Genomic DNA, 112,697 nt, shown 5'->3' with positions numbered 1-112,697 from the left:
TTTGTTCATACATTTGTGTTTTCTTGTAATCAAAGGATTGTGTGACGTGATGTGAAGCAATAAAAGGAATCATTAAAAGGAAACAATTTTTCCTTCAGAAGAGTCAGGAATAGACAATATGAAAGCATTCAAAAGGGCAAAGATTATAAGCAAGGAAATGAAAGCCACATAAAAATGTACTATTGTCTGGCGGTTCCATTTTTCAATTTTTGTTTTGCTAATTCAGAGGGTTTCCAGGTCAGAGAGAGCAGTCTTGTCTCTCAATGCTGATATGTGGGCATGCAGTATGCCAACACACCATGCAATTCACAGAAGCATAAACACAAAAAAATACCCCAAAAATGGCTGAATGATTTGAAGTAAAGCAATTCCTTAATGAAGAATTACTGAATGAATTAAGGATGGCTGGTTGGAGGGGGGTCCTTGAATAGTGGGTGGGAGGGTGGACCCTTTGTTCTACCTCACGTGTAAGATATGTTGTACATGTTGTCTTTGCTAAATGCTAGTTGCAGTTCGGTACATAGTGTGTACTTTGAATGGCGTATTGTTTCATTGAGTTCCTAACATCTGTACACAGATGTTATCAGATCCACTGTTTTATATGTATGTATAATTTGGAGAGTTTCAAACAAATTCTAGCACCTCTGGGTACATGTGACTGGCTTACTCTAGACCTATATGTATAGCCTGCAGTCATAATTTTTTGGGGGGGTTCTCTTCTTTCATGTCCTTGATACCGTATGTATAGAAACCAGTGGGTTTGTATGTATATCTGTTTGTTTGTCCGTGTGTTGTGTTTGTTCATAGTTAGCAGGGTTCCCAGGAAGAGCAGTGTCATGTGTTGATGCTGATGGGTCTACGCACATGATAGGACGTGCCTATACCCTGCATAGGCCTAGGAATAGTTGTCCATATTGATAGGTAGTTGGGAGGTTGAAATTATATGTAGACATTTTCATTTTTTGTCCAGTTTGGTTACTGATTTACTTTCACAAAATTTGTATTGTTAATTGACATGCGCCTAAACAAAAAGACTATTTTTAATGTAGATGAAAATCCTTTATAGCTGACCTTTGTTGCTGAATGTAGACTTCTGGCCAGTATTCATTGATGGTTCATTTCAGAAGGTTGAATGGTAACCACTGATCATTATTAATATCAGGGTAAAGCATTTTTATTTATTAATTGGAAGTGTTGTTGATGGCACAGTGTTGATTTGACATTAATTTTGTGGCTCTCTTAAATAGTGCTAATATGTGCTTTATTCAAACTATTAGAGAGTTTTGTATCCCCAGGTCATAAAAGTAGAGGAATGGTGGAAATAATTGAAGAACTGAAGAGGAAAACCAAGGCTAAGGTTATCAAGATAAAGGGGGAACCACAGGGACATCAGATGCAAATATCAGATACAGACCAAACATTCCAAACAGACGTCAAGATAAGATTTCATCTCAGTACAAAGGAGATCTTCGCAGACTACACAACTTGCAGGGCAAAGAAATGACCATGCAATATCGGACCAAGATCAAGACCAGATGGCATGGATCACTGACCAGTGGCTGACAACTCTGCAGTAGTCTTTAGAATGAGACTCTCTTGCAGGCCAGCAGGTTCAACTGAAATCAGGAAACCCCTAGCTATGGCAGATGGATTGTGCCAGCTAGGGTATAGAATAACTGGTCCCTGACAGCTTACTAAATAATTGCAGGCACACCCAGTTCTTCCTCCATCACCCAGGTCTTCTGCAGGGTAATGTACACTGTTCATGAGCCCAAATTTGTCTACATGGGTTAAACAATGGTTAACAGACTGAATGAGGCTATAGCCTTTTTACAAGGTCTCTGTACAGTGGAATAAGCAATCAAATCATAATACAGTAGCAACAGCAGTTATGTAGATAGTATCAATTAATTAGCTTAAAGCTGCTTCATATTTATGTTTGGCAGCTCGTTGAATAAGAGTATGTCGGTATATGTAGGTGAAATGCGAGAATTTCAGCACAGACCAGGAAGTTGTCCATTGAAATGTGAGAGTTTTTGCCTTTTAGATTTCTCTCTCAAGACAGGGTTCCCAGGAAGAGAAGTGTGTGTTGATGCTGATGGGTCTACGCACATAAGAAGTACCTTTGCCCAGGGTACGATTGGATAAATTATGTACCTTTAGGTCTATAGAGGGTGGACGGATGGGCTTGTAGACCAAAAAAATGCAAAAACTAGCACAACTTCATGATTTTTTAAAATGTAATCCAGACTTGGCTTAAGGAGATATTCAGTTTAGGTAGTATGACTTATTTGGTTGGATATTCAGAGGGGTCCTTAAAAGTGGGTGGGGGGTGGACCTTAAACATGGTAACATAAGGTAGTGCATTGTTTTTGCAGACAACCGATTTCACCATCGCAGCTGTCATAAATATTCACTTTACAGGTGATAAGCTCAAAACATGTCGGCATATTGGTGGTTTTTGATTGCTACTGGCCTAGCTAGTAGTCATAAAGCCATTTGAAGCACTGGGTTTGTCTTTGTTTGTAGTTGCATCCAAAATGTACATTTATACATATGCAACTTGCTTGTTTGTCTAAATTGATTGCCTGTAATTAACAGGGTTCCCAGGAAGAGGAGACTCATGTTGATGATGACTGGTCTGGGCACACAGCCCATGTGCCTATGCCCTGTTGGATGGTTGGAGGGATAGGTCTACAGAGGGTGGGTTTGTCTGGACAAAAAAAAATGCAAAACAGACACCTTCACAAGCAATATGATTTGAGCAATTCGCAAGACTTAATTGGCAGTACTGAATTTTGTCATTCACTTGCAGCTGGGTAAAGATTAAAATGGATGGCTGGTTGGAGGGGGGTCCTTACAAGTGGGTGGGAGGGTGGACCCTTTTTTGTGGAGAAAGTGGCTTAAGGCAGTAACTGGACCCACAGTAAACATGTGAGTTTATTTAATTAAAGTAACAGTAGTTATCAGGTTTGTAGCCTTTAGGACAGTAATGAAATCCAGAAATCATGGACTAGAGTGTTTTGATTGGATGGTTCAAAAAATCAATTGAAGAAAGAAGTAAGAGCCAAACTATTGTGGACAGTTTGTTTTGTATCAAATCACAAAATTTATTGAATTCAACAAACACTGCAGAGTGCTAGCGTATAATTTCACACACAGTACGTACAGAGTCATCCCTTAAACGAGAGTTTTAAAAACTCCTTGGGCCAAATCCTTGAAATGATGGAGTGAAACTGACATTGAATTTCACTGCTAAGGATGCTTTAAGGAGTTGGTATGGAGAGAAGAAACAATACATAAGTTCACTAGGCAAGAAAAAACTTTGTAAACACTGGTTCTATATTTATGTCCACGGCAATTTTTTCTCGTGTAACACAACACCCAACATTTTCTAAAGCACCTGTATATCTTTGACAGATTTTGACATCAAACTTGCACAAATAACATGAGAAACTACTGATTGAAGAATAGCACGATTTCATTCTAAATTACAAAAAAAAGAAATAAGGTTTAGACTTGAAACATTTGCATAAGGAGCTTCATTCAGATCTATTTATCTCTACAAGTATTTTCGGTAAAGAAAGACAGTGGATTTTTCAACAGTGCCTTTATTTTTGAAATAACTATCTACATGTATACCTTATCATCTAAGCAATCTCAGTGCATAGAATTAAGTTACTTTTGTTCAAAAATAAAGCACTTTGTTTTCAGTTCAGCTATTAATTTTCACAGCACACACAAAAACCACATTACGACAATGCACAACATAATTACATATATTTAATTAGAGCCCACAATTAGGTGCTTCATTGAAACTGTAATTCAGTACAGTCATAATGTGAATTCAGTCAGATTATTAATTAATGCGAAGGTGTGTTTTATCATTTTCCTTGATCACAAAACTCTTCAAAGCCTCCAGTAACAACTGATCTGAACTACTAATACACTTTTGATCCCCAATGCCCAGCACCTCTTATATTTTACCTAGAAATGTTAAAGCTTTGAAATTTGTCATCTGTCCAATTTCCCCAGGCACTTTATAACAAAAGACAAAAAATTTAAAAGAAAAAAAAACTTGAACAAAGCCAAGAGCTGTTTCGCCAAAACAGCTAAAAATAAAGTGAATTAAGGATCCACAAGTATGTCAATTTACAACCATTCCCTTGCAGAATTCAAGTTACAAAACTTTAGTCCATTTTGTCCTCAAAAGCTGCAGCTTCAAACCTACACCTGCAGGTATTTAGATCATTTATTATCTGTAGTCTGGTCACTTGTGTATGTTCTGCATGTATAGCTTTGACTTGCAACGTCCCGCAGTCCCTCTCCGAATTTTCTCTCTTCTTTCACCGGTTCATCTTCAGCTTCACAAAGAAAACTTGGTTTGAATTGAGTCATTCAAACCATAATGGCCAGTTTCCATTCTGAAGCTGCAATATGAACCGGTAAAAAAAAAGAAACGGGATGTCCGTTGTGGTGAATATGAGCTGGTATAGTGCAGTGTGCGTGGGACTGTGTAACCATGGTACATGTATGTGATATGAATATGGGACGGAATCAAGTGATAAAACAGTTGGCAGCTTACATGACTGGGAACGAACCAGATTGGTATTCCAACAGCACATGCCCAGTACATATGAGGTTGTTTGGGAACAGTTACACGCGCACATGATAGTCTGTTGTACCAGCATTATGCTGACTCACAAGGGTGCTTTGTTCCCAAAAGACCTTGGCTTTTTGAAATACCGAACGGGCTCGTTAAAGTTGACTTAAACTATAAGTAGGACACTTCTATTACGGGCCCCTCTTCTTTGCTTGAAAGAGTTTGGTTATAACTACTTTAAGCACTTACAGTTAATAGAAATGCAGTGAAAAACAATGGTATGATGCTGTGTCAAACTACGTGGCTCAGAAATGACAGTGCAGAAGAATGGACGGATTTATTCCATTAATTTCAAAAATCTCAAATTACTTCTTTTCAGTTTACATTTATTCACACAAAGTGGAATGTTACGTTGGTTGATTTTGATCATAAAAATATAGAAAAATAGAAAGCTTGTACACCTAAAGAACAAGAAATGCTTAGGTAGTGGGGTGCATTGTCAAGTTCTAGATTTCTAAATATATACAATTACAATACATATTACTATGACAAGACTTTTACTATGTCAGAAATATTTAGCAACTTCCTCATATTCAAAATTCAGACGGTGAGAAAAATTCATAAAACTAATTTCACTCTGCTCGAACTGCATTTAAAGTAAGTAAAATGTTAAGTTATTGAAAGAAATGGATTGATTGAGTGAGCAAGCAAGACTCTTTTTCGTTATGAAGATGTGCATGCAGTGAAGCAGAATTAGCCTTGTTGAGGTATGGAAGCTATTTTGTTCAGGCGTAATTCCATTTGGATAAGATCTTTTGTGTTCAATGGTTGACCAAAACGAGATAGTGTCCTGGTTTGGCAGCTCTGTCTAAAAAATGCCAATGCTAAGCTTTCCAGCAGGTCTTGGCAAACTACTGAATTTTCTGTTAACAGTGACTGTGATGCTTGATTCTAAAACAAATTGCAATGTTTGAAAGAAAAATGTAAATCATTGCTTTGAAATGTTTCAGTGGTAACATGGCAGAAACAGTGCAGTTAAAAGTGCTCCAGGCATATGAAATGATAAAAATGGCTTGAGCTTTTTGGAGGAAGTTAACATTTTGTCCCCTTTGCATTTTACCTCAAAGCACAAAATGTTAACTACTCCCAAAAAAGCACCTGACACAAGAGGGCTCTACTTGATGTCACAGAGTAATGCCACACCACGCAGAATCCAGTGATCAGGATTCTGGGTTGTCTTGAGGTCAACGGTTGCGATGAACGTTAAGTCCGTCCTCACAGGTTTCTTGTAGATGGGACACTCGTACATCCTGGGGTCCTTTCCTCCTGTACTGTTAATAGCGTAGATGTGTATGACTGGCAGAGGCTCAAAGAGGACTTTTGGTTTGGGCTCGATGAGGCGGATGCCACGGCGATCCCAGGAAGCACCTTCCAGGAAGAGGCCACTGACGTAGACACCCTCTGCCGGGGACTGGCTGATGTCATCCTTGAAGAACCGGGTGACATCATTGTGCAGGATGACGCTGTCCAAGGCCCAGCCTTTGTGGGCGCGGGTAACTTCCTGGAAGTTTCCAAAAGGGGTATTTTTTTGTATAACAGGAATCTGCTGTTGCAGTTTTGAGACCAGCATTTTCAAAGAGAAACATTTTTAAGAGTATCATGAAATTTTCTTCAGAAATTCTAGAAGCTTTCCTTGGGAAGGAACATTTCTGACTTTTTAAACTGATGCCTTTACAGATGCCAAGGCTAGATGTGAGAATGGAGAAATGCAATGAAGGAAGAAATATACAAAGTAATAAGATTCTAAGGAGAACCGACCTGTCTCATCGCTGTCAAGAATCCCTGAGGATTGAAGAAGCCAGTCATCCAGAATGTGTTGGGCCGACCATCGAAGCACCAGCTGCGGAACTGGCTGTCACGCTCGATCAACTCTGAAAACCAGAAGCCGAGTGTGGACGATGCCCAAGAGATCTTCTTCCAGGATTGCGGGATGCGAGCATCGTACATGCAGTCCAGAGCATCTCGTAGGTTCTGTGAAGAGAAGCACAGAACCATTTGGTAACTTGGAAAGTCTTGTATCAAGGTTTGTGTTGGAATGAAGAGTGAATCAAGTTAGACTTCAGTGAACACCTTTTGGTACTCTGAGAGAGCAAACATCAAAGCAGTCTGTCCTCGCCCAAGCTGAGATAAGAAAGCAACCCAGAGCAGGTGTGTTTGACGGACTCTTACAGCCCACTGCACTGGTGTCAGTTGACAGTGATGATCACGGCATAAAGCCAAGTTGTTAATTTTCTATTTGCCACATAAAAATAATGCTTGTCTGTCTACTACACCATCTTAAAATATCGGCCAGCACAATTTTTTAAAAATCTCTTATAGCCAAAAAGATTTTTCTTGACACTAATTCATTTTTAAAGTGGTGTTACAATAAGGAGGTTCAGTGTCTGTAGTCATGTATTTTTAGGAGACGTCATTTTTCAACTTTCATTGTGCCCTATGAGGCATTACTAACTTCATTCATGATGATGGTGCCATCAATAGCCAGCTTCAAGTCCGTCAGCGTGTTCCTGACCAGCGTAATAACACGCTGCATACGATCTATCTCCTGCTTCAGGAAGATGTTCATCGGCTGCAAGGCTCCCATCTTCTGAATCCGCTCTCTGACCTGTTCAGGTAGAAAGAGAAGGGGGAGAGTTCAGGTGGAGAGGAAAATGATTTGTAGCCATTTGTGGAGCAATATTTACCCTCGCTCCTGCAGGGCTACAGTTTTTGGTATCGGCACTCCAGCAAAACTTGAGATATCCTGCATGTCTGTCTAAGCCAACTCGGTGCAGAGTTAACAAAATGTGCCCAGAATATCAATGATTTGGGCATTGTAAGGTTAGAGACTGGAGAATGAAATATATCCTTGGGACATACGAGGAACAGAACCAAAGGGTTTCAACATTTCTTTCTTGGGCATTCTACAGTAGCGATCTGCAGATTGATAAAATATTACTAACAGTTGACTTACTGATTTCAACTATGCAGGCCATTAGAGCTAGTGGTTTTATTCCCACATATTTATCTTTTACATGCAGCAACATACATGTATTCTGTCTATATGCACATTAATGGCAATGAATTTTTCATACACTGCAGATAACAACAGCAAGGATTGAAATAATTTCATTGGAGATTCCGCTGTGAAGCCTTCTTCCATGATTGGGCCTGCCCACCAAGGTGATCCATGTTACACTACCTCAAATGGAATGTAATCCTGAGGTAGCTTCTCCAACATGTCGTCAGCCATTCTCTGCACCACCACCTCTCTGGTCTCCCCTCCGCTTCCTCCGCTGTCCTTGGGTTGGATGCTGAGGATGGTGCTGAGGACCTCCCTAGCCGTGTTACTCTGATACCTGCACAGGCGATGAAATATTCAGATGAGCATTTCACAGAGAGACCTTGAGGGTGTAACTTGGGTCAAATATGAAGGGACCTTACTTTGTACACGGGGATTCAGTGGTTCAGTCACAGATGTTAGCAGGACAAAGCTTTTTTTCCTGAAGATTTCTGAGGGGGATGCCACGTGTACCTGTCCAAATGACAGGACGTTACACCCCCATAACATCATCAGAATTTACTAATTTTAAAATTCACTCCAAAGTGCTATTGCTTGGATTCCTTCAGTGCTTCCAAAACTTTCTTTCACAATTCACATTTACAGACCAATTCAATCGGGATCCGAGGCTCAAATGATCCTTGTGTCTGTGACAATCCTCAGCAGTGTCTACACCTCAGTGCCGAGACAAGAAACGACAAGGGGTCCAGGCCATGCCGAAGAGGCACCGAACAAGAAGAGCAAACTAAATTTTCCCAATTATCAATTTTCATCATTTCCTACATCAACTGCATGAATTTTTAACGCTCGAGTGTACGCACGTGATGTCAGCATTAGGATGAAGCCCAAAGACTTCGGGAGTGTCTGTGTTGGGCAAGCTGTTGATGTAGTCTACATAATGCTGGACCTGCGTGCCCTTAGGAATTTGATAACCCTTGTAGAAACAGAAGCTGGTGGTGAACATCTGCTCGCTGAACCAAACCTAATACCAAAATAAATTGAAAACAGTTGCCGTCTTACAGTATGTAAATTTAACACGTAATGCTTTTTATATAATGGTACTTTAGGTAGGTTACCTTGTATTTTTTATTCTTTCAGATGCATGTATATGGAACAAACACATGTAACAGTCAACCATTACTCTAGCATGTAGCTTTATACACTGTCTGACTGATGTCTTTCATGTATTTTTCATGAGTATAAAAATTATAAGCTGCTATTAATTGTTTAAAGCATGACACAAAAAGACGCAATAATGCTTTAATTTTGGGGCAACACTTGGGCACTTCAGTTACCCTCGCAAAGGTGTTCAGGAGACGCTTGTCGAAATCATCGGTTACACGACCTCCATACTGGATCTCTCCAATCATGTAGCGCACAGTCAACCATGACACACCCTAAGAGGAAACATACAACGTACATGTACTTTATTAAGAGAAAATGAACAGAAAAAACAGCATGTATAAGCTACATGTTTTCTTTCAACTTTGTAACCAACCCTTAGGAACTTTATTCATAACTCATGACACAATCTATTGTCAAAGGCATTATTGAAGCCTTTGTTAATTTCACTTAAAAGTAGCAACTTTTACTACCTTCTTAATGTCCATGTCATCCAGGTGGTTCTGCATGAACTGGACAGTGGCAGTGAAATCGGCTGAGTTGAACTCGTAAGGGATGTTCCAACCTAGAGGACCAAACTTCCGTCTCTCCTGATGAAAACAGGCAAAATATACTGATGACAAAACGAAAGCCTTCAACCTGATCTCCAGACAGCAAAAGATGAAGACAATTTCATAGGAGTTGCTTATGTGATATTTAGCCAAAGCTGAGTCAAAATGAACTGAAACCTGAACAAATCGAACAGCACAAATTACAATCCCTGTTTTAGGTCACTGTGACGTTCAGTTGAATTGTCCACTTGTTAAACACCTGTCAAAATATTGATCATTCACTCAAATGATAAAGTGAGATATAATAATTCAAAAATCAGCTGACACAGATGGTCTTTCCAATGCTTCCTGGACTTGGAAAGCCTTTACAACGAAGTAATTCCTTATTTGTCAATACTGGTGCATAATTACTATTTAGAAATATACAATATCCATAATTTAAGTTTCACTATTATCTAAAGTAATCAAGATGGTTGAGCTCTTTGAATTGTAATAAATAAAATGGATGGTTCTGAACTGTGTTGACGCATTTCGAGGGCTAAGTAAATAAGCAGATTTTCCACTTTTATAATGAAAGTAAGATTCTTCAATCTGACCTGCACCACTGTGTGAAGTACAGCGGTAGCATACAACATGGGCTTCCACTGTGGCATGTTGGAGACATCCAGCTGGTCCTGGCTAATGCCGGCATAGGTTCGTTTTAATCCGGCCTTCACACCCTGAGGAGGCTCGTTGGTGAACTTGATACACATCTAGTAAGGGACGAGATTCAAGGAAATGTTGAAGGACAAGATTCAAAAATGTTTACCATGACTGACCTAAACTGCCCGTCTATGGGTGTTTGGTATATTATATTGGATAAAGAAGACAGCGGAAAGAAAAGACAGAATAGAACAAAAATCATGAGGTACACCAATCTGATGGAGGAAGCAACCCCTATGATGTTAAACCACCCCCCTTTTCTCCTCGTTTCTTTTGCTGCAAAGTCTGCATTGAGTAGGTCAGGTTGAAAGCCCTGGATTTCCTTCACGACCTTAGCCATCTTCTGCCGGACCTCACCTGCAGCAGGCTGATGGGGAAGCTGGGATGGACCTCCGTGGTCATCCAGAGCCGGAAGGTGTCGTGCACGTTTTCTGTCTCCACCACCGTGTCCATGACCTCACCCAGGAAGGACAGCGACAAGTGGCAGTTCTGCAGCAGCACCCAACCACCACCAGCCTGTGACTGGCTCATCAGGCGCCGGGCGTGCACTTCCTGGCCTTGCCCCATGGAGATGGCACGGCACTCAATCTTTTTCTTCTTGGCTAGCGACTCAATCATGTTGGTCGGGTCACTGCCCATGGACAAGAAGCAGATGAGAGGGATGCGGATGTCCGACTCCTCCCAAGTTGTCTCCAAATCCAAGATGACTCCCTCGGCATACCTTTCACCTAAGGAGTCCACTGTGGAAGAAGAGGAAAAAAATGTATCAAATCGTTTATCTTAAGATTTTCAAAATAGCTAAAGCAAACTAATGCTGAAGACCCCTGTTAGGTTTGAATAGATAGGTCAGAAAATCCTCCAGCAGTTTGGAGAAAAACAACCTCACAGGATTTGAACAAAAGCTGCTGAAAATGAAAGGTAAGGAAGAAACGACTGAAGACTTCACCTTGTGTACTCTAGGGCTGCTCCTACCTCTACTTCACAGAGGTGGAAGCAGTTGTATGTCTCAGTTGGCCTCCATATGACATAGAGGTGTCAATTAAAGCAAGACTTGACAGCAGAAACTCATATTTTGGTCATGTAACGGCACGGCAAAATCTGGTCTCAGTGACCTCAAGTCATAGCTTCTCATACTTCAACTGAAAGATGACAGGATTCTGGTCTTGACGTATAACTGCTTTGCATTCGATGGCCTACTCACCAATATACTTCCTAGCCTGTGACAGTGTCCTGTCAGGACACCAAGATCGCACCAGTAGCAGTCTCCTAAAGACGTCCAGGGAATTCTGGTAGCCGTCTGGGATGGTCTCATCCTCTGGAGCCTCCTTGTCAAACCAATGCTTCCATTGCTTCTCATTACGGCCAACCTGTGTGTTGGACGGAGCAGTGCAACATGAGTGCTGGAAACAAAATCTGAGGTTTCAAATTCGGAGAGGGTGGTGGTGAAAATACGTATCTGTAAAAATTACACACAAGTACTTTGTGGGCCCGGATTTGTTGAGCGGAAAGAGAGCCAGTTATTTGTTGAGAGAATACGACGGCAGACTGTTGGTACTTATATGTTATTGAGAACAGTGTGGGTGACAGGTCACAAGCCTTTCAACAAATACTGCATAATAAATATCAACAGATAACTGTTCATTTTTTTCCTGCTTAATAATTTTAATTAAAGTGTCAAAACAAATGATGGTTAACATACAGAGCTTGTTGAAAGCTTTTCAATTCATAAAATATCAGAGTAAAAAATGTCCTTGAGGCTCATTTTGTGGGATCTTTTATGTAAAAGCTGTAATGAGTTTACCTGGGGCAAATTAGACAGTCATTAAGCAAATTCTGCATCAGTTAGAATACATGTATTAGGAATCCATGACACGTGTCCACGAGTCAAAAAGGTGTTTTAAGTTATTTACGCATGAGTGCTTTCACCTGGTTCAGAATGTCACTGAAATGTTTGAGTTTGCTCAGTTCCACCAGATTCAGCCAGGTGATATCTAGAATCCACTTGCTGGGTTTGGGAGGGCAAGCCTTCAGGTCCAGGGAAGCTCCACCTGTAGCCACAGACAAAACAGATTAGTAACCCTCAAAATTGATTGACTCAACTTCCTTTGGCATTTTTACTCCCTTTCTGTTTCCATCCCAAACCAGTAACCTGAAGGTGCATCCTCTGCACTTCAAACCCTGCTCTGCAACAAGCCAATTACATGCCAATCCTGATTCTAGGATTAACAAACTGAGACATAAAGCCCAACATAAAGCAAGAAGTCCACAGCCAAAACTGAAATGAAGTCACTCTTGAAAGCAGGTGTGGGCAATTTGGGATGATGTAAAAATAACGATCATAAAACTAGTTCTTGCTATATTGCAGTACAGATGAGAATCATTTTGATGCTTGGGTTGAGTATTTTTGAAGGAAATAAGAGTACCTTTGATGAGTGTGTTGAACTCGTCATGTTTGACTTTTCCGCTGACCATGTCAACTTTGAGGGTCAGCAAAATCGTGAACATCAACTTGTCTTTTTCATACAAGCCCCTCGCTGCATACTTAAACACTGCGAAGGTCATGTAATCAATGATGTTGGCAATCCGCTTGCTTGTGATGGGGCTCTTTGTTGAGCTGTGAAGAAAAAGTGAGACTTTAGTGTCCAATTTTTTTTTCCCCAAGATCTTAGCTGTCTAAATTCAAAACATGTAGTTTTTGGAATTACAAAACACTTTCAATACTTTAGAGCAATTATTATGCAGAAACGGTGTAAGTACTGAACTAGTTAATGTATTTAAGTGAGGAATTAATTACTGCAAGTAAGTACACTATAAGCAGTGTACATGTAGATATTCAACAAAAGTTTTCCCAGTAAGATTAGTCAGGTAGACTTTAAACCACGGTCTTCTACAAAGACTTACTTTGCCATGGACATGTCAAACAGACCCAGGAACTGCTTCAAGGAAGTCTGGTACATGACGTTTACCATGCTCATTTCGCAGATCAAGAAGTACAGAATACTGCCTCTGTTGGCCACTGGTAACACCAAATAAAAAAAATTGATTACTCCTTGAGTTTGATTGGATTTAAGAGCCTGGAACAATAAAGTGATTCTAGTGACACAAAGCTTGTGTTGAATGACATTCTGTCTGGCCACAGAGAACATAAAGCCGCATGAGAATTTCAATTTTACAGCTATGTCTAGGTTAGACATGGCCTGACATCTCGGAACCCTCTTCCCAACCGTAACACTAAAACGACTGACGAGCATTCCTGTACCAACCTGGTCTAAACTCCTCTCTGGCTGTGTTGATCTTGACTTCCGTCTCTGCAGCCACCTGCAGCTTCTGGCTGACTTCCTCGGCAGTGGTCTTGGTGTTGGACAAGACACTGATCAAGGACTCGTCGTCCACCAGAGATCCCTGGGTGCTGGTCAGGCGATACAGGAGATTGTCCTCAAGCTCCTTCATCTTACGCTTGTTACTGGTAACATCTTCCACCAACTTAGTCCTTTCTGCCTCCAGTTCCTACACAGAGAGAAGGACACGAGGCACTTACTCTACGCATTTTGAGGCAAATTGTGAAAAAATGAATCGTGACATAGTTTGCTAGGAAACAAAGCACAAGAACGGGCACGAGTATACATCATATGATAAAAGTGTCTTGATGAAACAGGAAACAGACATTACTATAGACTTTACTATAAATCTTTGTTGATCCTCGACATTACAGCCATGCTCAAGCTATGTGCCCTCTGCATTTCAAACATTTTTCTTGAATACTGGAAGAAAATATTTGATACACAAACCCCAAAATAGAGAAGCTTGAATCAGTTTCAGCAAGCTCAGAAAGATTTATCATAACTCAAAACAGTGCTTTTATGTAATGGGGGGTGCAAGAAAAGGTGTTTTCACACTTGAAAACGATGGCTCCCCTGCTCCCAGAAGAAAACCTCAATGAGCATTCTGACTTACGTTCTTCTCTGTCAGGATGACCCGGCCTAGCAGCTGATCCTCCAGGCCCTTCATGGTCACAGTGAAGTCAATGATAGACGTCTTGGCACTGACCTCCGGGGTGTAGGCAGGATTGGGAAGCTTGGTAGTGATGTACAGACGGAAACCGTCCATCACGTCTACCTCTTTGTCGCCCACTTTGACCTGTTGGAGAGGCAAACCCCAGACTAAGAGAGGGATCCAGAGTACCATTCTAGCTTTCCTGACTTCGCTGTTAACATATGGTAGTGCAAAGTGTGTGCTGCACGCTGGAAACACCCTTGGTTATACAGCAAGAAATAGATCTTCACAGTATTTCCACAAAGCAAAATGAGATAACACTGAATAAATGAAGTGCTTTTACTTCAGTAGGTCCAACCCAGGCAGGTGTGAAAATCAGTGTAAAATATGAACACGGAAGTACTGCTCTATTTAACCACTACCAGCCGGGGACTCCGGGATCGGAGCCGTATGGTTTATATGTGTGGCCGGGGTCTCCGAACTCGGACAAAGGAAACAGGGCCCTGTAACAAAAGACCGTACTCCGAACAAAAGACCAGGCTGCTGGGCATGACCGGCATTTTTCACTCTCAAAAGTGGTGATAATCCAGCGTTTTTTGAAACCGTATACCACGGTTTGGGGTATTTAGAGCAAGCGGATTACCACCGGGGACAAAAGCTCTCCACCACTGCAGCGATGAGCCACACAGCACCGCTGCATGCTAATCTGGCCCCTATTGAAAAGAGGTCAGCAGTGCACTGAGCCAGGTTCGTGAACAAAAGACAGCTGTATAACACCGCACAATCTGGGCTCTGTTTACAAGGCTGCAGGCCTGGCTGAAATATTCGGGCGTCAATGAAGGTCACCTGTCAACTTAGAGTAGTGCCTGAAGATTACTCCGTGCGGCTATAAACGACTGTTAAATGGAATGATGAATTGTTGAAGGATTTTGGAAACGGAAAAAATGATAGTCATGCCGGCCCAGCATCCTCAACGTTGAAAAATGCCCCGGTCCGAAGTGGTTAATACATATTCATAAAGATCACCAGTCCCCAGAGACAAATCTTAATTTAGACTTCCAGTCTTGCTGCCATGCCATACCTTGTAGGTGCTGCCGCTCTTGATGAAATTCTTCTCCAGGACATTATCCAAGGCAGGGTCCAGCTCCTCCCCGATATCCTCAATCATCAGTGGTCGGCCGAGAGACAGGGAATCCTCCAGATGGGTCCGGAAGTACTTGTGGTTCAAGGAAGTCAGCTGGGAGTGTGAAAAGAAAGCATGTTTAAAAGAATGAGACACACAAGATAAGAATAAAATTGCATTAGAACCTGTCAACTGCCATGAATTCTATGAAGCTATTCACTTATCACAAGTCAATGACTAGTCATCTGGTCTTCAGTCAATTCGCTGGTAGCTATCACAGGAAGCTATTTCACCAAACTGTAGGAAAAGAAATTTCCTTTGATCCGTCTGTGTTATGTCATTATTCTCATCAACTGGTATGTGATTTGACTTGTGATTAACTCGATCGAAATGTCCAACTTGAAGCTGTTTACCCATGGAACACAAGCTACACAGAATCCATTTCAGCCTGTCACTCGCTGGCAAGATGATGGATGAAAATGACTGACCTGCATTTCATTCTTTGCCTCTCGGTTCTTGATCCAAATCTTGCCCTGCCCCTGGGGGTCAATCAGCAAGGGGAATCGAGCAGCCTTGGTCACGATGATACCGTTCTGGATGGATAGCTCGTCATTGGGTAGACCCTGCATATTCCACTCGGATATCTGGACAAGACAATAAATGAATGGGATGACAGATGGCCTCAACTGGAAAGCTGTAGTGCCTTTTTGAAACATCTACACTTCACCACTGTAATTTTATAAGCACTGCGTACTCAACGCTGTTGAATACGGGCGATTCACAATAGTACGCCACCAAGAGTTTGCGACGCGTTGACCAATCATAACACGCGAAATTTGTCAACCCTTTCCAAACGCGCATTGGGTCAACAAATTTCGCGCATTGTAATTCGCCAACGCATTGCCAACTCTTGGTGGTGCACTATTGTGAAACGGCCGTATTGCCTTTGACAAAACTTGTAACTTTTTTCGGGAGCTTGTTCAGGTAGAAAAATCCAATCACCTTCTTAAGGGTCCAATAATTTTTTGCCTCACCACCAAGCCTCTTTGGGGTGTCAGGTTAATAAAAAACTAGATTGAATAAATCTACATTCTGTTGATATCTGTGGGTCTATCCAGGGATTATGGAGCATCTGGGGCATTACAGGAAAATCTTCAAGATGCACCAAAAGGTTCTCCTTTGGTACGAACACTTGCGATTGTCAGTTTGGAAGTGTAGAAAATGTGAAATTTACCTTCAAGTCTCTAGTGCATGTATGTGAACAACAATAAATTCATGTAAAAGAATGACACCAGAGGGGAACAGCTGATCAGTTGCAGGATAATATATGCAAGATGACCATGAAGTTAAAACCTAGCCCATATGAAGCAGCACGCTGTGAGGCCTTTCATTATGAATCACTCCAATCATGTCCTGTGACTCACAGTAGGATTGTCAACAAGCATCTCAATCAGGTTGATGTTGGTGCTGTAGGGGATCTTGCGTGACTTCAGCTCCTTCTTCCAGTCCATCAGCAGACGGGTGCGGAACTCCTGGTTGAACGGTCCCTCGTAGGACAGAAAGCCAGTGGCCAGCAAGACATCCCCAACCAACCTGATGAAGAAGTACCACAGAGAAGTTGGAATAATTACTTCCTCCTGTTCATATTTATGAACAGGCTAAAGCGAGGGTTTATGGAAGGTACAATACTGACTTCTTGTGATTCCTGGATCTAAAGCTTCCACTAGGAAATAGACTATATCTCTGGCTTCTTTTTCCTAATTGTAACAGAGCAATTGAGATAAGGTTGGCTTGCATGAATAAGGAATAACCTATTACTTATTATTAACAGTGACAGTCATTTTACATTTACTATCTTTTGGGGTGATGAATAGAATTTGTGTGGAGCCACCCACAAATTCACACACTGAGCAACAACTCTGGCAACTAGTGACAAGTCTGCTAAGCAAGTATTTTCCGTGTTTAGCCATTTTCAGAGTCACAGCTCCCTGAAACCAGATCCTGGTTTTCAGCCCGCTTGAACTGACCTTCCAATGGCCGCTTTGAATTCCTTGTTTTGCTGCGTCCACCGTTCCTTCTCACCGCCCAGGCCGTTGATCAGAGCTGAGGCAGAGTTCATCTTCCGTCGGCACGTCTCTGCATCATCCAGAAGGTCCTGAGGAACATTTTGAAATGAGACAGAAATACAAGTAGATTAAAAAGCTTTATCAGATGAATTTATAATAATAACATTAACATGCAGTCATAAGGTTGTTGAGCAATATGCAGAAACACCAATGCTGTTGGTACATGTGAACATTCATTTCTTCAACCACAGAATTGACAATAGAGAATTCTGCGCATCATACAAATGAATATTGACCATGAATGCAGCGCTTTTATCAAGATCTGTCAGTATGCAGCTTCCTCGACCAATCGGTGCTGCAGCACTCCACAGCTAGAGCAAGTTCAGCAAAGAACAGAAGAGGACAGCAGAAGCTCTTGAGTCAAAGATCCAACCAGGGACTGAGTTTTCCCCTACCTGTTTCTTCTTCATGGCAGCATCGTACTCCGCCTGGGCTGCGTCCAGCTCTTTCTGCTTCTCGTCCAGTTGGGCCTGGGCCTTTGCCAGGTCCTTATTGGCCACCTCCAGGCGAGCCTCTTGGACAGCCAGATTGGCCTAGTGACAGACAATCAAGGAACACAATGAGTTGTGCAGGGTAACATCATAGAGAAGACACTTCACTGACCAATACACTAGTCCATGCTTTTCTCAGTGGACAATTGGCGGAGTTGGCAGAATTTGGAGAAAACGGTTTTTACCTTGAGCGGAAGCACTTCCTTATTGATGCCGTAGAAGAACGCCATGGCTTTGGTCCAGGAGCACAAACCGGCAACATTCCCGCACACCTACAAAAAAATCATGCCAAGACCGCCAGTATCACATTTGTTTATTTGAAGCAGAACAAAACTATGCTTTCAGGAATCAAATGGATAAGCAAGTACTTTTTAACTCTATAAAAGAAAAAAATACAAGCAGGAAGGATGAGAAAGGCAGGAACAGACTTGTGAAGGCATCAAATTAGCTCATAAAGGTTACAACACGATGTTTCCTTCTTACCTTTTTGGCAGTTTCCAGGTTGTAATCCTCGGAATCCAGGTACGGTGCCAATAGTTCCACAGTCTCCTCATTGATGGTGTCCTTTGGAAACTTCAGGAGATTACCTAAGAATCCTGACCCACCCATCAGCTGTAAAACAACAGGTGTGACTTGTTATTTTGGAAACCTCTGGAAAGCTGTCTTTCAAAGAACTCCACATTATTAAATAACACCCTTCCAAAAACGATGTAATATGGCTTTGTCAAATGACGGTGAAACATGAATATCAAGAGTGAAACAGGGCCCATCACATCTCAAATGACAGCCCCATTGCATGTCTCATTACAGAAGAAAAAAACAGCATCAATGCAAAGTATCGCACACGACTTTCTAGGTGAGGGGGTTACCTATGCACTGAAAAAGATATTAGGCCAACGCTTTCATAAACCCCACAACACCACTTACCTTGAGTGAGTGACTCCAGGAAGCCTTTGGGCTGGGCCTGTCAGGGTCAAGCGACGTGGGTTCCAGTTTGACCTGGAAGAGAAGCAGCACACAGTCCATGATGCGCTGGATGAGCGAGGGCGGCTTGCCCAGCTTACGGACGGTGGCGATGTCGGCCGGCTTGATGGTGTTGAGTGCCGCCTCTGCTTCCTCCAGGGCCGGCTTGGCGGCCTCCAGCTTAGTCAAGGCTACTGCCTTGTCTGCCTGTTGTACAGACACAAATATGGTTACCATTTAAATGCATGGTTTTGCTTTCCTCAAGAGCCCTGACTGTTTAGATCCTTCAAAGTTTGCCAAGCTTTTTTCGGGCGATTCTGCAGGATTTTGAGCATTTCAGAATACGGAACGGAATTACAGAAATTCATTTCAGAATATTTCAGAGATGAGTTTTAAATAATTGGGGAAAGTTTCTGATCAAAAATACATAATTTGGGGTTAAATTAAGACACATTATTAGAATATGAAGACGTTTTACAATGAAACCATATATGTGACATCTCTAGTCAGAAAGGATTAAAGTTTTTTAATTTGTATAACATGGGCCAAACAAATCTGTATCCACAGTATGGAAAAAGCATTTCAACAGTTTTATTTTTTTTACTGTAGCAGTAAATTTATAAAACTCATAAAGAAATTTTGGCAATTGTAAGTGAGATTTGAAACAAACTGTTCAAATACAATAAGAATATTCCCCAATCATCTTAAAAGGAAAATTGAAACCAGTCGCAGGGTAAACCATTCAGAGTAATAACATGCAAGTGAATAACTCTCACGTTTTAAGTGTCACAGGTCATGGGTCAAAGGTTGCACTTACATTGATCTCATCCACAATAGCCTGGGCTTTGTCCTTGACCTTTTGCACCTGGGCCTTGACCTTTTCAGCAGCCTGCGCCTTCTGAGTCACAGCCGACAAAACCTAACATTCAGAAGAAAAGCAAAACCTATTCAAAGAGGAGCTTCCGAATGGCTGAAGAAAAGGAACTATCAGCGATTTGGTATTCCTGTATAAAGAGTCACTCACACTCGACACGAAAGAGAAAGCCAGTGCAAATCTGACCGGTGTTTTAATACGCACTTGAAAACAAAGTGTCCACACATTTGTCTTGTAAGAAAACGGCAGCCAAGCTGCTGAGTTTGTTTGCTTTTACACTTGTTTCTGTCACAAAACGTGGTGTCCAAAATGACCTTCAGGGTGTCCATCAACATTTAGACCTCCCTCTGACTAAGACATTAAACTTGATGTTGCAGCACAGTGGCAGTGTAATTGTTGAAATGTGCTAAATGTTTCATAGCAGAATCATTTGCCACAAGAACAACGGTGAATTCCAATTAGCTTTCACGCCAAGCATCAACAGGCCTTCAGAATCGTTTCCACTCCTCAAGATGCGCTCGGCAAACAAGAGAATTTCATTAAATCCAAACGGGCATTACACACCGCTTCTGCTTCTTTGGAAGCGACGGCCAGCTCCTTCTCTTTGACGGCCAGCTCTTTGCTCAGCTCAGCCACTGACTGAGATGCTTCCACCAGCTTGTCCAGCCCAGTGGTCATCCGGTTGGACAGCTCATTAATCTCACCAAACTTCAGGGAGTAGATGTCCTTGTAGCCGGCAATGAAGGACAGGTAGGACTTGGGGGTCACGTGGGTCGCTCGACGGAATCTACAGATTGGAAGAGATCAGATTATGACTACAGACCTACACAGCTGCTTAGAAAATCAAGTTACAAGCTGCAGCTATATTTCAGGTTTTGCCACTCTGTAGAGAAGTCAAATTCCCATCAATTTCCACCATAACCTCCTTCACAATCCTTTTACTAAACAAAAGCTTGAAAACAAACTTAAAAGCTGCTACGGCAACCACTTCCAGCTTCACTTCAATGCTTTGTTGAAAGATAATTAAACAAGCTGATCCCACTAACACCATTCAAAGCAAAATTTACCTTCGTAGCCTAAAGTTAAATCAGTTAGCATGTTCTAAGAACAAGACATCTCAAAACCAATACAGAGCCTTAGGTGCTACCACAAACTCTATGGTTTATTGGACTGCCCACCGTGCAAAACTTCAAGTGCTACCAGAACAAGAACTTGTCAAATGCAAACTGGACCGTTCATCTTGCCATACCTCTCAAAGTACTCCACACAGGACTCGGCTACACCATCCTGGATGGACCCCATGGCCTGCACCAGCTGCTTTTTGACGGGATCAGTGCACGAGATGTCGAAGGACGCCAGGAAGTGATCAGCCACGGCGATCAGGGCATCCTTGGGCCAACGGCTGAACCAGTCAATGGTACAGCCCGAGATAAGACCTGGGAACTTCAAAGCACGGTTCCGGAATTTCTCTCCAACCTGTGGTTGATACGTGAAAAGTTGGACATTCTTAACTACGGTCAACCATTAAGCAGGAAATTTTGAAGTTAGAAAAATCTAATTTTTACTTTCTGGTACGCTATTTTACACTTTGAAGAGTAAATCTTTGCAATGCCATCCATATCCATTGGCAAAGCTTAAATTTTTACCAATGAGATTTACACTGCTAATCTTCAAAACATGAGCACTGATTTTCACCATGCCAAATTTTCTTGCACCATTTAAGCCATGTCTGTTCTCTGATGCTAAATTCTGCCATTCAGAAAGTTGTTAAAGCATCAATTATTACGGTACATTAGATCCATTTACTAGTTTATTGAGAAATAACATTTACACAGATTGACCTAGTGCTAAATTCACAAAGAAAAGTGTTCCAATTATAAAGTTACTCAAAAGTCAAGCCAGCTTACAGGTGAGAAGCAGAGAACAACGTGGAGATTCTGCCTGGAGCGAGTGATGAAGTAATCATACAGGTTCTCGGTGGTTGGTGGTCGGCGAGGGTATTCCTTCTTCATGATGGGGATCAACTCTTGTTGGATTTCATCGATCTCGTCACGTGCAAAGAGGTTGGACACCTGTTGAAGGGAAGATAAAAACAATACCATCATGACTGTTTGTCCTTAACAGCTCCTGATAATGGTAGGGCCCAATTTCCTCGGTTGACCACAAGTGAACAATCTTTGCAAACTCCAGCATAAACTTTTATGCTTTAGCTTTATTCTGTCAACGTGATTGTTGTCAGAGATTCCATTAAGTACAACTATTCTCCACTTTACTCCCTGAGGACAGCACGTTGCTGAGATATTCCAAGAATATCTCACTGTAATTTTCACGATTACTGAGGACACCAAAGATCCACTCACCTCTCCTGAGGACAGCACGTTGTAATTTTCACGGTTACTGAGGACACCAAAGATCCACTCACCTCTCCTGAGGACAGCACATTGTTGAGATACTCCAGGAAACTTTCCTCTTTGATCTCATTGTCTGTGAAGATGAAGGTAATTCCCTTGCCTTGCTGACCAGCAGTTCGGTACAGAACCTTCAAGTCTTCCATGAGGTTGGACTGGTTGTATGATCTTGGAAGTTAACAAAACAAAAACTATATCTATCTTAACATCTTCACATGAAAGGTGAGTGTGCTAATACCAAAATGCAGTGTGTCAGCGGATACTTTGGGCATCTGAATAAATAACAATCTCTATTGAGCTCAATACAAAACAGTGTGGGTGTCTTTCATTCTATGTTAGTGCTTTGATCTTGATCTCAATTAAAAACGAGAAAAATGGACATTCATTTTGTTCCAGGGGCTGCTGAATTACAACTCGTATACTGATACTCCAATATAACATGAAAATGAACATTCGTCAACCTCAACCAGTATGCAAACAGGTGTTGTATGGGCTTACCTCGTCAGGGTTATCTGGAAGGTCTTGTAACCGGCTATGAAGGAGGCTATCTTGGTCAGGCTCTGTTTACCAGAACCACCCACGCCGACAAGGAGAGAGTTACCTCGGGGGGTACGAATCACCCTGGAAATCTGTATCAGAGACATATGAGGGGATTGAACTCGGCATGAGGTGACGGTCAAAGCCGGATCAGAATGGGCCCTGCTATGGAAGACGGCGAGTGAAGAGATGTGACTGATTTACCACTGATGTTTCCTTATTGATTATATGTTCAACATTGATTCTGCCTGATTGGTCAGGATGTCTCGGAATATACTTCTTGAAAGTATGAACAAGGATTTATAGGTAACATTCACTGCGAATATCACCACGCTGCCCAGCAACAAGTTCAAAAAACGGAACTGGATTTGTGAAACTAGGTTATAAACACAATTAAAATTTTATATATAACGGGTTTGCCCTTACCCAACGTATATTAATAAACACTGTATGCTCAGTGCTTGTCCGAGAGCTTGCGAAAAAAACCTCACAAGCTTACTCGGGTGGGACTCGAACCCACGACCTCCTGCTTACTAGTGCAGACGTCTTAACCACTCGACCACCGAGTAGAATTAAAATTCTAGGTCAAATTACAAGGCTCTGATTTGGGGGGGAAGCAGTGTCAACAGCAAGCTCCTAGTTGGAAGAAGGTGTTCCGGAGTTTGTAGGTGCTCTGTCAAATATTCCCTTATGAGAGTAAAACCTCCGTTCCTAATCTACCATGCCACCTCCCCAGAGGAACTTCCAAACATTTCAAATTCTTGAGCTGTGGCATAAGTGGGGTACATTTTGCAGAGGCGCTCTCAAAGGCCCTCAGTTTCTAGGGGGGCAGGTTTTCTAGGTGCACGTTAGGATGTGAACTACCTCGTTCTCATGGAGTGAAAGGTAAAACACTGACCAAAACAAATAATCACCCGATTTTTTTTTCCTTCTCTAAGGGAGGGAGTACAGGCCTCAAGAGAGGGGAGGGAGTGCCCTATCCCCCCCTCCCCCATTATGCCACTGTTGTTGAGAAGTTCCCAGTATTCAGCCAAGCGGACTCTACCTCGGCTGGCCCCTCACCTTGACGAGATGAATCATGGCATCCTTGAAGAACACCAGATCCATATTGGCCCCCCGGATGCTCTCGTTGTACTGTCCCATGAACATCTGCAGACGCTCCTCTAAGACTTCAAAGGACTCCACCGGCTCGTAGATCTTGGGCATGTCAAAGTCGGCGTCATCTGGCTCATCACCCGTTGCCTCTGCGGCATCCCTGTTGGTGGGAAAATGCAGGTGTCACGGTAAATCTCGGAGATGGTTGAAAATAACGTACCAATAAAAGAGACTGTGAGTATAAAGTCAGCTGACATTCAAGTTACTTTCAAGTTTGGTGAGATTGTCATGCAACTTTACAGTTTCTTCTGGAATCCTGCAATGGAAGTACAAATGGGAAACATTCCTAACAATGTTTAAAACAAATACAAACTGAGACCAGTTTCCAAATCCTAGGTGTTTTTTCACGCTTTAGGATAACCTTGACCTCAAGAATCAATTCAAAAGGTTAACTGTTGAAATCAAATCCAAACCATGCTTCCCAATAGGACCTTTTAATGCTTTGATGGTGCTTTCATGGAGCTAAAATGGTATCAACTACAGAGGACTACGTTCATGGAACGGCACACAAAGGAGGCAAAGCCTAGATTTGGAAAACGCTCCCAAAATCTGATGTCGCTGGATGTGAACTAAAATGGTGACAAGCTCTCACATGGAGATCAATGAGCCTGTCACGTCAGCATACTGAACAGCCTCATTCCTGCTTCTACTTTGGGAGTTTTGATTAAATTGTCTGACAATTTTAGGTACTCGGGTGTTTCTTACCTCATGAAGTCCACAAAGTAGCGGTTGGGCTCCACATAGCTCTGTAGCTGCTCCCCGAGCTCCTCTCCTATCACCCTGGACATTGTCTTCTGGAACCATTCAGTGTCCTGACAAAAAAGAGACAAGTCTTTGGTTGGCCAGTTTTCTCAATGAAGAGCCTGCAAGGGGATATGACTGACAAAGGGCTTGAGTTGTCTTTGAGAAATGTTGGTTAGATTGTGTTGAACTTGGGTGTTGAAGTTTCTGCTTCAACCTTGCCTCCAATTTTTAATCAACTTTTGTTGAGACGAGGCAGTCTCACAAGCCCCCTTGATTTGCGGCTGTTCTGCACTCACCTGCGGATTGGTGAAGCGATCAGCAATAACGCGCATACACTCATGTTTCCAGAGCCACATGAGGACGTCTTGAGAGGTCACGACCTCTGCTAAGGTGTTGATCATCCCCTGCCAGATGCGAGACAGATCACGCAGGTTGAAAACGTAGTGGAACTTGGCAGGTGTAGGCAACATCTTGATCTGAGGAGAAAGTTTTGTGTTACAAGCAGAGAGCGGAATTATTAAAAATTCGGCATATCTTTGATTTTAGGACCCCTACTGAAGCTGTTACTAACTAGAGGTCACTCAATGCGCACTAATAAGCTCTGACATATTAACCCCCCAAAAGGCAGGTAATTTGTATTGGCCTAGGCTGGTTCTCAGTGAATTTCGCATACCAATGAAATCTTCTACACAATATTCTCTTCTGCAATGTCATAACAGGTTTAGATTGACATAAGAAAACGGTGGCAATAATGAACGACCTCAGATTACTAAAGGTAACTCAACTGGGCCACAAAGGTCATGAGAAGATCAAAATTGGTACAGGAAAATTTTCTTGCCAAAACTAATGGACATCGACACACACATATCTGGCCTCATTAAACTTACCTGACTTGAGTAATTTACCACTTCATGCACTTTCTACAACTGCATCAACCTTCCTTCACATCGTTCCACTAAGCCGGAATGGTTTTGCATCCCTTTATGAGCTCCCCATTGACATTCGTGCCCTTTCAGCCATTACCGATTTTAAAGCGGCTCTCAAGACCCACTACTTTCAGTATGCATGTTGTTGATTAATATTTTCCTGAATTATCATTTTGTTGTTTGTATTGGCGGATACCGGCGCATTATAAGTGTTCCGTATTATTATTATTATACTCAGTAACCAGCTTGATGGGTCAGTTACTTTGGCTAGGCCTGAGTAATCGCCAAAAGTCAAATCAAATGCAGTTGTGCTTATTGGAGTATGCCCAAGGGAGGTAATCAAACACACTGCATAAGCTCTCGGAAGCCTTCAAAAACGGGCAAGCACGTTTCAAATCTACTGAGTGGGAACCCACGGCGCATATTTGTCATACTCTTATTTGCCAAATGTTCCTCCTTTGAATGCTTACATTTGCTTGTTGGGCTTAAACAGACAAGTTGGTTTCTGACTATCTAGAAAACTTACCTTTGTTAGCTGCCACAACCGGCGAGTGATGGGGACCAGTGATTTGGCTAGTTCCCTGACTTCCTCCGTAAATTCACGCTGAGCACAGTAATGGCCGGAACCAATAACACCTGATGAAAAGTAACAACGGTCAAAATGCTCAAGAAACCTGACAAATGATCAAAGATTTACGACATCTTGCGGCAATACTTCTACACATTGAAAAAAAGACTAATAAGGCTCTCCAAATTAGAGTCGCACAAAAGGAAAACCAGAAGACAACTGACTGCTCAAGCTTTTGTACATGGTGAATGTCACTACCTCCACTCACCCCTCTCATAATGGGAGGGGATAATGGGTTTGAAGTGGGATGGTCCAAGCCACTTGCTTGGATTTCCCTGTGTCTCACTGCATGTCTCTCTGTCAAAATGGAGGAGTCAAGACATGAGTGGTTTCTGGAAACTCACCAAAGATCTTGTCAATGGAGGAATTGGACGGCAAAGTGCAGTTGAAGATGGAGAACTCCCTCTTGAGGCGTTGGGGGATGTCGTTCCGCCCGCCGCCCGGCTGGATCATGGCCGCCATCATCTGGATGTCGGCGATGATGGTGAAATCACCCGGCTTTTCCAGGTTGTAGAAACCGCCAAACTCCATCATCTGACGAACGATCTCATTGGTGATCTAGGAGGAGAACAAAGGGATGCCAACGTAAATTTTGCAAGGTGTCAACAGGGACAAGCTGAAAGCCCTATCACACATCTTGGTTGCAGTAAGGTTCTTGTCTAACTTAAGCCAGCCTGCTCAATTTGTAAAGCACTACAATAGGAATAATGTAGGAATCCATCATCTGTCTTTCAAGTCCCTTTACTCCAACCTTTCAAGCTTCAAAGGAAACACAAATCGTGTCAAAATTTTACCTGATCTCCCCATTCGTTAATGATGGGCATGTTGATGTCATCCACAAACACAGTCATCTTCTTGCCCGCAGGAGGACCAAAGGTGTTTCCCATACGCTTGTCCACATAGCTCTCAATGGTACGCTGTATCAAGGAATACGTAAAGGGTTACTGATTACACTGCTTGTGGTTAGTCACAGGTACTGAGGCGCTATCACGCAGTCAAGATTTGAGATCTCAAGGTTCTCAGGAAGTTGGTATCCAACAATGCCGTGCCGAGAGGTAGGTTGTAAACAGTTAAGAGAGCTATGTGCTGTCTTGACAATTTATGGTATGATGCTTCGAAACAGACAATTAATGTTACTAAATTGAGGCTAAAAGATAATTTCAGGCTCTGATGCATACGCTGAAAGTCACAGCCTTGAGACTTTGGAAGCCTCCACAGAAGATAGGTAAAAAATTGCTGCCCCAAAAGGAAGCCCAAACCAGGATCTCACACATCCAATATTGTATCGATCTGTCCACAGAAAGTTTGAAGTTGCAACTCCTTGTACCTAAATTTGACCACAATGTAGATTCCAGGAGACTTGAATCAAGCAGAGTGTTCATTTCTTTGAATTAAATTCACACATCAAGCATCCTGGGATTATTCAAAGCATTCAGTACGAAAAAAGAAAGCATATCTGAACATAATCCCAAGCAGTTTGACCCCTTCTGTTGATCAGGAGTATGAACAGCAGGTGATTCAGCAGGTGTTTCTAATTTTACCTGGAACATGAGCGGGGAGGTAGCTGAGGAGAAGTTGAAGCTCTTGCTCATGTGCTGCTCAGGGTTGTACTTGGACATGTAGCCTTTGATCATGACGGTCTTAGCTGTGCCCTGCTCACCTATCAGCAACACAGCCTGCCATATAAGATAGAGAGAGCGGTAGATGGTAGGTTGGTAACAGGTATATGCTTAGAGATTGGATTGAGACAGGTGAGGTATGGCGCCAGCTAGGTATGCACACCCTCCCCATGCAAAAAAAATGTAAAACCTGTAAGAATGATGTGATCTAATGTCTTGAGCCTACGCATATCCCTACTGAAATCTAGTAAACAATTCTGAAAACAAGAGTCTATTTCAGTGCCAGAAAGACAGAAGTTCAGAGAAAAGTAAACGGTGCAAAAGCTGGTCACAAATTTCCTGTCCAAAATGTTGGCCTGAGTACCTTGCTCTGCTTGGCCACTGTGTGGATCAGGAAGTCTGTGCGCACGTTGTCCACGTTGGGTACGAGGATGGAGCCGTACTCTGGGGTGGAGTCTGATGGGTAGACCCAATCCTCTACTCTGGTATTCCAATGCTGCCAGTTCCCTGTGGCAAAAAGTAAAAAAAAATGTTTACAATTACATTTCAAGGGATTAAATATATTGTACTCAGAGTTCACTTATTTTGATTATATTTCTCCTACTTACATGAATTTGTCACACAAAATATGGTTTAAAATTAGCTTGAAAATTAACATCCTTGGTCCTGAAAGACAAACTATTGCAATAAATGCCATTGCTCAGGGACAACTTCAAAATGCTCCCCAGCTAGAGAACAACCCAATGCATTAAACCTCGGCTAGAAATAAAGGTTGTTTAGCAAACTGTTCAGCCACTGGCTGTATTTCTTACATTATCTCCTAGAATATTTTAAGGATCAGTTATGTGCACTTGCTGGAGGAATCCTTCTCAAGAGTTGCGACTTTCCAAGAAGCGTCATAAAAACTCAAGAGGCACAACTAAAGTTCAGTGGCAAGTGAGACTTTTCTGAAATAAGCCAACAGAGTTGAAGAATGTCATCACATTTTGAAACGGCACTTCCACAGTGCGGAGTAACTATTGATACCCACCTTCGTTATCGATCAAGTAATCAAAGATGGTCTCGTCTGATCCGGGCTTGAGAGGAGGCAGGTTGAGAGTAAACTCCTCGTGGTTTGTGATGAACTCTTGCAGCTTAGCGCGGTCTTCCAGCTCCAGCAGGGCTCCCACGCTCCACATGACGACAAAGACGTACAGCTTCTCAAGGTGATCCGAGGAGCAGCCCCCTCCTTCTTTGTCATCTTTGTTGGGGATCAGCCCCTGGAGAAGGGTGATAGCCTGAGGAGGAACAGATGGAGATGGATTAATGCTTGGTAAGAATGCAAAGGAGTCTGGATGATCTCCCAGTCAGACCCAAGGATCTAAAACCACCAAAGAACAACAGTTCTAGATTTGAACCTTCAGGGGCTGGCAGGCATTTTGCACTCTTTTCAGGTACACTTTGCTCTCAAAGTGTGGTTGTAGAGCTAGGCCTGGATTGTATCCATCCTCGAGACAGAAACAAAGGGTGATAAAAAGGAACTCTTTGAAGAAGCAGCATTACAGAAAGCAAAGTACACCCCGTTGACAGAGTATTAATAAATCCCAGACAGATGCACTCCCAAGGCCACATTTTGAAAGTACGATTAGAAAGAAAACAACTTCTGAACCAATGTAATTTGAATTTTTTCATTATCTTTGAAAATATAAGTTGCCAAATTCTTCAAGTTTTGCAATGAGTACCCTTTGAGTGCCATTTTTACTGCCAAATATTGAAATTGTTCCGTTAAGAAGAAGAAGCTGGAGAACGTGGGCATTGCATGGTAAATTGCCACAAATATAAGTTTACCAAATCAATTAAAGACTTTGGAATCTGACAATTGTATAATTTAAGACAAAAGTACTCCTTTAGCACTTGACCTTGACTACAATACTTAATTCTAGTACCCAATTGGGCAGATTATTTTAGAGTCATTCTTTTCCATAAGGATCTTGTAGCACAACTTTGGCTAAAGTCATCAGCTTGCTAGCCAATCATTCCAATGCTTCACATCTCTCTCAGACTCACCTGGGCAATGACCATGCACTCCAGGATGTCCATCTTGAAGGTGAGGTTCTGCAGGGCAAAGGTGTAGATGTGGGGGAAGGAGTTCTCAAAGAGGTTGCGGATCGTCTCCGCCTCCTGCAAGTTACGCTTCATCAGCCAGCCCTGCAGAGGCATCCGGGCACACGAAATAGAAAGAAGTGGGTTAGGCCTAGGTTTCAGGATTTTTCATGCTCTGGTGAAATTGGAATGTCTGTTTCACTGCAAACACCAACAGTCCAGTTGCAAAATGGGAGAGGTTGTCTACAAAGATGTTGTTCTAGATATGAGAAGAGACGACAGTAACAGGAGTTATCATTAATACACTGGAAATCTTCCTCATCAGTTTTAATACCACACGTATTTCTGGTATCAGCATGACACAAGACATGTGGGTTTAAGTTGTGAGCGAAATTGCTTCAGAGAGAAACCTCAGGAATTTGTGATGTCAGCTCCTAAAGCCTTGAGTCTTTATAGCAACTCCAGTTTGGGGAAATTACTTACATCCAAGATGGGTTTCCAGTTCAGACCGGAGGAGCTCATATACACCATGCCGTTGCGGGAGACGGTGGCAGGCGAGGCGTTGTCGATATTGTGAGGCTCAAAGACAATCTTACAGTTGGGCGCCATGGGGATGCGATCACCGTTGGCCAGAGTCAGGGTCTTGTTGTCATCCAGGACAGAGTTGAGGTTCTCGATCCAGATAGCGTCCACAGGGCCGTCCAAAACAAGCCAGACATGCTCACCTATGAAAGTAAAAAACAACCACTGTTGAACTTATAGTGAACCTTACTTCAGACAAATTGACAGCGCCAGGCTCTGAAATCTGGGTGGTATAAACAGAAATAAGTCACAAGGTACACACATGAACGCTGCTTCAACGATAGAAAACTTGACATGTGGTCTACACCTTTATATTTGTCTTATGTACATGTAGGTAACAGTAACATCTGAGATCCTTGCATCGTTAACAAGTTGGGTTTTCATACTTCATGCTCATGTAAAGTGCAATTTGTCTATTTAAAGAGAAATGGCAGATCTGGCAAACCACAGAGAGGTATTATGGGCTGCGTTCACACGTGTAACTCTCACTAGTTATGGCTGCGGCATAATGTTGCATGTACAGTGCTGGTGGATCGCATTGCATGAACGGTATGGCTGCGGCATAATGTTGCATGTACAGTGCTGGTGGATCGCATTGCATGAATGGTATGGCTGCGGCATAATGTTGCATGTACAGTGCTGGTGGATCGCATTGCATGAATGGTATGGCTGCGGCATAATGTTGCATGTACAGTACAGGTGGATCGCATTGCATGAATGGTATGGCTGCGGCATAATGTTGCATGTACAGTGCTGGTGGATCGCATTGCATGAATGGTATGGCTGCGGCATAATGTTGCATGTACAGTGCTGGTGGATCGCATTGCATGAATGGTATGGCTGCGGCATAATGTTGCATGTACAGTACAGGTGGATCGCATTGCATGAACGGTATGGCTGCGGCATAATGTTGCATGTACAGTGCTGGTGGATCGCATTGCATGAATGGTATGGCTGCGGCATAATGTTGCATGTACAGTACAGGTGGATCGCATTGCATGAATGGTATGGCTGCGGCATAATGTTGCATGTACAGTGCTGGTGGATCGCATTGCATGAATGGTATGGCTGCGGCATAATGTTGCATGTACAGTGCTGGTGGATCGCATTGCATGAATGGTATGGCTGCGGCATAATGTTGCATGTACAGTGCTGGTGGATCGCATTGCATGAACGGTATGGCTGCGGCATAATGTTGCATGTACAGTGCTGGTGGATCGCATTGCATGAATGGTATGGCTGCGGCATAATGTTGCATGTACAGTGCTGGTGGATCGCATTGCATGAATGGTATGGCTGCAGCATAATGTTGCATGTACAGTACAGGTGGATCGCATTGCATGAACGGTATGGCTGCGGCATAATGTTGCATGTACAGTGCAGGTGGATCGCATTGCATGAACGGTATGGCTGCGGCATAATGTTGCATGTACAGTACAGGTGGATCGCATTGCATGAACGGTATGGCTGCAGCATAATGTTGCATGTACAGTACAGGTGGATCGCATTGCATGAACGGTATGGCTGCGGCATAATGTTGCATGTACAGTGCTGGTGGATCGCATTGCATGAATGGTATGGCTGCAGCATAATGTTGCATGTACAGTACAGGTGGATCGCATTGCATGAATGGTCACCGGTTATCCTTCTGTCATCTTGGAAAAAAACCACTTCATGCCAGAATACCTTACTTATCAAGGTGATCCTGCCATTTGTGCATTGAGGAGTATACTTGTATCAACACCAACAGTTACAAAGGATAGATACACAATCCTTAAATTCAAAACCACACTGTCCAAATTGTTGGCGTTTGACATTACACACAACACCTGCATTCCGAAGTTTGGTGTCCAAAAAGCAATGAAAACAACCCCCTCCGCCTAGGACAGTTTGTCAAGTTTGCCAGTAAAAGTCACTGATTCAGTGTCTCTTTTAGCAGCTTCAGTCCAAGTTCAGAATAGCACACTGTGTGAAATTGACACAAATGAAGTCTTAAAAATCAATCTGCAACACACAGGTCTTGACCCCTGACCTTTCTTGGCCCGGAGGGTGCGGCGCCACAGCGTGGAGAAGATACCATCCGTCCAGTCATTAGTGGCCACGTCCAGCCGGCCAAACATCTGCGGGGCGGTTATGGCCTTGGGGTTCATACGCATCTCCCGGTGAGGTTCCCCGCAGTCTGTCATGGCCTTCATCAAGATGTGGATGCAGCATGTCTTGCCTGCCCCCGACGGGCCAAGGGCCATCATGCCATGACGAACTCGCTGGGTCTCAAACAACTACAGATGACAAGAAACCAATCAATCACCAAATCACATCAGAATCATCTAAATTTTGGTTGTACCTCTTTGTAGCCAAAAGATAATAAGTCAACAACTTCTTATTTAGAAATAATGCTTTTTCTGGTTCGAATTTTAAGGTTCAATTTAACTGAAACTGAAAGTATAGCTTACGCCAAACAAAGAGAGTCTTTCATCTCTGGTTAGCGTGTGCATCGATTTCAAGCATGCGTGTCATTTTTTTTCTCTACGAAAGCTGCAACAGTGCCTTCTATTGTCACACTGCCTCAACTTTTTTGCCTCAACAAGATCGATGTTGAACAATGATAGCAGACTATGGATACGATGTTGTTTGCTGTCGGCTGAGGCTGCATCCGAATCTGTTGCCTAGAGCAAGAACCCGACATGTAGGCAGATGGGGGGGCCAACAAGTAGATGGGAAAAACAGTTAAGATTGGCGGACATCTTAGCGAGTGGCAAATGGGGAGCACCAAGGAATGAAGAGGGGCACCAAGGCAAATGATGGAGGACACCAAGGTACGTGTAGATGAAGACACAAAACACCAAAATAGTACCCCACTCTGTCCGTGCCATCCAACCCTGGGAAAGGAGGAAAAAAGCTGCATAGCCCCATCAATGCAAGAACATCAGTCTGACCAGAGACAAACTTTTTTTGGGGGGGGCCTTATCCATAATTTGAGATAGACGCAAAACATGCCATTTGTCATATGAACATGCAAAACATCTATATTGAGACATATTAACGATTTTCAATGTCTACACTTTGCACAAGTACTGCTTATTAAACCGTAACCTCGGTGTCACAAAGATTCCGGGAAAATTACCTGAATAAGTTTGAGACACCAGGGGGGATGGTTCACAAGCCCCGCCTCCTCCACTCTGAGGCTAATGGCTGTCTCAAGCTCAGGGTAGCCGGCTTTGTCCAAGGTGATCCCCGGGAAGAGATCATTGATGAGGGAGAGGAAAAGAGGTTCATCCTCATCCACCTAGAGAAGAGGGACAAGATATGCATATTCATTATCAAGTAACAATGTGTCATGAATATTCAACATCAATACAAACATTGAGATGAATATGTATAATTTGGAGTTGAAACAGACAATTTCTGGTGCTATTAAGACTAAAAAAGCACACTTAAAGAGATCAAAAGGAATAAATAAGCAGATTGGAGCAATAATAAGCACTAATGTCAGTTTTGCCGATGACAAATTCTTTAACGAGGAGAAATAAAAACATGACACTAAAAAGATACAGTGTGCACATTTGCGGTGTGATTTCCTTTGGAGTCAGATGTAGAGAGAAGCATGCAGAGACCAGAGTTTGTCATATATCAGCTTCATCACACTAAGTCTTGAAAGACGCCTCTTACCAGTTTGGACAAGTTCATGTCCCTGAGTACACGCATGACGATGGTTGACTCACTGTCGGTGGGGTTGGCTCTCTTGGCAGCACCAAGGGTACGTAGGACAGACAGGATGTTGCGCAGACCAAAGTCATAATGCACCTGACCGAAAACAAAACTCAAGATACCAGTGCAAGCCAGGACAAGCAATCTGATTGTGTGGTAAGATAAAGAGAGCCATGAAGAGGCCAATCACATACAACAATCTGCATATGCAAATAAAGAGCATGTGACTAGTTTTCGAGAGAATGTGCACAAACACAGCGCCTCTGGATGAGAAGAATGCGCCTGAGCAATGGCAGAAGAGCGAGAAGGTAGTAGTTACAAACGGTGTCCAAGTGCCCATTGCAGATGTCCCGAAGTGTACCTGTTTTGTCAGCTGTTCCTCGCACAGCTTGTAGAGGGTGTAGAACTTGCGAGCCAGGATGATGTTTTCCATAAAGCCGCAGCTGGCTAGCTTGACGCGGATGATGATCTGCCTGTCCGGCACCATCATGGCCACTGTACGGAAGTTGATTTTCAGGTTCTCGGGCAACTCCTGCCGACCAGCGTAGCCCGGATTCTGGCAAAAAAAGGAAGAAGTTTCACGAGGTGTTTTGAGAATCATTGTGATTCCAACTTTTGTATTCTTTCTGGCCACAAAACAAAAGAATCTTATTTTACCATTGTGAGGAAGAGCCCAAACTCTGGATTCAGATCGACATTGTCACCGTCGGTGAATATAAACTGCTTCTTGCGTTCCTTCTTCGCCGTAAGGACAATCGCGATCTGCTGCGCAGCCACCGACAGCACAGGCAGGTCAATCCGGTTGAACTCATCAAAGCAACCCCAGCTGCCCGACTGGGCCAGGCCTTTGTAGATGCGGCCCAGCCCGCGGTAGTCCATCTGGTCTGAGCAGTTGAAGACAACCACATATTTGCCAAGGGCTCGGCCCATGTCCTTGGTGGTCTCCGTCTTGCCGGTGCCGGCTGGCCCGGCTGGGGCACCACCCATGCTCATGCCCAAGGCCTGCGCAAGGGTGATGTAGCATCTGGCATATCAACAAAAACTCAAGGGTCAGTGGCATTCATTTTAAAACGAATAACACCACATTCATTAGCTTGAAATTTGTGGCCTTAAATGTCAGAGTAAAACTTAACATCAATGGATCTTGAAGAAAGTTTGGGAACAAACAGCATTATTGACAGAAAACGACAAAGATATTTTCAAATATTTACTTCACTACTGTAATCATTCCAACTAGAAAAAGTGGCCTGTATGTACAACCAAACCTGAACAATATTTTAAAAAGACAAACAGCAATATTGAAATACTGCTTGGGACAAAATGTCACAAATTGAAGAATAAAACTGAAAACAATAAGTAAACAGACTACATACGCCAGAGTACACTTCAACAAACTATGCTTTTAAGTTACCACTGACATGGGATGTCCCTAATATCACACTAGCCAAAAAATATCAGTACTAAAATCTAAATATTGTTAACAAGAAGTCGTCATAATAAACTAAAACGTGAATGAGGCTGTTGCAAAAGCCACATGGAACTATTTTTCACACTCCTCCATATGGCCCCAGGGGGTTTCCCTGGTGTCACCCATATTACCTGTCAGTGAGGGGCGTAATGACAAGTCGCTCAGTGCATCCTAAGAACTCATTCTGATACAGAAAGTCTACGTCCGTGATGGACACCAGCATCTTGTCGTTGTCTTCGTTGAAGTAGAAGCGCGTCTGCTTCAGCCACTCAAAGTCGGTGGGAGACTTAATGTGCATCCGCACCTGTGCCAAGGACAAGAGAAAAGTTAATTGTTGAAAGGTGTTTTGACTGCATCTGCACTAAAGTCTCTTCAGCATTTCTACGGTCCACCAGCTCCTCAGAGGGGCGATAGTCTTGCCATGGCACATTATGATGAAGTTGATATATGCTGCAAAGGCCCTGAAAACTGTGGAATGCATTATGCAGAAACTGGAAACCACTTAAATTGAACCAAAACTGCAGCAAGTGAAAGATTACAGCTTCTACCAACATGATTCTGCTTGCTATGCCAAAATTACCCAGTCATGTGACCAGGGTTCTATCTGCATGAGGCACTATTTAGTTTCACAGTCATAAATTTCACATTTCATAAAAGGATGCATTTAAAATAAATCTGTAATAATTCTACCTACTCTGATGATTTCAAAATTGGGGCTGAAGCTACAAGAAATCACACCTGTTCTCTTCTGTTTCAGGACATTTCGCTAAAAGATACCAGGAGCCATCAAATGGATAGAGGCTTTGGCTGAAGGTACATGTACCAAATGTATTCCAAATACTACTTGATCGTTAAAACTCCAAATGGCACTTTAAATTAGCAGCAAAAGTTAAGTGATGAGTCGCACCTGTTCAACTGCACCTGTGAATGACTGAGAGAGGGATTTTCTTTGACTTACAAGATCATCAAAGATGTCTCTCTGGTGGACGTGGATGGTGATGAGGGTCTCAAACTTGGTACGCTCCACCTTGGTCAGGTTACGGGTGGTCTGCTCGATGAGGAGATTCAGGAGGTCCAGAAAGCCCTGGTTGGTCTGCTGCATGACCTTGCGATCGTACTTGGCATTGACCAGAGCCTCTTGGGCGTCGCGGGTCCAGATCATCTGAATGCCCAGCAGACCCACCTGTCGAGGAATGTTCGGTGTCTGGGGGTAAATTTGCTGTCTTGGTTTGACCTGGTTAAACCTGCTGAACACAGCAAGGTGCAACGGGGGTGCAAAACCTATGGGACCCGTGGGGGGGGTGTGTATTGACAAACTCTGAGAAAATAGGGTAGTAATAGAGAGCAATGACACTGTTTGATCCTGGGTGGCTGGTAGGCTGGGACCATGAGACCGTTATCCTGGAAAGAGTTGACTTTTCCCTTATGTACTGAGGGGCTTTTTAACATTGGAAACCTTAAGCCTTAGCAACTCTGTATAAACTAGCCCCTGTGTACATGCACATGCACTTGGTATTCTTTGCCTTTAAGAACAATGAGAAAGAGAGAGCCACAGGCCCACCTGTGCAGGATAGGAATTCAGGAACTCAATGAGATTGAAGCTGGAATCTTGGACGGCCATGGCGGCAGTGCGGATCACACCATGAACTGACCGCTGTGACATCATCATCAGATTCATCAGCCAGATCTCCACGTTGCCCTCCGCCTTAATTGGCTTCTCCAGCTGCAAATGAAAACAAATCCAGTTGCACTACAATCAAAATTTGCATTCTCAAGATGGAAAAATTCTTGGTGTGTTCAAAGCCTTTTCCATACAAACAAGTAAAAAAGAACCTTTTGAAGAACACTGAGCCATTCTCAACACCATAACCCAAACTTTCAAATTGAACAATGCCTTATTCACTATTAGTCTCCTTTGAACCGTCACATTCCTCATTCCAATTTCGTAACTGTTTGATTTCTAATAGTTTAATTGACCAAAATAAAACTCAATTTGGAGAAAAACAAAAAAATTTGAATGCTATCCCCTAATTGAAGTTTAAGTGGTTTCCCAACCTCGATGGTCTCGCCTTCCGAGGAGATGATGGCCAGGATCTGGTCGTAGTTCTTCTCGTGGAACTTGACGGTCTTGGTGTTGTCAAAGATGCTGAGGAGATGGGCCTGGATGGTATGGGAGTCTGAGGCCTGGCCCAGGATCTCCAAGAGGGCTGGATCCGAAACAAAGAAGAAGCGGGGGAACAGGAGTCGTTTCTTCTCCAGGTAACTGTGGACAAAAACAAATTGGGGTTTTCCAAAAATCAGCAACGAGAAACTAATCTCCTTCAGCTTTGCGTCAATTCATCAAAAACTTTCTCAAAGAGTTGCTATACTGGAAGGTAGGGTGTTCCAGAGAAAACATCTTTAATTCTTGAACGATGTGGGCAATTTCTCTTTTACATAATCTATTAATAATAACTGAGCTCTACAGTGCGACTTTTTGTAACTACCGGTACTCTCCCAAGACTTTGTTTCTCCCAAAACTTTGTTTAAGTCTTCATGAACTAACATTTTCAAAAATAAAAATAATGCTACCTTTCTTCTTTCTTCAATAACTCGGCCCAAGATGAATGTCTCAAGGAAGATGGGAACAATGCAACATTTTCAAATATAATGATTTAATACCTAGTTTTGTTTTGACCGCATACTCTAAACTGCCTGATGGTATTTTTAATCACAATACTTTGTCACAATTTGGCTAACTCGAGATGGCCGTGAACATTGACCCTTACCCAGTCAGTGACTTCTGGCAGAGTTCCAACTGCTCTAGTAGGTGAGGTAGCAGCTGTCCCATAAACTCATCACCAACACAGCACTGGACTACGTTGGTGTTCTCGTGGGCGCGCACCATGATCTTCACCCAGGACTTGTCAATGTTAGAAAAGCGTTTGGCTTCCTGATGTGGTACAGATCAGAGGAAAGGAGCCGTAAGTGCTCAGTAAGCACAAAGACATTAATCCATTATCACTCAAGGCCAACATTACAAGTTACAAGTATTCCCATTTTGTTTTCCTTCCATAACTATCACCATAAATCTTCCCAATACTTTCAACCTAGATAAATGACTGACCAAACTAACTAAACTGACTGATCTATCAATCTAGCAATCCACTAATTAGCTGATCCACTCACTGATAATTGAAATACATGTAGTTGATTGAATGAGCATTCAATGAGGTATCTGAGTGAACCGATCAATAACATGAGTGATAAATCGATCCACTGACAGACCCAAGGATTATTCGATGGACAAAGAATGAATTGATTGAAAAACCAATCAAAGAATCAATTGGTGAAACAATGAATGAATCAATCAACTGATTGGTCAACTGATGGACCAAACACTTGAGTGGCCTCTCAATCAATCGGTTGATTAGTCTTCAATCAGGTGGTTTCTCAGTCAGTTGATTCACCTGGTTGATTCCCCAACTAAAAGACTGATCCATGAAGCACCGCCCCATTGTACTGACCAATCACTGCCGTAATTTACGTCCGATATCCGTTCACATGTGTACGAAGCACCCAGCTAGAACATGCAGGGTGGCACTGGAGAAGAGCAATTTCTAAGCACCCACGCGCACAGAGGGCAAGGCTAAGTGGATTGGTCTATTTCATGAAGTACCTTTGGCAGCTGTTTGGCGATGTCCCCACCCACAAACACAGCCTCCAAGTAAACCCAGAGGTTCTGCACTTGCATCCACTGTTCAATGATCTCGCTGGTGTTGGATAAATTCTGCACCCACTGTTGAATGGTCTTCTTGAAAGGAGCATTGTACCTGGGATTTAAAACCACACAAACATTCAATCTCTCGTAGGCCTAGAAAAAGTAATGTTTCCTTCAGTCAGTTCTTACACTCACGTGACAACTGTGGAATTTCATGCTAATCTGACCTCACTGAATGTACATGCACACATTCCAAAAGCTGAAAAATTCAACTTAACATGGGTTCAGCAGTTCAATGGAGTCAAAAGAAACGCCTTTTAAAGTTACATCGGGATTTCAAATCTCCACGCAGTGCTCCTTGGTTTCAAGCACAACTGCCAACACAATTATCTGCTTTTCTAGACCTTTGTCTTCTGAATTAATTTCAGGAAGAGAACTTCAATTGGGGCCCAATTGAAATAATTCACAAGATTCATTACAAAAACAGCAGGTTGAAGCAGAGAGACTGAATACTGCAGGACTGAACACGGTTGGGGGACATGTAAACCCTATTCTCACTGACGGTTCACAACGGACATGTACATATAAACAGGATCTACGGGTATGTATCTACATGTACATTGGCCAGTGGAACATAAACTATTAAATTCACCATTCGCTTTGACACAAGTACTTTGAAAACAGTCATCGTGATGCAACACCGGTGAAGTTACATGTATGATCATATTAGTGACAAGTAATTGACCACAGGGCAGTGTGTATGGTGTAGTGTCTTGCAATGATACAAACCCAGCCATATGTTGGCCATTGTTCCATCGCAACTACGACTGTGCTCAACTTTCGAGTTTTTATTATCAGTCCTAAACATTTCTCCTTTATTAAAAAAAGAACAAGGTTCAGTAGTGCACAGAAAACTCAGGAGCCATGGTGCAGGTTTGATGTACCAGCGTTCTGATCTAGAGAAGTATAACTCATGTAACATTCAGACAGATGGACCACCGAAGAAGGACGCAATATGTATATGTAGATATTACATACATATAATATTATGTAATGATGCGCACCTGACAGTCAGCATGGTTTACAAGCATCAGGTGTGCTCACAGCAATTATATCTTATATAATTTACACTGGGGGAACTCATCTCTTCCTGCTCCACTGAGACAGAGATAATTGGGTATCATTTTCCTACCCTTCTGGAAGTGTCACAATTATGAGCATCAAGTGGAGAAGGCCCAAATCGTCAGAGTATAACAACAACATCCAATGGTTTCTTTTCATTTCAGATGAATCTGCCGTACATGTACTAGTCAGTATCAGACATGGCTTACAATTCTTCAATAGATGGTTTTTGATAAAAAATTCATGTCATCTTCGTCCGTCCAAACATTACTCAATACTGTAGAAAAGCCGTATGTGTAAACACTTACACATACTGTACTATGCAATCAAGGGTGTCAATCCGTTTTGAAAAGTGCGAGGGGGGACATAGCCCTGATCAGAACAAATGTGAGCACAAAGCACGAAGCCCGGAGTGGTGTGGGGCATAGATGCTCTGTGATGTGATCAGAGACAATTTCTGGTAATTTCTGGCATTTTCTTAAAACATGCTTTTGCAAGGTATGTGATCAGAGGCAATTTCTGGCAATTTCTGGCATTTTCTTAACAAATGCTTTTGCAAGGTATACATTATCATTTAGGTTTGGGGAAAAAGTAGGGAGGGGAGACGATTGATATGCATGTACATGTAGTATCCCCCCCACCAATTAATGTACAGTATGCGACAAACTGAAAGTAGTTCTAGGCTTGCCTAGTGGTGGTGGTTGTTTGGTCAACAAGTCAGACGTACTGTGTGGATTTCTGTGTTGACCGTTTTATAATTATGAGATTTATCCCAAAGCTTTTATTTGATATTATATTTGAATTTGGGATCTACGGAAGGCAGGAAAAGTGATATCTGGAGCTGGGAATAAACCACTGGGTCAAGCTCTAGTTCAATACACAAAATTACAACTGATCTGTTTTATTAAAGGGACAGAAACTACTGAGATGTTTACAACCGTATTGAAGATGATGTAGCTTACACAGTCAGATGTCTGTTGATGAAAAAAGAAACCCCAAAACATGATTGTGTCATCCAAAGAGTAGACCATATTGCCTTGTCAGAATTTAGCCCATCAGTCACTGTTGGTACAGGTAAGTTCCTCTCCATTCCATCTAAACTATCAATCTTTACTCCAGAGCGCACATTAACAGACCAATCAAAACTCCATTAACTTTGAAGTCAGCTATCTGTTGATGAAAAAAGAAACCCCAAAACATGATTGTGTCATCCAGAGAGTAGACCATATTGCCTTGTCAGAATTTAGCCCATCAGTCACTGTTGGTACAGGTAAGTTCCTCTCCATTCCATCTAAACTATCAATCTTTACTCCAGAGCGCACATTAACAGACCAATCAAAACTCCATTAACTTTGAAGTCAGCTGTCCATTTGTGATGTGTTCATGACAGGAGGATCACTTCAACTAGACTGATCATTCGATATATATAAGGCCATGAATCTATGCACAAGCACACACTAGGTTTGCTTGTTTGCTTGTGCAGTGTTTCGGGAAAATTTCCAGTGCTCAGAAAAATTACGACAAGTGTGGGAACTAGAAGGTCCAACAGTGCTTGTTGGTCCTCACATTACACTTGTGAGGTCCCTGACCACAATGTTGTAGTGCAACAGTGTCTTGACTACTGCATACCTCAGCAGTCCACACTGATCCACATCTAGTTGATCTTCATTCTTGGCTGGTCCTCACATTACACTTGTGAGGTCCCTGATCACAATGTTGTAGTGCAACAGAGTCTTGACTACTGCATACCTCAGCAGTCCACACTGATCCACATTTAGTTGATCTTCATTCTTGTCTGGTCCTCACATTACACTTGTGAGGTCCCTGACCACAATGTTGTAGTGCAACAGTGTCTTGACTACTGCATACCTCAGCAGTCCACACTGATCCACATCTAGTTGATCTTCATTCTTGGCTGGTCCTCACATTACACTTGTGAGGTCCCTGATCACAATGTTGTAGTGCAACAGAGTCTTGACTACTGCATACCTCAGCAGTCCACACTGATCCACATTTAGATGATCTTCATTCTTGTCTGGTCCTCACATTACACTTGTGAGGTCCCTGACCACAATGTTGTAGTGCAACAGTGTCTTGACTACTGCATACCTCAGCAGTCCACACTGATCCACATCTAGTTGATCTTCATTCTTGTCTGGTCCTCACATTACACTTGTGAGGTCCCTGATCACAATGTTGTAGTGCAACAGTGTCTTGACTACTGCATACCTCAGCAGTCCACACTGATCCACATCTAGTTGATCTTCATTCTTGTCTCAGCCAGCATTATTGACTGTGTACCCAAAACAAGACTGAGAAGTCATTGGTAATTGTGGTATAACACCACCTAATTGCCCAACTATCTAATATCTCATTCAGAGCTTGACAATCTGAAACAAGTGAGCAGTTATCGGCAAGAGTTTTCTTTCTACTCATTTTGAACGGGAGAAAACGATGAATAATTCATTGACAGATTCAATGGATTCACCCAAACTGGGGGTCGTTTTCTGCACCGCTTTTGGCATCCTTATGGGATTGCTGATCATAGCTGGAAACATTCTTTCCATTGCTGTTACACGTCGCATGTCTAACCTGGCAGACAGCACCAAGATCTTGATGACATCCCTGGCAGTGTCCGACCTCACGGTGGGTTTTCTGGTGGTTTTCACTGTTGTTGCTTCAGCTATACACCGCCGGCCCTTTGGAGATGTCGTGTGCCACATAATAGCCATTCTGCCAGCAATTGCTTTGCTGCTCTCAATGATTTCACTCATCAGTTTAAATGTTGAACGGTACATTGCCATCACTCGGCCCTACAAGTTTCCTGTTTGGTGCTCCAGACGTCGTGTTATTACCTCTGTTATTGTTGCATCAATCGGAGCTGCATGTTTTCAGATTGCAATATTGTATCTATTCCGAGTACCTGTCAAGTATTTTCAAGGTGCAGCTCTGTGCTTTTACGATAATGTCTCTACAGAGTTAAATATCCTTTTGCTTCTGTTCTCTGATGTGGTTCCAGTATTTATAATGATGTGCATATACTACCGAATCATTCAAATCAGCCGCAAACATCAGAAACGAATCAACGATAGCTGTCCAAATGACCAGAACAACATTCAAGACAACAAAGCCGTGAAGACGTTCATCATTGTGACTCTGACATTTGCAGTCTGTTTCACACCATTCCTTATTACGAGAGTCATTGAGGGTTACACAAAAGAGGAGGTTGCCGAGTGGCTTCAGTTTGTGTTTTCCTGGCTCATTATATCCAACAGCGCCTGCAATGTGTTCATCTACTGTCTGTTCAATCGCTCCTACCGTCAGAGGGCCAAGAAAATTCTCACCGACAGATTTCCCTGCTGCAAAAGGTCAGTGGCACCTGTTGACATCCAAGCCTAAAAGTCAAATACAAGCTCATCAACTGAACACTGCACCAAGAACTTCGTGACTTGAAAGTTCACCCTTAAAACACACCTTAATGCATTTCGCCATCGTTACAAGATTAAAATGCAGGTGTGGAAATTTACTACACTGTACAGCAACTGACTCAAAAGGCTTCAGAAATGACAGCATTTCATGACAGTAAAATTAAGCTAGCTGAACTGCCCATTTTACTAGCTTGTGTACACAAGGTTCAGAAGCTTGGGTTAGTATGATACTTATGGCAAATGAGATTGGGAATTTCAGATGCATTCACAAAGCAAATTTACTGAGACTGAACTTGTGTCAAGTTGGGAAAATTTCACCATGAGAATTCCTCTCATGCCAAACTTGCTGGTGAAATGGACCTGATTGATGACACACAGCAGTTTCAATGATTTAGCTGTGGTTTCAGCAAATAACTTTTGACAAATGTGTACATTTATTAAACCAGACCTTGAATTAGACAAGTTCTGGGCAATTTTAATTAAGGGAACATTCCTGAAGTGACATGCTTGGCAAATTCAAAATTTACAAATCCAAGTCTTCTGCAAAAGTCAGTGTCAAAAAGTAACTCTGCAGAGAAATTTAACTTCAAGGAAAGCTGAATTTAAGGATGAAAGATTTGATTTTTTTCAAAGTTACTAGCCCTTTAGAACTTTAATTGTGCCTGTTTATCAAAAGCAGCATAAATAAAACTAAATTGCAGATTTGGCTCCAACCTTTTAGACTAGCTTTCAATGTATTTCATAAATACCTCAGACAATTTCACATCTTTTTTGCAGTAAGTATAAACTTCACTTCTAAAAGTAAATTAATGTATTCAAGAAAGTGAGTGGGTTTTGAAGTTGAGGGAAATTTGGGATAAATCTTGAACATTTCTTAAAACCATAAATAAATTATGTTTAAAACTGTCTAATATGGATTAACATATTCATCCCGAAAGAGAAGGTGTAAAACCTGTGATGAAAAAATCTGTTTTTCAGACCAAATAAAACAAAAATACTAAAAGGGACCGACAGAAAAGTTGAACAGCAGTTCATCTACAGGCAAGACATAGATGTACACAGTCCAAAAACTGTAAGAGTGCATGAAGGGTACACTTCAAGTGGGGGATACACTTGCCTGTCAAAATCTTAGCTGTCTCAGTATGACCAGATGCGTTTGCCAACAGACAGGTCCCAGGAATTTTTTACTGGGACACTACTGCTTACATTGTAGGCTGTTCTTTGGGATGACTGAGCCATTATCTTGCAATGTATTCTTAACAGTGTTCATGCCGCTCTCTGCGGTTACAGAAAACTTCTTCCAAAAACTGTTTACTGTCATGCCCTTGCTTGTCTGCTTTCATTGCTGCATGCTGTGGTTTCAAAATAAATGGTTTATTTCTCTTCACATTTCACCGTCATTCTTAATGTGAAATAATTTACAGTGTAAAACTAATGAAGTCCTTTTATAGGAGCTCTTGGTTGAAAATAAGTTAAGATTCAAGCTTCTTATGAACAAACTATCAGGAACCAGTTTCACTCACAGGGGTCTGAGTGGAACATAAAAAAAAAGGAGCTGAAAATAGCTGAAATACCAAGCGGGAAGCAAATATGGCATCAGGTCAAGGCCCGCTTAAGGGCCTGGCAAAATTTTGAAATGTACAGGTACATTTTTTTGTAGATGCTCGGTAGTACATTTTACCGTCTCTTGGTGCAACCATTGGCCAGTTTTTCTCATTGCAATTTAGGCTATGTATATTTTTAAGTTTACTTTTTCTTAATAATTGGCCGAAATTCCAGTAAGTTGAAATGAACTTATTAATAGGTATACCAAAATTGCAAACATCAGGGTTCATAGAGTGAGTTGGCCATTTTCCCACCTGATCTGAGCACGTTTTCAAAATTTCAATTCTTTAACAAATGCACATCGGATGTCCATTATTTTAGATTTTCCCGGCACGGATTGTGTCACCTGACTGTCTACAGTGTATTCCATTAAATGTACATTTCCACGGATTTGTAACTGGAGGATTGGTCTTGTCAAAGACTGTATCCAAGTCAGAACCTTTTTTTGGACAGTTGTACATTATTTATGTTGCACTGACATTTCTATCAGTTTGTTTCTGCATTCAATTGGGGACCCTGAACAAAAGAGGACAATAAGGTCCCCGATTGACAGAGGGTCCCCGATTGACAACTGTGTACAAAACATATGGGTGGTCTTGTACAAAAGTTAAAGTACAAACAAAAGAGGAACAATAGGGGGTCCCCAGTTGCAGGCAAATACACACTTGGGTGAATTTGTGTCCAAAAATTGTTTGAAAGCCGACACAAAATGATGCAAAACTGCATGATGATGCGTGACAAAAGAACTTTGCACACCCCGTGCCAGTTGCCACAAAGCCCTCGATCAACTTAGTCAAAAATTTACTAACCTTATTTCAAGCCGCAAATTTATAGTGAAATATTTGCTACCACAAGTTATGGTGGAGCTTGTTAGTCACTACTTCCGCTCACGCAGGAACGGCTGTCACGAGTCCCACTGACACATATATGAATATTGATGTTTCATTGGCAGCCAATCACAGCACAATGACCGGAGGGTCTGAGGATGCTGTTTACACGCAAGACTTGTTCCGAGCCGAAGTAATGCCCACACAAATCTGTATACACTGCACGCACGGCATGTCCATGTACACTGTTCCGTGTTGTATGGCAGAATCAGTCGCATGGACTACGCGGCGCTCCAGCCCTGTTTGCTGGCGGAAAGAGGACATGTATAGATCAGCCAGGCCAAACATTGGCACTTGTGCCAAGGGAGAAAAACAAGGAAAATCTGGCAAAAAAGCAGAAAATGAAATTCAGCATATTCAACAAAAAAAAGTGGAAATCTGTTGAAAAGCGGAGATTTCACACCCCAGTATAAGAAAATCATGTAATGAACTGTCCGTTCTGCTTTCTCTTATTCCACAGGGTTGCACATGAATTGACTGTTGTTTGGCTTTTTCTAATTATGCGATAAATTTCTTGATGCTCATACTGTACAATTCTCTGTGCCCAATCAATTCATCAGTAGCCACTTTTAAAGAAATGGGGGGTTACCCTGCACCAGAATAACCAGAACTCTTCCCATGGCGGCATCAGATTGACAGCTAATAAACCAGCGGGCCGAGTTCTAGTCCAATAAATATTAGAACTAAATTGCTTGGTCAAAGGGGCAGAAATTACTGAGGCGTTTACAACAGTGTGGAAGTTGATGTACATTGGGTGTATCACGCATTGCCATGTCAGCATTTAGCTCATCAGTCACTGTTGACACAAGTAGTGCCTCTTCATTCCATCTGACCTCTCTGTCAATCTTTACCCCAGAACAGAAATTAGCGGAGCACTTCAAACTGCTCTAACATTGGAGTCGTACTTCTGTTTGTGATGAATTCAGGAGAGGGGTGATTACTACAACAAGATCGGTCATTGGATATGTAAGGGCATGAGTTTGAGCACCGGTGTACAGTGAGCATGCTATTCAGTCCTTGCTGGTAGTGTTGTGGGGATGATTTCTAGTGCTCAGAGAATAGGAGTGGTGGAGACTAGAGGGTACCAGGCACTTCTTGGTCCTCACATTAACTATCACACAACGCGTGAGGTTCCTCTTTACAATGTTGCAATGCAACAGTATTTTGACCTCTGCGTACCTCATCGATCAACACACTGACATGCACATAGAGTTGATCTTCATTCTTGTTTCAGCCAGTAGCAGTGACTAAACCAAAACCATTGTATAAAAGACTGAAAGATATTGGTGAGTGTGGGAAAACACCACCTAATTGCCCAACTGTCTCAAGCAAGCAAGCAGTATCTGCAAGAAGTTCTGTTTCGCTCATTTTGAGCGGAAGAAAAATATGAATACTTCAGTGAAAGATTCACTGGACACGTCTCCCACTTGGGTCGTTTTCCGCACTGCTTTTGGCAGCCTCATTGGATTGCTGATCATAGCTGGAAACATTCTTTCCATTGCTGTTACACGTCGCATGTCCGACCTGGCAGACAGCACCAAGACCTTGATGACATCCTTGGCAGTGTCCGACCTCATGGTGGGTTTTCTGATGGTTTTCCATATCACTGCTTCAGCTTTGGACCGCTGGCCCTTTGGAGATGTTGGATGCCAAGTGCTAGCAATTCTGCCGATGACTTCTGCATTGCTCTCCGAATTTTCACTGATTGGTTTAAATGTTGAGCGTTACATTGCCGTCACTCTGCCCTACAAGTTTCCAATCTGGTGCTCCAGACGTCGTGTTATTACCTGCATCATTCTTGCATTAACTGGAGCTGCATGTTTACAAATTGCAATAACATGTTTATTCCAAGTACCTGTCAAGTATTTTGAAGGTGCAGCTCTGTGCTTTTACGATAATGTCTCTACAGAGTTAAATATCCTTTTGCTTCTGTTCTCTGATGTGATTCCAGTATTTATAATGATGTGCATATACTACCGAATCATTCAAATCAGCCGCAAACATCAGAAGCGAATCAACTGTGATCCAAATGACCAGAACAACATTCAAGACAACAAAGCCGTGAAGACGTTCATCATTGTGACTCTGACATTTGCAGTCTGTTTCACGCCATTCCTTATTACCAGAGTCATTGAGGGTTACACAAAAGAGGAGGTTGCCGAGTGGCTTCAGTTTGTGTTTTCCTGGCTCATTATATCCAACAGCGCCTGCAATGTGTTCATCTACTGTCTGTTCAATCGCTCGTACCGTCAGAGAGCCAAGAAACTCCTCGCAGAAAGATTCCACTGCTGTAAAAGGTCAGTGGCACCTGTTGACATCCAAGCCTAGATGCCAAACTCTGATGCACCAAACCGACAAAGTGAAACAACACTGACTGTAGCATAGTTAACTGTGTCTTCTTCTCTTTCGGAAAAACACTTGTTCTTATCTGGACTGTGGACACAGCAAACAGATTTTTAACGCAAACCAGTGACTCTGTGACCGATCGGGAAGCTTGTTACTTCATTTACAAACGTGCAGATGAGCATGTAACTGTAAGTGTCTATATTTCTTTGAAATGACTTTTACCGTAGTTTGGTGTTGTCATCAAGTAGAATTATTCTTAGAAAGGTGGGGAATGAACTCCAGTCTTTATGTTTTACCGCCATGTTTGAAAAGGAAAGTGCAATTGTACCATGACACACACCTGGATATACATGTAGCCTACTGTTAGCTTCAGCTGTTAATTGAAAAATATCCCCTTGTTAAATGACCCCAAAGGCCATATCTTGACACCACCAACGGGATTAATGCCAAGAGAAAATTACTGTAGAACAAAAACTGTCATATTCTGTAAATAACCGACTGACAGAAATTAATCCACACTCGGAAAGAGCAGAGATTAATAGAGCATTTAAAACTGCCTCGATAAAGCTCCTGATTTGGAATTTAGAACTGACTTGGAATTTCGACTCCTGTGAAAGCTGAGCACTTTGTTTGAGACAAGCTATTGTACTTGTTCCCTTATTAATTTTGATATTAGCCCACATGTAGACTGGGAGTAATAAACTGATGACAGGCTCATTGCCAGAACGACTAGATTACTGTAATATCGGTAAGAGTTCCCTAAACAGACGACACCAATATTCCCTTAAAATGTTACAACAACCCTCAGAAAGTGATAACATGTCCAAAAAAATGAAATTTAACAAGGAAAATTCTGAAGCATTAACTTAGAAAACACTTTTTTTTCCCGACAAGTCTCATAGATTTGTGTACAGGGGCATCGAGTGTTGTCCGTCATATCTCCAAGGTAGACCTCCCTACATTTGAATTCTAATATTCTTAATCAGTCCCTTGTCAGTCATGTGCAAACTGTCAATTTGCATAAATACTGAAGTAACGCATAACTACTTTGACACTACTGCGATAGATTGTGTTCCTCTGAGAATTCTGTTGCATGCATTTATCACATCTAATTTCTGCAAAAATTCCCTAAATACTGTTAATTTGGGTCCATTATGCACCGACCTGGCACACTTAAAATGTTTCTGTGAGCTGACATGCTTTGCACAGTCCCCAAATCCACCGGGGCTAATCATAAAGTCCACAGAACAAATGCTGTAATCAGCGTAGCTCTCCCCTAATCGTGATGGTCCAATACAAGGCCATTCCTCCTGATATCTTAGTATATACCGTTGTCGTTGGCACTGTTTCTTTTCCATTGCTTTGGAATTTGTATTGTGATTTTCAATGAAAGCAATCACAATCTGCACCGTTGGTGACATCGCTGCCACAAAAGTCTTGCTTCGCTAGCACATAAAAAGGTTCCACAACACATGCAATAGTGTAAGTGTAAGCAGTGCAAGAACCAGTGACAATATGAAAATAAACTTTCACAAGTTCTTGAATTATTTTGCCATTTTTGTGCTGTTTTTTAAATGGAGTAATTAACTACAAGTATGTATCAAGGATGGATTAGCGCGGGGGAGATGTAAATTAATTTTGGATTTTTGCCCTGTCTGATGTGTATTTTAACACTCTTTATACACTATAAATACACTGAGTATACAGTGTTAAAATACACGTCGGACAGGGCAAAAATCCAAAACTTATTTACAAATTTGTAGTCAAAAAGAACTCTATCAAAATTGACCTTAAAAGTGACAAAAGCATGCTTGAATTGTTTGTAACGACATATTAAACAAAATTTTTTTAAAACTCGTGCACACTACTGGGAGCAACACATTGGCACAAGTTGACATGACTGCACTGGCATGGTACTGTTCACGTGTGTGACTAGTGTTGGAAGGCAAAGATTTTGCTCCTGTTTCTAATTTGCGCTGGGTTTTTAATTAGATTTATATGGAAAACAAGTTGGTAATTTGCCCCTTTCCGAAAATTAGGCGCAGCGAATAACCAGTTGAACCTTGCATGCTTGAGCTGCACATGCATATCGTAATGCTTCCACGCCACCGCTAACACTATCTTTCGTCAATCGCTTTGGGGGAAATATGCTGACCACCAGCGGGATTTTCTTTTGTATAAAAGCAGAAAAACGACGGGAAAGCGGAAATTTTCTGCCAATATAGGAAAGGTTAGGAGGTCTGCTAGGGCTACCTTCATTAAGTGCAGGTCTGCCAAGTTTACTGTTAATCAAGGACATGCAACACAGGCACACTACAATGTACTTTTGCCAAATCCTTCACTATTCTGAACAGTAGCTTCAACATTAAGAATGAGTTCACACAACAAAAACTTCACTATCTGACTGACCTGACTTTGACAAAATACCCAAATATTTGATCTCTTTGATGCTTTTGGTTTTCTGAAGGTGTGGCAGGCCTCAGGATAACAACTGTAAACCACATCTAATAGAGCAGAGTTTAGTAACTGGAACCTTAACAATGTGGCCAAGTTATGTCTTTGTATTTTCTAGCCCGATGCTACTAAATTTCCCCATAATAGGCTGCAGCTACACATATTCTAAGGACAGCATTTAAGTCTTAAACAAAATGACACATCAATGAAGAAAAATAAATTTTAAAAAGTCTTTATGTTGCTCATATCGATAGTGTGTAATAACCCACAGGGGCAGAGTCCCAGTTTAATGATTCCTGTGATCAATCCCTTTACATCAAAGTGACAGACATCATGGAAGCAATTAAAATTGCATTATAGTTAATGTACACAGTGTGTGTAAGATATTACCAAATCACAAACTAGCCCATCAGTCACTGATGACAGTTCCTTTTCTTTCCATTTAATCTCATGATCAACCTTTACACCCAACTGAAATTAATGGACCCATCAAAACTGCCATCAACACTGAAATCATCTGTCTGTTTGCGATTTGACACAAGGATCACTTCAATTAGATCGGTCACTGGGTAAAAGGGCCTGAATATGAGCATCGGTGTGCAATGTACATAAAGCTTGCTGTCTACTCCTTGCTGGTACAGTGTTGTGGAAAGATTTTCAGAAAATTTAGAATGAGTTGTAGGAACTAGAAGGTCCACAGCACTTCTTGGTCCTCATATTAACGACAGAAATTGTTTGAGGTCCGTCCTCATAATGTTGTTAAATGGAACAGCATCTTGACTAATGTATACTTTACTTCAGCAGTCAACACAAATCTTGTTGATCTTGGCGCTTTTGTCAGTCTTCTGTCAGCAGGCATCTGTAACTCCACAAAGAGCAATTGCATTAAAGACAGCACAGCTACTGGTAAGTGACACCACCTACGCTACGCTGTGGTTCCAGTATTCATCATAATGTGCATATGCTGCCGCATCATTCGAATCGGCCATGAGCATCAGAAACGAATCAACTGTGATCCAAATGACAAAAGCAACATTCAAGACAACAAAGCCGTGAAGACGTTCATCATTGTGACTCTGACATTTGCAGTCTGTTTCACGCCATTCCTTATTACGAGAGTCATTGAGGGTTACACAAAAGAGCAGGTTGCCGAGTGGCTTCAGTTTGTTGTTTCCTGGCTCATTATATCCAACAGCGCCTGCAATGTGTTCATCTGCTATCTTTTTAGTCGCTCATACCGTGAGAGAGTCCAGAAACTCATCAAAGTAAGATTTCCCTGCTGCAAAAGGTCAGTGGCACCTGTGGCTTTCCAAGCCTAGACACCACATTTATTGGGTGTCAATTGCCAACTCTTAATTTCTGAATCATTTCCTATATTTTGTGAGCTTGTCCACGACAGCTGGTGGATGACCAGATCCTACCAATCACTGGTTGTTCAAGTAAGAATTAGTGAGTATATGAGAGTGTATGCTCACCATGTCCACAAGACAGCCCCGTGAATTTTACTTTTGCCCCCAGTTTTAACTGATTAACACAAAAGGCCTTTCCATACTACACAAAATCTTGAGGTGGTGACGCAGGATGAAAATTAACCACATTTCACACTTGAAATCCTCACAAGGCTTCAGTAATTAATACATTTGACTCACTATTGAGTTTTATTTACATTGTCATCTCAGTGGAGCTAAACTAACCCGAGTACTTTACTTTGTCGGCTGGTAAGAGAATTGTGTATGAGTGCGTGAGTAGCTTGTGTAAGCCTTGTAGCAGCCGGTTGATATTTTCAGGCAAAGGTAAGCACTAACATGACTTTGTGATACCACAGGAAGTTCTACTGTTGTGAATCTGTAACGCACTTTGATCCGTGGAGAACAGTGTAAATTATGAGGTAAATTAAGTATTGTACGTAACAATTCTATCCTAATTAAAAGTTCAATTGTGAAAGTGTTGGTGTGTACCTATTACATGTAATCGTCACAATAAGACAAAATCGTCAAACTTTCAAACACTAACTGTTGAATACCACTTGTGGAACATTAGATAGAACATGGGGTTTGGGCAAGCTTACATACTATTTCAATTATGTTGGTTAACCAATGACATAGTTATCTGTGATGTTATATCGGTAAGTACAAAGCCATTAGAAGCGGCCATTTATAATAAAGGTCAAAGCTGCGCAAATAGGGAGAAAAACAAATTCGGCCTCTTGTGATGTGGTTGATTTGCTTCCAGCCCTGCCAAATGCTAATGGACAGCAATTGAATTACCATCTGTATAATCATTAATAGTTAGACAGGACCGCAGGCAACAATTTCTAGAGCAGGTGGATGAGATTATTTACATCAATAAATCAGAAGTGGCAAAGGAACAGTATCATAATTAAATTTTTTCCCACGACAAACTCTTCTAATATGTAATTGGAAAAAGAATACTCGAGGTACTATAAACCTTGATTAGACACACACAAAATTAAACCACACGGAAAAACCAAAATGTACCTGCAAGTATGAATGGATTTGAACCAGGGACCACTGCATCCACACTCGCACGTACTAGGCACAGGACTGATAAAAATAACTTGCCTGGAACATAAATTTTGCCTCAGAGGGTACTGAAGCCATCTGCTTCCTTTAACCCTGTTATGACAAGAGTTGACTGCAGATGGTAATCAGCTGTTTCAAGGAAAATGTGCCGAGAACAGGAAACAGTTGTGGTCCACTTTGTGCTGAGATTATGACGACTCTAGGGTAAGATATCCTCTGTAAAGGGGGCTCCAATTTGCCTATCGTCAGCTTTATTTGTACAAATGGTCTTAAGTACCACTGCATACAAGAGTTGGCTCAGTAATGCAGTCCGAGATTGATTCAAGGCACGACACAGTTAAAAGTGCTTTTGAGGAGGGGAGCCTAATGCATCTATTTTGAGAGGAATTGACATGGAAAGTGTGTTTACTCTAAGCAAAATAGGCTATTTGCTCGAACCAAATGACCAGTTATTAATCAGCGTCTTGCGTCAGACATTTTCAAGAGAGGCTAGTGCACTGTATATTTGGATTCTGATCTAAAAAAACTAACTATGTCACATATACATGTAGTAGCTTCTAAAGCTAAAGGGTTATCCGTCATACTTCATCACTGGTTGCGATCAATCTGCCACAGGTTCACACGGACGCATGTTTGGAAATACATTCATAATGTCAAATAGTTTGAGTTGGAGATAAATGCCCTATTTGTGTGGTGCTACAAAACCGAGGGGAAACGAGAAACTGTGAAGTCGTGAAAGGTAGACGAGCACCGTCCAGTCAGAGGAAGAGCTACAATGAGGCTGATCTTCAGAGAACCACTTAAGTGTATGGCATCTATGGTGTCTACAAACTCTACATACTGGATTGAAGAGCCTATGTTCTATTTGGCCACTCCAGCTATAAGCCTCTTTCAACCTGCCTCCAGAGCCTATGTTCTATTTGGCCACTCCAGCCATAAGCCTCTTTCAACCTGCCTCCAGAGCCTATGTTCTATTTGGCCAATCCAGCCATATGCCTCTTTCAACCTGCCTCCAGAGCCTATGTTCTATTTGGCCACTCCAGCCATAAGCCTCTTTCAACCTGCCTCCAGAGCCTATGTTCTATTTGGCCACTCCAGCCATATGCCTCTTTCAACCTGCCTCCAGAGCCTATGTTCTATTTGGCCACTCCAGCCATAAGCCTCTTTCAACCTGCCTCCAGAGCCTATGTTCTATTTGGCCACTCCAGCCATAAGCCTCTTTCAACCTGCCTCCAGAGCCTATGTTCTATTTGGCCACTCCAGCTATAAGCCTCTTTCAACCTGCCTCCAGAGCCTATGTTCTATTTGGCCACTCCAGCTATAAGCCTCTTTCAACCTGCCTCCAGAGCCTATGTTCTATTTGGCCACTCCAGCCATAAGCCTCTTTCAACCTGCCTCCAGAGCCTATGTTCTATTTGGCCACTCCAGCCATATGCCTCTTTCAACCTGCCTCCAGAGCCTATGTTCTATTTGGCCACTCCAGCCATAAGCCTCTTTCAACCTGCCTCCAGAGCCTAAGCTCTATTTGGCCACTCCAGCCATATGCCTCTTTCAACCTGCCTCCAGAGCCTATGTTCTATTTGGCCACTCCAGCTATAAGCCTCTTTCAACCTGCCTCCAGAGCCTATGTTCTATTTGGCCACTCCAGCCATATGCCTCTTTCAACCTGCCTCCAGAGCCTATGTTCTATTTGGCCACTCCAGCCATAAGCCTCTTTCAACCTGCCTCCAGAGCCTATGTTCTATTTGGCCACTCCAGCCATATGCCTCTTTCAACCTGCCTCCAGAGCCTATGTTCTATTTGGCCAATCCAGCCATATGCCTCTTTCAACCTGCCTCCAGAGCCTATGTTCTATTTGGCCACTCCAGCCATAAGCCTCTTTCAACCTGCCTCCAGAGCCTATGCTCTATTTGGCCACTCCAGCCATAAGCCTCTTTCAACCTGCCTCCAGAGCCTATATTCTATTTGGCCACTCCAGCCATAAGCCTCTTTCAACCTGCCTCCAGAGCCTATGCTCTATTTGGCCACTCCAGCCATATGCCTCTTTCAACCTGCCTCCAGAGCCTATGCTCTATTTGGCCACTCCAGCCATAAGCCTCTTTCAACCTGCCTCCAGAGCCTATGTTCTATTTGGCCACTCCAGCCATAAGCCTCTTTCAACCTGCCTCCAGACTCATCAACATTTGCATTATGTTTCTTTTGGACATACACCTGTACCTCCATTGGCAATTATCATTATTATCATTGAATTAAAATCAGCAAGGAACACGAGCAATGCATCAACTAGAGCAAACCTGAGCGGGCCAACAACCTCCAAGACAAACACAGCCTTAATCCCCCCCCATTTATGAGACGGTGGAATCTTTTATAGGCTCAGTCCCGACTGGGTTCAATGGCCTACAGCAACAGCGCCCTCCACATCTTTATTTACTGTCTGCTCAATCAGTCGTACCAACAGACAGCTGAAAAAATTATCGCACAAAGATTTGCCTGTTGTTGTAAGTCAACGGCACCAATGACTCTTGAAATGTGACAACGACAGCAACAGTGCTAGCAAAACATATACACACTGCTAGACACAATGTCACGGATTTACACATACTCACCTGTCAGCTCATACAAATTCCAGAAGACAGCATGAACAAATACTTAGAGCTCTTAACTTTCCTAACACTCTGAACTAAGGCTGCATCCGAATCTCTGGTCTAGAGCTAGGTCTCGGTCTTCACTCCATTGGAAATGTGTGGAGACGCGTAGACAATAGACCTAGCCGTAGCTCTGGAAGCCCGTTTCGGACACGCGGCCTTAGTCACCATTCTAAACAGGATAATCTGAATGCACAGTCCTGCATGGGACCACACATCATGATCGATTTCTGATGTAATGAATGCATTCTACACCCCAATGAACACTGGGCCCCAGAGCCAAGCATTTGACAATGTTGACGGAGCGGCTGCTTTGTTCACGAAAGACAGGCAACCAGCTCTGAGTGTCACACAATGCATACTGCTTTTGGTAGGTACCCAGCCCAATTCTATCAAACCAAATACTACTTCCAGTGTGCAACAAAGAAACATCACATGATGGCGATGGATTCCAGGCAGAACCTGTAAATGGAATCGTGTCACAAAATCGTATAGGGGAGGGGGAACATGACACAATCAAGCCGTACCTTTTTGGGGGCGACTTACCTATTACTGAGTAGGGAGCCCAGCACCATCAGACTATCCTCCATGAAGCTGATGACCTCGGTGATGTTGTCGCCTCTTAGGAGGAGCTCCCCTCGGTTCTTGAAGTTGGCAAAGATGAGCTCCCGAGCGCTCCATTCGGCAATGGTCGCCTTGAGCTTGGCCTCGATGTCCTTCTCCTTGACAGCCGAGATGCAGATATCCTGATGAACACGACAAAAACTTTATTCAACTGGACTCTTCTCGACCAGTTCTACTGAAGTTCTTTGGAAAGACAGAGCTCCACCTGCAAGAGTTGTCTTAACCTGGTTCTAATGCATTCAACAAGTGACCTTATCAGACTGAACTTGTTAATTTTAGGAACCACCATCAAGTATACCACAACTGCTTTGTTTTTTTTTTTTCAATTAAGTGGCTCTTTTCTTGGGAAAGATTGCAAAGTCAGGGGAGATAAAAATATGTATGTGCTTTTAGAATGTTCAAACACGGAGTGATGATTCTTTTATTGTAATTGGGACAAGGGTTCATAAAGTTATTTGAAGAAATATTTTTACCTTAATAAATAATTACTTAATAAATGCACTCCATTGCCAAGTACACACTAAATCTCTTATTGCTGTAGATGAGTGCAACATTTTTTTAAACTTTATCTCTTTGGATTTGTTAGTTTATAAAAGGACCAACAGTCTCAAATATTACCCAAAATGCCAATATACGAATGTAATCTAAAGAAATTGTTATAAAAAGTAAGTTTCCAATGTTGATTTGAAAGCAACTTTCTGACCTCTTTACCATAATTATCCTGTATCCTAAGAAACTGAACTGATAAAATGTTTACGACTGAAAGGATGTACAGTGAGAAGATTATTTACGCCACTGGTTAGCCGTGCAGAATTTGGAGGAAAGTTGCTAGCCGAAATGCTCACAGGACAAGGTTAAACCGACCTCCATTGATTCAAAGAGATATTACAACATATCTGGGAATGTAGCTGGAAGATATATACACTGAGCTTGGGTGACATTGACAGACAACCTCGGAAAGTTTGACCCCTTCAACTGACCTCAATATCCTCCTTGCACTGCAGCAGCGGTGCCTCCATGATGTTGCGGAGGCAGAAGGTCTCGCTCTCCACCTCAAAGACATGGCCGGTGGTCTCGGCCATGCGCTGCCAATGACGAGGCTTCATGGCTTTGTTGGTCATCAGCTCCAGCAGCGGGCAGGTCTCATTGAAGTCGTCGATAGTGTTCTTGAGGTCATTGAAGGCCGGCCACTCCTTCAGTGCACGAGGGAGCTTACGACATCTTGTCAAAGACACACACTGACCAGTGTTAACATCCCTGCTAAAATACCTACTTTTTCCAGTTCAACCTGTGGTTAAGTTGTCCAGGGAAAATTATTTTCTCTGTCTCTGTTTTTGTGTGGAATTCTAAAATTTCTGTTAATATGAGTAGTTTGACGTTTTTGGATATAACTGGCTACCATTTAGCCGCCACTTAAAAAAAAAAGCTAGTAGTAAATATAGAGAGAGTGTTGGAGTTGAGTCCGCAACCTTCGAGGCCAAAGCCGAGTCAGAGTCCAGGGTCTCCAAGGCCAAGACTGAGTCACTGCCATTCGAGGCCAAGGCCAAGACTGAGTCACTGCCATTCGAGGCCAAGGCCAAGACCGAGTCACTGCCATTGAAGGCCAAGGCCAGTTATTTCACACATACACATATAACATAACTACTTTGGGCACTGTTGGCTGGCCGCATACAAGATTCATCTAGATCCACAAAAAATTGTTGTACATGACAAGACAATCCTATTATTTAAAACTGGTGTTTCCCCTTACACCAGAGTCAAAATACATTTGTGTCTGTGGTGAAATTTGACCCATATCAAGTTGCTATTTTGCCAGGAGCTTTTCTGATTCTGAAATTTACTACCGTGGTTTTTAACAGAGATCTTCAAAATCTGGCAATGTTTCAATGCCTTACTTTTTGGTCAAATTATGTAGCAGAAAATTACAGATGGGCTACTTTTTTTCTATTTTGGAGGTACATCAAAACTCCACTCATGAAATGTTCTGGTTTAGGATAATGGATCATGCCAATGGGCCAGTGAGGTATTCCAACAGCGCATGCCTACAATGAAGTGCGTCCAAGGTCATTCAGATGCACCTGCAAGGTCTTCCCTATCAGCACGGCCTTACATGGACTCGCACACATGCTTTGCTCCTGAATGACCTTGCTCTTTGGAAATACAGAATTGTCTCACTAAAACAAACCCTGGAGCCTCAGATTTGACAGTAATCATGCCTCACAAACATGTTTACACCAAACAAGGACAATTTAACAATTTCGATATTAGTGATCATGCATTACAGGTTGGGTGGTTTAATTTTGAAGGAGGTTCACAAGGAGGCAATGGGAACACAAAATGGTATTCTGTGAAAGCAAAATGACTGATGTTTTAAGGTTACTGGTAAAACCGATATTTGAGTTACTGTAATTCAGGTTAGGAGGATAGATGGAAAGGGTGCTTGGCTGGGGAAGGTGGGGTGTTACGGAAGGGCCAAGGTGTTTAAGGTTGGTTAGTCATGTCTTTTGAAGATATCACAGGCATCCGTCATGCACTGAGGGCAGTGAGACGCCCCCAAAACAGAGCAAAAAAGCAACAACATCCACAGAAGCAGTACACCTGTTAGCCATGGCTGAACTCACACAAACAAAATAAGAATGAAGGTGGTTATGAAAAATCTAAACATTCAACGACTTCTGTCACCGACCATGAAATGCAGAAAGCAGTTAATTAATGAAGCAGCTTGACATGCAAACAGTAAGAACAGATAAGAGAATGTGTTGAATAGGTTTTCTGTACCTGAACATTTAGCTGAGAGTACCCCGGGGTAATTCCAACAAACGAAACGAACATCGTTCAGAGTTGCAGGCTCACAGCCTGCTTTTTCATCATACAGATATGGGTCTCACTGTAACCGAGATTTTGCGGATCAAAGGAGTGTTTGTCTGTACGGATAACACTGGTAATGGCTTGCGGTATCACTGGTGTTTAATCACCTTTATTGGTCATTACCCTCCATACTACCTGCAGCCTAACATGTGCCCCGCAGCCAAGAGCATAGCAAAAAAAAACAATCTGTGTAAAGGGCTAAATTGTTCATCATTGCTGAAGAGCATTAATCTCTGTCAAGTAAATACCCTTGGACGGGTGAGCTTTTGAAAGTTGCTTGTGAGGGGGGACCAAGGGAGCCTAGAAAACAGGTCACTGAGAGCCTGTCTAGTAAATGTCCGTGGACGGGTGAGCTTATGGAAGTTGCTTGTGAGGGGAGACCAAGGGAGCCTAGAAAACAGGTCACTGAGAGCCTGTCTAGTAAATGTCCGTGGACGGGTGAGCTTATGAAAGTTGCTTGTGAGGGGGAGACCAAGGGAGCCTGTAATACTGACAGCCACACAGAGCTGAAAGGGTTAGTGGAATACAAGCGGTTAGAAATTGGGATCACTTTTGATTGCAGGGGTTTATGAGGGTTAGCTAACCGCAACCACGAGTGACCACACACCAAATCAAGGACTCTTCAGCAAGCAAAAACCAACAGAGACCCCACCTGTTCTGGAACTCAATCAGCTCCTGGTTGATCTTCTCGATGTCAACGTCTGCCCAGAGGATGTCGTAATAGCCGTTGACGCGGTCGATGACGTCGTTGTACAGCCCATAGAGCTTCTGCAGGAGGTTCAGCTCTTTCTTGATCTGGAGAAGCTCCGGGTACTCGGTGACGGGAAGGCCAAAGAGCTCCTCCCCTCCGGTGTAGGTGATGAACTTGCGGTACAGGGTGTCAAAACGGTTCTGGTAGATGACCAGCCGGTCACTGGCTTCCTTGGGCGGGATACCAGTGACCATGGGACCACTCTGAAGATGAAGAATAAAGTGATGGAAATTATAGTTCAAACCTGACACAAACGGCAATAAGAGACTGAAATGAACATGTCAGAGAAGTTCTGGTGAATGACTAGTTTGTTGCTTGGCGGGCACCAGTGACCATGGACGTACTACAATGAGAAACAGAATGATGAAATTTACTGGCTATACATACATTAACAGGGCTATAAAAGCACAAAATGAGCTTGCGCTACTAGAAGATCACTTGTAAACATCTCCATTGTATCAGTGTGGTGACAACAATTTTGTGACAACAGAATTCTATAATTTTGTTTGTGATACTTGATGTGCATTTTGCTATTATTAATTATTTTGACATATATTAAACTGCACCATTTACAGCATACCCAAACCATGCACCTCTTGGCCAAAGACACTGTATTAACCCATCTCAGAACCACAATGGGACTTTTAGGAGACTACATAAACAAGAATTTAGGAGCAACAGCTCACAACAGTTTTGAAACTGCAAGTGAGTTCTTCAAACTGAAGTTGCATGATCAGAATATTGTTCTATTGATCAAAGGAAAAGACTGGCTTAAATGGAGGACATCGCACTTCCACATGCAAGTTAAACGACACGGCGAATGAGCCTCACATCATGATAATCTTGGTAGAAGTCGCTGCAGTCAGTGATGAATTCTTCCACATTGCTGAGCAGCCCGCCGCGGAACTCGGGCTGGATCTGCAGCAGGTGGTGGGACATCTCCACAGCCTGGGCCGCCACCCGCTCCCAGGAGTAGCGCAAAGTGTCCACCTTCTCCGCATCCTCCTTTGCCGTCAACAACTCATACCTGTTGAGGAGGGCGTAGGACTCCTGGCAGAAGTGGACGGGGGGAGAATAATGACAGAGTAGATTAGTCCAGTTTAAGGTTAAAGAAATTCCATTTTTCCATTTGCCAGCTGGGCGAAGACATTTTGTGCACATTCAAATGAAAATTGTGTGGACTAACCACTACATTCACACCAACCACTAGACATACACTGTACGCAATCTTGAACAAATGCCCTAGAAGGCATCACATTGCGGAGACTATCTCTTGAGTTTGGAAACTTTGGACCAGACTCTGGTAATTTTCCAAGACAGTCCGAGTCACCCGGTAAACACTGCCCAACCAGCTAGGTATTCCACGCACCTACAGGTCTAGACTATGTGATCATACGTGCATGTACAACATTATCTTACTGTTCACACACTGCACCTGATGTGCACTGCAGTAGCTCACAAATCAACAGGTAATACACTGCAGTGAAACACGCGACGTATATCAGAGGGAGAGACATAGGCCTTAAACATAAGCTGGCTCTCAGCCAGTTTCTTTATCTCTAGAGTTAAAAGCATGGACTCAGAGCCTGTATCAAAGCAGAACAGAAATCAATCATTCGTGTATATTATCATCAGAAATTAACCCGGACTGCTACAGCCACGGCCCGATGGGAGGATTAGTGCGTACCACACACACATTCTATTCATCAAGCACCTGCGGTTTCTATGCCGACCAGGGCTCTTCATACTGAGCATACCGCAGGTCCAGCAGTCCCGTTCAAAACAATCCTGGCATTAGGGGGTTAAGGACCGATGCATACTACATAAGTGTACTTGAGCCAGGCTTAGCATATGTACCTCAATGGGTCCTATCTCCATATCGATGCGGATCTCGTTCTCCCGGACCTCCTTGAGAGACTGCATGACCAGGCGGATGTCATCCAGGTCCTTGATGGGACGGTTTAGCCTCTTGTTGACCTCCTCGATGAAGTCAAAGATGTCCTCCATCATGGTGCGGTACTTGTCGTTGCAGGCACGGCTGTAGGCCAGCTGCCAGGCGTGGGTCTCTGTGGTCAAGGCTAGCTTCAGGTTCTCTGTGTGAGACAGTGCAGTTTGAACATTCAGTCCACATACAGCTTCAATCACAGGAAGGCCTATGTATCACAGAAGCTTCCTTCCATGGATAAGTTTGAGCCCATAATTCTTGTCAATTGTTTCTTACCAATGTGTTCATGCAATACAGGCCCACTTGAATGATGACCCTAGCCCAACCATTTCTGCAAAATCCCATCATTCGTCGTGGTCACTGCTGTCTTGTGCAATTCTTTCCCTATCAAAGGCTCCCTCTATACTTAAGTTTGAGAGAGGTTATTGATAGCCAGCAAACGGGCAGCTACACCAAACAATCAACTGTTCGAGGGACGTCAACTGAACAACAGTTGGATACATCTGCTACGTGAACCAGCCCCACAATAAACTGCAGATCTTTATTCAACTATTTCAGCATGAGTGCATAGCTACTACATGTTTCATCTTCTGATCTGACCAATCAGACTGCACGACAGAACAAGAATCAGTACACAGAAACCAATCAGATCTTAGAAGCTATGTATTTGTTCCTTTCCTCCCTTGATGAGGTGTGGTTTGAAGTCAAAGAGGTCAAAGGTCAATAGATTTTAACGATGATTTTTGAAGTGCAATTCTATAAACAATTTCAAATTCTTAACAAATAGGCACTGCAGCATACAGTTAAGTAAATGCTTGCTCTGGAAACACCAGGGTTGGTGTACCACATTAAAAAAAGGTGCAAAGGTTTACATAATAGAGACAAACTATTGCATTTTCAATGCTTTCAGGCTTTGAAGTGCACATCACTTAAACAAGGAATGGACTTTGTTTCCTTTAAACTACGCGATTTCTGACCAGACAGGACTGAGAACTATCTCAAGTAATCACTGAAAATTCTCATACTAACCTGTGAAGAGGGCAATGGCGCCGACATTATAGAACTCGGGTTCGGCCGTGATCTGGGCCTCCAGGTCGCGATAGTGGACCAGCATGGCCTGGAAGTCGCTGAGCTTGGGCCCTGCGGCCAGGAACTCCTCCAGCGTCTCATTGCGCTCCTTCTGCCAGATGGGGTGGTAGTGGGCAAAGCGCTCCAGAGCCGTGGTCACCTCCTTCTTGGTGGAGTTGACACAGGTAGACAGCAGAGACACCAGCTTGGCAATTTCCTTGTTCTCGCTGACGCTCTTGAAGTAGTTCTTGGCCGGGATCTGGGGAGTGATGGCTTGGACGGGGGCGTCTTCTGGACGGCCTGCAGGGGTGAGAAGGAAAATGAAATCACTGGGAAGAAACTCTTCAGAGGCCGTATATATCTCTCTTGGATTGCACGTTAAAAATTCCTCCACAAGAATGTCTATAAGTATTTCAGAAAACACAGAAACCCTCTATAATCAGCTGACTCTGCTGTATGTAGGGTTCTCCCAACGTACCAAGATTGAAACAGCCTGGGGGGATGGCAGATGTTCAGTTGAAGAGGTTACAAAACTCTCACTCTTTGTTACATCATTCAAAGTTGTTGTCAAGTTCTCTGAAGCCCATCACAAGTCCATCACAAGGCCATAACAAGGCTATCACAAGGCCATCACAAGGTCATCACAAGGCCATCACAAGGCCATCACAAGGCCTTCACAAGGCCATCACAAGGCCTTCACAAGGCCTTCACAAGGCCATCACAAGGTCATCACAAGGCCATCACAAGGCCATCATAAGGCCTTCACAAGGCCATCACAAGGCCTTCACAAGGCCTTCACAAGGCCATCACAAGGTCATCACAAGGCCATCACAAGGCCATCATAAGGCCTTCACAAGGCCATCACAAAGCCATCACAAGGCCATCACAAGGTCATCACAAGACCTCCCCCAGTTTCCAGTCAAGTCAAAACCAATACAAATGAACTGTGACAAAAGGCTTTCCTTCGTCGTCCCTGTTACTGGTGACTTCGACTTGTGACTTCAAGGAACTGATCAAAAGGACAAGGAACATGTTCAACCAAAACTGAACTGCCCAAACAATAATCACAAGAACCTCCCCTGGCCTGATCTTACCTCCTTTGCGAGACACAATGTCACTGCGGGAGCTCTCAGATGCAGCCATGCTGGAGATGCTGCTACGTCGTCCTTGGTCACCCAAAGCCATGGCTCGTAGATCAGCCTCTTGCTTAGCCTGGGAGGGCATCAAAATAAATGGAATGAAATCATTTTACGACAGTAGTGTCTTATTTCCCGTTTTGGACACCCCCCCCAAAAAAAGCCAAGACAAAAAAGCACCACAAAACACCACTTCAAATCGTAGTTTGAATACAAAATAACATTTGACAACAGAAATGTAAGATAAGGATTATGCATTGTGAACTGTGCAGATACGAGTTAAGGTTTCCTGCGACAAAGAGGATTACCGAGGGTGAAATATATTATCCAATAAATTTGAGTTTCTCTTTTTTGTGGGGTGTAGTTTAGTTTGGTTAAAGTAAAGACCTTAATCCCTTCTCTTGGCACATTGGGGACTGTCCAAATGGTCCACAGAGGTATGGTATAAAAACAGACCCAGACATTGATGTTCCATGAAGCTGTCTCAAAAGTATCACAGTTTACCACCAGTGAGATTTGAGAGTAGGACCGGACCTATCACCATCTGGCAACTCCCTGGGAACACAACCAATCCAGAATGACTCTCACCTTTGACTTGCGTTCCTTGTTCCACTGGGCCACTCCCTTGGACACGCCCAACACCAGCTGAGCGGCCTTATTGACTGCCTGCTGGACTTCGTCCAGGGCAGGCTGCATGATGATGTTGGGGATGGACAGGGTCACGTTGCAACGGAAGAAGGGGCTGTCCTTCTTCTGGACGTCGCTGCGCTGCAGGTCTGAAAGCAGAAGCAGAAACAGAGAGTAATACGTGATCTGTCTAATATTCGCAAAGTATAAACTAGGTCCTTATCAATTGTAACATTATGAAGTTTGATACAAACAATAAAATTTCACGTTTTTTAATTAAAGTCAGCCTATTTGTAAGAAAACCTCTTTTCAAGCTGTGCAAAAGCTAAACTGAAAGTCACATCTCTAAATCCCCCCAAAATCAGGATGAGCCATCTCTAAATCTCCCAAAACTCAGAATGAGCCAAGTTTCACATGACTTGAACACATTTAAAATCATTGTTTGTCAGACCAAGTAAACTGACATCACAGAGGTTCTTCAGTTTTAGTGGCTCTGGGTTGAATCTCAACAGTGACTTGCCTGAATTAGGTTTCTAAGAACACATATTTAAAAAAGCATCCATCTGGATGCTATCAGAAGTGGGGGTTGCCTTGTAGCTCCCAAACCCAACTACTATTTTAAGCAAGCATGCCTAGATTCCTGGGATATCCAACAGCGTGCAAGTCAAAGGTGCTGATGGCGACCTACCAATGTAGTTCATAATAGAGCTGCTGGTCACCCTCTTGCGGATGGAGTCTAGCGTCTGCCGTGTCACTTTGAGCAGGGCGTCCAGGTTGCGGTGGTTGAAGTGGGCCAGCAGCTCCTGGGCTGCTTCCTCCAGGTTCTCCTGCATCTCCCGCTTGCGCTTGGCTACGTTGGCAGCCGCGGCTGAGTGGGCCCGGGAACGAACTCCGCCGCTTCCCAGACTGCGGGACTGGCTGCGAGCACTCAGACGGGAGGGAGTGGGGCTGGTGTGAAGCTTCTCACCATCTGATGCAAATATTTTTGGCACAAAAAACATAACTATCAAGACTAATTTGGAATTAAAAAGAGGTGAGAAGTGAGATTTTCGATCTGAAACCTTTCATATACCATGCTGGCACAGGATCTTTTTTCCACTTTAAACAAATTTCTTACTTTAACTGCAACTGCTTGCTACACTATTACTTCCAGATTAAAAAAAATGCCTTGTTTACACTCCTAGCATAATGACGAAACAAACATTCTTTTCTTCTAATTTCTCTTGACCCAGCTCCCAGAAGCATCTTAACAGAAAATGCTTCTATACTAATTTTCTTGCTGAACAGAAGTCAGGTGGGAATCAGTTACATGGGAAATACATTACACGACAGTTGGCTTGCAACTTTTTATCCAACCATCAAATCCAGGGACCTCTGTCAATGTCTGGCTTTGAATATGATTCTACTTTCATCCCTAAACCTCAAACGTTGAAGTTCAGGAAAACTGAGAAAGCCACCCATAGTTGGCTATGAATAAGCAACCAGTCCTGATGTTCTGCTCACAACACAGGGACTCATCAAGCAAGAGTCCCCAGAGTTAGAGACCTAAATGTCAAGCAAAGCCGAGGATAGAGCTCAAAACTAAAAGAATTTCACACAGCTACTTAAGCACAAAATTTGCTTAAGCGTAAAAAAATCCTTGCTTAAACAGGTTACCTGCTCAAACTCTACGTGATCGTTACGCTAACTACAAGACAGCTAAATACCATTCCAAAACAATATACATCACATGGAGTTTTGACTGGTAACCTGATTTTATCAAGCATGGTTTTTTCACGCTTCAGCATATTTTGTGCTTAAGCAGCTCTAAAGCACTGTTGGCCTTACTCTCTTCAGTGACGTCCTTCTCCTTTTCGTCTTCCTCATCTTCCTCTGCCTCCTTCTCCTCTTCGTAGCTCATTAGCATATTGATGAGCTCACTGGCCGCCTCCTCAACCTGGGTGCTCTTGTTCTGTATGGTGATGGCCCCACGGTTACACAAATCCTACAGGCAGACAAAAGGTTGCAGTACAACTGGCTCAGGATTTGTCTTGTGAACCAAAGAATGCGTAAGGTGCATTTTCAAGGACCATATGCGAAAAAAAATGTATCAAACAGATCATTTAATGCCTTCGTCTCAGAATTTCAAAATGCCAAGAGCATTCAACTGGGGATGCAGCTCGTTTTATGGGCAATAAAGGATTTTTGGTAAAGTGACTTTTGACAGTCAGCAATCAATGTACACAGATGTTTGTGGGAACAATTACGCCTTTAAAGTCTCTAAACATTCTGAAACTGCCAATAGAACTAACCAGATTCAAAAATGCACATGCCTCCACAGACACGGTAAGCTTCCTCAAATGCCTTTGCCTGTCACATGACATCACATGAAAAACATCTATGGGGGCAATTTTTATGGGTATTTTTTCATTGAATCGAGGGGCACACACTGTCAGTGTCATCTGAGTAAACAGCCAAGCCCTCCCTCTATGTTACCACTGAAAGGGTGCCAGCGTGCAGAGTCCACGAGGGGACACTAGCTGTTCCCGTGTGGGAATATTTGCCTTCGTGTGGGAAGTTTGAGATGCTATGTCAAGTCAGATTATGTGGGGGGGAGGGGCAAAGGAAGAAGATGGGAGGGGGATCACTGTGGCAAGCCATGAAGACACACCTGTGTGTTCTGCAGGAACTGGTCAATAGTCCAGGGTTCCTCTTCAGGGAGCTCACAGAGCAGGGTGGTGCTCATGTCATACAGGACGGCGTTGATGCGGAACTGACAAAGGTCGTTGACTCGGTCCATCAAGAGCTCCAGCTCACCTGTTAGAATATTAAACAGACAACAACAAAATCATGCTCAGCCCATTTCTCTGTTCAAGGTTCTTTACTCATTATTAATCCTCTCCAAACCATCATCACGATAAAGTAGTTTTTCACACCCCAGTTTTTCCTATTTCTATGGGCCCCAAGCTGGACAGACAGAGAGTGCCATTTCGCAAGCACTGCAGGCCCCTTTGGTACGAGCTTCACTTCGCTGGATCATGAACAACTATGAAATTCATGCAATGCATGCACGTTGCTACCAACAAAACGAACACTCCCAACCAGCGTGGCTCTTTTCAACCGATGAGGGAATGCTTCTACTCAAGGCAGATAGGCCTACTTTAGTGCAGCACTTTTAAGTAAAATACTGTGTTTTTATTAAGTGCACAAGACAATCAATATTGACACCTGACTGACCAGGTACACCAGCCCTAACAGTCCTCAATCCTCTGATTTCAATGATGTTACATACACACTATGAGGTTAAGGTTAATGTTATTAGGCCATAAGGAAATGATTGAACCCGCTGGCTGACTGCTTCCATAGGCATATGCGCTACTTCCAAGTAATTCAAAAACGGCCAACCTAATGACTCGTAGACGGTGTCTATGTAGCCGTCAATGTTCATGCTAGTCCAGGACAGCATGGTCAACCCTGGCTCCACCACGCTGTCCAGCTTGTTGATATGTGGCACCATCAGGGACTCAAAGGCAGGCTGGATCTTGGCACGCACTCGCTTGTTCTCTTCCATCAGTAACTGGGGAAAGGAAGGTTGTTTCACATTTTGAAGCTAGAAAACTGTGATTTCAGATTAGCACTGGTGATAAGTAATGGCACACTGGAGGGCAGTTTGTGTAAAACAATACACCAAAAAATTCACCTGTTCACAGAGTATTCACTCAAATTTTTACTTCTCCAAAAATGTATTACTCCTAAGAATTATTGGTAAAACGATCACAACACACAAGTAAGTGTACACATGCAAAACACGATGTTGGGAAAAGAATTGGAACACGAAAAGAAAATGGTGCAATACTTGGATGGTTCAGTTCTTAGAAATCCTGTATCTCACAAAAGATTAACTAGTTTTAGAGGTCAATTTGGATGATCTAAAAGTAGCTGATTCACAAGACAAGATAGAACCAGAGAACCAGCCTTTAGCTAAAGGAGTGAGGGCCTAATATTCTAGAGCTATAGTTGACGCCAACCACAATTCAACTCACAGTTTAATCACAAATCCACTCACAAATAACAGGGAATGAATAGTGACAAAACAATGTCTTAGTCACAGTTGACTTGAACGGCTTGTGACTTGGCTTCAGACTGGATGGTTTGTGTTTGATTTGCAAGGACTTGTGACGGTCTCGTCACAACACTGTAAAAATCCCCCTTAATCGATCACAAGTCCCTTCACAAGTCAAGTCAAAAGTCCTTTCACAAGACAAATTGTAAGTAACAAGGCAAACTATGACAAAGGAATGCTGGTGTTGCAGTTCATTTGAAAACCTTGTGACTTGACTTAAGACTGGATGACTGTGGACCTCCAGGGACTTGAGATGGACAAGATTACGACACTCTACAAATCCTCCTGGAATCGTGCCTCACCTGTAACTTGTTGTAGTGCTCCTTGAAGGTTCCCTGTTTCTGGCGGATGGCTCTGGCCGCCAGAGGAATGTCCAACCCTAGGCGGCTCATGCACTCTGTCTCTCGGATCAGGGTCAGGATCTGGGGGTCAAAGTTCACGAAGAGCTCGTTGGTCTCTGGGTGGCGGACCAGCAGGGAGGCGTGGAGGCCGGACTTAATGGCTTCAACCTGGACGGGATAAAGACAACAATATCAACAAGTTGGTGAAAGGGTCTGGTTTTTTTTAATTTTATGACATTCAACATGTAAGTACATGATCGTCGGTCGAGACTTCAACATGGCAAGTTATGAACATGTACACAAAACCTATAGAAACCAAGATCATTTTATTTCGGTGCATCTGAAAAATCCAAGATACTGTGTAGTTGGTCTAGATTTCACAGAAAAATCAAAAAGTTAAGTGGTGAAAGTAGAGTCTCTCATCGACCAATGTGGCCCATCAAACCAGCAGCTGTTTCCAGATTCAGCTGCATGAAACAATTGAGAATACGTCTACTCTCCCTGAATAGGAAGCCAGTCCACTGCAGGTTGCTCGTTAGTTAATGTGAGTGCCTCATCAGTTAATGCTGGATGGAGACAGGCAAGTGAAGTGGCTTGCCCAAGAACACAACTGAGGACCAGCAGCTGGATTCTAACCCCTGACCCTCTGATTATGAGCCACGAACCCTAACCATCTGACCAAAATCCCCGGGTAGAATAATTCAACTCTCACAGAACTGAGTACAATCAGTAAGGGATCGGTTGTGGACACTTTACCTGTCTGAGCCACGCCCGGTGATACAAGACCTCAAACTCCATCAGCACCTTGGCCAGCTTGTTGTAGTTCTTGATGATACGCTTGGCCTCCGCCCCTTGCAGGAGGTGGGGCATGGTCTGGAAGACTTCCATGGGTTCCTGGATACGCTGGAACATCTGGCGTGCCCAGGTGATCTTGCCTGCTATCGGGGGCAGGTCGCGGGCCACCGGCGGCTCGTTCTTGTGCCGCTGGTAGTTGCGGGAGGTGTTCTCAATCTCACGGCCGTAGCGGGAGAGGATTAGGGCATACTTTTCGGTAATACCAAGGCCAGGAATGGTTATTCTGATGTTGGAAAGTAGAAATTGATTAAAGAACATTTCTTTCCTTCATATCTCAAAATAGATGTTTTCATTCCAAAGCATGGAAGAACATCAACAAACCGGCCCAAAAACAAAACAATGCTTTTTCAAGAACTAAATACAAGCCATGCCTGTTTAATAAAACGAAGAACATTAAAATTAGATTTCCGTGTAAGATGCTCATCGGGTATGATGGACATTTGGAATTCTACAGCGATTTGAAATACTACTTATGAAAAGCAGGAACACTGTAAGTGTTGCAACAGTGGATAACGTTAACGATAACGTAGATAAAAACGCTACAAATGAAGGCATCATTTACCTCTCAAACTTCTTCATGACCTGAAGGGCCCTGAGCACGTTGTAGATCTTGTCAAAAGTAGCGTCCATAAAAGATTTAATTTGTGCCTGGATGATAAACACACAATGAACATCATCAAGCCTTATCAGAAGAACAGAGGCACTCAAAATGCAGACTACCTGACCAAAGCCAAAAAAATTGGGGGTAACACGAGGAATCCGAATGCTTTCGTTAAGAACTTTCTTGACAGACACTCACATGTAGCTCGCCAATGCTCCTCTTGAAGTCTTGGTAGTCGTTATCATAGTCAGTCTTGCGTTGGTCCAACAGATCATACGGTTTCTTCTTCATGGACGTGTAGATCACCATAAACTTGTTGGCCATGATTTCCATTCCTGTGGGAAAATTTACGAGCCCAGACTCAAGTTTACAAAAGAAAACAGAAGATGGAGAGAAGAGCTAAATTATTTTGTATTTTAGGAATCGTTTGAACGGAGGATTATAAAGACTAATATCTAGAAGGCACTTACTCGGGCAAGCCGCTTGAGCCCTATTGTGCCACAATTTTATATGTGAAATTGCAGCGTCCTATGTAAGTTTTTCACTATGAGTTTTTGCTACACTTTGTTCAAATGTACATGTCATTCCAGACTTTGCACCAAAAAAAGTCTACAGCATACCTTGTTTTTCAAAAGACAATTTTTTTTAACCATTTAAAGAAACTGCATAGTGCCAGGTGCTTCTCATGCTTCGGATGACAGAGTGATAAATCAACGGCATCCTGCTTGATGATGATTACAGGTGCCCATGTCGTCAACATCCATTCACACCGCCACAGGGGAGCGATGGCCTTTTTATCTATTCAACAACTTCCTGACTGTCTTCCTCTTACAAGTGAAAAAAACCTGATGTACCGATCACTTTGTCATGCAGACTGAGGCCTGTCTCCGGCTAGATTCCAGGCAAGGGAGTGGGTGAGTAACCTTTTTGCTGAGCAAGATCGTCAAATATTTGACATTTTCATAACTGTTCACTGATGTGATATTTAAGGGAACTTTGAAGAAGCATTGGATACAGCCATCTCTTCCTGATCAGTAGTTGCGAATACCCTTCCAAACTTCTTTTACATGGTTTGACTGAGTTATGTTTATGCTTTCTGTAGAAAACACTGGTTAGTAAGGTAAGCCAATAATTTGTTTCTTTTGCCTTTTTTCAAGCATTTCAAACATGCTGAGTTCAGCCAACGAAACAAATATCCTGCCCGACGTTTCAAATTAAGAATAATTTCGAAGATTCTAAAGACTCTATTAGATTATATCAGCAAAAACAGGCGTTCAATTTTGAAAGAAAAAACAACCCGATTTACAATACATGAGAAAACATTATAAATACATTATGTGTTATTGCAGAGAATAAAAGGAATTCTGGCTTCAGACTATGATAGAGAATTTCATCAAGCTTTTTCAAAAGAAGACGATGACTGTCCTTACATGTGCATTACTCAGGATTATGTCGCCTCCAGGAACGTGAGTGAATGGTATCTTACCCTCAATCCTAGTCTCAGCCAGGTGAGAGTACATCTCCATGGTGTCAAACATGTCGATGATCTTCTGCAGGCGACGCTGGAAGGTGTCAAACTTGCCGAAGATGTACATCTCGGAGAACTCAAACTGCCGCTCGTTGGGCATGGTCTCCAGCTTCTGCTTGGTGCGCTGGAAGTGACGCTGGTACTCGCGGTTGAGGTGGATGCAAGCCTTGAGCTTGGGGATCAGCTCCTCCGTGGGCTGGTCCCAGACGTTCATGGTGCCCTTCTCACTGATGTAGGCTTTGCAGGACGTGATCATTTGGTTGGTCACCTGGTTTCAAGAACAAGCAATTCTTCTATTTCCCAAGAAATCACTTATACAAATAATCTACACTGGGAATTTAACTCTTCGCCAAGTGTTTGAAGTTTAGTGGCACTGCTCAACAATGACAACAACAGATGTCAAAAAAGGACCCTCCATACATTATTTCATTATGAATGCATGTACTGCAGTGGCTGCAAGGACAGGGTCATGCTACTTTGAAAACTGCACTGAGTCAGGGAACAAGACCAAATGCATGCTGCATTTTTTTATGCCTCTATACTTCAGTGTGTACTTTAAAACTATGACAAGCAAATCATTCAAGAGAAAGAAATGAAATTAGTTACTTTAAGAGAGGCTCTTTACCCAAAATAGCTTTACATTTCAAGTGCAGATAATGAATCAGGAACTAACACTCTACCTTAACAAACAGTGAGGTCATCCTTTCAGAAGTGTTGTAGAATCTTGATATGCTGTGGATCATGCGAATGGCATTGATCAGTCCTGGGATGGTTTCAATCATTCCACTCTAAAAACAAGAAACATCAGCAAAATAGGAACAGACGTTGTCGTGGGTGTAACTCATCAGGTATCAATTACACTACTTTATTTATACTCCATTTTGCTTGATGAACATTTCAGCACAACAGGCTTAAAATTTAACAATGCCTTTTAATCATCACAAACACTGAACAATGATTACTCACGTTGGGATGTTGTTAAGACCTCCAAATAGAAAATGAAGATGATGCTTTGAAATACTTTACATAGGAGCCAAGACAGGGCTCACTGTACATAGGCACATTTGTTACGAGTGAGAATAGCACTGAGATGGAGCCAGAAATATTTCAACTGAATGGACACAAAACCTGAGATCCTTTGTGCAAGATGAATGCAACAGTGCAGGGGCGCAAAACCGAAACAGCTAAATATACATGTAAACAGCAGTGGGTTGCATTTTTGCTGAGGGCATGCCCATGGAAAGATGGTATCTCTCATTTTAAAATTGTAGTAAATAAAGTAAATAAAAGAAATGCAATAGATAAATAAAATAGAAGAAAAAAACACCAAATCGCAGCTTACAGGATCACTGTTGTACAGGGGATCACAGAATTTATCCAGTGTGTACAGGAATTTCACGTTGTCCTTGGCTTCGTTGGCGGCATCAGTGATACGTCGATCAAGATCCATCCAGGTCTGAAATCAAGTTATGTGAAACCCAATGAACTTGGAATCCCATCGTGACTCTAACCTAATTACCTTCAGTAGCCTGATGCCTTACCTCACAACAAGCCCACAGGAGTGAAGGTTGCACCAAGGCCTACCCAGGAACACTCCCGGCCCTGTGATTTCTCTGTGTTCACTGATGTGTTATCCTCTTGTGCCAAACTATGTGCACAGAGCAGAAAACGTTCCTGCATTTCCTTATCCCAACCATCATCAATCTCCCTCACCTTTATGGAGCGACTCTTGGCAGCCTGCAGCACCCCCAAAACCCCCTTGACCTCCGGTGCCTTCAGCTGCTCCAGGAGGTAGTTGAAACGAGCCATCCTCTTCTTCCAATGCTCCAGCTCCGCCCGGGGTCCAATGTTGTCTGCCTCCTTGCGCATTTGTTCGCTTTCGGTCAAGACCTAAGAGACGAGTGTACACTCAATAATGTGGCGCTAACACAGCGCTTTAGACAGATATCTCAGAGAACTTCACATTTAATACCCAATTCATTGCGCCCTAAGATAAGTGTTTATGCAGAGATTAATGCAACCTGTTCCCATTTTTCCAGCAACCCAATTATACTCCTGGGTTTAGGATGCAGTTATTTTTCAGGAAAGTGTTTTGCCCTTGAGCACAAGAACCATGATCCCTGTAAAGGTGTGAACCAAACATATTGCTGCAGTAGTTAACACAGTAACCTGTGGATAAAACACTCTACACAATCATTCCCACACATGTGCAGGTTTAATTGACGATGTGCGACAGCACAGTGTATGTGGTTTGGCGATCCCCAAATTCCAGATGCCAATGTAGAGCTGTCCAGCAATAGTCAATATTGTCCTTACTTGTTCAATCTGTTTGATCCAGACTGCCATGATGCCCTCAATCATCTCCAGATCCTGGGTGCTGTTAGCCACCGTGATGTAGTCGGAGGCCTTGGTCAACTTGCTCAAATCGTAGGTCTCACACTTACGCAGCTCTACTCTCTCCTCCAAGGAATCTTGGGCGGCGTTCAGGATGGTTACAAAGGCATCCAGAGATTGGAGGAACTCTTTCCGTGTACCCTGATTGGCCTGATAATGGATTGAGCAGTGAAATCATTGGGTTTGATTTACCACAACTTTGACAAAATTACCAGCTTCTAATCTGAGAGCAGAACAAGCTTTAAAATATGGAAGATGGAGACAAAAGAGGGGTCAAAGGGCACTGTTGTAGTTGAGTCCTCCCCGAGTCTCATCACAAGTCCAGTCACAAGTGCCAGAGTGAACAATAACAGGAATGCTTCTGTCACTGGTCATTTGAATAGCTTGTGGCTTGGCATAGGACTGAATGACTTTGCGTGGACTTGTAGGAACTTGTGATGGGCTCACCTACAAGACTGATGAAGAAAGCGCGTCTTCTACAAATTGTGCACTTCTGTAGCCATCACTTAAGTTCGTTAATCCATAAGGAAGCCGCCGGTGGCTTACCTGTGACCCAAGCTGACCCCAACCATTCTGGTTTCCCTTCAGGAATGGCAAGAAGATATCTCCCAGGTATCTCTCTATGGCCTGGAGCAGGCCAATCCCGCCGGTGTCCATGGATGTGAAGATCAGGTCCTAATGAGGACAAAAAAAAGGGAAAGGATGCAGATGACAGCAGATAGGTATGAGGAAAGTCACTTGGTAAATACCAATGCGTTCATGGTGTGGAATTCAATTTAGCAGTAATTTTTGGCACCATACAAACTGAATATTTAGTTTTCAATTATTAAACATTTCACCAAAAACTGGCCACAAAAATATCCAGTCAATTTTAAAAAATTTTTCCAATTTGCCACAATTTCCATGCACTCCTTGCTTAGACTGCATGCGAGTAAGTTTCAACTTATTACAAGTTTTGAATTTAAATGTGCAAAATTTGGTTGTCTCTTTTGAGAAAGGAACAAACCTGAGCATGAGCATGTGGTGTCAATGTGTCCTTTACTAAATGATATTTTGCATTATAAACACAACATCATGTGGACTACACTAATTTTAATTGAATGCGTACAATCCTGAAGTGTGGGGAAAATCACACCTAACAGCAGGCACACAATCCTAAAGTGGCCTGCAACAACATTCCCCGTTTTCGATTTTTACCAGGCACAAAAACACACACAGCTTTCAACAGGGCATATCAAACTCTGTAGTGTCACAGCATCTGAGAAAACAGCTGCTGGCAAGCACAACACAACGTAAACGTGTCCATCAACAACCCTGTGGATACAGTTGGGCAGAGGGACAATCAACGATGGTGTGCAAGGACTTTATCACTACCACTTTATGAAACATGAGACTTACTTTGTGGACGTTATCTGCCGTGATGGGCTTGCTCGGGTTGGCGCGTAGAAAGAAGACACAGATTCCGCACAGTGGTGCCTCTACTCCATCCGTTACAAAGAGCTTGGGCTTGCCTGTCTTGCCTGACTTGATGCTGGCTGGACCCAATCGCATTGGCTCTCCTGGGGGGGGCGTAATTAGAACTTCAGATTTATGATCGTCCAGATATCGCCTTATCTTCAATTTCTCAAGATGCTTATTTCCTAGACTTATTTGAAGCCTTAAGTTAAGGTCAGTTCATACTTCAGGCCCATGTGGCAGAGCTGGAAATTTGTTGGAGTTTCCGTAAGCGTCTTTTCATAGGAGTAGCTCCCCTAAAAAAAATACACAGTTTTAGTTTAGAGTTCCCTTGCATTTTTCGCGTCATAATCATAGTGAACCATGATTCTCTCCCACAGGGCCATTTCATCACAGTTACGCCAACACAAGAGTGAAGCAAATTTTTCCCAAAACAACTGCAGAAAAAATTGGCTTGAGTAATATATTTGTTCATCGTTTCAAAATTCAAGGTGCGCGTATTACATCTAACGTCAAAATTTCTACTCTTTGAAGTAGGGTCATTCCAGGGGTGTATGTAATATTTGCTACTTCACATAAACAGCACGGGGGTCAATTTTCTGAATGCGGTTAACCTTCATTTAATAAGAAAAAAATGAGTTTGAAAAACAAATTTTTTTCATCTTACCCGTCCCTCCATCTTGCATCCATGGATGTTTACCACCTACAAAACAGGCATAATGTAACAGTTACAAATTCCTTTCAATGTCTGTTTTGACTTTTCCTCTGGGTAATTTTTTTTATACAACAAATAAAAATTTATTATTAGCTTTTCTAAATCCTCTACTTATGCTTGCAAAGTGTGAATTCTTACGCCACCTGTAACAAAGCAAGGGAGCTGATTATGGTGTATTGTACCATCCTCTAAACTCGTGTTTTAAACCCATATTTCATAAAATATATGAAAATAGTAACAAACTACTTCAATAAGCGGGATAAAAATAGTAAACTGATTCATGTGTAATTATGATCTCTAATGAACATTTATTTTCAAAATGTACTATCATTCCATGGAATCGTGGAATTCTCTCTGTAGAAAAGTTAAACACACTGTGAAGTAGATCAGTGTCCTACCAAAGAAGAGAGTGCAAGCCCAAAGCCCAATTTCACAGCAAGCTAATGAGAAGATGTTGCTAAATAGATTTCATGAGCAAAACAGAAGCAGCAGGGGACCAGTCACAAGAAGGATACATCACATAATATGTTGGTTCAAAAAACTTAACATTGTTAAGCGGATATTTTCATGGCTGAGCAAACATCTGTGCTCAGCTACACTACAAAATTAACCCCCTGGTCTGAAGGACAGGTTCGAAAGCATAGGCTCTTTCCATTCCCCAATTGTCTGTAAAACAAGAATTGCCCACCTGTCTCTGGGCCAACATCCGTCTCCTGATAAAAGAACATCAGATGGCTGGAGGCTTCAGTGTCAAAGAATTTATCCATCTTCTCAATCTGTCAAGCACAAACAGAAATCGGACATCCATTATGATACTGGCTACAGTTAAACTATGAAGCATGAATTTGCACTTGAACCTAACAAATCTGTTTCTCTATACTTTTATCTTCCTGGTCAGTCAAATGGAACCAGCTGGTTGGACTAGTCCTTTACCCTGGTACTGATAACTTACCGTGTTACCCTCCAAGATGGCATCTTCCACCTCAGTCTTGTCCAGATTGAGGCTGGCTGCCGTGGCATCGATGATGAACTCATGGCGGGAGTCCAGGTGAGCACGCTTTGCCTCCTTCTCCTCCTTGAGCTTTTGCTGTTAAAAGGAGAACAAAAGAAAGAACACATGTAATGTCACACGGCAAGAGCCTCCCACAAACTGACCACACCTACTTCAGAAACCTACAGCATAACCCTGGAGTTTTACTAGCTTTATCCAAGAATTGTGATGAAATCTTACTTCTTTCCAAATTTATATAGTGCTTTATGGCCTTATTGGCAAGTTTTTGTGTCATTCACAGAAATTTTAACACACACTTCTCAAAATTTTTAACTGCATGTATACTAGTATATGTGTAAACAATTTTATTCTAAAAGTGAAAATGAAATATTTTAATACCTCACTACTTTCCTTGCATTTTAATTTTTAAATTCCAATTTTAAATGGATTTCTTGAATTTAAACAATTTATTCAAATGAAGAAACGTCTGATTTCCCTGGAAACTGGGAGACCTACATGTACCCCTAAACAAGAATTACTCTCTGATTTTCACTATTGGAGGAATTGATTGGTGTTGTGAGTTTGATTAAAACAGAAAAGGGGGTCTGAGGTCGTCTTCCTCCGCATATCAATTATTACTGGACAGCCAATTGTGACAGCATCTTCACACCTATTATCCAACAGAGCAAACAAACAAACCTTGTCGCCAAGCGACAGGAAGCCAATTTGACAAGCAATTTAATATTCAGGGCAGAGTCCCCATCATTGTATGCACACATACTTATCCTGTTTGCTTTGATATTTGTAGTCTGTGGGACAGTGCACCAGAGGGGCTAAAAATGTTAATTCAATTGACTTAATGACAAGGCAATAACAAATTGGAACCCTGTGCAGTATTAAAGGCATTGCATACATGTATGTGCACATATTACATGTATTTCCATTTCTGGAGGATACATGTATGAAGCAAGAAGAACGCCGTTGTCCACACGTGTGATTGAGCCGAGTTTTTCCTCCTTCCTTTCATGAGTGAAATAATTCGGAGATTCAACTAATACTTTTACTGTCGCCATGGCTACCCGTACAAATCGCTCCTAGCATTCCAAATCAGTGTCACAGCCTTATGCTGAAGACTGGAGAGATTGGTGGCTGATGGTAAAGTATTTACAGGTAGTTCACTACATTGCACAACACAAAAGCTGATGTTTCATTGGCTGAAATGGCCTAATGGCCTAGCTACACGTACATCGCATTTATCTGCTCTGTTCCAAAAGGGACTCTCTTTCTCTCTCAACAAAATATATGGCATCATCAATCAAATTATGACTTTTTTAACATTCTTGACAGATCTCATCGAGACAAATCGGTCAAATTAGTCAATGCTTTCAGCCGGGAACACAAATGTGTGTTTTCAAAGGCCATATCTTCGTTAATGGATATGTCGGGTACAGCAGATGATGTAAATCATAAAGTCATTAATTGTACACTTTGACATTTCAAGCTTTCCAACATCCATCAAGGATGGCAACGGTTGGTCTTATAACTCTCATGCCTTTGTGAGAAAGTGGTGGTGCTGATGTACTGCAGATTTTAACGGAATGAGCTCACATTAAAAAAACCCTTTTTGTAAGGATACTGAAGTTCTGCCTTTGGCACTCATACAACTGGTTCAAATCAATTCACGTGGGATTTGGGTGACAGGAAAGATGACAGGAATGTCTGTCTGATGAGAATAAACTGAACCAGCATAAATGTTGAGAAACTCACGAGGCAGGGTTAAAGTCGTTTGAGTTGATATATAGAGAAATTTGAGTCACGTGTATGATTATTGACGGTCAGCATTCAAGTTACAAAGACGTGCACAGAAACGCGCACCTTCGAAGTCTCTCAATATTTTTGCATACATGAAATTGCCAACAGAAATATCAAGATTCAAAAATGCATGCGCACGCCTCCACGAACATGGAAAGCATCCTGACATGCCCGTCATGTTACATCACGTGGAAAACCTCCATTTACTTTGTTTATACCCCAAACAACTTCTTTTTTTTGGCCATACAATTTGCATTTTTGTATCAGCAATTAGTCTCCTAACAATGAAATCTTTTGCTCACAGTTGCCTTTGGCAACTTATGACAACAATGGTAGGGAAGACCTTTTTTCTAGGAGCCTCTAGTACTCATGACAAACCATTACGTGATCAGTGATCCACAACTGAAAGAACTGAGCTACAAGAATACAATAAACAGCTTGAAGTGTTGCAGTAACTGCAATGCTCTAAACAAGTATGTACAACTAACTGAGCTTCCAGAAAAGTTGTTGGGGAATTTCACAAAGGCAGCTCTATTAGATACAGGAAACTGATGCCTTTCAGTTTATGAGTGAATAATTAATTACTCCTACGCATATCGAACAGGCCTCCCACAAATAACTTAATGTTAATTCATTTCTTAGTGTGTTCCCTCTTTGCTATAAAGTAGCACAAGGGACTTATGTTTGACATGACATATTCTACATTGAAAATGAAGTGTTAAAGAATTTTTCAAAGCCATAAGGTAAATTCTTTGAAGCTTACATCTAATGCCACAGAGACAATGCAAAGTCAAAATCAGAATTCTTCAAAACAAAAAGTTGTTATGAGCTTTTCAAAAAAAAAGGAGAACAAACTGGAACTTTACAAATTTCTTAATTCTCTCCACGTTCATCAAAGCAGCTGCCTGAGCAAAAGAAGCCATATCCTTGCCGTTGTCTCGTCCAAGCACATGTACATCCACGGCAACAGAGTATGGAGAAAACAAACGCTGACAAACATGTACATGTATGCACTCGTGACTAAGGAGTCACTGTTGCCAGTCTGCGTGTCTGCAGGCAAAGATTCAATGTCCAGATTCTGCTTCTTGGTGATGTACAATGTACATGTGGGTTAGTTATTCTAATCCTCCCACTTGGCAGAGTATTGCCAGCTCTGGGTAAACAGTTTGCCTTGTTGTGAGTGCCCTCGCTAAATATTAACATTGGCCACTCTGGGTTGCCTCTTTAGCATGCAAAGCCAGCACAAAGCCAGACTAAGACGCTCTGACATAACACATACATGTAGCTGCCCAGCGGAACGGCCAGAAAATCTCAGGGGTGACTACCAACCCAACAAAAACCCATCGCAGCTATAAACATTGACTTCCATAATAAAGGCCATCGAAATGCGTTGTTTGGTCCACTGGATGAATTTTTCCTGAGATCACAACACAGCGTTGCCCCAGAACACTGTAGAAATGACAGTTACATGTAAATATGGTGGTAACTCCATTTCTTTTTGGTTCAGTGAGGTACAATCCAAAGTCTGTTGCCAAGGAATAATACTCAGAGGAACCTATCTTCTCTGAGTTAATGATTTATAACTCTGCACTGCATTCATTCAGGCATCTTGGTACTGGTGCATAGGCCTACCTCTAACTTATGATCAGGCAATTTTATACCACAGCTGCTGAAGTCTCGTGGCTACAAAAACCACACGAGCAGTTCAGGTCGAACTTTCCAAATTTTGTCTGAACTGTTCTTTTGACACATGGGGCTGACAATACAGTCCTACAAGAACCTCTTCAGCATGGTGAGTTTTGCTTTGATTTGTTTGCTCAGGCCAGAAATAGTTATGCTTCCTGTCTCCCAACCTCCCCTACCTGTATTTGACCCGGATGCTTTTGGTAGAAAAATTTGGGAAAATGTGAAATTAGAAATGAGGAAAGGAAAAATGTCTCCGTTGTGGTTTAGATGTGGGCCAAAATGTTCAACAGATTCATCAATGCACTCAAATTGTACCCTTAAATATACTGTTCAATTCATCCAAAACAAATACCACACAACTCCTGCTCTTATGTTCAAATATCTACACACGGTAACAGTATGGAAAAAATTCTCACCGACAGGTACCCTGTTTTAAGATGCCTTGTAACAGGAAGGCGCTTTCTTTTTATTTTTTGGCTTTAGCTGCTGAAGTGTATACATGATGTTCGTGGGCAATGCTGGGCTTTTGCCATACATGGATGGTATTTCATTCCCCCAAGTTTACATGTACATCCGTTCCATCTTTTAATTTGCAAAATGTAGAAATAAGCAGTGTCTTCACACTTCACACCGAGTTTGAAATTAAGAGTTTGAAAACAGACCAGTAGCAGATCTTACTTTATTGTTCTGATCAATCCTGCTTGTCTCTGATTTTACCATGGCTATACTACCGGTTCAAAACTTGCGTGCAATTATGGTCGGATGGACTTACTGAACACCTGCGTTGGAGTTCACATTAGGTACCACATTTCTCTATCACTATAGCAACACCCACATGAGGAGGCAAAAAATGATTTCCGCTCATTTATGTTTAAATATTAATTTCAATGCACAAACGTTTCACTGACACAAGGTTAAAAATTGACAATGAAATGGATCAAAGGCCCCTGATCAAAATCTATGGGGGGCACCGCCTCACAGCGGTGCCAAGAAATGAAAGATTTCCATCAACATAATTGAACAGGAATATGTTTACCCCCTACATTTCATTCCAATTCCAGCCTACCTCCTCTCAGAAACCTAAATATCTAATCATAAGAAGGGACAAAACGTAAGAAGTGCCCAACACAATAAGGTGATGCGTTTTTATGCACTGGTCCAGCATATAACAATTCTAAGAGAGAGGCTAAACTGCACTACACAAATTAAATTATTAAAAGGCCAAATAGCCACGAATTTGAACTATGCTGTACATCTGAAAATGGGCAGAGATGTCAAGGCATGTCTGAATCGTCTGGTATCATAGTTCCCCAAAATATTTTCCTGAAACAGTTCTCAAGTCGGGACAGCTGACTTCCTGGTGAGGCACAACAAATGATGAAAATTGGATTGCAAGAGTTGAGTTCGTTACATTAAAAACAATGCGTGCTCAACCGAAATTGACTCACGTACATGTAACGGTACCGGTATGTCAGGTGAAGCTGAGATTTACAACAAAGGATAAAATGTTTCTTCAGGAAACAGGAAAATCCAGTAGCAACAAGGGGCTTTCATGATTCCTCATCAATGCAGTCACTGTACTTTTTTTTTCAAACTGAGCCTGTTATCTTCATTGAAAATGTCAACCTTTAATTATTCACAACATGCAACGTTCAAGTGGTCTTCTCTAAAGCAGAAATGACAGCAGAGCAGACAATGCAACGGCTTGCCTAAATACCATCTGTGCCAAGTGCATATCACCACAGCACTACAATACACTGTAAGACTATGCATGACCACAGCTCACTGTTTACAACTTCCCGTTCACATACTGATCACAGCAGAACCACGATGGCATACAGCTCTGTATTTCTACACAGACAAAAAATGAACCTGCAAAATTGTCAAAGCAGCATTCATGTCACAACATAGTACATGTACAATATGTGTGGTGAAGATGGCAAGCCCATAAAGATAGTGAGCCTATTATCCTGTGAGGCAGCCCTGATTTTTAAGCCCACGGTAAAATACTCAAGCAGTAGATTAGAAACATGTCTCCCAGGTTACCCACAACAAACCGCAAGGGCACTCCTGCTGGGGTTGATTACACAACGAGTACATGTGAAAAGCTCGATGACAAAAACATGTAATCCGCTATGCATCCTTCAACTACAGCATTTCAACAAACTTGTAATCCCTTCGCATTCTGCCCAATAACAACTGTCAATTTTGTCATTCTTTTGAATAAACTGTAAAGACATGCACTAATGTGCCAGCTTCCCTTCCATGTGTCTTTTTTGTTGAAATTTGCATTCTTGTTAAAAACAAATATAAATGTACAGTCTTAATTTTCAGCAAAGAACGATTTAACACAGAGGGCACTCACCAAAGTCAATTTTCTTTGATAAGCATGTCCGCCATTTTTTAGATTTTCTAAGTGAACAGCTTCAGAAATCTGTTTCAATTCAAAGGGCATGCCAAGCGGGTATTCCTCAGTCAACCTTAACTCAAAGAGAGGGCTTACACATACATGAATTGGCCTGCTCAGGCAGCAGACAAGATAAAGTTTTTTGAAAGAGAGGCTACAGAAACTAAAAAAATCACAAATTTATACAAGCAGCTACCACATCATCCATCATAAGTGCTTCAGGTTTTACTTTTCGTTCAAAGAAAGTTTTCCTTCTTTTGAAACTGTCACCAAACCAAAACTGTTTTAACATTCTCAAAACATACCTCATGATCTGCTTGTGTGTGTAGATGTACTTCACACATGGAAAACTTCTTCATCTTGAGAACCGACAGAAATTCAAAATATCAAAGGTTCATATGAAGCAAAAATCCTTCGGAAGCCACAACAAAATCCGCTGAACCACAGCACCAAACACTAGCAACAAAGGATGGGCACAGAATGAAACAAAGGCTGATTGACTGAGGCCAAAGTACCAAGGGGTAATTGCCAACTTCTCACTTTACCCAACCAACCAACAACAAGGGATCACTGTTTCATGCCTGACTAAATTTTCACCCAAGTGGCCTGCAATGACCAATTAATAATGCTAAATGAACCTTGAACATGTTGCCATAGATGGAAGGCTGCCGGAGTGTAACTTACACCACATGGATATTTCTAATCAAAGTAAATTTGTCCCTTCAACTGAGAAGCTTTAATAGACAAATATCCATATATACACAAAAGGCAAGAACTTTTCTTTCTGCTCTTCCAAGAATGCTTTTGTTTCAGGACAACCGGGGTTCCTCTTCACTTTTAACACATCAGAAGGCTTTGTCAGGCTGTTACAAGTCAACTCCAGTTGTAAGTGAAGACCTACGCTGGCTTCAACACCAAATGGCTAGTCGCTCTCAACCTGAAAACCTCTTCTGTTCTGGACCATGCCTGTCAAACCATGGACTAAACCAGATTTGGTTTCTATCTAGGGTACAAGTAGAGGGCACTTCACTCTGGTGAACATTTGACCGACACAATATGAGTGAGAATTTCTACAAAGTCACTCAAGGTATGTACCAAGAAATGGAATTGTGGATAATGTGACAGACCTTTACCATCATTTGTCTGCAAGTAGTAAGAAAATGAATCTCCTAATCTGTTTTATTTCTTAATTTAAAGTCTTTGAACGGTACACTTTTCATAAATGAAATCACTCAATCTTATCAGATTCAAAGGATACATGTAGTCAGATTGATGACTAAGAAGCCTTTGCACAATCACAGTCATGTTGGACTGGTTAGATTAAAATCAATGTTTTCCTATGAGATTGTTAGTCTGTAAACATAACACTCAGTACCGGCACCTGATAGATGTTAAATATGAGTAATGTAACTGTAAGTGAGAGCTTTTCTAATGATGGTGAATGGGCTACTGTGTACAGAAACTGTCAAGGAATTCAATCAATTACTGGACTGCCCACACCTTCTGAGAAACTCAATCATCTTTGCAGACAACCGACGGTTCCTAAAATTCTTCATAAAGGATTCAATCCTGCGAGATCTTCTACGCACAAAAAGAATGACGTACATGTACATGTACAGTGTAAGTAGTAACAGTAGGATAAGATGATCTACATGTAAGTCCACATTCTGTGTAGGCACAAGTGAGACTTAATACCAAATCCTTTAGTGCGTATTACAAGGGGTTTATCTCTTCCCTCAAAGCAAAAAAGAAGTACTTGTATGAACCACATGTACATGCGGTTGGTACATGTATGCATGGGGATAACCAAGCGTCAGACAAGTCCATCTGACTACACTGCAAGTGTGCATTCATCCACTAAGTACAACTGTACCTGATATACAGCTACATGTACACATACTGCACAGCCTTATGGAAACTGCAAGTCTCCAACTCACCCAAGCTCACAAACTCTGACCTACATGGTGTTCCTGTTTTGTTTGAACTCTTCCGACATGTTTAGCTCTTTCAACATTTTTCTTCTGTCCCTGTCACATCTGACGTATGAGTTCTGAAGTTCAGAACACATTCGCAAACTTCCAAGAGTAATAAATAAATGCAAATTACCTGCCAAACAAACAGAAATAGTTTGAAAACAATCTCAGTGATATTTCGATGTCAAATTGCACAGGTCAGCAGGTGTAACAGGGACACCAACATGTCACACTTTTGGACCCTGAATGTACAGAATGACTCAGCTTCTATATAAATGGGCAGAATTGCTTTACCCTCCAAAAAATCATTCAATTTTGTATCACTGTTGTTACATTGTGATTGCATATGATTACAAATATACATGTACGTCTAACCACACTTTGGGGTCCACTACAAGAATTTTATACTGCATCCTATATCACAAAAAAGCAGATATACACAAAATAATTACATTTCATTTAAATAAAACTTTTTCCCCCAACAAATGTTCTTTACAGTTCAAGTTGAAATCAAACTTGAAAACAAGAGAATGCTCATCGGCAAAATCTGACAACACTAAGGGCTTAAAATAGCTTCACTTGTGAATGGTGTAATACGAACTCTTTTTGAGATGTGATATGAGTATACTACTGGCTACCCTCGTATTCATCCGATGTCTTTCCCTTGCCAACATTGCATTTATGCTAAAGTAGGTCAGCCTAAGCTGTGAACTTTTTATTTGTTTGAGGCTTTGGGGAAAATAAATAGAAATTGTTAACAGCTACAGTTCATTTGTAAGGGCTTGAAGTCTCCAACTGCAATTCATCGATCTCTGGGGCTACTTCAAGTCAATATTTGTAAACATGATTCACCTCATGACAATAAACATCTATTCTAGGTGACCGATAAGTTTAGTTGACGGAGAGCTCCGGTGTCCAATTTAAAACACTATATGTGTGGGATGCTTTTGTGTAACTTATACTTTTTTGTTATAGGGTTTACTTTCAACTGGCTCTTCTGCAGCAGTTTTCTGAAACCCCATCCTCTTCCTTAGGTTTTTAAACATTAACGAACTGCAAGTGGTGTTACTTTGGCCTCCACAACCAGGTCATTTAAGGCAGCCACTTCTTCTCTTCTTCTTCCAAGAGATGCACCAACTTCATATATTTGAAGACTCAAACATTGAAATAAGAAGCAGTTACAGTTTTAGAGGTGGGAGGAAAACGCCAGAGGAATATTCTGGGTAAAACCCACGGAATCAGGTAGGGACTGAAAACCCAATCTACATGTGGACAGAGCCAGGAATCGAACCCGGACCGCAGAGGTGGAAGGAGAGGACTACTCAAAAATTTTGTTCACTGCAACTTTAGTTTTTGCAACGCTCCGAGGCCCCAGCACGATATCGGCTATGATGCCAAACTTTATAAAGCTGGTCAAGCCATGTACGACATGTACACATCATTTCCAAAGACTTACAAGACATTCTGTGTATGCGTAAGTACAATGCGATGACCTGAAAGGTTAAGATGTTACACAAGCCCATCACTGGAGACTCACGCAAGCTTAATGGTTTAACTTGTGAACCCCTATGTACATGTACATATGGTACACTACGCTTTGCAAGTGCTCTGGCGTGAATTTGTTAATAACAGTGAAAAGAACCATTAGAAAGAATGTTTACTGAAGCAGTAAATGAACGGGTCTAAATGAACACTCACCCTATTTACCAAACTACAGGCTTGTACAAGTCAATGACTTTTTGTTGAGATCAGAGATGTCATGACTGAGATATAATTAATTTCGAACTTTCCAATGATCAATTTTTCAATATTAAGTTCAATGGACAGGAATCTTGCAAAGGAAAATATAGAGTATCACTTTCACTAAATTGTTACACCAAGCTGAGCTTGGGTGTGTGTATGTAACGACATTGAGCATGTAAACTATGAAAAGCTTCACATCCCATGTGTCATTGAGCATGCTGAGACAACTACTTGCTTGCACTTCAAAATATTACAGGCCAGCAAAACATTTAGGCTATTTATCTAAAAAAAATACTGTGAGCTAATTCCCAATAAAATAACAAAAGGCCCTAACTGAACTTTTTAAAAATACACAAGGAAAACTAAGAAAATGCAACCGTGTCATTTTATAGTAAAATTGAAAACTGTCAATGAAGAGCATGCACTTCCATTTGTTCCAACAAAACCTACACCGAGTACTCCGGCCCTACCCCCAGAACTGCGAGGTCCGACGTCGGACCCCGCAATTCTGGGGTACTCGGACCCTGGCTTAGGCCCTACATCACGCTACATGTGCGCTAATTTAATCGCCGACTGTTGTAACTATGTCTGTGTAGGCCTACAAGTACAACCACACTGACAACATTACAGTGGCCACAAACCTGTCTTTCTTTCAGATTTTCTCCCGGTGCCAACGCCGCCAGACGAGACTTGTTCTTCGGGTCCGCACTGCCGGGATTCCGCTTTGCAGTCGCCTTCAGGCGGTGATGTCCCGGGCCGGCCGTCGGCCCGTTGGCCGCGGTCTTTGCCGGTTCAACATCGGCCATGTACAGACTCCAAATATGAATAAGTTACAAAACGTCACGACTTTTGGTAGGGCTAAGCTTTCTCTATACTGTTTAACGTTCTAGACTGTGCAACTCCACCTGGTAAATACCATTCCATCCGACGATTACGAAGTTATTTTGTTTTGTTAAGTTTGGAAGAAAGTGTCTCTGGCGGCCATTTTGACCGTATAATTGTGTGTACAACGTCACCTATGAGACGAGATTGATTTGCATAAGTCCAGGTGATACCAACTTCTGTATGGGGGAGTTCAAAGGACATAGATGAATATCCCCTTCGTTGCGGATAAACACATACTTTACTGAGACCTCCTTCTCCAACGTTACCATTAAATATTCAAACACCTATTGAAGTTCTTGTGACACTTCTTGAAGATTTCTACATTTGGAGAATTTATATGCACGCGATAATTTTTGATTTGTTCATGGAGATAGGAAAACCCTTCTAAGAATCGACGAGTCTGGGTATTCAAGTTTGCCAACAGGTACATGTACTTCACGCAGACAACTACATGTACTTTAATACCGAGGCGAATATAAATGATTGATCCATTGTATGTACCGCATCGATCTGAGTCTGTTAATTTTTAATACTTTAATTTGCTTGGAAGCGTGTATGGCTGGTTCACCTCTGCACATACTCAGAAAATTGACAAGCATGAATTTATTTGGATGGAAATATTACCCAAAGGAAATACGTAAAACGCCCGCGTTTTGAGACTTTTCTCACCAATGGCTCTTCTTGGGATTGCTTCCATGCTGTACCTGCAAACAATACCTCTCTGAAACTGACTTTTATTACGATAAACAATGTATTTCAAATTCCTCGATCAAACGCAGATATGTGAAAAAAAGTTCAACCAATCATAGCTTTGATGTTCAGCAGGAATCATTTTTCTGTGAAGTCTACCCAGATTGGATTTTCGCATTTCAAAGTAAACACTTGCATCCACGATTAAGTGAAATTTCAAACTATAATAATTTTAGGTGGTATTTTCATATCATTATTTGTTAACCAGTGACTGAAGAAAATCCCACACCAGGCTTAAATAACCCGTGCCTGGAAAATATGAATTTCGTCATTGTTCCCAGGAGCCCAAATCATAAGAGCAACTTCATACACGCACTGTTGTTACTAGGTCGTTGGGTTAACGTTCCCACGCAAAAATATACAAGTACAAAGAAGTGCGCCATCCTGCGATTATACGTCCCTTTTCTGAAAGGTGCTTGGAAGGACGAGAAGTGTTGGCAGGACATCAGTGCAAAAGCAGAATAATTCACAATATATGAAATAGCTCACACAATTATCAAAACACTAAATAATATTACTAATACATGCTTTAAAAATACGTAAATGTATACTTTGAGACAAAACACGCCACCAAAATATTAGGGTATTATTAAATTTTCTGCAAACTGCAGGAACTTTAGTATATTATGAGAATTGGAAGAAGAGATCTATTTTACCTGCGGGACAACTACCTCCATGTTGAAATCAACTTTCAAATGAACCACATAAATACAACATCAGTCTCCATTTTGCTTTGCACAATGATTAAGTTTATTTCCCTTTAGAATGTCCATTCCTTAAGGCCGCTTGCAAATTGATTAATCACGCAAATTCAGCCATAAATCACTCGCTCTACAAACTTTCCCAAACACCTAACTATGCGTAACTCTACCTGTCAGAATTTGATGAGACTTAAATACAGAACTTGATTTATTGCTATATGCACAAAGTTCAAAATAGATGTCTAACAATACGGCTGCCAAACCGTAGAGTAAAACGCAAAAATATACTGTAGACAGTTTTTAGAAATTTTTAGAAAAAATATTTATTACCTGAAGTCATTTCATGACTTTAATCTATGATCCACTATTGATATCGTTAATTATCTATGAAACCAGACTTTAGATTATTTTTCTTCTTGCATAATTGTCCGTTGGGATTGCTTATTTAACAGTGAAATACATGTATTTGGTTTAATACGAAAGCTGCCGTGTAAAATCCAAACACAACTGACGAAGACCTGGACTTCGATCTGGACATAAGACTTGAACGAGTACAATATAATTTCATCAATGTCATTTGAATGTAATTGTCATACATGTAATATCGAATTAATTTTGTCCAAAACTCATTAGGAGGGACTGAATTCGGCTAAACATGATTGCCAGCTGCAGAAAAAAGACCCCCTACAAGAAAAGAAATAAGCAGGCATTAGATGTGAAAACGAGATTATATTGATGTGTTTTTCTTTTCTGTTTTCACTCGCGGTTTAACTTAGAAATATCGCTTCGTTCAATTTGTCCTTTGGACGCTCTTTACTTTTTTACAAAGCAATTTGGTGATTTGGGAAACGACAGCAAAACAATTATCTTTTTTTAATTTTTGAAATCAAGCATTCAAAACAGTTGCAGTCTATCGTAAAGTTCTCAACGAGAACCCAATCATTCCGTTAAGCAAAAAGTAGTTCTAAATTCATTCCTTGCTATTTGTTAAATAATTCCATTCACATGCAAGTCATCTTACACCATCTCGGTGTTTTGAATCTTAAAACTCCCACACACAGAGTAGAGTAGTAAATTTCTGACCATGACGAAATTCTGAAGTTCAGACAGAAGGTTTCTTACACAAAATTAGCCCAGAACTCCAGCAGACCCGAGGTTGTTTACCAACGTTGAGAAGACAAAGCTAAAATACCGCCTCCCTATTGAGAGTGACGTTGTCGTTTTACTCCTGAGTTCAGTAAAGAGATGACATGAACAGCGTGTTACATGGCTTCTACTGAGCATGGATTTACCTTGTGATATGGGGAATTTAAAATTACACCTCAGCATTCTTCCAATGTCTCATCCGCGATTCATTTTGCCGCGATTTTTTTCCAACCAAGGCAACTAAGCCTGGAATGACGCTGTGACGACCCGCCCGTTGAGGGGCATAGTAGGGCGGTAGTTGTCTCCTAGATGTTCGGGACAGCCACATTCGGCTTGGCCTCCTTGCTTGTAAGACAGCAAATCTCGGAGGGTCTTGATCTGCAGGGTAGAAGACCAGTGACTGTCAGGGGTTCTTTTGACACAAAATCAAAATTTACCCTTTTAGTCTAATGGACCAATCTCTGCACCAAAGAAAGAGGGGTGTGTTGTGGCTAATAGTGTTCGAAAATACTAACTAGGACCAGTTTTATTGTAAATTCTTCCCTAGCTGTTTGAGCCCTGAGTTGCACCAAGAGAGGAAGCGAAATTTGCCTAGGCTACTTTGGTGAGAATGTCACTTCGCTGGTTCACGAACGACTGGGACAAGTACGTCTTACGGTCGCGTCGCTATCAACAAAATGAACTCTCCTCACCAACTTGACTCATTTCAACCGATGAAGGGGTGCTTCTGCTCAAAGTGGTATTTCAACAGCTCATAGGGCAACATACTATCTTCATTTCCAGTGTTCCTCACTACGATCTCGTTCTCACATTGTCTGCATACAGTGACCACCATTCTAGAACCCATACAGTGACCACCATTCCAGAACCAGGCTGAAGTAGGTATTCTTTGCAATGTTTGGTAATATTTTCCAGTATTTGACAATCTCTCTCGCCCCCTCCTACAGTTCACTTTCCTGGTTCAAAGTGATGCATGGCTGAATTTTTTTCCGCAAAAAGCTTCGGTGCTTATGAACAATGAAAGTTGTTTAAGTTGCGTTGTTTATAAGTATATTGGTATCATCGTCCAGATAAATTATGGGTCTGCAGCCTGGGTTTGGAAAGAAGAGTCACATTTATTTTTTGCGCAGAAAACTTTAGCAATTATGAGGGAACAGTGTGCTTGGTTTTGCGCGTTGTGTTTCAGCCATTTCAGACCAAGACGCTGTTTGGGCTGGGACTTTCAGGCTTTGGGGTATATACGGTAGTGGATCGCGATTATATATTTAAAAAATGGCACAACATATGAGATTGTTTCGTTACCTGTTGGGCGGATATCTCGACGGGCTCCCGATAGATAATGAAGCGTGCACTCTCATAGCACGGTGGTGTCGTCAAAGAACCCTCGTAAGTCCAGTAGTCCTTCTTATTCTCTGAAGTATCAAGATGTTGGGAAAAATTTGATCTGACGTATATAACCAAATGATTTTGACGGTTTAATATTTTTCATGTTGACTAACAATTAATTTGTCAATTCCCTAACTTGCAACCGAATTTCCAACAAACAATGGTTAAATTGGGAAGATGTGCACGCCAGAGAGGGCTGCTTCACGTGTTCCAGTCGTTAAGACTATTGTTACAATCAATTTTGTAAGCACTAGTAAGACTCCGAGATTCAATGCATTCATTTAATCAGAAAGATCAGGTTCGTTCCTATAAAATGTCGGCTCTTTCTTGCCTCCGATGTTATAGTTTCTCCCTACCTGGCAGTAAAACAGTTGGATCGAACCCTGCTTCCAGACAGCATTTGTCATCCTAAAGCAGAAAACAAAATTCCCAGTCATAAAGATGCTTTGTTCTTTAATTGATATGAATGAAAATCCATCTCATTTCTAATGTCTAAATCCATACCGGTAGCTTCAGAGCACAACAGCGTCCATTTCAGGGGATAGGTTCAAAGATTTACATTTTTTATCAAATGTCTCAGCTTGAGTGTACATTGATTTTTTTTGTACAGTATAACTCGACATGGTCTGCGCGTGCGCCAATGATGAGCATGATTTGAGATATAAGTGTGTCGGTGTCAGATATTTTGATTTGAGAAAGGAGCTCGCGTGCTCGGAGCAATTTGCCGTTGAATCTCACGTTTTCACTGGACAAGTGCTCCATCAAATCAACATGGCAGTGTGAATCATTAACGTCAACAACGACACACTGCTTCGGCTGTCTTTTACTTCGTCTAAAGGGTGCTCCTTTGGGATTAAATGCCACTACAGGGATCGCTTCGAAATTGTCAGTGTCTGTGGCTCGTCTGCAGGCTCACATACCCAGTGTGCCTTAGTCACTAACATAACGAAACATCAGTTTATTGTTTAATGAAAAATCAGAGTATGTAAGACACGTATACATGTAATTGCTACTTCAACTGGGCGTGCTTCATATCCATAGCAACGCTTCGTGAGCACTATCTACAAATCTTACTTTCTTTTAAACTAGTTAATATGTAATGTTGAGGGAGTTTTAAGACACGTCTTTTCCAGTTGCCAAGGACCGAGAAAGACCAACAAGGCACTAAAGCGCGTGTTGCAGGCTCAAACTGTCACAAGCCAAGGCAGACAGGTATCAGCTTCGTTTGATGTCATTTATGGTCGGATGATTTTCGGTAGGCACGAGAAACGCAGTAATGGAGGCCAACTTAACCGACATCAGTAACTACAACGGGGAGAGGGAATGGACCACACTGAAAAGTGTTGTCATCATTCTTTACATTCTGACTGACATCCTCATATTGTCTGTCAATCCAATCTGTTTGGTTGTAATTCAGCGAGTGTCCAACCTTCAACCGACCACCAAGATTTTCATGTCTTGCCTCGCATTATCCGACACGGCCATGGGAGGCTTAGTAATTTTACCTTACACATTGTACGTGTACGTGGGATACTGGTCTTTCGGTGTTTTTCTGTGTACAGTTTTTCGCATCGCAAAGTATTTGCTCTTTTGCATGAGCTTCCTGTCACTGTTGCTTTTAACTATTGAAAGGTACATCGCAATCGCTTGGTGCCTACACTACGGCCGCTTGGTGACGGTGCGCAAATCAAAAATGGCTGTCGCTGGCGTCTTCTGTTCGGTCACCATGGTTTCCGTATTGGGGAATGTTTTTGCCGACTTCAAGTCGTCCGATGCGTTGCATTGCGACTCAGAGGAGGAACAAGAGATTATTGTTTTCGTTATTATGGCAATTATGCTCTTGGGATTGTTGGGGATCTTGATTCTGTACCTCCATATTTTGATCATCGCTCGACGCCAGGCACGCCGAATCGCGCAGGAGACACAGAGGACGGATCCGGCGTTCGCCAACGGCGCACCGCAAAGAATCGGCACCAAGTCGTTCACCACGGTCCTGGCCATAGCAGCTATAGTGGTGGTGGGCTGGATCCCCATGATTGCGTGCCTGTTCCTAGTATACCAAGGGACCAACATACCACCAGACACGCGGCATCTCGTGTATGTCCTGTATTACACCACCGCCTGGATGGATGCTGTTGTTTTTTACATGAGGAATAGTGAGATCAGAAGTACGCTGCACAAAATGGCAGCCGCGGCTTGTGGTGCTCTGGTACGTAAATGCAAGCCCGACCGTTCATAGAGAGGAGTCTCAACACCAGCTGCCTTTTTCTGTACTTTGTAGCCAGGAACACACAGCCACAAGATGATTGAGACTAATGTACATCGGCGAAGAAGAGAGTATCACAGAATTAGATACCCCTGTATCGCGGAAACCTTAACGTCTCAACTCAAAAAGGACGTGCACCCTCTGAATCATAGCGCTAAAGGCCTGTCTTCTCACAAGCAAGAAGATAGGTTCTATGGAAAAAGAACATGCTGATTTCAACGAGCGTTTTTCTTCTTTTTTTGGCTGTTCTGTATTGGCGTCCGTTTAATGCGTTTCATCCCTGTACGATTTCAGTGAACCCTCTTCGAAACTTTCGCCAGCGGGCACGAGGTACAGTGGAAACGCTTTTATGAAAGTGCCACGAAGTCTAACGTCCAATGCGTTCAGAATGACGTTAGAATTAGCCTTACAAACGAAATGGTGGTGAGGTTGGGAGCGTTTGGTTGGCATGGATAGCACTGTGTTGCATAAATACAGCAGGAAAATCCGCCAACTGCAAAATGAACTCTGAAACAATAAGCCACTTGCAAGTTAAATTTGAATAAGATCTGGAACACTGTGTTATCTGATTGCATAGAAACGTAATAACTTGAATTCTCCTGACTAAAGACACTGTATATGACACTACTATACCTCGTGATTTTGGGCAAGTTTTTGCACAGCTGTACCAGGCAAGATTGGGGACGGAAGGGTACCCCCCTTACCTGTCCAATTCCTATACACACTTTAGACTGTTGTTACCTAACACATCCCCCTAGAAGTCTGTAAAGAATTCCTGAGATTCCGATCAAACAATGACCAACACAAAGGCAGGGGGGTTCTCTCCGTTCCATATCTTGCTTCAAATGTGCATAGCGACCACCATCTCTGAAATGGACTGATTCCTTTGTGTCGTTCTTATCCGTTGAGGACAGTGTGTTGTTGCAAGGCGTCTCTTAACTAAGCAAAAGCTTGCCCAAAATCACGAGGTATAGCAACAGTGGTTTTAATATGGCGAATTCAAGTTATGTTCACGTGAATTTAAAGAACTCAGTGTACCAGATTTTATTCAAATTTAACTTGCAAATGGCTTATTAGGTCTATTTCTGTGGTGCCTCCGTTTACCAAGCTCTAGAAAGGAGTGCTTGGAAAGCTTATAGCATACTTTGCACTTGACTTTGTTCAGGAGCGCCACCAACTTGGACCAGCCGGCATTCTCCTTGCCAACCTTGAGGAATGCCGTCAGCACGGCCAGGCCCTTGTCCTTCGGTAGGGCGTCTCCTACCGACTGGAAAAGATCACTGTTCCAATGGACCAGATGGAGCTTAATAGAAAATAAAGAAAAACGGTGAATGTATGGATAAAAATTGATTAGTTTCTCCATCTATGTGGGTTTTTTCTGTGACCTTGTATTTTGTAGATTAAGAAAAGGTAGTTTAGGGTGAATACAGTGTAAAAGTTTTGCCGATTCTACATCATGTTCATAATGACCTGGCCATGATTCACTCTGAAATCGTGAGAATAATATGGTAATTTGATCTCTCCTGACTTTTCAGGAAGTGTTGGAATAAAATTCGTCGAACCGCATATGCTAATTTTGGATTGACTTGACGCATGCTATGCCCACAATATAATGAAATCTCAACACTGCAGATCACCAATGACAAAACGTACTCACTTGAACAGGGAAGTAGTCGATAATTAAGGTTTGAATAAAGTTCTAATTTTGCAGCGCACTGTACTTAAATCCAGCAAGTAACATTTGAATCACCTCGGCATCGTATGGTGCCCCATTCACTGTGTGCTCGGAGCCTTGTCCGTCCTTGCTACCCCAGTGGCAATGAAACTGTGCCAGCCGATGGTTGTTGGACAGCGGTCCGCCGCTCAAATCTGAAAGTCGTTCAAGTAAAGACCATTTTGGAGGAAAGAGTGTTTATTACACTGAGCGAGGGACACTGCTGATACTGCACGGATGTCAGTCATTGTATATAGGCCTAGGTGCGTAAGGGGAATTCGTGGCAGTCTTCTTTCTCCAACCGTCTCAACAAAAATCTAAAGTGACAACTGCGGGCAGAATTTGAACTTAAGTCTAGTTTTTGTAGCGCAAGCATTATCTATACTGGTAGAGAAGGCTACTTGAACACATTTTTCGAACAATACTTCCGGGAAGTGTCCACTTCTTCTAAGAGGTGGAAGAAAATTCAAAGTCTGTCAACTGTGGGTTTATAACCTCATTCCAAGTCTGAACTAAGTTCAAATTTCGAAGATATCCAGCTATAGCCAACTTACAAGCAACCATCAAATTAAAGTTTCTTACTGGTGCCACCGGATTCTGCATTCACTTGGAAAGTGAAGCCGTTATTGAAGATCTCGGTGCACCGAGCAGAGCTGTAGTCGATGTTGAGGGGTCCCAGAGACGCGTCCACCTTGGTATCTGTTGTCACGATGTCGATGGGTGATTGGCGCTTCCCCTTAGCGTCTGGGAACTTTTCACACCAATGGTCCGGCCCTGTGAGAAATAGAATAACTTGATATATACGGTTTCCGTTCTGTTTTGCGTCTGTTGTGCAGATGAGCCTGGATCGTTTGTGACAGGTCTGTGCGTGTGTAATTCCGATGTACATCAGTGTTCCAATCAAGCTTACATGAGAAGACAGTTTACCAAATTAAAAAACTCAGGTTCTCACAGTTTACTCAGCGTTTCCGAACTAAAATCACGTCATTAAGTGGCAAATTCAAGACTGTTTTTAATTTGAATTTATGATGTGAGAAGTAAATTTTGTGATTTGCTTTAACATGACAAGACTTCAAGGCTGAATTTGATTCTAACATTAAGACACGGTGCATCCAAATCTGTTGTCTAGACCTAGGTCTAGGTCTTCCCTCCATTGGAAATGTGCGTAGACAATAGACCCGGTCTCGGCCCCTTCTAGAGCTACGGCTTGGCAAGCCGTAGCTCTAGAAGCCCGTTTCGGACACAGCCACGTCCCTTCTTAGTTGTTGGCGTTAATACGAACCCTTTCTTGAAAGGTATTCATTGATGTCTTCAAAAGCTTGAGTTTTGTACAAGAGACTTCCCCTTTGTTGCATTTTGTTTTTGCTGCCATATATTTCATTTTTTAACATAAGGAAAAAAGGAAACGGCAGCATTCCTATTCTTCTGAGTTCTTTCATGTAGATTATGATTGCCATACCACGTGCATGTACATTGCAATGACATGTACATGTACACGAACTCAAATAGGTGGCCTACTATATTGCGTGCATTCAACGGCGAACGAATACTTTTTATGTTGTAGCATAGACTATATCCGGCCGTCATGGATAAGCAAATGTTTTTAATTATGCATACACTCTGCAAAATTACATATAACAAACTTTTTATCTAAAAACATATGTGATGTGATCTGCAAAACCCTTCACATGGTGAGCTTTGTTATTTGGAGCATATCAACTTCAGATTGATCTGGACACTGCCCTGTTTTCATAACTGTGATCCTAGACAACCTAGATTCATGTTGTAGACAGTATTATAGAATCATAATTGGACTATATCTGAAAACTAGAGCATGTCCATATTGATTGGAAGTTTACACGCACCCAAACGACAAAGCTCACCGTGTGAAGGGTTTTCGCAGATCGCATCACATACGAATACATTACGAAAGTGAAATTTTAGTCGGCTGTTGGTGGTTCTTCTTACGCGAGATCTACCCCGGTCGCACCACTGTTTGAACAGCCTCGCATGTCGACTCCATGTTGCAAGTCATGCAGAACTGCGTGGAGTCCTTGAGTGATGGCGATTGAATCACAGACTCAATAATTCTATCTTCCTGGCTGTAGGCCTACAGTCGTCAACTCAATAAAACACCATGCCGTTTCGTAAGAGGAACATTAATGCATACTTCCACCCTGTGGCATTTTCATTTAGAACAAACATTACTGAGCTGCAAGCTGTTTCGAAGTAAGAGACAATCAAATTCTAAGACGAAGACGAAACCGATTTGTGGAAAAACCCGAGCATAGGCTGACTAGACCGATTCTGAAGACTGACGCGTTCCCAACTCCGGAATATCAAGCAATTCCTTTTGCAGACAGGACAATAAAACATTTCCTACTTCTCTGAAATACGAATTGACCATGTATTGACAAATCAGTTTGATTCACTCTAAGGGAGAAATTGATTTCCAATGTGAGCTGTGCATACACCTCAAACTGTTTCAACTCGGGCGCTGCCAAGAAACGGACTCCGCCCAATTAATGTCATCAGCAGACGCGTATAGGAAACAAGAGCCTCAGACAGGCGGTGCTTCTGGGGTAGGCCTATCCGTTTCTTCAAACGATTACGTAGTATCCTAGCAAGATGGCGAAAATTCCCCTTTTTTCCTCAACGACTGGATAGAAGCTATAGAAGCGCCACGAAAGCCTAAACACTGAGGTAATTCAATTATATTCATTTACACGTATTTTGTTCTGGACAACACAAGATGACTAATTTAATTATGCTCTCTTCCCCGGATTTTTTTAATATATCTCCGTGCTTTTCCATTTCCACGGCACTGTTGGTTCTAGTCATGGGGGACTCCAATCTCTGCAGAAATGAGCGCATATCCTGTTATGTCCCGACCCGCATTTTTTCGAGGTCAAAAAACAAAACAAAACAAAAACCCCCAGATGAGCCCATCCTGCACCAAACGGAATGGGAAACCGTCGAATCAAGTTAATTTTCTGCGCTTGGTTATGCGACGGAGTGACTTTGTTCTGAACCCCCTCTGGAGCCCCTCTGGGGAGGGGGAGGTAAGTGGTAAATCGTGCGATCATACCTATGGAACGCCGTTGCTATCTCTGGTAGCCCTCCGTTGTGAACTTCCCTAATTTCTCTCTTAAGTTTTGCAGTCCATTCGGTGATTTCATCATTCAGTCTGGCAATTTCGCCATTTGATGTGCCAAATTCGATACTCGAATCGCCAATTTCTTATTCAATGCGTCATTTTCACCATCCGGCTATTATACAATTTAATTTTGCAATTTCAACTTTCCATTCGGCAAATTTCGCCACTCAATCCTTCCTTGCGGCGCCGGTGATTCGAATTTGTAGTTTCACCATTCGATTTTATAATTTAACTGGCCAACGCGCTGATTTCGTTATAACGAATTGATTACGTCATTCCGTTTAAGCACTAAATTGTGCATTATGAATTCATTTTATCTTTTCGCCCTGCAAATGTAGCTGTAAATTGTTCCAAAATAGCTCTCATTTCATCACGACTATGGATGAACCACCCCGTGACTTCCACTTTGGGAATGGAAGGGGAAAAAAGGTCTAAAAGTGCTAGCTTGCATAAAAAGATCCGGTTGTAGTGCCAAAAATCAGAACAGGTCATTGATGGAATATGCAGCTCCTGTGTGGAACGGAGCACTTACCCAGCACCAGGTGACTCGGCTTGAAGAGTACAGTGACAGAAACGTGCGTTGAAGATTATTCTTGGGGTAGAGTATTTGTCATACACTCAAGATTTATCGCATTTCAATTTAGATTCTTTGGCAATCAGGCGTAATCAAATATCATTATCCTTTTCAAGAAAACCCTTGACAACACCGACCTTTTTCGTGAATTCTTTCCGCCTCAACATACAAGAGTGTTGCGGAATAAGCCATTCATCCCTGAAATCCGTTGCCGAACAAAACGTTATTTCACCAGTGCGCTTCCTACCTTAATCCGCTTGCAATACAAATATGGGAAGGAATGCCCTTCTAATAAGTTCTTTTAGTAGAAATATTTGGATTGTGCTCCTTTTAAGAAATGCCCTCTATTATACCTTTTTTTGCACAGGAATGAAATTTTAAAGGTTACATGTGATTGAAATTTTTAAGGTCACAATAGTTTCATCTTTGCAGTGTAAATTGCAACGGACGTGTGTTAGTAGTGTTCTTATGAGTGTTGGTCATTAGTCATGTTATGTGGTTTATTTCTGTGAGTGTAAACTGTAATGGTGTAATGGTAAATGTTGTTGACTATTTTTGAAATTATTTAATTCTGATTTTTTTAAATTCTTGTTTTAATTGTTTAATTTTTTATTTTAATTGTTAAATCCATTGTAATTCAGTTTTTTAACTGCGAAAATGGATTTAAATAAACCAATATGAAATGAAATGAAAATAACGAAACCAACGAGCAACGGCGTTCCATACTAACCCACTCAGATGAGACACGGCTTTTCAAACCGAGTTCGAACGGTCAAGGTTTCATGATGTCTGCGCGGTAATGAAATTTACAGCTACGTGTTCCAAGATCAGTGGCGTCATCGTCTGCATCTTGTACTTTTAAACGTGACGCACCATACATGGAGCCATGATGCAAAAAGTGCATGCCATGGATGCTATTCAGTTTTTTGCTGTTTTGGGGTATTTGTTTTGTTTGTTTATTTCTCAATAAATCAGCTGACGACACAAAACTTGCAACTTTTATGAGAGACTTCAGACACCGTTTTCGTAGGCCTACTCACTCAATCATTTACTATGCTAAGTTTACCAAAATAAAGAAGCATGATTCTTTAAACCTTAAAAATTTGTCCAAGAAGTGATTATGTTTTTTTCTCTTTTTTTTGTGAAACAAAGCGGGTAATCCGTAAGAACATAGGTTAAAGGTTAGCCATCCGGTTGGTGGCCTGAGGACTTCCGATTAAGATAGAGCTTCCCAGCTGATAGCATGCGAATCGGATTGGAACTCCGATATGTGTTTTCAAATTCACATGCCAAACTTTGGCTGGACAAAAAAAATTGGTTCAGTCGGTTACAAATGGAAGCTTTGTAGTAATAACACAATGATATCTATTCAGAGATAGGCTTAGATGAATTGGAGTTGTAGGTAAATGATCCGCACTAGATATACCTGTGCGTGAGATGGCCATAGAATAGCTTCCAATCTTGATTGATAGAGAAAAAACGGGGAAAATTAAGAGCCTCACATTTTGACCGTGAGCGAAGTTGGCCGGGATCGTCATTACGTCCCGTAAACTACTGCTGACACCAATTAGCTCGAGTTTGCCAATAAAAAAAATCATTTTGCTATCAAAAAATGATCATTGTCTTTTTCAAAATGCCTTTGAAATTGTACCCAAACACGAATGGAATGTTTCAAATTCTGAAGGAGTCCGTAAATAGATGAACGCCTGCGCTTCAACGATAGACCTATGTGTACACATACATGCACATGTACTGTACATGTACTGTATGTGTACATGTACAATGTACATGTGTGTACATGTACTGTACATGTACTGAGCATGTACATGTACGTAGGCTACGTACAAATCGTGCAAGGGTGATTGAACGCGCCGGACTGACCCACGTGTTAGCGAGAGAGTTCACATAATTTGACCCACTTCTAAGGTCGCGCCTACTCCACGCATTGCTGGACTTTATAACATCTCCCGGCCAAGCGACACAGATCAATGAACTTGCCTCCTTCCTCCATTCAACTTGTTACAATATCTAGTGTGATCTTTATATATTGGTAGATTTTGATTGATTAACAGAATTTGGGAAAGAATGAAAAATTTCAGCAAGCTTTGTAAGCAGTGCAATGACTTACAATGGCTTAGAGAGGGTCAGGGTGTCTGGTGCTCCAAAAGAAATGAATAGATAGACGCATGCAGCTGCTGTTTTGGTGCTTGACGGGTAATTCTTTAGTAACGAACATCGACCAATCAGTTGGTGACTGACATTTTGTTTGGACGCCATGCATCTCAATTTATTGTACAGGTACATGCACTACACGAAAACAACCTAGTCGGAATTCTACGAAATTCGATTTGGAATCCGTTGTAACAGATTGCGAATTTCAAAATTCTTTTGCTTGGCGCTAATGAGCTCTCGTAGAATCCTGACGACAATCTAAACATTTTACTAAAGAAGGCGATACCAGTCACACTAGGAATTGAGATACTCAAAGCTTGGAATGACAGAATACTGGTGTTATCGAAAGTGGTCCATGGCATTGTTGGAACACCGAATTTCGCAGCACAAATTAGCATGCATCTCAATATTATTTCAAAACACTAAAATATTTCCCCAGTTTGTAATTGCTCAGGAAAACATGACAGACGAAAGTTGGGCAACCGACAGAGCCAATTCAAAAGTTGATCGTAGGCGCGGATCGGGGGACGGGGGTAACCCCCCCCCCTTGCCAAGAGATTGGAAGACCCCCAGAAAAAGCATGAAACCACTTAGGGTCTCAGTTTGCGTATACGGTTTAGGACAAAATAAACAGATTTAACGGCTTCACCATCGGCGACAGCTACACGCAGTAGACTCCCCCCCCTTTACGACCCCAAACCCCCCTCCCCAAAAAATCCCGGATACGCCCCTGGAGTAACATATCGCAGTTGCCTGTCATCAACTCGCTTCGTGTATGTTATGGGTCGCTGGTACGGCACGAATGCAAGCCAAGGTTAATTATAACACAGGGCAGCATTGACACCGTTGTTTGTGATTCGTATTACACGACGGAGATGTAATTTGATTGCAGACACTCATCGAGCCGAGAGATGGGTCATTTTGACAGTATTCGCCCCATCCATGGCAAAAGGAAATAAAAGTCGAGCTCACGGCGTTTCTCCTTAATCGAATTTGCTGCTATGGAAGCGTTTGCCGAGCTGTGCAAAATTTAAATGGCGGTGCACGTCCATGCACTTTTGGTTTAAGTAAGGAAGTAAGCAAAATCCACACAATAGTTACTGTGTCTGAAGGATACAATATTTTTGCAATAAATAACATATTTTTTTAGACATACTTTTTCATTTTTTGACCTGGTCAGATGCGATTTTATTGACTAACATAGTCTTACAAAATCGATTGTCTTCTCAAGCAGGCAGAAATGATGCAGTTAGAGAAAAGGGAGAAAATACACCGTTTTCGTTTCGCCTTGTAAAGATCGATATGTCGTACCTTTGGCCAAATACTGGAAGTAGAATTTGAATAGCTTTGGGCTGCGAAAATCACAAAAAAACACAGAGGTATGTGCGGTTGAATAATAAGCAAGCCCAAACAGATTAATTAAACACACCTGATAAACAAAATTAAGAAGCGCATATTAGAAACAGTTTATGAGACTACTCACAACTGACCTGAGCCCAGTTTGATTTAAAGTTGGAGATCCGGATACTGCTTGGTATTAATCTGCGGTGCTGAGCCCAAATCAGCCTATAGACCCAGCACATGTACAGGTCGAAAGCAATAATTACATGTACATATCTTTATTATTATACCCTGCACTTCACTACTGCGCTTTGTGTTGACATGATGTAACCTGTCTGTTGGAGTAGTGCTCGTTGCGTCTCCATGGGAATTAAAAGTGACGCTGTACGCACGATTGCGGACGTGATGGGGCTTTTTCTTATAAGGGCCACTAATTATATCAACAAGGTGGGGGGAGGGAACCAAATCTATCGGCAATTTTGCCCAACATTCAGTCTTCCTGCTTATGAGAACGTTGAAAGTCCCGTGTGGAACAAAGCTTGGATTCGATAAGAATGTTACTCACTCTCAAGTCCTAACCCAACATCAGGTGGAAAAGAGGTTGTGGCAAGAAACAAACGGGATGACTTATGAAATGAGACAGAGATTTACAAGTAAGAGTGTGGTTGATCTTTTTTGTTCATATAAACCCCAACAAACATGATCCCAAATTTAATTTTAAAAAAGCAACAAAAAAGTCACCCGGAAAATTTAAAAACTGCTGTGGCTGGATAAAGAAAATTATCCGAGGTACACTTGTCATAAGCTTTAATTATATGCGTGGTGGACCGGATGATTCGCTATTTGTAAAACTAATGTGAACTGAGAAATGAAGGCCTTAAAGTGACAATAATGTACTGCTATGTGCGTAATACGAGCGGCCGGTGATTCGTTTATTGCCAGGTGCTCTGGTAAAATTACTCTGAAAGGAAGGAAAGGCAGAATTCCTGACGTTGCATACTTTACCAAATACCATGAAAACTGTGATGGTGTGACATTGCAATTATCTGAAAAACAAACGGTTTACTATGCTACTGTTTTCCCACACAACTAACAATACGTTATCTATAACAGGCTTTCTCCAAGATACAGTATTTTATAAAATGTAAACATGGCCGTAAAGGGTAAAAAATGTAAGTTTGATCAAGCACCTAATTTACTGGCAATTTTAGACTTACGAGAAAAACGCTTTACCTTTATCGCCAGTATAACCCCACTGTGCCATGATGAAAGCGAGACGAGATCCTTCGCGACGAAACGAATCAATCGACTTTCCTGCACGAATAGGTGCAAGGCAGAATCTTGCAGGAGATAAGACACTTGGGCTGAATAATTATGATCACCCGGAAAGTCTACACGAGCTGATGCTGGGTGTACTCAGAGAGCTCGGGTGGTTGGATGTCTGCGCCGAGATCCGTGCCAGCTAATGAACCACGCGCACCGGTGATGCCGCAAGATTGAGTGAGCCCGAGCCTGCTTGTTGTATCCGGGGGCGGTCTGCGTTAGTTTTGTGCAGTGCGGGCGCATCACAAATTCTCAAATAGAGACTGCGACCGTCCATCGGCGTCTGGTTTCATTTTTATTTATTTTATTACACTTTTCCACTGGCTATTGTAAAACAGGACAAAAAAAAGAAAAAAAATACATTAAAACATATACATAAAACATTTGGCATGACACAACAATCAGATGACGGGTATAAAAAAACAACATGCTAAAAAGCCAGTGAATGGTGAGACGGAACAAGTGACCAGCACCTCCACAGAGCCATCCTACCACATGACGACCCCCCCGCAAAGAAAATAAGACAAGTGGGAATTTATTAATATCTACAGCCAGCACAGTGACAGTTAGACACCCAAGTAAATATACATGTACAGTGTATTATCAGATTCGAAGCTAGAGCTGAACCTTGTTTTATAAAATTCCCAAATTTGGGTGAGTTAAGTCACTTCCTCCCTCAATCTGCAGCCGAAGAAAGGGGGAATAGGAGATGCCTGGAGAGTGAACATGGTCAGCCCACGTGTTCCTAGCTGCTCTGTATATACCCAGCAAGAAATGAGACCGAGGGGTACCCCCCCCCAACATGTCCAATCCCTATACACAATCCAGACTATTGTTACTTCACACATCCCCCCAAGATGTCTGAAAGGAATTCCCCAGATTCCTGCGAGACAATGACCAACACAAAGCAGGGGGGGTTCTCTCCGTCTCATACTTGCTGCATTTGGCTCTGTAGTCAGACAGTCCCAATAAGTGAAACAATGCAAGAATACTGTTCATTTCTATGTTATTAGTCTATGAATAAAAATTCCTGGAGCCGCCGGTTGAGGAGGCTGGGGTATAGCACGTTGTAAAGGATAACAGCTGTCAGTTCTTAGAGCCGTGGAACAATATACATTGTTAACTGTTTGTCTATCTGTGCGTTAACTATGACAATGTGTGATGCTTGTTTATAATGATATACACAAGTGCTGGGTCCTGCACTGGTAAACAGGGGGTCGTGTCATTTGACGTATGGGTTCGAGTTCCACCTGAGTGAGCGAGTGAATTTTTTTGTAAGCTCTCGGACCCTGTAAATGGTGTTCTGAATATATATGTACGAAGGGCAAATACACAAAGTTAAACACACAGCACGGCTTCATCGTACATGTACATGTACGTGGCTGGGTGGTTTATGATGTGCGGAGCCTGGGGGAGGGGGCTTGTGGGGTGGGTGGGTTCAGTGCCCCCCTCCATGGGAGGAGGAGGGGGGAACTGAACTCCTTCGGTAACGTCTAGGCTCCCTATATCAAATGTCAATCCATTGCCATGTGATCGAAACGAGTGCACATGGGGATTTTGCTAGCTTGATAGTCCGGGAGCCCGGGGAGGTCAACCTAGCTAGAAAGTTAACCAATTTTCATGTATATAGCGCAGGTCCACGTGCATCCCTATATAAGAAAAGCGATGTCTGCCGAGCTCATTCTGGTGGGTGTGGTTGAAGGGGGCCCCCAAATTGAGCCATATCAACTGGTGAGTTAACCTAATGTAACCTACTGGGAAATGTTCAGTATGATTCCATGTATCATGAATCCTATCTACCAGACATATTTGGCAGTGGACTTACATAACCTGTACCCTAAAATTGAGCTAGATCAGCTGGTGAGTTAACCTCATGGAACTTTTTGGAAAATGTTCATTGGAGTCTTGGGCATCATGAATGGCCACTACCAGACATTTGTTGTGGTGGGGTGTGAACACCAGACACCTTCTCTATTGGCTCGTATGATTAGTGTCATCAGAAATAGGTCGGTTCGATACCATAACTGGTAATCATGAGATAAATGTTTGAGCCTAGTCTGGCTACAACTACAACTGAAGACTCCCTACGACTTCAGTCCGAATTTATGAAGCCCGAATTCGAGTAAATACAGTACACAATGCGGGTGTCGAGTATGGCTCAAAGTATTGTTTAGTTGTAGTCTGAGTAGGCCTACTGTCGAGCTGAAGTATGTACGCGCAGCTCGAGTCCGAATGCCTTGAGTTTACGACTTGAGTCTGAGTGAGGTCAAAAGGTATTTGAGTCCTATGGAATAGGTCACGGTCCAAATCCTATTAATTAACAAGCAATTATTCTTGAGTCCCGACCAATGTAAACAAAACATTCACTTTTATGTATGTGCGTTCAAACTCAAGTACGTTTATCGATTTTGTTCTCACTGCGGTTTCTTTATCGCCCGGGTGTGTGGGTGTGCGCCAACCTTACGTACCTCGTGTGGACTTGTGAACAAAAGATGTCCACACGATGCAGGAAAGGAAGACGTTCTGTGGACTTACACACGTCCACAGGACGTTTCCCCTTCTCTGAAGAAGTTTAGAGGCATTTGGGGGGTAGGGGTCATCTGTCGTAAAAGGAAGAGGAATAGTCAAGGAAACCTTGTACAAAAAACCAGCTGAAAATCGTGTTCCCAGTTCAATAAAAACGACTATTTTCACTGGGTTTTCTTAACTGCACTAAAAGAAGGGAATGTCCACACTAGAAATGTAAGGTAAGTGTTTGTGTGTGTTTTTGTCATTCTTTTGGGGATGACAGCCCGTAAGTGTTAGGACTTACCCTATAGTTAAGTAAAGGATAAATACACCAATCGTAAGCCAAGCCTACATCAAAAACCTCTGACTGCACCAAAGTCAAGCCCGAGGCCGCCGCGGCAACAGTTTATTCCACCCTGTCGCTTTTCGTGTACCCAGCAAACTTAAAGTGTAGCTGCAATGACTTTTTTCCTACACAGTATTTTCTGCAACCTTGTACTCGTCTCCAATGCATGAAAGCTCTTTCACTGCCCAATTTGGTTTCAAATTTTAGTTCAAATTGGAAACTCGGCATTTACTTACTGAAAATATTTCTGAGAAAGGGATTGATGCTTGGTTATTGCTGTGTACATAAACAACAACGAATTATCAAAGACGAGAAAATTTAGTCCAGCAAAATCTACGAAAATTCAGTACTTTTTGCGTACAAGCCAATACAATATTGAGGCTTTCTTCCCGGAAGGACATCACGATTTATCTCCTTAATATGGAAATACTCATCTGTATAAAAACAAAACGGACAGTAAAATACCCTTTGAAATAATGAAAAAAAGGTTGGAAATAATGTTAACTGAGATACAAAGGTGCATTTTAAAGGTTAAATTGAAACAAAATAATAGCTGCGGTTCATTTGTTTTCAATTCAACCTTTAACCCTAACACTCCTCAATCCTCCATCAGGTGAAGGATTGAGGAGGGTTAGGGTTAAAATGCATCTTTGTTTCTCAGTTAACCATATTAACCCTGAGGAACCCAAGGCTTCTTGTAAATGACATAAAAATCTGTTTTTAGCAGAAACACCTTTGTTGGAGATGCTCTACCACATTCAAGTTTTATTTTCAAACATTTCGTCTCCCCAGGGTGTTTTTCGGAATGTGACACATATGTAACATTGGGTCATACATATACCTTATTATTTGCAACTGAGTGGATATGGATCACAATACATACCGCAATCAGGTACATGTACAAGTAAATATTTAGGAATCTTTATCCATTTTGTTAATTAATGGTACATAGTCAACTTCTTGGTCAAATCTGGGAGGGGGGTCGTGTGCACCCCCCTCCCCGCCTATACATGTATTTTTTTTCTGTGGTCAAAATTTGGGTGTAATTGGGAATTTGAAAACAACCTAATGAATGACAATTTCCCCTTAGGATAAACCAATGAACACTTTATTGACAGCATTTTCAATGTTCTCTAAACTTTTGTTTGTTGAAGTGACCCCCGACCCCAAAGTATCAATACCCGAACATGTAAATTTTTATCATAAACCATCTTGGCTTTACACTGCTGGATCACTGATATGAATACCAGTAACAGGCACTACACATGGTAAGACTTGAAGCAGTTACGTTCCTCAACTAAGCAGAGTCTCACGTTGCATTTTTCACACAAGGTGTTAGTATTGTTCACTGCGCAAAGTTTACATCTGCCCCGCTTCTGCACTTTCACTGGCCAGTCATCATCGCTTCATCTGAATCGCTGTCATCTATTGACCCATCATCGCTCTCATCACAATCCAAAACTTGCAATACATCTTTTGCATGAAACCGGCCCCTTTGATGGGAAGCCATCCTCCTGTAAAAAAAAAATAAATTCACTTTTGTCACCAGTAATACCACTTGATGACATAAAGAAACATGGAAATTGCAAGAACAGAACTGCAGGAGTTGAATTGGCTAATGACATGCACACACATGCACATGTAAATGAATGCCTCAGGCCTAGGCCTACATGTACGTACATGTAATTTGCCCCACATCTCTCAGACTTTTTCAAGTTCAAAGACGAGTCCCCTCCAAAAAGTAGGGATTCCAAATTTACAAATTAGGTACTGGCCAACTAGCAAGATGTTCAAATTACATGTACATGCACTCGTATACACTACGTACATGGGCACGTACATGTACATACATTACACATAACTATCATGTACACGTGTACAGTGCACGCAATATCCCAATGTGACATGGGTGTAACATGGCCATAAAATCCACTTTTACTCTGCAGAAATAGCAAGTATTGCACAAATATTTGTATCAAAGTGAACTTTAGTATCTATAGATAATTCCTACATCAAATATCTGCAAGACACTTACCAACAACGATTTGAAAAACGCCACAGAATTCTAGGAGTTTGGCAAGACGAACTATCCTTGGTGGTAACACATGAGAGGGAACTCTCAAAAGGTCATGACATGGCAGCTGAACCTCAAACAACCTATAGAGGGCACTATTTATGTTACATCGATGTAACTTTGGGCTTTGGTGGGCACTGGGAAGGATTTTTTAGTTTGGAAGTAATTTTAATTAATGTTTAAAAAAATGTTACATATGTGTCACATGGGGCTCCTCAGGGTTAAGCAGCATTATACCTGCACCACGGGATGGAATCCTCGATACCGTGCACGATATGGGGTCGATGGGTACCCTCCCACACACACACATCCAAACGTGTAAACGCCTTCAATCTTGGACTCCCTATTGTTCCTCTTTTGTTCATACTTTAACTTTTTCGGAAGACCTCCCATATGTTTTGTACATGTTTTCCAACTGTGGACTCTTCGGCAACCCCCTAGAAGTCTGTAAAGAATTCCTGAGATTCCGATCAAACAGTGACCAACAAAAATCCGCCCAATATCTTACATCATAGGAATCCTCTGTCCCTTTACCTATTCGTATGGGCGGCAAATGTTTACAGAAAATCATCTTGATTGGCGTCAGATCTTCCTTCCAAATGCGCCTTTGCTCAGGACTTTTAAAGAGGGCCTTGTTTTATTTAGTAGCAGTATGCCTGGCTGCGCTAATTACATTGTAATTACATTCGGATTTCAGATAACTGCGCAGGCCTATACGATTCATTTTATAACACATGGTGGCTTTGGCTATTCTTTAGCTTTTATACTGAAGGCCAGTCATAGTTTATCGGTCACTAGTTGGAAAAGAGAGAAACATGGCTATGACGTACACAGACAAGGGTCTACATCAGTGCCCAGGAAGACAGAAGGGAGGAAAAACGCCGCATCAAGCAACATAACGACTTGCGTTTCATTACAGTAAGCCATCCATTAAACCGTGTTCGTGGTGTAGCCAACAGCTTTTGCGTGTGCAGGATGCCAGACTCTGAACTCTCAACGAGCACGCATCATTTACCGTACTATATTTAAATAGTCTAACATCGCAGAAAAAGGTCACGCATTGCGATCCATTAACCTATGCTGAAGGCGTAGAAGTTCACCTACAGAAGTATTTTGCCCCTTCGGGATCTAATGCGCTGTACATAGAACTAAGGCAGAAGTAATTTTAATGTACTTCTACGCAATCATGAGCTAATGTCATACATGGTCTCTCGATGTCCTCTACCGCTGCAATATTAAAATGTCATTACCTTCATATCTATGCCTCATCAGAGACTACACGCAGAGGCACGTCGTGTTTCAGAAGTTCATTCCCGGGCAATTAGATTTCGTAGAGGGCGCCATCACTCGCTTTATTCGAGGGGAAGCACCGAGTACTGAGCCGACACAGACCCGAAAAAGATGATTGTATTTTGGAACAAATTACTTGAAACTAGACCTATTTCAACTGGGGTAGTAATTCACGTGACATCAATGTCGAGGCCCAGAAATCAAGACACTTTGACCCAGATAATGCCTCAATGACTGATTTCAATAACTGAAATAAATCAATGAAGACAACATGGCATCTGTGGCTTTTTACGAATTTACTCCTTACAATTGGTGTGAAATGTTATTAACATGGAATGAAAGTACGATCGTGTGTTTTTTACAAGTTCAGTTAAAAAAATAGACATCCTGGTATCAGATAACGAACTAATTCCTCTGTAAGAAAGATCAAATGGACGCCATTATCGTTGGAGTTTTCACTATGTTTTTTTACTGCTGCATGTGCTGCAAGACAGATTTTCGATAGGGCACCAAATGCACATTCTGAAGGGAGGGCGCAATGTAAAATTTTACGGCAAAAAACTGTCTCCGTCCCTCAAATTATAACCTCGATGTTTAGGCTCTCTTGAGAAAAGCAGGGGAATTTTCGTCTTTTATATACCAAGGTGTATTTAAATAACTGCGTTTTAAAAGACCTTTTTTTTTCAATTGAAAAAAATCTTATTTTCTTTCTGAGCCTATTCAAAGAAAGATATCTTTGGCCGCTGGCTTTGACTCTTAGGTCGAGTTCGGGCGGCCTGTTCTTGACACAGGTTTCTTGTTCTCGCGCTCGAACGGCGGGAACACGACTCAAGAACAATGTTCTCGGAACAGGATCACACACCACCTCCTCCTCAGGGTTTTACAGGAACACACGGAAAAACTCGGGAGATTTTGATTTTTGAACATCTGCAAAAAGTAGAGAGATGGCTTCCAAAGTCATGGGAAATTTTGCAAAATTAACATTAATTATTTTCCGTAACACAGAAATGAATGTTCCTGTTTCTATAGAAAAGAATTTAGCCCATCCAAACATTAATTCTCGAATAACGTAGCCTACATGGACGCCGCCATGTTGAATGTTGCTTGTCACTAACTACCAGCGATAACCGGTTGTTTGTTCCCGGCGTTCGAGCGACCGACCCCCGGACAACAAATCAAGCTGTTCGTGAACATACGAGAACAAGCC

The 112,697-nt window shown here is 42.1% G+C and overlaps 2 protein-coding genes and 3 long non-coding RNA genes across 7 annotated transcripts; 2 read left to right on the top strand and 3 right to left on the bottom strand.

Moving 5' to 3' along the window:
* Window positions 1–3,075: 3,075 nt before the first annotated feature.
* dnah5 (dynein axonemal heavy chain 5) lies at window positions 3,076–88,837 on the bottom strand. Of its 2 annotated transcripts, none has more exons than XM_087138541.1 (78): window positions 88,499–88,837; window positions 78,198–78,332; window positions 77,934–78,021; window positions 77,198–77,233; window positions 76,474–76,634; window positions 75,622–75,750; window positions 74,998–75,225; window positions 74,395–74,571; window positions 74,024–74,137; window positions 73,362–73,469; window positions 72,640–72,949; window positions 71,352–71,488; window positions 71,115–71,200; window positions 70,454–70,775; window positions 69,659–69,865; window positions 68,639–68,810; window positions 67,905–68,050; window positions 67,082–67,238; window positions 65,943–66,224; window positions 65,216–65,403; window positions 64,586–64,703; window positions 63,453–63,791; window positions 62,336–62,571; window positions 61,310–61,528; window positions 60,380–60,681; window positions 57,840–58,080; window positions 56,782–56,981; window positions 39,164–39,317; window positions 38,274–38,437; window positions 37,561–37,768; window positions 37,067–37,228; window positions 36,464–36,688; window positions 35,637–35,809; window positions 34,695–35,061; window positions 34,399–34,593; window positions 33,999–34,133; window positions 33,454–33,615; window positions 32,362–32,608; window positions 30,231–30,472; window positions 29,712–29,852; window positions 28,696–28,942; window positions 28,030–28,172; window positions 27,588–27,722; window positions 26,841–26,963; window positions 26,391–26,604; window positions 25,945–26,054; window positions 24,789–24,968; window positions 24,454–24,560; window positions 23,656–23,848; window positions 22,555–22,685; window positions 22,071–22,224; window positions 21,556–21,720; window positions 20,898–21,124; window positions 20,213–20,435; window positions 19,592–19,693; window positions 18,739–18,981; window positions 18,295–18,423; window positions 17,997–18,083; window positions 17,716–17,853; window positions 17,222–17,349; window positions 16,619–16,787; window positions 15,683–15,838; window positions 15,153–15,308; window positions 14,033–14,215; window positions 13,342–13,585; window positions 12,980–13,094; window positions 12,502–12,692; window positions 12,005–12,126; window positions 11,280–11,445; window positions 10,436–10,818; window positions 9,973–10,128; window positions 9,299–9,415; window positions 8,999–9,100; window positions 8,525–8,685; window positions 7,845–8,001; window positions 7,116–7,268; window positions 6,422–6,634; window positions 3,076–6,164 (listed from the first exon to the last, which is right to left on the bottom strand). In XM_087138541.1, exons 1-78 carry the CDS (start codon window positions 88,661–88,663, stop codon window positions 5,778–5,780), a joined length of 14,088 nt encoding a protein of 4,695 aa, XP_086994667.1. In that variant the 5' UTR covers window positions 88,664–88,837; the 3' UTR covers window positions 3,076–5,777. The 2 variants fall into 2 exon arrangements, with proteins under 2 accessions (XP_086994667.1, XP_086994668.1); XM_087138542.1 differs by lacking the exon at window positions 88,499–88,837 and adding an exon at window positions 80,915–81,061.
* On the top strand, window positions 16,783–18,745 carry LOC147798936 (uncharacterized). Its single transcript, XR_015425761.1, has 3 exons — window positions 16,783–16,874; window positions 17,161–18,437; window positions 18,622–18,745. It is a non-coding gene; the product is annotated as an uncharacterized LOC147798936 (long non-coding RNA).
* On the top strand, window positions 81,481–85,747 carry LOC147798935 (uncharacterized). Its single transcript, XR_015425762.1, has 3 exons — window positions 81,481–81,840; window positions 85,149–85,228; window positions 85,601–85,747. It is a non-coding gene; the product is annotated as an uncharacterized LOC147798935 (long non-coding RNA).
* A 1,377-nt stretch (window positions 88,838–90,214) lies between the features above and the next one.
* Window positions 90,215–111,484, bottom strand: LOC110981370 (carbonic anhydrase 1-like). Of its 2 annotated transcripts, none has more exons than XM_022238885.2 (7): window positions 111,451–111,484; window positions 97,288–97,479; window positions 96,742–96,860; window positions 96,136–96,294; window positions 93,082–93,133; window positions 92,642–92,751; window positions 90,215–91,717 (listed from the first exon to the last, which is right to left on the bottom strand). In XM_022238885.2, the coding sequence occupies exons 1-7, from the start codon at window positions 111,467–111,469 to the stop codon at window positions 91,580–91,582; spliced, it is 789 nt and encodes a 262-aa protein (XP_022094577.1). In that variant the 5' UTR covers window positions 111,470–111,484; the 3' UTR covers window positions 90,215–91,579. The 2 variants fall into 2 exon arrangements, with proteins under 2 accessions (XP_022094577.1, XP_022094576.1); XM_022238884.2 differs by lacking the exon at window positions 111,451–111,484 and adding an exon at window positions 105,183–105,492.
* LOC147798934 (uncharacterized) lies at window positions 108,923–110,427 on the bottom strand. The gene is made up of 2 exons (XR_015425751.1): window positions 110,162–110,427; window positions 108,923–109,640 (listed from the first exon to the last, which is right to left on the bottom strand). It is a non-coding gene; the product is annotated as an uncharacterized LOC147798934 (long non-coding RNA).
* Window positions 111,485–112,697: the final 1,213 nt, after the last annotated feature.

This window comes from Acanthaster planci, linkage group LG06 (assembly GCF_054643075.1).
Source record: "Acanthaster planci isolate LZ-2023a linkage group LG06, COTS_SCS, whole genome shotgun sequence".
NCBI lineage: Eukaryota > Metazoa > Echinodermata > Asteroidea > Valvatida > Acanthasteridae > Acanthaster > Acanthaster planci.
This window is presented reverse-complemented; position numbering and strand designations above follow the sequence as displayed.

Bases quoted from the DNA above. Each gene is read 5' to 3' on its own strand.
- dnah5 (XM_087138541.1), bottom strand. From the start codon at position 88,663: ATGGCCGATGTTGAACCGGCAAAGACCGCGGCCAACGGGCCGACGGCC. The intron at 36,689-37,066 runs GTGGGCCTGTGG...ATTCCTCGACAG, and splicing joins TGAATTCCTATCCTGCACAG to GTGGGTCTGCTGGGCATTCA. The intron at 12,127-12,501 runs GTACTCTTATTT...CTGTGGCTACAG, and splicing joins GTTCAACACACTCATCAAAG to GTGGAGCTTCCCTGGACCTG.
- LOC110981370 (XM_022238884.2), bottom strand. From the start codon at position 105,213: ATGGCACAGTGGGGTTATACTGGCGATAAAG. The intron at 97,480-105,182 runs GTAAAGCGTTTT...TATTTCTCACAG, and splicing joins GGGTTATACTGGCGATAAAG to GGCCGGACCATTGGTGTGAA. The intron at 96,861-97,287 runs GTAAGAAACTTT...AACGACTTTCAG, and splicing joins TGCAGAATCCGGTGGCACCA to ATTTGAGCGGCGGACCGCTG.